The sequence below is a fragment of the Ranitomeya variabilis genome, chromosome 5, assembly GCF_051348905.1.
Source record: "Ranitomeya variabilis isolate aRanVar5 chromosome 5, aRanVar5.hap1, whole genome shotgun sequence".
Classification (NCBI taxonomy): domain Eukaryota; kingdom Metazoa; phylum Chordata; class Amphibia; order Anura; family Dendrobatidae; genus Ranitomeya; species Ranitomeya variabilis.
This window is the reverse complement of record NC_135236.1, coordinates 8,422,041-8,566,219: the sequence shown is the minus strand read 5'-3', so window position 1 is coordinate 8,566,219 and position 144,179 is coordinate 8,422,041. Positions and strand designations below refer to the sequence as shown.

The 144,179-nt window shown below is 46.4% G+C and overlaps 1 protein-coding gene across 3 annotated transcripts; it reads right to left on the bottom strand.

Annotated features, from left to right (window-relative positions):
• Nucleotides 1–58,780: 58,780 nt before the first annotated feature.
• On the bottom strand, nucleotides 58,781–117,175 carry LOC143773237 (beta-1,3-galactosyltransferase 5-like). Of its 3 annotated transcripts, none has more exons than XM_077260731.1 (3): nucleotides 117,087–117,175; nucleotides 60,055–60,640; nucleotides 58,781–59,377 (listed from the first exon to the last, which is right to left on the bottom strand). In XM_077260731.1, the coding sequence occupies exons 2-3, from the start codon at nucleotides 60,635–60,637 to the stop codon at nucleotides 58,932–58,934; spliced, it is 1,029 nt and encodes a 342-aa protein (XP_077116846.1). In that variant the 5' UTR covers nucleotides 60,638–60,640; nucleotides 117,087–117,175; the 3' UTR covers nucleotides 58,781–58,931. The 3 variants fall into 3 exon arrangements, with proteins under 3 accessions (XP_077116846.1, XP_077116845.1, XP_077116844.1); XM_077260730.1 differs by lacking the exon at nucleotides 117,087–117,175 and adding an exon at nucleotides 116,662–116,711 and having other exon boundaries at nucleotides 58,783–59,377; XM_077260729.1 differs by lacking the exon at nucleotides 117,087–117,175 and adding an exon at nucleotides 78,686–78,822 and having other exon boundaries at nucleotides 58,783–59,377.
• Between the last annotated feature and the right edge of the window lie 27,004 nt (nucleotides 117,176–144,179).

Here is a 144,179-nt window from a genome sequence, read left to right as displayed (position 1 = left end):
GGTCAGCGACATGCCAGGCACAGGCCACCAACCGCGCGGCCGCACACGGAAGGAGGTCCGGCCCAGCAACCCGCCCACCTCCAATGACGAGCGCCGCGACCAGACATATCTCCAGGACACCAGTGCGCCTGCGTACCGATTCTGAATGAAAGCAGTAATTCCTAATGTTAACCGCAGGTATACAGAGAACAATATGGAATAGGAAAATGGTCTTGTATTATAGCAGCCGTACATCACTAAAATGGTACAGAAGGGCAAACACAAAATTAAAAACGCACATAGATAATAGTAAATAGTATGATAACCGTTAGTTGAGACGATTCCGTCATTTTTAAAGGATACCTCTGACTTCTTGTGTAGGGTGGACTCATACACATTGACGAGGACATGTTGCTTGTCACATGTGATGTGGAGTCCCTCTACTCAAGTATCCGACATTGCGACGGATTGCAGACACTATCTTTCCATGACTACATTATCACAGGATGAAATTAAACTTATGTTACAGTTGTTGGAATTCCTTCTAACTCACAATTTTTTTTACTTTTAACGGGTCCCTCTTCCTGCAGCTCCAGGGAACAGCAATGGGGGCAGCATGTGCACCATCTTATGCCAACTTGTTCCTGGGGCTGTGGGAGAGGGACCTCTTCTCCGCAGATCAGTGTTCGTCGATGGACCGGGTCATTTTATGGACCCGGTACATTGACGACATTTTTCTGATTTGGCGGGGAACGTCTGACACCCTGGAAGAATTTTTTAAGGATCTCAACATAAATGATCAGAATATCAGACTGACATATAAATACCATACTACTCAGATTGAGTTCATTGATGTTATGGTGAAGAAAGATGACTCTGGTTTCTTGCAGACGGATATATTTCGTAAGGAAACGGCCGTCAATGCCATTCTACATGCAACTTCCTCTCATCCGGCACATGTGGTGAGATCAATTCCTGTCAGTCAATTTCTAAGGATTCGACGTATCCGTTCTACAGACAGTGATTTTTAAAGACAAGCGATTGAGATGAAGAAACGTTTCTGTGAACGAGGGTACAGTAAACGTTCCATCAAGCATGCATACAATAGAGCAAGAAATGCAAATCGCCATGACTTGTTGTATTCTCTAAAACTGTTAAACCAAAAGTGGATTCAACGAGGATGATAACTCAATACCATTCTCAATGGTCTAAAATGTATGAAATAATGAAAAAGCACTGGCCTATTTTACTGGCAGATAAGACGTTGAGACAATACCTACCCCTTGCACCCGCCATTACAGCAAGACGATGTGATAATCTGCGAGACCACCTGGTGAAAAGTCTTTATACGCCTACCAACCAACCACAGATTTTCACAGGTAGGAACAAGAAATTAACTAAGATTTGGGGGTGCAAGCCGTGTGGAAAATGTATTGCGTGTCCTAATGTAGAAGAGGCAAAGGAATTCTTATCATCTGATGGGAAAAAGTTTGTTATTACACATGCTATCAACTGCTTGACTCAAACAGTTGTATACTATGCAACGTGCCCCTGCTCTTTGATCTACGTCGGACTCACAACACGGGCCCTTAAAGTTAGAGTGAGGGCGCATGTCCGCGGGATTCTTGCAGCTGCCAATGAGAATGACTTGGAACAGTTAAAAACTATTCCAAGACATTTAAAAAAATATCATTCTTGTAATCCGTCAGGCTTGAGAGTTAGGGTATGTGCACACGTCCGGATTTCTTGCAGAAATTTCCTGAAGAAAACCGGAAATTTTCTGCAAGAAATCCGCATTTTTTTTTTTTGCGTTTTTTTTCCGCTTTTTTCGCTTTTTTTTAGCATTCTGCAAGCGTAATTAGCTTGCAGAATGCTAAAGTTTTCCAAGCGATCTGTAGCATCGCTTGGGAAACTGACTGACAGGTTGGTCACACTTGTCAAACATAGTGTTTGACAAGTGTGACCATCTTTTTACTATAGATGCAGCTTATGCAGCATCTATAGTAAAAGATAGAATGTTTAAAAATAATAAAAAAAATAAAAAAAATGCTTATACTCACCTGCAGACAGCTGATCTCCTCACCGGCGTCCGTTCCGTATAGATGGTGTGCGCGCGCAGGACCTTCCATGACGTCGCGGTCACATGACCGGTCACATGACCGGTCTCGACCAATCACAGGACCGTGACGTCATTGCAGGTCCTTCACCGCACACCAGCTACAGGAACCAAAGCGGCAGCATGCAGCTGAGAGGCGGGAAGACATTGAGGGTGAGTATAGGACTATTTTTTATTTTAATTCTTTTTTTGACCAATTATATAGTGCCCAGTCCGTGGAGGAGAGTCTCCTCTCCTCCACCCTGGGTACCAACCGCACATAATCTGCTTACTTCCCGCATGGTGTGCACAGCCCCGTGCGGGAAGTAAGCAGATCAATGCACTCCTAGGTGTGCGGAATCCCTGCAATTCCGCATTTTTAATGAACATGTTGCTTTTTTTTCCGCGATGCGATTTTTTCGCGGAAAAAATCGCAACATTTGCACAAAAAATGCGGAATACACTATAAATAATAGGAGGCATAGGTTAGCGTTTTTTTCGCGTTTTTATCACGTTTTTATAGCGAAAAAACGCGAAAAAAACGCGAAAAATCCTGAACGTGTGCACATGGCCTTAGGGGTATTGATCAGATAAAAACTAATTCTAGAGGTGGCAACGTAAGTCGTAGCTTGGCCCAGAAAGAGGCCAAATGGATTTGGACACTTCGGACAGTACAACCAGATGGTCTCAACGAAACATTAAGTTTTGCTCCGTTTATCTAGTCCCACTCCGTGCAATGTTTCTAAAATTCTTTTCGCCATCTTTTGTAAATAGTGTTGATTTTAATCTGTTTTCAATTTTAAATTCTAGTTTGGTATTAACATCTGTTACCTTTTCATGCTCCTTAGTGAACTGTTGTTTGCCAGTGGATGGATAACCCTGTGCCTGTTTCAGACCTGGTGGCCCTCTTCCTGTTTTTCTGGCTCGAAGTGGACTACACTGCAAAGAAGGAAGAATATCTGTGGAATATGGAGAATTATGTTGACATTTTCTGTGATGGGGTATAAATATATGGACTATGGCTATACTAATGTGGACATATATATGCCCGCTTAGTTTAAAACCCCATCTAGATATTTGGAAATTAAAGGGAATTAAAAGTATCTGCATTTTAAAAAAACTTGTTTGATAATGTATATTGTATGGTTCATTTTTGTTTGCTGTTGTCACTATGCCCCTTCAGTAATGCCTCCTGTGGAGTAGAGGCATATGTGTAATGGTCATTGCACTCATACTCTTAGGAGCACTTATTAGTATAGGAGGTTCAAGTAGCTTCTGCCCTTCGGGCTTATTCACTGATCACTTTATTGTATTTTTATTGATATGTGTTTTTTCACATTTTAAATTTTAGGTATTTTTGGTCAATATTTGACCCATATTTAAATATTTCTTTAGTGCTATTGAAATTATTTTTATATATAGTAAATTATGTACGTTCATATTTTTGATCATACTATATGGTATCACATTATTTGGGTTTAATTTTACATTATAAAATTTTTTCTTCATCAATCATAATTTTTATGTGTTCCTACAATATGGTTATCATACTATTTACTATTATCTATGTGCGTTTTTAATTTTGTGTTTGCCCTTCTGTACCATTTTAGTGATGTACGGGCTGCTATAATACAAGACCATTTTCCTATTCCATATTGTTCTCTGTATACCTGCGGTTAACATTAGGAATTGCCGCTTTCGTTCAGAATCGGTATGCAGGCGCACTGGTGTCCTGGAGATATGTCTGGTCGCGGCGCTCGTCATTGGAGGTGGGCGGGTTGCTGGGCCGGGCCTCTGTTGTGAATTTACCTTTTGGCTCCCTCTAGTGGCTACTAGTGATTTGACTCTGGGTTTGTCAGTCATTCCTTTTATGCTCACCTGGGTCGTTAGGTCAGGGGTGTTGCTATATAAGCTCCCTGGACCTTCAGTTCAATGCCTGGCAACGTTGATATCAGAGCTAATCTGTAGTGCTCTTGTCTACTGATCCTGGTTCCTGCTTGATTAAGCTAAGTCTGCTTTCTTGCTTTTTGCTATTTGTTTTGGTTTGCATTTTTGTCCAGCTTGTATATTATCTGTTTCCTGACCTTGCTGGAAGCTCTAGGGTGGCTGGTGTTCTCCCCCCGGGCCGTTAGACGGTTCGGGGGTTCTTGAATCTCCAGCGTGGATTTTGATAGGGTTTTTGTTGACCATATAAGTTATCTTACTACATTCTCCTATTAGTAAGTGGGCCTCTCTTTGCTAAAATCTAGTTCATCTCTGTGTTTGTCATTTCCTCTTACCTCACCGTTATTATTTGTGGGGAGCTACTATCCTACTTTTGGGGTCTATTCTCTGGAGGCAAGAGAGGTCTTTGTTTTCCTCTTCTAGGGGTAGTTAGTCCTCCGGCTGGCGCGAGACATCTAGCGACCAACGTAGGCATGTTCCCCGGCTACTGCTAGTGTTGGCGTTAGGAGTAGATATATGGTCAACCCAGTTACCACTGCCCTATGAGCTGGATTTTTGTACGTCGCAGACTTACTTGTTTCTCTGAGACCCTCGCCATTGGGGTCATAACAGTTTGCCAGGCCAGTATTAAATGTTAAATGCATTGCAGAAGCGGGATTATAAGAAAGAAAGTTCTGAGTTTTTTTTTCTCTCTCTCATTTTTTTTTCTTTTCCCCTTTACCTCTGAGTGGCTTGTGTTTGCTGCAGACATGAATGTCCAGACCTTGATTACAAGTGTGGACCAGCTTGCTGCTCGTGTGCAGGGCATACAAGATTATGTTATCAGAAGTCCTATGTCAGAACCCAAGATACCGATTCCTGAACCGTTTTCCGGAGACCGATTTAAATTTAGAAATTTCAGGAATAATTGTAAATTGTTTTTGTCCCTGAAACCCTGTTCATCTGGAGACTCCGCTCAGCAAGTAAAAATTGTTATTTCTTTTTTACGGGGCGACCCTCAGGATTGGGCCTTCTCGCTGGCGCCAGGAGATCCGGCATTGGCTGACATTGATGCGTTTTTTCTGGCGCTCGGTTTGCTTTATGAGGAACCCAATCTTGAGATTCAGGCAGAAAAGGCCTTGCTGGCTATGTCTCAGGGCCAGGACGAGGCTGAAGTGTATTGCCAAAAATTTTGGAAATGGTCCGTGCTGACCCAGTGGAACGAGTGTGCATTGGCTGCTAATTTTAGAAATGGCCTTTCTGAAGCCATTAAGAATGTGATGGTGGGTTTTCCCATTCCCACAGGTCTGAATGATTCTATGGCCCTGGCTATTCAAATCGACAGGCGGTTGCGGGAGCGCAAAACCGCTAATTCCCTCATGGTGTTGTCTGAACAGACACCTGATTTAATGCAATGTGATAGAATCCTGACTAGAAATGAGCGGAAAATTCATAGACGCCAGAATGGCTTGTGTTACTACTGTGGTGATTCTACACATGTTATCTCAGCATGCTCTAAACGTCTTACTAAGGTTGTTAGTCCGGTCGCCATTGGTAATTTGCAACCTAAATTTATTCTATCTGTAACTTTGATTTGCTCACTGTCATCGTATCCTGTCATGGCGTTTGTGGACTCGGGTGCTGCCCTGAGCCTTATGGATCTGTCATTTGCCAAGCGCTGCGGATTTGTTCTTGAGCCATTGGAAAATCCTATCCCTCTTAGGGGTATTGATTCTACGCCATTGGCAAAAAATAAACCGCAGTTTTGGACACAGGTTACCATGTGCATGACTCCCGAACATCGGGAGGTAATACGTTTTCTTGTTCTGCATAAAATGCATGATTTGGTTGTTTTGGGTTTGCCATGGTTACAGACCCATAATCCAGTCTTGGACTGGAAGGCTATGTCAGTGTCAAGTTGGGGCTGCCATGGAATTCATGGAGATTCCCTGTCCTTGTCTATTGCTTCTTCTACGCCTTCGGAAGTTCCGGCGTATTTGTCTGATTATCAGGATGTCTTCAGCGAGTCCAAGTCCAGTGCACTGCCTCCTCATAGGGAATGTGACTGTGCAATAGATTTGATTCCTGGCAGTAAGTTTCCTAAGGGGAGACTGTTTAATCTGTCGGTACCTGAACATACCGCGATGCGTTCATATATCAAGGAGTCTCTTGAGAAGGGGCATATCCGTCCTTCTTCTTCCCCTCTTGGTGCGGGATTCTTTTTTGTGGCCAAAAAGGACGGATCTTTGAGGCCTTGTATTGACTATCGGCTTTTAAATAAGATCACTGTCAAATTTCAGTATCCTTTGCCGCTGTTGTCAGATTTGTTTGCCCGGATTAAAGGTGCCAAGTGGTTCACCAAGATAGACCTTCGTGGTGCGTACAACCTTGTGCGCATTAGGCAGGGCGATGAATGGAAAACCGCATTCAATACGCCCGAAGGTCATTTTGAGTACTTGGTGATGCCATTCGGTCTCTCTAATGCACCTTCAGTTTTTCAGTCCTTCATGCATGACATTTTCCGGAAGTATCTGGATAAATTTTTGATTGTTTATCTGGATGATATTCTGGTTTTTTCTGATGATTGGGACTCGCATGTGGAGCAGGTCAGGATGGTTTTTGAGATTCTGCGTGAAAATTCTTTGTTTGTAAAAGGCTCAAAGTGTCTCTTTGGTGTACAGAAGGTTCCCTTTTTGGGGTTCATTTTTTCCCCTTCTGCTGTGGAGATGGATCCAGTCAAGGTCCGAGCTATTCATGATTGGACTCAACCCTCGTCAGTTAAGAGTCTTCAGAAGTTCTTGGGTTTTGCTAACTTCTACCGTCGTTTTATCGCAAATTTCTCTAGCGTTGTTAAATCGCTGACGGATATGACCAAGAAAGGCTCTGATGTAGCTAACTGGGCTCCTGCTGCCGTGGAGGCTTTCCAGGAGTTAAAACGCCGGTTTACTTCGGCGCCTGTTTTGTGCCAGCCTGACATCTCACTTCCCTTTCAGGTTGAGGTGGATGCTTCGGAGATTGGGGCAGGGGCCGTTTTTTCGCAGAGAGGCCCTGGTTGCTCTACTATGAGACCTTGTGCCTTTTTCTCTAGGAAGTTTTCGCCGGCAGAGCGAAATTATGATGTGGGCAATCGGGAGTTGTTGGCCATGAAGTGGGCATTTGAGGAGTGGCGTCATTGGCTCGAGGGTGCTAAGCATCGTGTGGTGGTCTTGACTGATCACAAAAATCTGATGTATCTCGAGTCTGCTAAACGCCTGAATCCTAGACAGGCCCGCTGGTCATTGTTTTTCTCCCGTTTTGACTTTGTGGTCTCGTATTTACCAGGTTCTAAGAATGTGAAGGCCGATGCTCTGTCTAGGAGCTTTGTGCCTGATGCTCCTGGAGTCGCTGAACCTGTGGGTATTCTTAAGGAAGGAGTTATCGTGTCTGCTATTTCTCCAGATCTGCGACGTGTGTTGCAGAGATTTCAGGCTGGTAGGCCTGACTCTTGTCCACCTGACAGATTGTTTGTGCCTGCTAGGTGGACCAGCAGAGTCATTTCCGAGGTTCATTCCTCGGTGTTGGCAGGGCACCTGGGAATTTTTGGCACCAGAGATCTGGTGGCCAGGTCCTTTTGGTGGCCTTCCTTGTCAAGGGATGTGCGGTCATTTGTACAGTCCTGTGGTACTTGTGCTCGAGCTAAGCCTTGCTGCTCTCGTGCCAGCGGGTTGCTCTTGCCCTTGCCTGTCCCGAAGAGACCTTGGACACACATCTCTATGGATTTCATTTCTGATCTTCCGGTGTCTCAGGGCATGTCTGTCATCTGGGTGATATGTGATCGTTTCTCCAAGATGGTCCATTTGGTTCCTTTGCCTAAGCTGCCCTCCTCTTCTGATCTGGTTCCTGTGTTCTTCCAGAACGTGGTTCGTTTGCACGGCATTCCTGAGAATATTGTGTCGGACAGAGGATCCCAGTTTGTTTCCAGGTTCTGGCGATCCTTTTGTGGTAGGATGGTCATTGAGTTGTCGTTTTCATCCGCTTTCCATCCCCAGACTAACGGACAAACGGAGCGAACTAATCAGACTCTGGAGGCTTATTTGAGGTGTTTTGTCTCTTCTGATCAGGATGATTGGGTGACCTTCTTGCCGTTGGCTGAATTTGCCCTTAATAATCGGGCTAGTTCCGCCACCTTGGTTTCGCCATTTTTCTGCAACTCTGGTTTCCATCCTCGTTTTTCCTCGGGACATGTGGAGCCTTCTGACTGTCCTGGGGTGGATTCCGTGGTGGATAGGTTGCAGCGGATCTGGGGGCATGTGGTGGACAACTTGAAGTTGTCACAGGAGAAGGCTCAGCGTTTTGCCAACCGCCGCCACGGTGTGGGTCCCCGACTTCGCGTTGGGGATTTGGTATGGCTGTCTTCTCGATTTGTTCCTATGAAGGTCTCCTCTCCTAAATTTAAGCCTCGCTTCATTGGTCCTTACAAGATATTGGAAATCATTAATCCTGTATCCTTTCGCCTGGATCTTCCGGTGTCGTTTGCCATCCACAACGTATTCCATAGGTCCTTGTTGCGGCGGTACGTTGTGCCTGTGGTTCCTTCTGCTGAGCCTCCTGCTCCGGTGTTGGTTGAGGGCGAGTTGGAGTACGTGGTGGAGAAGATCTTGGATTCTCGTCTCTCCAGGCGGAGGCTTCAGTACCTGGTCAAGTGGAAGGGCTATGGTCAGGAGGATAATTCCTGGGTGGTCGCCTCTGATGTGCATGCGGCCGATTTAGTTCGTGCCTTTCACGCCGCTCATCCTGATCGCCCTGGTAGTCTTGGTGAGGGTTCGGTGACCCCTCACTAAGGGGGGGGGTACTGTTGTGAATTTACCTTTTGGCTCCCTCTAGTGGCTACTAGTGATTTGACTCTGGGTATGTCATTCATCCCTTGTATGCTCACCTGGGTCGTTAGGTCAGGGGTGTTGCTATATAAGCTCCCTGGACCTTCAGTTCAATGCCTGGCAACGTTGATATCAGAGCTAATCTGTAGTGCTCTTGTCTACTGATCCTGGTTCCTGCTTGATTAAGCTAAGTCTGCTTTCTTGCTTTTTGCTATTTGTTTTTGTTTGTATTTTTGTCCAGCTTGTATATAATCTGTTTCCTGACCTTGCTGGAAGCTCTAGGGTGGCTGGTGTTCTCCCCCCGGGCCGTTAGACGGTTCGGGGGTTCTTGAATCTCCAGCGTGGATTTTGATAGGGTTTTTGTTGACCATATAAGTTATCTTACTACATTCTGCTATTAGTAAGTGGGCCTCTCTTTGCTAAAATCTAGTTCATCTCTGTGTTTGTCATTTCCTCTTACCTCACCGTTATTATTTGTGGGGGGCTACTATCCTACTTTTGGGGTCTATTCTCTGGAGGCAAGAGAGGTCTTTGTTTTCCTCTTCTAGGGGTAGTTAGTCCTCCGGCTGGCGCGAGACATCTAGCGACCAACGTAGGCATGTTCCCCGGCTACTGCTAGTGTTGGCGTTAGGAGTAGATATATGGTCAACCCAGTTACCACTGCCCTATGAGCTGGATTTTTGTATGTCGCAGACTTACTTGTTTCTCTGAGACCCTCGCCATTGGGGTCATAACAGGCCTCCTTCCGTGTGCGGCCGCGCGGTTGGCGGCCTGTGCCTGGCACGTCGCTGACCTTCGGTGATGTGCGGTGCGTACCCTCCCCCTTGTGGGGATATTGGCGCCGCATGCGCCGACTTGGGAATGCATACAGATTCTGAACTACACATACCGGCATGCATTTCACTGTGAACGCATTTTCTGTCTTCCTGGGCACGGAGTTACCACCATTGGCCGACTGTAGTTTAAAAGGAGGATGTTTGGAGCATGATGCCACTCCCCCTGACGAAGGCACGCCGCCGAAACGTGCGTAGGGGTCGTGGCACCATTCTCTGAGCTCCGGTAAGATCTTATTATTCAATTTTGTTATGGTTGTTGCTAATACAGCGGGTTTATTTTGCTGTTTATTACATGTCTAATGCATGGTAATTTTGATACGCCACTATGGTTTTATGTATCTACCTCTGCCAGTGTATGCCTGGAGTGTACTCCCTAAGATATTAGTTTCTTCTTAGCAACTCATTATGCTATATATATATATATATATATATATATATATATATATATATATATATATATATATATATATATCACTAGGTCTTGCCAGACCATCTGCTCAGGATGGTGCCATTTTTGTTTAGCTTGGCTCTTTTACCAAACACTCCTTGTGGGTATTATTTTTTAAAAATTGTATGTGTATTTTATTCCAATAAAGATTATTATATTTCTTGCCCCTGTGAGACCTGCAGTCTCAGGACAGTTATTAAATTACTGCTAGTCATACATACATACCTATACATTTTTCACTACAGTAATGTTTTAACATTTCTTTTTCTTTAATACTTTTTTATAGCGCCAGTGCTGTCCAGTTCACAGCTGTAGGTGGAGATAAATGCCATTTTTTAGTAGCGCTGTGCAGTGAGCATAGTTACAATTTCCCCCTGCCATCACTCATGCAAAGTTCAGCAATGAGCAGTGACAGGAGCTCTGGAAGAGCGGTGGTGAGCACAGGTCACTGTTGTCACTGCTGGAAGAAGCCCTGCTCTAATCGCTGTGTTAGAGAAGAACTGCATCTTTCAGTGGTGAGAACAGCTTGGAAGCTTGGTTTCAGTAGTACAATGTCAGGCTGCCCGATCTGTACTCACCACCGCTGTCACTGCAGTGTTCAGAGCACAGCAGAGAAATCATGTCACTGCTGTGCTCTGAACACTGACTCAGCCCTGCTATGGTTATAGGAAGCGATTGATTGCAGTTATTTATTGCAAAGAGTGTGCAATCAAATAATAAATTGAGTATGCCAACAATTTTGTCCGGCCCATTTTTGGGGTTTTTGTGTGAAACTATGCCCAATTTTCCTTTTTTCTATTTGTTTTATTGTGTTGATCGAATACACATAAAGGAAATAAACCTGTGTATAACAAAACATGTGGAAATGTTATAATGTTCTGGATGAAATACTTCATTTTCTGGAACAATTTCAACGGTGCCAACACTTTTGGCCATGACTGTGTATATAGTTATTTATGGCTTTCTAATGTGCCTGTTACAAGTGTTTGAGAGTGAAATAATCAGGTTATGAGCTCCGCTTCTTCATGACCAACTGGCTTTATGTGCCTCCTCCATGGCTAACGGGCATCACATATCCCCAAATGACCAGCTTGCATTTCCTACACCCTCCATGACCACTTGCCCTCACCTACCGTCACATGAACAGCTGACCTAACTTACCACTCCTTTACCAGGCACACTTTTATTTATATATTCATTTTACTCATTTATATAGCGCTATTAATTCCACAGCTTTACAGACATCATCGGCACTGTCCCCATTAGGGCTCACAATCTACATTCAATATCCGTCTTCGTTGTGTGAGAAGAAACTAAAGAACCCAAAGGAAACCAAGGCAAACACAGGGAGAACATACAAACTCCTTTCAGATATTGTCCTTGGTGGGATTTGAGTCCAGGACCCCAGCGATGCTAGGCTGCAGTGCTAACCACTGAGCCCTCTGTAGTGCAGCGGGGTTGGTGCAGTGTGACAGACAGTGACCACAGGGAAATTCGCAGCAAAACGTGTTTAACGTCCAAACACAGCACACGGTATCCTCCGGATTGCAGCCGGGAAACAAGACAGTCATAATTGCGTCCAGTTGCCAAAGGCAACAGGACCACCGTATCACGGTGCGTGGTGCCAGGAGTTCGCTCTGTTTGCCTCTGTGTTCCCTCACACAGACTGAGCTTTTGCAGAGCTGACTGCTCTGCACCTTGCAAACTCAACACTGACACACCCAACCATCTGCTGCAAGGGTTTTTTACTAGTGATGGGCGAGCACTAAAATGCTCGGGTGCTCGTTGCTCGGGTCGAGCAGATTGGAATACTCGGGTACTCGGCCAGAACAACGAGCCCAATGTAAGTCTATGGGAGACCCGAGTATATTTCCGGCGGCCCCCCGTGGTCTGCAGAGGGACAAAAAATTGCAGAAATCGATGGGAACAGTACTCAGATGACATGGGAACAGCATGGGGAAGACCCCTGGAAGCATTTCTGACTCCCAGGTCACTGCTGTGAACAATGTTGTCAGAGTTTCACGCCATTTTTACAGACTCACAATAAAACATACAAAAACGAAACCAAAATGGATTTTCCTGGGAAATATGTTAAGTAACATCCTTTCCAGGGTAATGACTTGTATATAAGGCAAAATAAATAACCAAAAACAAAAATGTTCCTCCACATCTTGGGCTATGGTCAAACGTAGCGTTTTTGATGCGTTTTTCAACTTTATAGCATTGCTTTCAACCAAGACAAATGCATTCACTGGGGAATGACATTTTAACATTTTACAACCTTATCTGGCCATGTGGTCTGTGACACATCATCGGACATATCCTGTTTCATCTATGATGGAGGGACTCTGAAAGTCACAAAGCCTATCTTTATTGGGCCATCAGGCGGCCTTTACTATTCTTAAAGGGCCAGCAGTCGGCCCTCACTATTCTTAGGGAGCCATCAGCCGGCTATGCTTTGTTGTTCCCATTAAACAGTGGGTCTCCTATACTGTTATTGCGTATGCAGTGAGTGGCAGGGCTGCCCAATACCACTTTGAAGAAACATACAGGAGGGCCTCCTGAACACAATGTTCCCATTATTAGGAAGTGGGTCTACCATAGTGTTTGCCTATGCAGTGAATGCAAGGGCTGCCAAAAATTTGGAGGCACTCCAATGCCCCTTGGAAGACACTTGGAGACGGGCCTCATAAAAAATGTTCCCATTAGAAAGGAGCGGGACTCTATACTTGTAATGCCCATGCACTAAGTGTATGGTCTGACAAACATTTACCCATGGAGGATATACATGAACATACTGTATAACCATTTTTTTTTACGGGAATCATAAACACCCTTTAAAAAAATTATGTGGGTGTTGCATCATGGACCACGGTCACCTTGGTGATATGTTGGTGGAGGATGAGGAGAAGGAGGTGGACAACAGCCATTAGCCAAAATCAGGAAGCGCATAACCATGTGTGGGTGTGAAGAGGTGCATGGGAATACACCTCCCAAAAAAAGACACTGAATTTGAGTTTATGCTCCGCTGTTATCATCCGGTGGTGTTGAGAAGAATGTCCCAATCCAGCCCTTGTTCATTTTTATAAGAGTCAGTCTGTCAGCATTTTTATTTGACAGGTGGATGCGCTTATCAGTCATAATTCCACCAGCGGCACAAAATACCCACTCTGACAAAACGCTAGAGGCAGGGCAGGCCAGAATCTCCAAGGTGTAGAGAGCCAGTTCATGCCACGTGTCCAGCTTGGAAACCCAATAATTTTAAGGTGCAGAGGAATCACGGAGGATGATGGTACGGTCAGCAAGGTACTCCCTCAACATCTTCCCAAACTTTGCACTCCTTGTTAGAGTACCCTGTGCCTCAGGGCATGTGCGATGGGAGGGTCTGAGAAAACTCTCTCAGACCTTTGACAGTGTTCTGCCTCTGCTGGATTGGAGTTGTGTCTCTCTCGCCTGTACTCCTTGATTGTCCAACGAACTGTGAGCTTTGCCGCCAACGTTTTCAGATGGGAATTTTTTTAATAATTCCGCAACGAGGGCCCTCTGGTACTGCACCATTTTAGTAGAACTGTTTCCCTCAGGAATGAGAGAAAGAAAGTTATCCTTGTAGGGTGGGTCTAGAAGTGTCACCAACCAGTAAGGACTGTCACCCAACATTTTGAGAATGTGAGGGTCACATGAAAGGCAGCATAACATAAACTCAGCCATGCGTGCCAGACTGCTAACAGGCAAGACTTCTGTTACGCCGCCTAATACTTACCTTTCTGGCCAGCGTTCTCCCGACGCTCCTCCTCGTTCCTCTCCGTCTGGATTCCCTGGTGCTCGTCCCTTTGGCGGTCCGCGCATGCGCAGACGTGCTCCTCTCACCACTGGGGCTTCTGGGAAGTTGTGACCCACTGGCTCCGCCCCAATATGGCGGCGCCCATCGGGTATTTCTCTCCTGCATCCGTCCAGGTAAGACGCCTTTGCGTCTATTGCATTCTCCGGCTTCTAGCCGGCGTCTCTTTAGCTTCTTTGGCTCCACTAGCGTTTACCCTGTCTAGGCTTGTGTCTCATTCTCATCTTCTGCCTTCCCTGCCAGTCCTGTGTTCCTGCCGTCTCTGCCAGTCCTGTGTTCCTGCCGTCCCTGCCAGTCCTGTGTGCCAGTCATCCCTGCCAGTCCAGTGTGCCAGTCTTCCCTGCCAGTCCTGTGTTCCTGCCATCTCTGCCAGTCCTGTCTTCCTGCCGTCCCAGCCAGTCCTGTGTTCCTGCCATCCCTGCCAGTCCTGTGTGCCAGTCATCCCTGCCAGTCAAGGGTGCCAGTCTTCCCTGCCAGTCCTGTGTTCCTGCCGTCTCAGCCAGTCATGTGTGCCAGTCATCCCTGCCAGTCCTGTGTTCCTGCCATCTCTGCCAGTCCTGTGTTCCTGCCATCTCAGCCAGTTCTGTGTTCCTGCCGTCCCTGCCAGTCTTGTGTGCCAGTCATCCCTGCCAATCCTGTGTTCCTGTCATTCCCTATTTATCGTGTGTCTCCACCATACCGGTCAGTACACAGTTTCAGCAGTCTCTGCCCATCCGGTGTCTCTTCCGTTCTGTTTGCCTCTGTGACTCCATCTCTTTCCTGTGCTCTGACCCATCTTTCGTCCTATCCTCTGTTGTCCCTTTGCCTCCGGCAGTTGCGGCTTCACCCTCCTTGGGTCTGTCCCAAACACTCCCTGTACAGGGGGTGGCCCCATCTGGTCCGCTCACCTTTGGGGGCTCTGAAGCCGTGACCCAGAGGGTCCACTTCTTGGGTTCTTATAGTACGCAAAGGCCATGGATCCCGCTGGAGCTGCGGCTGCTCAGAAGGAACTAGTTTTCCTGCGGGAGAACCAGAGTCGGATCATGTCCTTCATGAAATCCATGGACTCCCGACTTTCTGCCCTCCAGACCTCTGACCCGGGGAATGCCTCCCAGTTGGCCAGTTTGCAACAAGAGCTGGTACAGCAGCGGGACACCCAGTCCCATATTCTGGGTTATATGGCATCTGTTGATACTCGATTTCTTTCTTTACAGACTGCGGCGTCTGTTCCTGCACCTGTTCCTGCTCCTCATCCCTCTCCCTGTTTGGCTAAACCTCCCAATTTCAATGGAGATCCCAAACTATGCCGTGGATTTTTGAATCAGTGCCGTCTTCATTTCGAGCTCCTTCCCCTGAAATACCCTACAGATCGCGCCAAGATAGCCTTTATTATTTCACATTTGGAGGGTGATGCTCTAGCATGGGTTAACCCTCTCTGGGAGTGGGATGATCCTGTAGTCAATCAGTTGACTCCATTTTTGGAGACGTTTCGTCGAGTGTTCAATGAACCAAGTCGCTTGGCTTCAACCACTGAGGCCCTGTTTAATTTACAGCAGGAGTCTTTAACTGTTGCAATATGCAATTCAGTTTCTGACTTTATCTTCCGACTTGGGTGGGAATAATGAAGCATTGGTCGGGGCTTTCTGGCGGGGACTATCCAGTCGTATCAAGGATGAATTAGCTGGCCGGGATACTACAACTATTTTGGAGGATTTGATTGCCTTAGCAACGCGAATAGATCTTTGCTTTCAGGTACGAGCTCGGGAGAGAAAATATCCTCGTTCTTCTATGACCTCCCGTAGGCCTCCCAGTCCACGTCTGTTGTCGCAGGTCTCGACCTACTCTCTGATGAGTCCACTGTAGAGGTGACGTCACGGCACCGGAGAGACAAGACACTGTACACCAGGGCTGTATCTGAAGTATCTCTAGTTTATTGAGCTTACACACACTTTTTATTCATACTTATGTCGGAAGCGGACAAAACATTATTCGTTATCTATCAAGGACATTTCATTCTCCATGCTTCTGCTACAATTATTTCTTAGTAATCAGCAATAACAGCTATGAAGAATAATTAATAATTAACAACTGAATAACAACTTGTTTTTCTGACCTTTGGTAACACTTGTACAAAATGGAGGCAAGCAAGATAAAATGGATCCTGCTATAACACATCCCAGGGTCTCTGCTTCAGTTTCTGCTCCTGAGCCGATGCAAGTTGATCGTGTTAAACTCTCCGAACAACGTCGCAAGGAGAGGCGCACCCAGGGTCTCTGTTTTTACTGTAGAAGTTCCTCACATCTCCTCCGAGCCTGCCCAGATCGTCCGGAAAACTCCTCTGCCTAGGTCAGGTAAGAGAGGCCTCCCTAGGTGCTTGTGAAACCTCTCGACCCCTCACTCTGCCCGTTTTGTTGCATATTTGCAGCGCCCCAGCATCCTGGTCATTGCAGTAATGTCATTCTTCCACCAGGGGGAGTGATGTTTTGTTTGAAGGCATTAAAGGAGAGCTCTTTACCAGGTATCACAAACCATACAACACACTTCACACTCCAGTCCACCAGGGGGAGCTATGCTCCTATTTATTAGGGCACTCTTCACAATTAGGTAAAACTGGAGGTCTGGATAAGAAGTTAGTCAGAAGCTGACTGGGCTTCACCCAGTCAGTACCTGTCAGGCAGACAGAGGGGAAGGAGGAACATCGAATAGCTGCTGACAGGGTGATCCCTTACAGGGGTGGGATCCTGTGAGAGGCCTAGACGGAAGGCCACAGAGCTGCACCTGCCCGACGTGCGGCAGCATCCTAAGAAAGAGAAAAGAACAGCGAATTGTATCGTAGAGGGTGAAAAACTAAGTCATAGCAAAAGGAGAGGAAACCAGAAGGAGTTCTGCCCTGCAAAAGGCTGCCTCCTTCTGAGACGCAGGATCCGATAGCCGGAATACCGAGGGAGCAACCATCTCCATGCCTTGCTCCAGAGACCGGCAGGACAGCTAATTCCACGTTACCTGCCCGACCTATACCCAGGAGGCACGGTGGCAACTTGTGGGGGCCGGGGCATGCTAAAGTCCCTGTAAAAAGCCTCAGGCCATCAGTCATACGGGTTTGTTCCTATCCATCTGGGGGACAGAGAGAGAGACATAACATCTGACACATCTACAACAGTTGTGAGGACCTTATGAGAAGCTCAGCAGTAAGGTACTACAACACCCAGGCGCTAGAGGAAGGCTACTGATTTCCACCTGGATAAGGGGGACTTGCCTTCAGACTGGCCGGACTCTGCCTGCCCTGTGATCTGGTGCTCTGGACTGTAGATGCTGAAGCCTTCGGTAAAAAGGTAAATAGACTGCAACATTGTGTCCTCGTTCTTCACTGCGCCTCACACCATCCACCATCTACACACACTGGGAAGCCCTGGGGACATACTTCACCTGTGGGAAGGTATATCATCTAGCTGCCATAACATCACCCCAGCGGACCTCTAAGCAGCATCAGTTACCCTGATCGAATACCACAGGTGGCGTCACGAACATTTCCCCTTTAAAGACCTTTCCCCCTTTTACAACGGACGTCCCTAGGGCCACGGACCGGGTCAGCCACCGTGACACCCCCCCTTGAGAACCGAAAGGACCCGGTACCGAGTACCCCTAACCCTTGGGGGCTCCTCCATATTCATGATAAATGTTTCTCTCTTGAGGTTATCTGGACTCGGGTGCAGCGGGAAATTTTATTAGGTTAGAGGAGGTAATTAAATTCTGTGTCCCTGTTAGGTCTTTAGAGAACCCTCTTCTTCTTGCTTCCCTTGACGGGAGACCCCTGCAAGAAACCATAACTCAAGTTACGCAGTTGGTAGAGCTTCAGGTAGGGGCTCTTCATAGGGAGAGAATTTCATTTTTTGTTTTAGCCAACATCTCTCATCCTATTCTCCTCAGCCCCCCGTGGTTGCGACTCCACGAACCTTTCTTAGATTGGCATAAGGGCAACATTCTTCGTTGGGAAAATTCCTGTCGGTCTCCTTGTCTGCTGCCGGTGTGACCTGTTGGTGTTCTTGTCCCTCCCCCATTCCCTCCGGGTGGCTTTCTGCTTTTTCTTCTTTTTCGGATGTTTTTGACAAAAAGGAGGCGGAGTCTTTTTTGCCACATCGACCCTGCGACTGTCCTACAGACCTCGTTCCTGGTACCATTCCTCCCCGTGGAAGAATCTATCCTCTCTCGCCTGCAGAAACACAAGCTATTGTATGTCGGACTATGTTCAGGAGAACCTCGCTAGAGGCTTTATTCGAAAATCTTCTTCTCCAGCTGGGGCAGGTTTCTTTTTTGTGAAAAAGAAGGATGGTACCCTTTGCCCGTGTATTGATTACAGAGGATTAAATAACATCACTGTGAAGAACAAATACCCTTTACCTCTTATCTCTCAACTTTTCGACCGTCTGAGAGGAGCACGAATTTTTACCAAGCTTGATCTTCAGGGAGCCAACAACTTGGTTCGTATCCGTGCGGGAGATGAGTGGAAGACCGCATTCAACACTCGGGACGGTCACTACGAGTATTTGGTAATGCCTTTTGGGCTTTGTAATACTCCTGCGGTGTTCCAAGAGTTCGTCAATGACATCTTTCGAGACTGCCTCTATACCAATGTTGTAGTCTACTTAGATGACATCCTCGTCTTCTCTCCTGAACTATCCACCCATCGACGAGATGTTCGCTGGGTCTTACTTCGTCTAAGAGAGAATCAACTCTTCGCGAAGATTGAAAAATGTGTCATTGAACAGTCTTCTGTACCTTTCCTAGGTTATATCGTTTCTGAGGATGGCCTGAAGATGGATCCGGAGAAGGTGTCTGCCATTCTGAATTGGCCCCATCCATCGGGAGTAAAGGCTATTCAGCGATTTCTTAGCTTTGCCAATTACTACAGACAATTTATCCCTCACTTCTCCTCTTTGTCTAAACCAGTCTCTGCTCTGGTCCGCAAGGGGGTCGATCCTAATCTTTAGCCTCCGGAGGCTGAAACAGCCTTCCAAACTCTGAAGCGAGAGTTTGCTTCTGCATCAGTGCTTCATCGACCGGATACCAATAGGTCATTTATTCTTGAAGTGGATGCATCCTCTATCGGAGCCGGAGCTGTACTTTTACAGAGGTCTAACTCGGGTTGTTTAGTCTCCTGTGGCTTTTTCTCCAAAGCATTTTCTCCTCCTGAATGTAATTATTCCATCGGTGACAAAGAATTATTAGCCATCAAATTGGCCTTGGAGGAGTGGCAGTATCTTCTTGAAGGGGCTGTTCATCCTTTCGTCATTTTTACGGATCACAAGAATCTAGCCTATGTCCAGTCTGCCAAAGGCTGAATCCTCGACAAGCCAGATGGTCCTTGTTCTTCGGACATTTCGACTTCGAATTACATTTCCGACCTGGAAATAAAAACATCAAAGCTGATGCCCTATCATGGTCTTTTCAACCGTTGGATGAAGAGGAGAGACCTACGCATATTCTTGATCCAGCTAAGATTGTTTCCTTGGCTTCTCTAGATGTGATCACTCCTCCTCCAGGAAAAAATCGTGACAAGTTGAAGGTCTTACGTTGGGATCATTGCTCCCAGTTAGCTGGACATGTTGGAGGTAAGAAGACTCTCTCCCTGATTTCTCGTCATTATTGGTGGCCTTCTCTTCGCCAGGATGTTTTGGATTTTGTTGCTTCCTGTTCCTCGTGTGCTCGGAGCAAGGTTCCTCGACAGCTTCCTTCGGGTTCTCTGCTTCCACTTCCTGTGCCATCTGTTCCCTGGACTCATATTGCTATGGACTTTGTCACTGACTTACCGAAGTCTTCTAATTGCACAGCAATTTTGGTGGTGGTAGACAGATTTTCCAAAATGGCCCACTTCATCTCTCTGCCTGGTCTACCATCTGCTCCTGACCTAGCGAAGATCTTTTTACTTCAAGTATTTTGACTCCATGGATTCACTCAGCATATCGTGTCTGACCGTGGAGTCCAGTTTACCTCCCGTTTTTGGGGAGCCCTTTGTAGTCTTATGAAGGTATCGCTAGATGTTTCTTCTGCTTACCATCCCCAGTCCAACGGTCAAGTGGAGCGTGTAAATCAAATTCTCATATCTTATCTTCGTCATTTTACCAATGCTCACCATTATGACTGGGTGTCTCTTCTTCCCTGAGCAGAATTCGCCTACAATAACCACACTAGTGAATCTTCATCTAAGTCTCCCTTTTTTATTGTTTTTGGGCAACATCTCGGCATTCCTCTCCCTGTTCTCCCCACCTCAGGTGTACCGGCGGCGGATTCCTTGTCCCAGGAGTTTTCCAAGATTTGGCAGGAGTGTTGTGAATTCCGTTCTCGGGCTCCCTCCTGTGGTCATGAGTGGTACTGTGTGAGTTTGTTCTTGGGCTCCCTCTGGTGGCCTTTAGCGATATGGCTGGGCTCAGCTGTTTCATCTCCTGCTAGGCTGGGCCTATTTAACTCACCTGGACCTTTACTTGTTGCCTGCTGTCGGTGTATTCAGTCCTGATCCTGTGCTCTCCTGAATATTCCTTGTGACCAGTCTCCTGCTATGAGAAGCTAAGTTTGCTTGTTCAGTTTCTCATTATTTCCTTGAAAACGTTTCTCATTATATATGAGTTCAGCCCAGCTTGCTTTCATGTGATTTTTTGCTTGCTGGTTAGTTCTGGGGTGCAGAGTGCGCCCCTCACATCGTGAGTCGGTGTGGGGGTTCTTGTATTCTCTGCGTGGTTTACTTTTGATAGTTTTTGTACTGACCGCACAGACACCTATCTTTATCTGCCTATCTAGTATTAGCGGGCCTCATTTGCTAAACCTGTTTCATCTCTACGTTTGTGTTTTCCCCTTAAACTCACCGTTATTATTTGTGGGGGGCTATCTAAAACTTTGGGGATATTTCTCTGAGGCAAGTGAGGTCTTTGCTTTCTCTCTAGGGGTAGTCAGTTTCTCAGGCTGTGACGAGGCGTCTAGGTTTTCAGGTAACGCTCCACAGCTGCCTTTAGTGTGTTTGGATATGATCAGGATTGCGGTCAGTATAGCTTCCACATTCCCAGAACTTGTCCTATATATTCAGGGTATATGTGTCAGGTCAGTTTGAGATCCTACCACCAGGATCATAACAGTACAGCAGGCCACAAAGTGTTAATACAGCAGAAGAGGGAGAAGAGAAATCCTGAAGTCATTTTTTTTTTCCTCTGCACTGTGTTTGGCTTCTCTCCTCCCCTTAATCTCTGGGTGGTTCTGAATTCAGTTGCAGATATGGACATTCAGAGTCTGTCTTCTAGTGTGGATCATCTCACTGCAAGGGTACAGGGCATTCAGGATTATGTAGTCCGCAGTCCTATGACAGAGCCTAAAATACCAATTCCTGAGCTGTTTTCCAGAGATAGATCTAGGTTTTTGAACTTTAAGAATAATTGTAAGTTATTCCTTTCTCTGAGACCTTGCTCCTCTGGTGATTCTGTTCAGCAAGTTAAAATTGTTATTTCTTTGTTGCGTGGTGACCCCCAAGATTGGGCATTCTCTCTGGTGCCAGGAGATCCTGCATTGCTAAATGTGGATGCGTTTTTTCTGGCGCTTGGAGTGCTTTATGAGGAACCTAATCTGGTAGACCAAGCAGAGAAGGTTTTGCTGGCTCTCTCTCAGGGTCAAGATGAAGCAGAGGTTTACTGTCAGAAGTTTAGGAAGTGGTCTGTGCTCACGCAATGGAATGAGTGCGCCCTGGCGGCGATTTTCAGAAAGGGTCTTTCGGAAGCCCTTAAAGATGTTATGGTGGGGTTCCCCACTCCTGCAGGTCTGAATGAGTCAATGTCTTTGGCCATTCAGATTGATCGGCGTTTGCGGGAGCGCAAACCTGTGCACCATCTGGCAGTGATTTCTGAGCAGAAACCTGAGCCTATGCAATGCGACAGGATTCTGACCAGAGTTGAACGGCAAGACTACAGACGTCAGAATGGGTTGTGCTTTTACTGTGGTGATTCTGCTCATGTTATCTCAGCATGCTCTAAGCGCACAAAAAGGTTTACCAAATCTGTCACCATTGGTACTGTACAACCTAAATTCATTCTGTCTGTTACTTTGATTTGCTCTCTGTCATCCTACTCAGTTATGGCTTTTGTGGATTCAGGTGCCGCCCTGAATCTGATGGATTTGTCATTTGCCAGGCGCTGTGGTTTTATCTTGGAGCCTTTACAATTCCCCATTCCACTAAAGGGAATTGATGCTACGCCATTGGCCAAGAATAAACCTCAGTACTGGACTCAAGTGACCATGTCTATGACTCCTGCACATCAGGAGGTGATTCGCTTTCTTGTGCTACATAATTTGCATGATGTTGTCGTGTTGGGTCTGCCATGGCTGCAGGCTCATAATCCAGTCCTGGATTGGAAAGCAATATCTGTGTCAAGTTGGGGTTGCCAGGGAATTCATGGCGATGCCCCTTTGGTGTCAATTGCTTCTTCTACTCCTTCTGAAGTCCCTGAATTTTTGTCAGACTACCAGGATGTATTTGATGAGCCCAAATCCAGTGCCCTACCTCCTCATAGGGATTGTGATTGTGCTATAAATTTGATTCCTGGTAGTAAGTTCCCTAAGGGACGACTTTTTAATTTATCTGTACCAGAACATGCCGCTATGCGGAGTTATATAAAGGAGTCCTTGGAGAAGGGGCATATTCGCCCGTCCTCGTCCCCTTTGGGTGCGGGGTTCTTTTTTGTGGCCAAGAAGGATGGTTCTCTGAGACCCTGTATAGATTATCGCCTTCTAAATAACATCACGGTCAAATTTCAGTACCCCTTGCCACTGTTGTCTGATCTGTTTGCTCGGATTAGGGGGGCCAGTTGGTTCACCAAGATAGATCTTCGAGGAGCGTATAATCTTGTGCGCATAAAACAGGGCGATGAATGGAAAACAGCATTTAATACGCCCGAAGGCCATTTTGAGTACTTGGTGATGCCTTTTGGGCTTTCTAATGCTCCCTCTGTGTTTCAGTCCTTCATGCATGACATCTTCCGAGAGTATCTGGATAGATTTATGATTGTGTACCTGGATGATATTTTGGTCTTTTCTGATGACTGGGAGTCTCATGTGAAGCAGGTCAGGATGGTATTTCAGGTCCTGCGTGCCAATGCCTTGTTTGTGAAGGGCTCCTAATGTCTCTTCGGAGTCCAGAAGATTTCTTTTTTGGGCTTTATTTTTTCTCTGTCTACTATTGAGATGGATCCAGTCAAGGTCCAGGCTATTCATGACTGGACTCAACCTACATCTGTGAAGAGTCTTCAGAAGTTCTTGGGTTTTGCTAATTTTTACCGTCACTTCATCACTAATTTTTCTAGCGTGGTTAAGCCTTTGACGGATTTGACCAAGAAGGGTTCTGATGTGACGAATTGGTCTCCTGCGGCCGTGGAGGCCTTTCAGGAGCTTAAGCGTCGGTTTTCTTCGGCTCCTGTCTTGCGCCAGCCCGATGTCTCTCTTCCCTTTCAGGTTGAGGTTGATGCTTCTGAGATTGGAGCAGGGGCTGTCTTGTCGCAGAGAAGCTCTGATGGCTCTGTGATGAGACCATGTGCTTTCTTTACAAGAAAGTTTTCGCCTGCCGAGCGGAATTATGATGTTGGTAATTGTGAGTTGTTGGCAATGAAGTGGGCATTTGAGGAGTGGCGACATTGGCTTGAGGGAGCCAAGCATCGTGTGGTGGTCTTGACGGATCACAAGAATTTGACTTATCTCGAGTCTGCCAAACGGTTGAATCCGAGACAGGCTCGATGGTCGTTGTTTTTCTCTCGTTTCAATTTCGTGGTTTCATATCTTCCGGGTTCGAAAAACGTGAAGGCTGATGCCCTTTCTAGGAGTTTTGTACCTGACTCCCCGGAAGTTTCTGAACTGATTGGTGTTCTCAAAGAGGGGGTGATTTTGTCTGCCATCTCTCCTGAACTGCGACGGGTGTTGCAGGAGTTTCAGGCCAATAGACCTGACCGTTGTCCACCGGAGAGACTGTTTGTCCCAGACAGATGGACCAGTAGAGTTATTTCCGATGTTCACTCTTCGGTGTTGGCAGGTCATCCTGGGATTTTTGGTACCAGGGATTTGGTGGCGAGATCCTTTTGGTGGCCTTCCTTGTCGCGGGATGTGCGTTCCTTTGTGCAGTCCTGTGGGATTTGTGCTCGGGCCAAGCCTTCGTGTTCTCGTGCCAGTGGATTGCTTTTGCCTTTGCCTGTCCCAAAGAGGCCTTGGACGCATATTTCCATGGATTTTATTTCGGATCTTCCTGTCTCTCAGAAGATGTCTGTCATCTGGGTGGTTTGTGATCGTTTTTCCAAAATGGTCCATTTGGTACCCTTGCCTAAGTTGCCTTCCTCCTCCGATTTGGTGCCACTGTTTTTTCAGAATGTGGTTCGTTTACATGGTATTGCGGAGAACATTGTGTCCGACAGAGGATCCCAGTTTGTGTCCAGATTTTGGCGATCCTTTTGTGCTAAGATGGGCATTGAATTGTCTTTTTCGTCAGCCTTCCATCCTCAGACGAATGGTCAAACCGAACGAACTAATCAGACCTTGGAAACTTATTTGAGATGTTTTGTTTCTGCTGACCAGGATGATTGGGTGACCTTTTTGCCATTGGCTGAGTTCGCCCTCAATAATCGGGCTAGTTCTGCTACTTTGGTTTCGCCTTTCTTTTGCAATTCTGGTTTTCATCCTCCTTTCTCCTCGGGTCAGGTTGAGTCTTCTGACTGTCCTGGGGTGGATTCTGTGGTGGATAGGTTGCAGCAGATTTGGAACCATGTGGTGGACAATTTGACTTTGTCCCAAGAGAAGGCTCAGCGCTTTGCTAACCGCCGTCGCTGTGTGGGTTCCCGACTTCGTGTGGGGGATTTGGTGTGGTTGTCTTCTCGTTATGTCCCGATGAAGGTTTCCTCTCCTAAGTTCAAGCCTCGTTTCATCGGTCCTTATAAGATTTTGGAAATCCTCAACCCTGTGTCTTTTCGTTTGGACCTCCCAACATCGTTTGCCATTCATAATGTGTTCCATAGGTCATTGTTGCGGAGATATGTGGTGCCTGTGGTCCCTTCTGTTGATCCTCCTGCTCCGGTCTTGGTCGAGGGGGAGTTGGAATATGTGGTGGAGAAGATCTTGGATTCTCGTATTTCGAGACGGAGACTTCAGTACTTAGTGAAATGGAAGGGTTATGGTCAGGAGGATAATTCCTGGGTTGTCGCCTCCGATGTCCATGCGGCCGATTTGGTTCGTGCCTTTCATTTGGCTCGTCCTGATCGGCCTGGGAGCTCTGGTGAGGGTTCGGTGACCCCTCCTCAAGGGGGGGGGTACTGTTGTGAATTCCGTTCTCGGGCTCCCTCCTGTGGTCATGAGTGGTACTGTGTGAGTTTGTTCTTGGGCTCCCTCTGGTGGCCTTTAGCGATATGGCTGGGCTCAGCTGTTTCATCTCCTGCTAGGCTGGGCCTATTTAACTCACCTGGACCTTTACTTGTCGCCTGCTGTCGGTGTATTCAGTCCTGATCCTGTGCTCTCCTGAATATTCCTTGTGACCAGTCTCCTGCTATGAGAAGCTAAGTTTGCTTGTTCAGTTTCTCATTATTTCCTTGAAAACGTTTCTCATTATATATGAGTTCAGCCCAGCTTGCTTTCATGTGATTTTTTGCTTGCTGGTTAGTTCTGGGGTGCAGAGTGCGCCCCTCACATCATGAGTCGGTGTGGGGGTTCTTGTATTCTCTGCGTGGTTTACTTTTGATAGTTTTTGTACTGACCGCACAGACACCTATCTTTATCTGCCTATCTAGTATTAGCGGGCCTCATTTGCTAAACCTGTTTCATCTCTACGTTTGTGTTTTCCCCTTAAACTCACCGTTATTATTTGTGGGGGGCTATCTAAAACTTTGGGGATATTTCTCTGAGGCAAGTGAGGTCTTTGCTTTCTCTCTAGGGGTAGTCAGTTTCTCAGGCTGTGACGAGGCGTCTAGGTTTTCAGGTAACGCTCCACAGCTGCCTTTAGTGTGTTTGGATAGGATCAGGATTGCGGTCAGTATAGCTTCCACATCCCCAGAACTTGTCCTATATATTCAGGGTATATGTGTCAGGTCAGTTTGAGATCCTACAACCAGGATCATAACACAGGAGACTAAGGAGACGCTTGAAAAGGCTAGTAGCAGAATGAAAAGGTATGCTGACAAAAGGCGTTTGGATGTCCCTCCTTATCGACCTGGTGATAAGTTCTGGCTTTCCTCCCGCCACATCAGACTCAAGATTCCCTCTCAGAAGTTAAGACCAAGTTACATTGGTCCCTTTGAGTTTTCTAGCCGAATTAATAACGTTGCATACAAGTTGAAGTTCCCGCTTCCCTACGCATTCCTAATGCTTTTCATGTATCGCTCCTCAAACCCGCAATTTTTAATCATTTTCATTCTGTTTCGTCACGTTCTCACCTACCTATTTCTTCCGATGCCTCTTTTGAAGTTAAGAATATTCTCGCTAAGAAATCTGTCAAGGGCAGGACATTTTATTTGATTGATTGGAAGCGGTTTGGACCCGAGGAAAGGTCTTGGGAGCCTCTAGAGAATATCAATGCTCCTCTAGTCTTGAAGAGGTTACTTTCCAGTTCTAAAGGGAGGGGGTGTAAGAGAGGGGGTACTGTTACGCCGCCTAATACTTACCTTTCCGGCCAGCATTCTCCCGACGCTCCTCCTCGTTCCTCTCCGTCTGGATTCCCTGGTGCTCGTCCCTTTGGCGGTCCGCGCATGCGCAGACGTGCTCCTCTCACCACTGGGGCTTCTGGGAGGTTGTGACCCGCTGGCTCCACCCCAATATGGCGGCGCCCATCGGGTATTTCTCTCCTGCATCCGTCCAGGTAAGACGCCTTTGCGTCTATTGCGTTCTCCGGCTTCTAGCCGGCGTCTCTTTAGCTTCTTTGGCTCCACTAGCGTTTACCCTGTCTAGGCTCATGTCTCATTCTCATCTTCTGCCTTCCCTGCCAGTCCTGTGTTCCTGCCGTCTCTGCCAGTCCTGTGTTCCTGCCATCCCTGCCTGTCCTGTGTGCTAGTCATCCCTGCCAGTCCAGAGTGCCAGTCTTCCCTGCCAGTCCTGTGTTCCTGCTGTCTTAGCCAGTCCTGTGTTCCTGCCGTCTCAGCCAGTCCTGTGTTCCTGCCGTCCCTGCCAGTCCTGTGTGCCAGTCATCCCTGCCAGCCCAGTGTGCCAGTCTTCCCTGCCAGTCCTGTGTTCCTGCTGTCTCAGCCAGTCCTGGGTTCCTGCCGTCTCAGCAAGTCCTGTGTTCCTGCCGTCTCTGCCAGTCCTGTGTGCCAGTCGTCCCCGCCAGTCCTGTGTTCCTGTCATTCCCTATTTATCGTGTGTCTCCACCATACCGGTCAGTACATAGTTTCAGCCGTCTCTGCACGTCCGGTGTCTCTTCTGTTCTGTTTGCCTCTGTGACTCCATCTCTTTCCTGTCCTCTGACCCATCTTTGGTCCTATCCTCAGTCGTCCCTCTGCCTCCGGCAGTTGCGGCTTCATCCTCCTTGGGCCTGTCCCAAACACTCCCTGTACAGGGGGTGGCCCCATCTGGTCCGCTCACCTTCAGGGGCTCTGAAGCCTCGACCCAGAGGGTCCACTTCTCGGGATGAGATGAGGCTGGGCTGTTTGTAATCGCCTTGTATGGTTCCTTGCTCCATCTCATCGTGCTCCACCTGCAATGCATCCTCTTTGATTGTGAGCAGAGAGTGTTTCAGAACACAGAAAAGCACATGGGCCAGGCATGGTTCATGTGTGAGCTTGCCTCACCTCAGAGCCACCACCAGGTTCTAGCCATTGTCACTCAGGACCATGCCTGGCTGTAGGTTCAGCGGTGTCAGCCACAAAACTGCCTGCTCTTTCAGAGCTCTCCACAACTCTTCAGCATTGTGCGTTTTGTCACCTAAGCATATTAGCTTAAGCAGAGCCTGTTGCCACTTGGCTGAAGCAGTGCTGCAGTGCTTCCAGCTTGTGACTGATGTGATCATTTCAAAGATGGAGGCTGAAGAGGAAGGAGGAGGAGGAGGTGCAGGACTGTGGGGGCAACCCTGATTGACTTAGGGCCCACAATCCTTGTGTCGGGAGGACATGTTCCTTTCCAAGGTCCAACTGGGACCCGGCTTCCACTATGTTAACCTAGTGTGCCATCAGCAACATTTACCATCCCTGCCTATAAGCACTTGTCCACGTGTCCGTGGTTAGGTGGACATTCCCATTAACTGCCTTGTTGAGGGCACGGCTAATATTGTGGGACACATGCTTGTGTAATGTGGGGACGGCACATCGGGAGAAATAGGGTTGGCTGGGGACCGAGTACTGAGGGACAGCCGCCGCCATCAGGTTGCAGAAAGCTTCAGTCTCCAAGAGCCTAAAAGGCAACATTTCGAGAGCAAGCAGTCGCAAAATGTGTGAATTTAGTAGTGTGGCCTGTGGGGCATTGGCTTCGTATTTGCACTTGCGTTCCAAGGACTGAGGTTTGGACAATTGAACACTGCACTGGGACAAGGACGTATATATGCTTGCTGATGGTGCTAGTTGAGTGTGTGCAATGACAGATGCAGGGCAGGAGGCATCTTGGCATACACTATGGACAGGGGATTGGCTTTCACGTACAACAGCGGAAGAAGCAGTGGTGTCACCTGTAGACACTGTTCCTGGACCCTGGGGTTCAGCCCACAAAGTCGGGTGCTTTGCTGCCTTGTGCCTGATCATGCGGGTGGTGGTCAGGCTGGTAGTTTTGCTACCCCTGCTGATGTGGGCATGGCAGGTGGTGCAAATGGTCTTTTTGAGGGTTATCAGCATAGTCTTCAAAAAACAACAAGACTCAGGAAGGGGAAGACCTAACAGTTGTACTGGCACCTTCCGTCGTTTTGGTGTTACGGGGAACTGTTGCCCACCTTCTGTCTGCGGCAATGTCACGAATCACAGGGAGGATATTTTTATCATCCCCACCGCTCACACCAATATGTCATGAACCAGGGGTTGTTAGATTGCCCCGATTCTTTTCTGAAGGGGATTTATCTATATCCCACTTCCCAGTTCTGGTTTGGAACTTTCAGCTCTCTGGCACCCCCCTTAGGTCAGTCAGGGTACTGCACCAAGGATAATTAGTCACCAGAAAGGCTGCCTTACTTTGTCCTGGCTAATGGGCACACTGCAGCGAGGGCGATATAACTACTCCCACTCAGACGGGAACAATAATTATCAACGCCGTCCGGCGCTGCCAGTTTTCCCCAAAAGCGCAGGACAATTTCCGCTGCCACCAGGTCCTATCTCTGAATTAAGGCTTCAGGAGCCAACCCAATTAGTAGCTAGTTCAGTAGCTGGTTCAGGAACCAACCCAATTAGTAGCTAGTAATTTTATATAATTTACTCCAAAAAGGTAGGCAGTGTTTATAAAAGGGTAAAAGGATATTATAAAAGAAGATAAGTATCGTATGTACAAACAATTACAAATGAAAAGGGATTAAAGGAAGAAAATAAACTTACGGCTCTTTCATATCATGGCTGACTATGTGGCTTGGGGAAGGGCAACACATCAAGATGCATTACAGATGTATCTCGCAGCTAGACCCTGGATGAAAGACTAGTGAAGACTGAGGTCTAAATCACTAATCCCTGTGCCCAAAACCCAGGCACTCCCCCTGTGGTGGCCTATCTCAAAGGCTGAATACTCCCCTTTCGTAAAATTATGAAAAGCCATTTTTACACATATCTTGGTGTATGAACCTCTTAGAAGAAAGACAAAGTTATCACTATGCTCAGCAAGTCCTGGGGGTTAATTTAAGAATAATCACAAGGTAGATATATGACCCACTTAAGCAGTAATGCGTTTCTGAATTTCTGCTAAGCGCGGAGCTCCCAAAACCCACCAGTTCGGAGCCCTGTCTCTGTGGTTTCAAGAAATATGAACTGCCTATTTCTATGAACATCCTGTTTTGATATATTTGGTCTTAAAGGACCACTGTAGCTACACAAAGGGATTTTCATGCCCTGCTACTCTTTATTTTTGGCTTCACAGCTGCAAACAAAGACATTCCTGAGGGAGGGGGGAAAAGATTGGCCTAGAATTTCACCTTGCTGACAGGCAGAGCGAAGAGGGGGGTCAGAGAGCTCACAGTGTGTGTATTCCACCATGGTACGTTCTAAAAAATTACTCAAAGCATGGTATTTTTACATTATCATGACACCTCCCCCTTTTGGATTGCGCTACGGAGGTAGAACCTCTCGGTACTCCATCATGCGCACCTCAGCAGGGTCACCCCGATGGGATAACCCATCGTCATTGCCATGCTCACTGCCCTTTTTGTGTTTCACAGTAAATTTATACTTTTGGAGGACAAGGCTCCAGCGTAGCAACCTTCCGTTGGTTCCACACATGGCTTGTAGCCAGCGCAGAGGGTTGTGGCCCGTCACCACAGTGAAGGTGCGAACGTACAGGTAGGGCTGCAAATGTTGCAGGGCCCAGACCATGGCCAGGTACTCCTTCTCAATGGTGGAATAGGCCACTTCCCTCAGCCGAAGCTTGCGGCTCAGGTACAACACGGGGTGCTCTTGGTTCCCCGAGTTGACCTGGCTGTGCACAGCACCGAGGCCAAACTCGCTGGCATCGGTCTGCACCAGGAGCGATGGACTGCTGTTGACTGCTTTTAACATGGGAAAGTTGAACAGGGCTGCTTTCAAAGCCTGGAAGGCCCCCTCACAGCCGTCTGTCCAGTCGACTGTTTAGGGTAGCTTCTTCCTGGAGAGGTCCGTCAACGATTTTGCCAGGCTACTATAGTTTTGTACAAAGCGCCTATAGTACCCTGCAGTGCCAAGGAAGGACATCACCTGCTTTTTGGTCCTGGAGGTGGGCCTGGATGCGATTGCATCCACTTTCACAGGCTCTGGCCTCATGGAGTTCCCATCTACCTGATGCCCCAGGTAGTGGACCTCTCTCATGCCCAGGCTTGATGGTCAGACCTGCTTGGTGAATTCGCCTGAGCACCTCCTGTAGATGCTGCAGGTGTTCATCCCAGGAGGAACTGAAGATGGCAATGTCATCCAGGTACGCCACCGCGTAATTCTCCAGTCCCTGAAGCAGGTGGTTGACCATCTACTGGAAAGTGGCAGGGGCATTCTTCATGCTGAAGGACATGACCGTGGACTCGTACAGTCTGAAGGAGGTGATAAAGGTGGAATTCTCCTGCGCCTTGGGGCTCAGGGGAATATGCCAGTATCCCCAACTCAGAACCACTATGGACAGATATTTGGCACCAGCTAACCGCTCAAGCAGCTCCTCGATGCGCTGCATTGGGTGCGCATGAGAGGCTGTGATGGTGTTGAGCCCCCTGTAGTCGATGCAGAACCGGGTGGTCCGATCCTTCTTTGGCACGAGAACTACAGGTGAGGCCCACGCGCTTTTGGACCATTGAATCAACCCTAGCTGTAACATCTGATCGATCTCCTGGCTCATAACTGCAGCACCTCGTCGGAGATCCAATAGGGTGTTTGCCGTAGTGGGGCATGATTCCCAGTGTCCACCTCTGCTAACTCAGTCCTTCCTGTTTGGTTGGAAAACACGACCCAGAAGGGTTCCAGCATGGTCCACAACTGCGACTGCTGGGGTTCGGATAGCAAGGCGCTTACCTCCACATCCTTGATGGACCCTCCGGCCTTGGCTTGGGCCAGCATGTCCAGTAGAGGGTCTTCCTCCCCTTCTTCAGGCAGGTTGCAGACCGGTAGGATGTAGGCTTCACATTCATGATGAGCCTTCATGATATTGACGTGAAAGGCTTTTCGCCTACCCCGAGCGTGGTCAAGCACGAGAACTACAGTTGAGTCCCACGCGCTTTTGGACCATTGAATCACCAGCTGTAACGTCATTGATTTCCTGGTGCATAACCTGCTGCACCTTGTTGGAGATCCGATAGGGTGTTCGCCGTAGTGAGTCATGATACCCGGTGTCCACCTCAAGGACCGCTAACATCGTCCTTCCAGGTCGGTTAGAGAACACAACCCATAAGGGTTCCAGCATGGTCCGCAACTGCGACCGCTGGGGTTCGGTTAACAAGGCGCTTACTTCCATGTCCTCGATGGACCCACTGGCCTCGGCTGGGGCCAGCATGTCCAGGAGGGGGTCTTCCTCCCCATCTTCGGGCAAGCTGCAGACCGGTAGGACGTAAGGTTCACGTTCGTGATGAGCCTTCATCAGGTTAACGTGAAAGGCCTTTGACCTACCCCGAGAGTGGTCAAGAGTGACCACGTATGTGACTGGGTTGAGCTGTTGGTGGATGACGCACGGGCCTTTCTAGGCTGCCTGAAGCTTATCCTTTGGTACGAGGACCAGTACCCACACATTTTGACCCACCTGGTAGGTCCGCTCCCGGGCGTTCTGGTCATACCTGTGCTTCTGGTCAGACTGAGCCTACGTCATGTTTTCATGCACCAACTGCATCAAGGTCTGCATTTTGTCACGGAAACGAATGACATACTTCACTATGGACACTTCAGAAGGGTTCAGCTCCTCTTCCGAGGATTCCATTACCAACCCAAGACGTCCCTGGACTCACCTGTTGTACAGGAGCTTGAAGGGGTAGAACCCGGTCGAGGCCTGCGGAACCTCTCAGTAGGCGAATAGCAGGTGTGGGAGGTACCGCTCCCAGTCGCGTCCTTGGGTCTCAACTAGCATGATAAGCATCTGTTTGAGGGTACCGTTGAAGCACTCACACAAGCCATTAGTCTGTGGGTGATATGCACTCGATACCAGATCCTTCACCTGCATTCCCTTACAGAGAGCCTCCATTAGGTGAGACATGGATTGGGTCTCTTGATTGGTAAGCATCTCCCTGGGAAATCCTACCCATGAAAAGAAGGCCAACAGTGCATCCATCACCTTATCCGCTCTAGTTGAGGACAGAGCTACTGTCTCTTGGTACAGGGTAGCATAGTCTACCACAGTGAGGACGTATTGCTTTCCAGAACTGCTGGGGATGGCCAGCGGGCCCACAATGTCCACTGCGATCCTCTGTAAAGGCTCCTCTATCACTGGCAAAGGGATCAGGGGAGCATTAAGAGCAGGTCCTGCCTTTCCCACTCTTTGGCAGGTGATACAGGAGCGGCAGCAGTTTGTCAAATCTGTCCCCATCTTAGGTCAATAGAAGTGTTGAGACAGCCAGGCCTTAGTTTTGCTGATCTCCAAGTGTCCAGCGAGTGGAATCTCATGGGCAATCCGCAACAACTCACCCCTGAATTGGTAAGGAATGACCAGCTGTCTTTCCCTCAACCACTCCTTTTGGGATTGACCGGGTACTGTCTCCCGGTACAACCTCCCTCGTTCTCAGAACACTCTCTCCTTATCAGTCACGGAGGTGGGCATCTTGGCGAGGTGTCTCAAATTCTCCAGGCTCACATCTGAGTGCAGAGCAGCCTGGAACTCGTGGCTAGGGGCAGCCAGAAGCGACGTCAGGGTCCCTTCCCCATGGGAACCCTCTGGGACCTGCTCTGGGTCCATCTCTGGTTCAGTCACCCCTGTGACTGAGGAGGGTCCAGAAGGCAGAACGTTATCTGAATTCCGGGCACTCTGACTGCGGGTGACAGCAGCTACATAGACTGTCTCCCCAGGGATTTCCACAGACCCATCAGCCGGCACTGCTATGGGTACTACCTCCCCATCCACCCCCAACATCTCAGGAGCAGTGCTATATATGGGGCAGTTACCTTCCTCTGTGGCACTGGTCAGTTGCACGGCATCACCTTCCTCACGGCTCCCATGCATCTTCCCATTTTCCATAGCACCATCGCTTACTTCTGTTAGGGGTTCCTCAGCCATCTCACCCCGTAGAGTGACGTGGCTGAGCACTCCTGCACCTGTAGACACATCATCATTAGGAGATAAACGGTTAGCAGGTAACACATGCACTTTTACATCATCATCATCATCATCATCAGTATCACCCTTGGCATTTTCAGAAGAATGGTTATCAGGTAACTTATTAAAAGTAAAGCGTTGTCGGGTAACCCCTGCATTTTCCCATCACTATCATCAGCATTAGCTTGGGGAGGGAGGTCAGGGACATAATATGCAACCATCCGCCCCAAATCAGTAAACAATAAAACATCAGTGGGCAAGCTATAGGACAAGCCCACTTCCTTCACCCCGCTCCCGGCACCCCAATCTATAAACACCTGCCCCATTGGCAGGGGACAGCAGATGCCCCCAATCCTGGTGACAGTCAGAGTTATCCCCGGAATAATCTCTTCAGGGGCCGCCAGTTCAGGTCAGATGAGGGTTCGTTCAGCCACAGTGACTTTGAGGCCTTGAGCGACATGGCCCCCCACGGTGACGTGCTGCATGTTGTCACACACCCTCCCAACTGCCCCACCCACCAAAAGAACTGCCGCATTAGGCACTGGGGCATTGGTTGGGGGGTTCTTCTGCTTCTCCGGACAGTGGGCGCTGATATGACAAGTCCGCTTGCAGGAAAAACACTGGCTAAGGTCGGTGGTAGGTCTGATGCTGTTGGAAACGGGCCTCCCATGAGTCGGCTAGCAGGGGTACTGGTGTTGGCTGCAGGCTTACCCCCTCTCCAGCTGGCGGTGACTGGCTTCCACACATCCGATTTACGGTTGGCCTCATAGGCATCAGCAATCTGCGCTACTTTAGCCACGTCTTTGGGCTCTCTGCCAATCATGAACTGTTGCATCTCAGCTGGGCAAAGATGTAAGAACTAGTCTTTGATCATCAGGTCCCACAGCTGTGCAAAGGTGTTTACTGACACTCCTTGGGTCCACTGATCAAAGTGGGTCCCGAGTCCATGCATCGCCGTAGCTGTCGTGTGGGCCACGTTGGAGGTTCCGGAACCTTCTACGGTAAAACTCAGGTTTAAGCTGGTACTTTGTTATCAGGGCCTGCTTGATGGCCTCATACTCTTCATCTTGGTCTGGAGGGAGAGAAGGAAGCGCCTCCAGAGCTTTGCCTTTTAGCCCTGGGGTCAGGTATTGGGCCCATTGGTTCCTAGGCAGCCGGTACTGTCAGCAGGCCTTCTCAAAGGCCCTCAGAAAAGTGTCTAAGTCCCCAACCTTTTCCATTACAGGAAAGTGCTCTTGCCGGGGTTTGGGTGTCAGGACTCTGAACATTTTTATTACCTTTTGTGCATTACTGCCCTTTTCTAAGATGGCGTCTTTGGTCTCATGTGCACTGTGTCTTCCTGCTATAAAACTCCACCCCAGCCTTCAGTCTGTGCTAGAGTATTCTGCCTTGCATCCAGCTCCTGACTCTGATGACTCCCTGGCTATATACCTCCTCCTGTGAACCTGTGTGGAGATTTTGCTACTCTGCTCTGAGTTCCTGCTGCATACACCAGTTTCCAGTAATCCTCCTTCATTTTCTGCTCGTGTTTACTCCCATCTGCATTTGCTGGACATGTAAGCTGTTGCTGCTCTGCTTAAACCTGAGATTATCATCCAGGCCTTCCTGGTTGAGATAAGACATTGCTTGAACTGCCTTATAAGCATATCTATCTATGTTTGGACTAAAACAAGGACTTTTTTCGTGTCAAGTATCCTCAAGAATAACTGTGCTTCATAGACTGTCTGCGTGATTGCATTTTCCTTTGAAGTTCCCTATAGACTGTTTAAGCTGCGTTTAATATTTGCACCAAGTATTGTGGACTTAAGTTTCTCTCTGCACCTGTTTGAATCACCGTGTGATAATATAGACTTTACCACTTATAAAACTGTGTCCTGTAGTTGTCTTGTTCCACACAAAGAGTCTCCTGAGTTATCCCCTATAATTATTACATTGGGTAACTGAGTGTTTCTTGACTCACCGCTCCGCGTGGTATGGTTCTGAGTTCAGCCAACCGCACTTCGTGGTTTCTCTGGGCCTGTCGCTCAGCTCGGCACTCGGCTTGGGCCTCTAGCTGGTATTGCTGGACCAGCCTCAGCCGTTCATCATGATCGTCGGCGGGGAGTTGTTCCAAGGCCACCTGCAGGTGGGGGTTCAATCCGCCCTGGTTGCAAGTAGGGCCAACATTTAGTGGTTGGACCTCTGCTGAAGCACCATTTTCGCTTGGGCCGGCTTTTGCGAGTGATTTCCAGTTGCACCAGAGCCGCGACCAGTTGGCTTTTGTTTTTGCCCGTGGCGTCAATCCACCTCAACCCTCAAAGGGCAATAAGAGTGTCCTTGTTATGCTGCTTATACCAGTCTTCTCCCAACATAGTCATGGTTGCCAAATAAAAGATAGGAGAGAAAAACAAAGACAAAAGGAGGGGTAATCGAAAATATACACTATTGTCTCAGGACTAGTAAACACTGAGTTCATTCTCCAAAACATTTTTTGCGCAGAGTCCCTGCAAGAACTGTGCAAGTTTTTAGTGAAGGGAAAGATTGCTCAAACCAGATCACTTACACTTTATGATCCCATCGCTCTGCCACCAATATGTCACAAATCACAGGGAGGATATTTTTATCATCCCCACAGCTCACACCAATATGTCATGAACTGGGGTTGTTTGGTTGCCCCGATTCTTTTCTGAAGGCGATTTATCTATACCCCACTTCCGGTTTGGAACTTGCAGCTCTCTGGCACCCCTATTACCCTTAGGTTAGTTAGTGTACTGCACCTAGGGTAATTAGTCGCCAGAAAGGCTGCCTTACTTTGTACTGGCTAATGGGCACACTGCAGCAAGGGCGATAGGACGTGACAGTACGTTTTAGAGCAAGGAGAAACGAAGTTAGTAATTTTATATATTTTACTCCAAAAAGGTAGGCAGTGTTTGCAAAAGGGTAAAAGGATATTATAAAAGAAGATAAGTATCGTATGTACAAACAATTACAAATAAAAAGGGATTAACGGAAGAAAATAAACTTACGGTTCCTTCATATCATGGCTGACCATGCGGCTCGGTGGAAGGGCGACACATCAAAATGCATTACAAATGTGTCTCGCAGCTAGACCCTGGACAAAAGACTAGTGAAGACTGAGGTCTCACTTATCACTGTGCCCAAAACCCAGGCACTCCCCCTGTGGTGACCTAACTCAGAGGCTGAATACTCCCCTTTCTTAACATTCCGAATAGCCATTTTTACACATATCTTGGCGTATGAACCTCAGCAAATCCTGGGGGTTCATTTAAGTATAAACATGAGGTTGATATATGACTTGCTTAAGCAATAATGCGTTTCTCAATTTCTGCTAAGCGCTGAGCTCCCAAAACCCACCAGTTGGGAGCCCTGTCATTGCGGTTTCAAGAAATATGAACTGCCTATTTCTGTGAATATCCTGTTTTGATATATTTGGTCTTAAAGGACCACTGTAGCTACACAAAGGGATTGCCATGCGCTGCTACTCTTTACTTTCGGTTTCATAGCTGCAAGTAAAGACATTCCTGAGGGAGGGGGAAAACAGTAGCTTAGAATTTCGCTTTGCTGACAGGCAGAGAGAAGAGGGAGGTGTTCAGAGAGCCCACATCGTGTGTCTGCCAACATGGTACCTTCTAAAAAATTACTCAGAACATGGAATTTTTACATTATGATGACAGGCCACCACACTACTCCTTCCTGTATGTTAGAGTACCACTCCTCCCTTCCCCTGTGTGCTGCTGTCCTCGCTCTGCATGTCCTCCTACTAGGTTGGGTCAGTAGCTATATCATCCACCACCTCGTCTTCCACTTCTGCACCCTTGTCCTCCTCCTGACTTTCTGGCAATTGTGTCTCATCATCGTCCACCTCTTGTGACACCGATGCCTTTGTATGTCCATGGCTGCTCAAATATTTGGGCATGGCTACATGCGATCTCCTCTTGCACCGCTTCAAGTGGACCGGGCGAGAGGCCCGAATCTATAAACGGAAAAGTGAGCAGCTCTTTGGAGTGTCCAAGTTTGGGATCAGTTGTCTCCGGGCATTCAACACGGTGGGAGGAAGGAAGATCAGGGTGAGGAATATGCGGTCCAGACTCACGGCTATTGAGACTTGACTGTGTAGAAGACAGGGTGGTGGTGCTGGTTGAAAAGTGACTGGAAGTATTATCTGCTATCCAACCAACAACCTTTTGACACTGCTCTGGGCTCAATAGTGGTGGGCTGCGGTCCCCTAGTAATTGGGACAGGAATGTCAGGCGAGAAGATGTGGGTGTTGGTTGTGGTACAATTTCAGCTTGCCCACGGCCTCGGCCTCAGCCTCTGCATGCATCATCACCATCACATCCAGTTCCCCATCCCTTGCCACACACCTTGCCCATTTTAAATGGAGGACAATATTTTCCACGTTCACTACAAATGGCTGAATTTGGCGCAAATTTATATGTGATCCATGTGACTGAAAACCACAGTTTTAAATAGCTGGCCTGTAGGTAACTATTTTTAACAGCAAACTGGTGTCAATAACTTCCCTACCACACTGTCAGGACTCTGAACATTTTTTATTACCTTTTGAGCATTACTGCCCTTTTCCAAGATGACGTCTTTGGTCTCATGTGCACTGTGTCTTCCTGCTATAAAACTCCACCCCAGCCTTCAGTCTGTGCTAGAGTATTCTGCCTTGCATCCATCTCCTGACTCTGGTGACTCCCTGGCTATATACCTGCTCCTGTGAACCTGTGTTTTGACCCTGCTACTCTGCGCTGAGTTCCTGCTGCATACACCAGTTTTCAGTAATCCTCCTTCATCTGCTGCTCGTGTTTACTTCCATCTGCATTTGCTGGACATGTAAGCTGTTGCTGCTCTGCAAAAACCTGAGACTATTACCCAGGCCTCCCTGGTTGAGCTAAGATATTATTTGAACTACCTAATAAGCATATCTATCTGTGTTTGGACTAAAACAAGGACTTATTCGTGTCAAGTATCCTCAAGAATAATTGTGCTTCATAGACTTTCTGCGTGATTGCATTTTCCTCTGAAGTTTCCTATAGACTGCTAAGCTGCGTTTAATATTTACACCAAGTGTTGTGGACTTGAGTTTCTCTCTGCACCTCTTTGAATCACCGTGTGATAATATAGACTTTACCACTCACTTATAAAACTGTGTCCTGTAGTTGTCTTGTTCCACTCAAAGAGTCTCCTGAGTTATCCCCTATAATTATTACAGGATACTCTAGCCACAAAAGAGGAGACTGCTGGAACAATGACTGCAGAGAGCAGATTAGAGCAGGTGTTTTCCATAATTAGATCACTGCAGAAAGATGTGGAAGGTCTGCAAAAGAAGTTTGGAATCTTTGAACACAATCAACAAGTGTTTGGACAGACTTTGCAGGACTTAAGCACCCGCATGGCAGCCCAGGAAAACAAACTTGCTGGCATAGAGTCCCAGTATGGACGGGCTTAACAGGACCTAAGCACGCAAATAGCTGCACAAGTGACTTTACCCTCTGGGCAACCGCCACCAGCTAGCCCACCTAAGTTGCCCCCATTCAGATTTAATGGTGATCGCGACAAATTTCGTGGCTTTGTGAATCAATGTATGCTATATTTTGATGTGCATGCTGACCATTTTGCTAATGATAGATTCAAAGTATTGTGTGTAATAATGCTGCTGACCGCACGAGCGCTCGCCTGGGCGAATCCGATGATTGAGTCTCGTGACCCACGGTTAAATAACTTGAATGATTTCTTGGCCGCTATGGCATTAATGTTTGATGCCCCTAATCGCCGTGCAACCGCTGAATCTGCTTTATTGTCTTTACGCCAGGCTAAACGTTCTGTTATTGAGTATGCTACTGAATTCAGGAGATTAGCGGTAGATACTAATTGGGACAGTTAAGCACAATTGCCTATTTTTAAAAGGGGTCTGTCTAGTATTGTAAAAGATGAACTTGCTCGCTCTGAGTCACCACAAGAGCTTGAGACATTTATACAGTATTTTGTGTGCATAGACATTCGCCTTACTGAGCGTAGGCAGGAGAAGTTTGCTGCATATAACTGTATTTCTAACTTTTCCCTTCCTTCCAAAGAGCCTGCAGGTAAAACCTCTCAGGAGGAGGAGGGGGTGCCCATGCAAATTGATTCCGTTCAGAGGCGCGAGATCAATGAGCCCCGGGAGCATCGCCTTTGTGAAAGTCTATGTTTCTACTGCAACCAGTCTGACCACTTCTTGATCAATTGTCCTAAGTGTCCTAGACGGCCTAACAAGGTGCTAGCAGCAGTAGGGAAGTATGACAACTGTGATGATGAATCTGACATCTCTGAATGTAGCCTGCCTTTAAACGCTGTATTCCATTCACTTTCTATGACTTCACCCCCCAAGGAGCTTAAGGAAAAGAACTCTCACTGTTCTCTCCCTATTAAGATCCTGTGTTCAGGACAGTGGATTTCCAGTGCAGCTATGATTGACTCTGGTGCAGGTGGCAATTTCATGGATATCGCATTTGCCAAGGAACATGGTATTGAAATTCAGCAAAGATCCTCTCCAATTACCATAGAAACAGTGGATGGGTCACCTTTAATCTCTGGGCCTGTGGATCAGGAGACCGTACCCCTTGAAATTTTGTTGGAGCCTAATCATCAGGAGCAACTTTCTTTCTTGCTAATTTCTTCTCCTCATTTTCCTGTGATTTTAGGCATTCCTTGGTTGCGTTCTCAGAACCCAATTATCAACTGGGAGACCAAGGAGATTATCTTTCCAACAAGGAGCAACTCAACATTAACAGAAGCTGTCCCTGAGTCCACGGCTACGGAACCACATGTACAGGTATTTTCTTTACCTCCAGCATATAAAGAGTTCTCTGACAGCTGTGACAAGAAGAATGCAAATCAGCTTCCTCCACACAGGCATTATGACTGTCCCATTGAGCTGCTTCCTGGGGCAGCTATTCCTTTTGGTAACGTATACCCTTTGGCGGCACCTGAGCTTCAAGCCTTAAAGGAGTATATTGATGAAAATCTGGCCAAAGGCTTCATACGTCCTTCCTCACCAGCAGAGGCACCTATATTTTTTGTAAAAAAGAAGGATGGGACCCTGAGACCCTGTGTTGACTATCGGGAACTCAATAAGGTAACTGTACGAAACCGTTACCCTTTGCGTCTGATTCCTGAATTACTGGAAAGAGTCCGCCATGCTAAGGTGTTCTCTAAACTGGATCTTCGTGGGGCTTATAATTTGGTGTGTATTCATCCAGGGGATGAGTGGAAGACGGCATTCCGATGCCGGTATGGACACTTTGAATATCTTGTGATGCCCTTCGGGCTTTGTAACGCCCCTGCAATGTTTCAACACCTTGCTAATGACATTTTCAGAGATTTGTTGGACCAGTTTGTGGTGATCTATTTGGACAATATACTAATCTTTTCTGACTCTTTACAGGAACATAAAGAACAAGTCAAAACTGTTTTAAGACGTCTGAAAGAGAACCATCTGTATATTAAGCCGGAAAATGTGAGTTCCATCGTTCTGAGATACAGTTCTTAGGTTATATCATCTCTCCCCAGGGGCTGAACATGGAATCTGGTAAGATTCAGTCTATTCTTGACTGGCCGGTACCCAAGAATGTTAAGGAGGTCCAACGTTTTATTAGTTTTGCAAATTTCTACAGACGCTTCATTCGAAATTTTTCTGATATTGTCCATCCCATTACTTCCTTGACAAAGAAGGAAAAGCCCTTTAAGTGGTCATCACAGGCTCAAGAAGCTTTTGATCGGCTTAAGATCTGTTTCACATCAGCACCGCTGTTGATACACCCAGATCCAACACTTTCTTTCATTGTGGAGGTGGACGCTTCTGATAATGCTTTGGGGGCTATTCTCTCCCAAAGAACTGGAGAGAAGGGTCTGCTACATCCTTGTGCTTTCTTTTTCCGTAGACAAACCTCAGCAGAGAAGAATTACGACGTGGGAGACAAGGAATTGCTGGCTATTATTGCGGCTTTCAAAGAATGGAGGCATCATCTGCAAGGAGCTGCACAACAGATCATAGTGCTAACTGACCATCACAATTTGGAGTTCCTTAGATCCGCTAGATGTCTTTCTCCTCATCAGGCTCTTGGAACTTATTTTTAAATCAATTTAACTTTGTTATCTCATACCGTCCAGGTTCTAGTAATGGGAAGGCTGATGCTTTATCCCGAATCCATGCTGCGGATTCCGTACCTGGAGCCCCGTCCAAGACCATTCTAACTGATGCCAATTTCATCGGAATTATCCACAATCAGGACTTGTGGAAGGAGTGCAGGGAGGCCTATGACGGTGATGTATTTCTGGCCAACCCACCTGTGGATATTGATATTGTCTTTAAGGGTGGCATGTGGTTCAGAGATCGCTGTATCTACGTCCCTGAGGTCGTCCGTCTGCAGATCCTCAAGTTGGTACATGACTCCAAGTTGGCTGGTCACAGGGGGGTACAGAAGACACAAGAGTTCCTGAGCCGATTCTTCTGGTGGCCAACTTGCCTGAAGGATACCAAGGACTATGTTCTCTCTTGCGAGGTATGTGCTCGTTACAAGACTCCTCATGTGGCACCTATGGGTCTTCTACAACCATTACCTGTTCTGTCCCGCCCTTGGGGGTCTATATCAATGGACTTTATTGTGGAGCTGCCTACATCGGGGGGCATGAATACAATCATGGTGGTAGTTGACTAAAGCTGCTTATTTTGTTCCGTGCACCGGCCTCCACTCAGCTAACGACACAGTGAACTTGGTTATACAGAATGTCTTTCGGTTGCATGGGGTTCCGGATGAGATCATCTCTGACCGTGGAGTACAGTTCACTTCAAGATTCTGGAAGGGGTTTTGCTCTGCACTCAATATTAATGTCTGTCTCTCTTCTGCTTACCATCTCCAGACAAATGGTCAGACTGAGCGTACCAACCAGACGCTGGAACAATATCTAAGATGCTATGTCAGCCATCTCCAGGATGATTGGTTGGAGTTGCTGCCGTTAGCCAAATTTTCATATAACAATTCTCAGAGCGTCTCCACTAAATTTACACCTTTCTTTGCCAATCTGGGTTATCATCCGTGTATCTTACCTAGGTCTCCAATTAATTCTTCGGTTTCGGCAGTGGAGGAAAGGCTGACTGTGATGAGGCAAAATGTGGAGGTTCTGAAGGAATCCCTGACCACAGCTCAAGAACGTTATAAGAGATCGGCTGATAGATTCCGTAAACCTGCACCCATGTTCAAGGTAGGAGATTCCGTGTGGTTAGCAACTAAGAATTTGAAGTTAAACGTTCCTTCTCAAAAACTTGGACAGAAATTCATTGGCCCTTTCAAGATCAACGGTATTGTGAGCTCTGTGGCCTGCCGGCTGAAGCTGCCTAGAACTATGAAGGTACATCCAGTTTTTCATGTATCTTTACTAAAGCCTGTATCTCCTAATACCTTCCAGGGATGTGTTGCGCCACCTCCGCAGCCTGTGTTGATTGATGGGCAAGAACAATTTGTGGTGGAGGAAATTGTTGATTCCAGGATTCGCAGGAATCAGCTCCAATATCTTATAAGATGGCAGGGATATCCCCCTGAGGAAGACTCTTGGGAACCTGTGAAAAACATCAATGCTCAACAGAAGATTTCTCGTTTTCATCAGAGATTCCCTGAGAAACCAGGTCCAGAATCGTCCTGAGGCCACTTCTAAGGAGGGAGTAATGTCAGGACTCTGAACATTTTTTATTACGTTTTGTGCATTACTGCCCTTTTCCAAGATGGCGTCTTTGGTCTCATGTGCACTGTCTTCCTGCAATAAAACTCCACCCCAGCCTTCAGTCTGTGCTAGAGTATTCTGCCTTGCATCCAGCTCCTGACTCTGGTGACTCCCTGGCTATATACCTGCTCCTGTTAACCTGTGTGGTGATCCTGCTACTCTGCTCTGAGTTCCTGCTGCATACACCAGTTTCCAGTAATCCTCCTTCATCTGCTGCTCGTGTTTACTTCCATCTGCATTTGCTGGACATGTAAGCTGAGACTATTACCCAGGCCTCCCTAGTTGAGCTAAGATATTATTTGAACTGCCTTATAAGCATATCTATCTGTGTTTGGACTAAAACAAGGACTTATTCGTGTCAAGTATCCTCAAGAATAATTGTGCTTCATAGACTTTCTGTGTGATTGAATTTTCCTCTGAAGTTTCCTATAGTCTGCTAAGCTGCGTTTAATATTTACACCAAGTGTTGTGGACTTGAGTTTCTCTCTGCACCTGTTTGAATCACCGTGTGATAATATAGACTTTACCACTTATAAAACTGTGTCCTGTAGTTGTCTTGTTCCACACAAAGAGTCTCCTGAGTTATCCCCTATAATTATTACACACACTGCAACAAAATTTAAATGGAGGCCAGAAATGGCAGAATTTTGAGCGCACTTATGTGTGATCCACGTACGGGACAAACTACAGTTTTAAAAAGATGGATTTTTAGAGCTGTAATATGGAAAGAATCTGGCTGTATTCTGCAGTGCCAACAAACAAATGGAGCAGAAAAACGTTCTCTGGATTGTTTTTTATGCAAATAATCAGGATTAAGATCCCAAAAAAATTATTCCTGGCCCCTGATACCTGGGGCTATGTCTAGAAATATCTATAAAAGCAGAAACAGTAGCAGACGGAACTGGAATGGACCTTATTGCTATATGTACTGCAGTCTGCCACATACACTGCCTGCCTGTCTAGCACTGATATCTGTGCAGCTTGATTAGTCCTCAGAAGGACTGTTAGTTGAGATGGATATACGTATAATATATTGTGGTTTACCTACACTAAGACACAAGGAAATCTTTCTCTAGCTCAGCAGCACCTCTTCCTACTCTGCCTGATTCCGGAGTAGACTGGGACGAGCAGGGCGGTTCCAGCTCTCTTATAGACCTGATGACGCTATGCGGACAGCCAGTCACTGTAATGCCACAACCAACATGGCTGCAGCAATTCCTGCATGCTCATTGGCTCTCTAAAGAGTGCCAAACATGCAGGGAGGGGACCCAAGCTCCCGCCGAGCAACCCCGGAAATACTCGGCAAGCTCCGAGTTTCTCGAACAGTGAGATGCTCTGGTGAGTACCGAGTAGGGGCGAGCATGCTCACTCATCACTATTCACCAGCTTTCATCAAAGCTTTGCAGGTGATAGGAAACCACAGGAACTTGATAAAAACATGATAACACAGTTCATCTTAGCAGCATATGATCATCGTCCTCTGCAGTCGTGGTTGTCAGATTAGATACTGCAGTCATGGTTGTCAGTGATGGATACTGTAGTTGTGGTTGTCAATGGTGAAATGAATTATAATTAGCAGTTCTTTATTACTCAGAAATCATACAGCATTGTTACCTTCTGGGACTTCTGGATAGCGACTTTTCCTTCTTGCAACTTTTGAGAATCTCTTGAATTTAGCAACGTGAAAAGTCTTTATTAACATAATTCACATATTTTGATTGGGCCACTAGGCAATGGCATGCCGCTAATAGCGGCACACCATGTGGCTGTTATGGGGCCCCTGTTGTGAATTTGCTTTTTGCTCCCTCTAGTGGTTACTAGTTTTTTGACTCTGGTTTTTCTGTCATTCCTTTTATCCGCACCTGGGTCGTTAGTTAGGGGTGTCGCTATATAAGCTCCCTGGACCTTCAGTTCAATGCCTGGCAACGTAGTTATCAGAGCTAGTCTGCTGTGCTCTTGTCTACTGATCCTGGTTCCAGTTATATCAGCTAAGTCTGCCTTTTGCTTTTTGCTATTTGTTTTGGTTTTGTATTTTTGTCCAGCTTGTTCCAAATCTATATCCTGACCTTTGCTGGAAGCTCTAGGGAGCTGGTGTTCTCCCCCCGGACCGTTAGACGGTTCGGGGGTTCTTGAATTTCCAGTGTGGATTTTGATAGGGTTTTTGTTGACCATATAAGTTACCTTTCTTTATTCTGCTATCAGTAAGCGGGCCTCTCTGTGCTAAACCTGGTTCATTTCTGTGTTTGTCATTTCCTCTTACCTCACCGTCATTATTTGTGGGGGGCTTCTATCCAGCTTTGGGGTCCCCTTCTCTGGAGGCAAGAAAGGTCTTTGTTTTCCTCTACTAGGGGTAGCTAGATTCTCCGGCTGGCGCGTGTCATCTAGAATCAACGTAGGAATGATCCCCGGCTACTTCTAGTGTTGGCGTTAGGAGTAGATATATGGTCAAACCAGAGACCACTGCCCTATGAGCTGGATTTTTGTATTCTGCAGACTTCCACGTTCCTCTGAGACCCTCGCCATTGGGGTCATAACAGTTTGCCAGGCCAGTATTAAATGTTTAATGCATTGCAGAAGAGGGATTATAAGAAAGAAGATTCTGAGTTTTTTTTTTTCTTCTTCCCCTTTACCTCAGAGTGGCTATGCTTGCTGCAGACATGAATGTCCAGACCTTGATTACAAGTGTGGACCAGCTGGCTACTCGTGTGCAGGGCATACAAGACTATGTTATCAGAAATCCTAGGTCAGAACCTAAAATACCGATTCCTGAACTGTTTTCCGGAGACAGGTTTAAGTTTAGGAATTTCGTGAATAATTGTAAATTGTTTTTGTCCCTGAGACCCTGTTCATCTGGAGATTCTGCTCAGCAAGTAAAAATTGTTATTTCGTTCTTACGGGGCGACCCTCAGGATTGGGCTTTTTCGCTGGCGCCAGGAGATCCGGCATTGGCTGATCTTGATGCGTTTTTTCTGGCGCTCGGTTTACTTTATGAGGAACCCAATCTTGAGATTCAGGCAGAAAAGGCCTTGCTGGCTATGTCTCAGGGGCAGGACGAGGCTGAAGTGTATTGCCAAAAATTTCGGAAATGGTCCGTGCTGACACATTGGAACGAGTGTGCACTGGCCGCTAATTTTAGAAATGGCCTTTCTGAAGCCATTAAGAATGTTATGGTGGGTTTTCCCATTCCCACAGGTCTGAATGATACTATGGCACTGGCTATTCAAATTGACCGGCGGTTGCGGGAGCGCAAAACCGCAAATTCCCTCATGGTGTTGTCTGAACAGACACCTAATTCGGTGCAATGTGATAGAAAAACCGCAAATTCCCTCATGGTGTTGTCTGAACAGACACCTGATTTAATGCAATGTGATAGAATCCTGACTAGAAATGAGCGGAAAATTCATAGACGCCGGAATGGCTTGTGCTACTACTGTGGTGATTCTACACATGTTATCTCAGCATGCTCTAAACGTATAGCTAAGGTTGTTAGTCCTGTCACCGTTGGTAATTTGCAACCTAAATTTATTCTGTCTGTAACTTTGATTTGCTCACTGTCATCTTATCCTGTCATGGCGTTTGTAGATTCAGGTGCTGCCCTGAGTCTCATGGATCTCTCATTTGCTAAGCGCTGTGGATTTACTCTTGAACCATTAGAAAATCCTATTCCTCTTAGGGGTATTGATGCTACACCATTGGCAGCAAATAAACCGCAGTATTGGACACAGGTTACCATGTGCATGACTCCTGAACACCGCGAGGTGATACGTTTCCTGGTTTTACATAAAATGCATGATTTGGTTGTTTTAGGGCTGCCATGGTTACAGACCCATAATCCAGTCCTGGACTGGAAGGCTATGTCAGTGTCTAGTTGGGGCTGTCGTGGTATTCATGGGGATTCCCTGCCTGTGTCTATTGCTTCTTCTACGCCTTCGGAAGTTCCGGAGTATTTGTCTGATTATCAGGATGTCTTCAGTGAGTCTGAGTCCAGTGCACTGCCTCCTCATAGGGACTGTGACTGTGCAGTCCTGTGGGACTTGTGCTCGAGCTAAGCCTTGCTGTTCTCGTGCCAGCGGTTTGCTCTTGCCTTTGCCTGTCCCGAAGAGACCTTGGACACATATCTCCATGGATTTCATTTCTGATCTTCCGCTATCTCAGGGCATGTCCGTTATCTGGGTGATATGTGATCGTTTCTCCAAGATGGTCCATTTGGTTCCTTTGCCTAAGCTGCCTTCATCTTCCGATCTGGTTCCTGTGTTTTTCCAGAACGTGGTTCGTTTGCACGGCATCCCTGAGAATATTGTGTCAGACAGAGGATCCCAGTTCGTTTCCAGGTTCTGGCGATCCTTTTGTAGTAGGATGGGCATTGATTTGTCGTTTTCGTCTGCTTTCCATCCTCAGACTAATGGACAGACGGAGCGAACCAATCAGACTTTGGAGGCTTATTTGAGGTGTTTTGTCTCTGCTGATCAGGACGATTGGGTGACATTCTTGCCGTTGGCTGAGTTTGCCCTTAATAATCGGGCTAGTTCCGCCACCTTGGTTTCGCCTTTTTTCTGCAACTCTGGTTTCCATCCTCGCTTTTCTTCGGGTCATGTGGAGCCTTCTGACTGTCCTGGGGTGGATTCTGTGGTGGATAGGTTGCAGCAGATCTGGAATCATGTGGTGGACAACTTGAAGTTGTCACAGGAGAAGGCTCAGCGCTTTGCCAACCGCCGCCGCGGTGTGGGTCCCCGACTACGCGTTGGGGATTTGGTGTGGCTTTCTTCCCGCTTTGTTCCTATGAAGGTCTCCTCTCCCAAATTTAAACCTCGTTTTATTGGGCCTTACAAGATATTGGAAATCCTTAATCCTGTGTCCTTTCGCCTGGATCTTCCTGTGTCGTTTGCTATTCACAATGTATTTCATAGGTCCTTGTTGCGGCGGTACATTGTGCCTGTAGTTCCTTCTGCTGAGCCTCCTGCTCCGGTGTTGGTGGAGGGCGAGTTGGAGTACGTGGTGGAGAAGATCTTGGATTCTCGCCTCTCCAGGCGGAGGCTTCAGTACCTGGTCAAGTGGAAGGGCTATGGTCAGGAGGATAATTCCTGGGTGGTCGCCTCTGATGTTCATGCGGCCGATTTGGTTCGTGCCTTTCATGCCGCTCATCCTGATCGCCCTGGTGGTCGTGGTGAGGGTTCGGTGACCCCTCACTAAGGGGGGGGTACTGTTGTGAATTTGCTTTTTGCTCCCTCTAGTGGTTACTAGTTTTTTGACTCTGGTTTTTCTGTCATTCCTTTTATCCGCACCTGGGTCGTTAGTTAGGGGTGTCGCTATATAAGCTCCCTGGACCTTCAGTTCAATGCCTGGCAACGTAGTTATCAGAGCTAGTCTGCTGTGCTCTTGTCTACTGATCCTGGTTCCAGTTATATCAGCTAAGTCTGCCTTTTGCTTTTTGCTATTTGTTTTGGTTTTGTATTTTTGTCCAGCTTGTTCCAAATCTATATCCTGACCTTTGCTGGAAGCTCTAGGGAGCTGGTGTTCTCCCCCCGGACCGTTAGACGGTTCGGGGGTTCTTGAATTTCCAGTGTGGATTTTGATAGGGTTTTTGTTGACCATATAAGTTACCTTTCTTTATTCTGCTATCAGTAAGCGGGCCTCTCTGTGCTAAACCTGGTTCATTTCTGTGTTTGTCATTTCCTCTTACCTCACCGTCATTATTTGTGGGGGGCTTCTATCCAGCTTTGGGGTCCCCTTCTCTGGAGGCAAGAAAGGTCTTTGTTTTCCTCTACTAGGGGTAGCTAGATTCTCCGGCTGGCGCGTGTCATCTAGAATCAACGTAGGAATGATCCCCGGCTACTTCTAGTGTTGGCGTTAGGAGTAGATATATGGTCAAACCAGAGACCACTGCCCTATGAGCTGGATTTTTGTATTCTGCAGACTTCCACGTTCCTCTGAGACCCTCGCCATTGGGGTCATAACAGCCCCTGAGTAAGAGGATCCCGGTGCCGCAACCCCTTCGAGCATTCAACTTATCGACATCATAGATGCTGACACAGTTGAAAGCAGTGATGGAGGAGAGCGTGTCATCTGATGCTCCCTCTCCTATCACTCACCCTCTTCCTCTAACTCAGTGTGTGCCAGCAGGGGAGCTGATGAAATGCTGAGATGCTCTGAAGACGCCAGAGCAGCAAGGGGACAAGCAGGAGAGGTAAGTTTTGTGTGTGTGTGTGGGGTCTGCATAATACTGTGTGTGGAGGGACTGCATTATACTGTGTGTGTGTGGGGGCTGCATTATACTGTGTGGGGGGCTGCGTTATACTCTATGAGTGGGCTGCATTATACTCTGAGGGGGGCTGCAGTATACTCTGAGGGGGGCTGCATTATGCTCGATCAACAACCATGGGGAGTGAATTTTGCTATATGTACTATATGGGACCTGCATTATACTGTATCGAGGACTATCTGTACCAATCATTCTTCCTCATCCGGAGTAAGGGTAGATGCACACGGTCAGTAAATGCTGCAGGTTGGATGCAGCATACTTGTGCAGCGTCTAGATGTTACAGCATAGTGGATGGGATTTCAAGAAATCCCATGACCACTATGAAAGCACAGACGCCCGTGGCTGACCTGCGGAGACGGACATGCGGCGTGTCTTTCCAGACCACAGCATGTCAATTTATCTTGCGAAGAAGCGCAAGATAAATTTCAGCCTTACAATGTATTGGAAGCGGAGAATCCGTGCAGTTCAATGAACACATACGGAATCACCTGTGTTCAATAGCCAGCAGCGTTTTGGATGCAGCGGACAAGTGATCGTGTGCACATACCCTAAAGAGGCCGAGAAACAAGCAACGAACGACTTAAATATTGTCGATCGCGATCAGTTAGGGGCCTGAACTTAGTGCTTGTAAATAAACATTTCTGCTGTAAGTGTGATGCAAAATGTGAGCATTTGAGGCCCCACTTTAAACATTTGCCCAGGGCCCCAATTTTTCAAAAACAGCCCTGGGTAGGTGAACACTGGAGAAGGATGATACACTAGAGAGGCGAGAACACTGGAGAAGGGCGATACACTAGAGAGGCGAGAACACTGAAGAAGGGCGATACACTAGAGAGGCGAGAACACTGAAGAAGGGCGATACACTAGAGAGGCGAGAACACTGGAGAAGGATGATACACTAGAGAGGCGAGAACACTGGAGAAGGATGATACACTAGAGGGGAGAAGACAGGAGAAGGATGATACACTAGAGGGGAGAACACTGGAGAAGGATGATATACTAGAGAGGAGAACACAGGAGAAGGATGATACACTAGAGAGGAGAACACAGGAGAAGGATGATACACTGGAGGGGAGAATACAGGAGAAGGATGATACACTAGAGAGGCGAGAACACTGGAGAAGGGCGATACACTAGAGAGGCGAGAACACTGAAGAAGGGCGATACACTAGAGAGGCGAGAACACTGAAGAAGGGCGATACACTAGAGAGGCGAGAACACTGGAGAAGGATGATACACTAGAGGGGAGAAGACAGGAGAAGGATGATACACTAGAGGGGAGAACACTGGAGAAGGATGATATACTAGAGAGGAGAACACAGGAGAAGGATGATACACTAGAGAGGAGAACACAGGAGAAGGATGATACACTGGAGGGGAGAACACAGGAGAAGGATGATACACTAGAGAGGCGAGAACACTGGAGAAGGGCGATACACTAGAGAGGCGAGAACACTGAAGAAGGGCGATACACTAGAGAGGCGAGAACACTGAAGAAGGGCGATACACTAGAGAGGCGAGAACACTGGAGAAGGATGATACACTAGAGGGGAGAAGACAGGAGAAGGATGATACACTAGAGGGGAGAACACTGGAGAAGGATGATACACTAGAGGGGAGAACATATAAGAAGGATGATACATTAGAGCGGAGAACACTGGAGAAGGATGATACACTGGAGGTGAGAACACTTGAGAAGGATGATCAATAGAGGGGAGAACACAGGAGAAGGATGATATACTAGAGAGGGGAGAACACTGGAGAAGGATGATACACTAGAGGGGAGAACACTGGAGAAGAACGATACGCTAGAGGGGACAACACAGGAGAAGGATGATACACAAGAGAGGCGAGAACACTGGAGAGGGATGATACACTAGAGAGGAGAACACAGGAGAAGGATGATACACTAGAGAGGCGAGAACACTGGAGAAGGATGATACACTAGAGGGGAGAAGACAGCAGAAGGATGATACGCTAGAGGGGAGAACATAGGAGAAGGATGATACACTAGAGTGGCGAGAATACAGGAGAAGGATGATACACTAGAGCTGAGAACACTTGAGAAGGACGATACACTAGAGAGGAGAACACTGGAGAAGGACGATATACTAGAGGGGAGAACACTGGAGAAGGACGATACAATAGAGGGGAGAACACTGGAGAAGGATGATACACTAGAAGGGAGAACACAGGAGAAGGATGATACACTAGAGGGGAGAACACTGGAGTAGGATGATACACTAGAGGGGAGAACACAGGAGAAGGATGATACACTAGAGGGGAGAACACAGGAGAAGGATGATACACTAGAGAGGCGAGAACACTGGAGAAGGATGATACACTAGAGGGGAGAACACAGGAGAAGGATTATACACTAGAGAGGTGAGAACACTGGAGAAGGACGATATACTAGGGGGGAGAACACTGGAGAAGGACGATACAATAGAGGGGAGAACACTGGAGAAGGTTGATACACTAGAAGGGAGAACACTGGAGAAGGACGATACACTAGAGGGGAGAACATAGGAGTAGGATTATACACTAGGGAGGAGAGAACACTGGAGAAGGATGATACACTAGAGGGGAGAACACAGGAGAAGGACGATACGCCAGAGAGGCAAGAACACTGGATAGGGATGATACGCTAGAGGGGAGAACACAGGAGAAGGATGATACGCTAGAGAGGCGAGAACACTGGAGAGGGATGATACACTAGAGAGGCAAGAATACTGGAGAAGGATGATACGCTAGAGAGGGGAGAACACAGGAGAAGGAAGATATACTGGAGGGGAGAACACAGAAGAAGGATGATACACTAGAGGGGAGAACACAGGAGAAGGATGATACACTAGAGAGGAGAACACAGGAGAAGGACGATACACTAGAGGGGAGAACACAGGAGAAGGATGATATACTAGAGAGGGGAGAACACTGGAGAAGGATGATACACTAGAGAGGAGAACTCTGGAGAAGGATGATACACTAGAGAGGGGGGAACACAGGAGAAGGATGATACACTAGAGAGGGGAGAACACAGGAGAAGGATGATACGCTAGAGGGGAGAACACAGGAGAAGGACGATACACTAGAGGGGAGAACACAGGAGAAGGATGATATACTAGAGGGGAGAACACAGGAGAAGGATGATACACTAGAGAGGAGAACACAGGAGAAGGATGATACACTAGAGAGGAGAACACAGGAGAAGGATGATACACTAGAGGGGAGAACACAGGAGAAGGATGATACACTAGAGAGGAGAACACAGGAGAAGGATGATACACTAGAGGGGAGAACACAGGAGAAGGATGATACACTAGAGAGGAGAACACAGGAGAAGGATGATACACTAGAGAGGAGAACACAGGAGAAGGATGATACACTAGAGGGGAGAACACAGGAGAAGGATGATACACTAGAGAGGAGAACACAGGAGAAGGACGATACACTAGAGGGGAGAACACAGGAGAAGGATGATACACTAGAGAGGAGAACACAGGAGAAGGACGATACACTAGAGGGGAGAACACAGGAGAAGGATGATACACTAGAGAGGAGAACACAGGAGAAGGATGATACACTAGAGAGGAGAACACAGGAGAAGGATGATACACTAGAGGGGAGAACACAGGAGAAGGATGATACACTAGAGAGGAGAACACAGGAGAAGGACGATACACTAGAGGGGAGAACACAGGAGAAGGATGATACACTAGAGAGGAGAACACAGGAGAAGGACGATACACTAGAGGGGAGAACACAGGAGAAGGATGATACACTAGAGAGGAGAACACAGGAGAAGGATGATACACTAGAGAGGAGAACACAGGAGAAGGACGATACACTAGAGGGGAGAACAGAGGAGAAGGATGATACACTAGAGGGGAGAACACAGGAGAAGGATGATACACTAGAGAGGAGAACACAGGAGAAGGATGATACACTAGAGGGGAGAACACAGGAGAAGGATGATACACTAGAGAGGAGAACACAGGAGAAGGACGATACACTAGAGGGGAGAACACAGGAGAAGGATGATACACTAGAGGGGAGAACACTGGAGAAGGATGATACACTAGAGAGGAGAACACAGGAGAAGGACGATACACTAGAGGGGAGAACACAGGAGAAGGATGATACACTAGAGAGGAGAACACAGGAGAAGGACGATACACTAGAGGGGAGAACAGAGGAGAAGGATGATACACTAGAGGGGAGAACACAGGAGAAGGATGATACACTAGAGAGGAGAACACAGGAGAAGGATGATACACTAGAGGGGAGAACACAGGAGAAGGATGATACACTAGAGAGGAGAACACAGGAGAAGGACGATACACTAGAGGGGAGAACAGAGGAGAACGATGATACACTAGAGAGGAGAACACTGGAGAAGGATGATACACTAGAGAGGGGAGAACAAAGGAGAAGGACGATACACTAGAGAGGAGAACACAGGAGAAGGATGATACACTAGAGAGGAGAACACAGGAGAAGGATGATACACTAGAGAGGAGAACACTGGAGAAGGATGATACACTAGAGAGGAGAACACAGGAGAAGGATGATACACTAGAGAGGAGAACACTGGAGAAGGATGATACACTAGAGAGGAGAACACAGGAGAAGGATGATACACTAGAGGGGAGAACACAGGAGAAGGATGATACACTAGAGAGGGGAGAACACTGGAGAAGGATGATACACTAGAGAGGAGAACACAGGAGAAGGATGATACACTAGAGAGGAGAACACAGGAGAAGGATGATACACTAGAGAGGAGAACACTGGAGAAGGATGATACACTAGAGAGGAGAACACTGGAGAAGGATGATACACTAGAGGGGAGAACACAGGAGAAGGACGATACACTAGAGGGGAGAACACAGGAGAAGGATGATACACTAGAGAGGAGAACACAGGAGAAGGACGATACACTAGAGGGGAGAACACAGGAGAAGGATGATACACTAGAGAGGAGAACACAGGAGAAGGATGATACACTAGAGGGGACAACACAGGAGAAGGATGATACACTAGAGGGGAGAACACAGGAGAAGGATGATATACTAGAGGGGAGAACACAGGAGAAGGATGATACACTAGAGGGGAGAACACAGGAGAAGGATGATACACTAGAGGGGAGAACACAGGAGAAGGATGATACACTAGAGGGGAGAACACAGGAGAAGGATGATATACTAGAGGGGAGAACAGAGGCGAACGATGATACACTAGAGAGGAGAACACTGGAGAAGGACGATACACTAGAGGGGAGAACACAGGAGAAGGATGATACACTAGAGGGGAGAACACAGGAGAAGGACGATACACTAGAGGGGAGAACACAGGAGAAGGATGATACACTAGAGGGGAGAACACAGGAGAAGGATGATACACTAGAGAGGAGAACACAGGAGAAGGACGATACACTAGAGGGGAGAACAGAGGAGAACGATGATACACTAGAGAGGAGAACACTGGAGAAGGATGATACACTAGAGAGGGGAGAACACAGGAGAAGGACGATACACTAGAGAGGAGAACACAGGAGAAGGATGATACACTAGAGAGGAGAACACAGGAGAAGGATGATACACTAGAGGGGAGAACACAGGAGAAGGATGATACACTAGAGAGGAGAACACTGGAGAAGGATGATACACTAGAGAGGAGAACACAGGAGAAGGATGATACACTAGAGAGGAGAACACTGGAGAAGGATGATACACTAGAGAGGAGAACACAGGAGAAGGATGATACACTAGAGGGGAGAACAGAGGAGAACGATGATACACTAGAGGGGACAACACAGGAGAAGGATGATATACTAGAGGGGAGAACAGAGGAGAACGATGATACACTAGAGAGGAGAACACTGGAGAAGGATGATACACTAGAGAGGAGAACACTGGAGAAGGATGATACACTAGAGAGGAGAACACTGGAGAAGGATGATACACTAGAGAGGAGAACACAGGAGAAGGATGATACACTAGAGAGGAGAACACTGGAGAAGGATGATACACTAGAGAGGAGAACACTGGAGAAGGATGATACACTAGAGAGGAGAACACAGGAGAAGGATGATACACTAGAGAGGAGAACACAGGAGAAGGATGATACACTAGAGGGGAGAACACAGGAGAAGGATGATACACTAGAGAGGGGAGAACACTGGAGAAGGATGATACACTAGAGAGGAGAACACAGGAGAAGGATGATATACTAGAGGGGAGAACAGAGGAGAACGATGATACACTAGAGGGGACAACACAGGAGAAGGATGATACACTAGAGGGGAGAACAGAGGAGAACGATGATACACTAGAGAGGAGAACACTGGAGAAGGATGATACACTAGAGAGGAGAACACTGGAGAAGGATGATACACTAGAGAGGAGAACACAGGAGAAGGATGATACACTAGAGAGGAGAACACAGGAGAAGGATGATACACTAGAGAGGAGAACACTGGAGAAGGATGATACACTAGAGAGGAGAACACTGGAGAAGGATGATACACTAGAGAGGAGAACACAGGAGAAGGATGATACACTAGAGAGGAGAACACAGGAGAAGGATGATACACTAGAGGGGAGAACACAGGAGAAGGATGATACGCTAGAGGGGAGAACACAGGAGAAGGATGATACACTAGAGAGGAGAACACAGGAGAAGGATGATACACTAGAGGGGAGAACACAGGAGAAGGATGATACACTAGAGAGGGGAGAACACTGGAGAAGGATGATACACTAGAGGGGAGAACACAGGAGAAGGATGATACACTAGAGAGGAGAACACAGGAGAAGGATGATACACTAGAGGGGAGAACACAGGAGAAGGATGATACACTAGAGAGGGGAGAACACAGGAGAAGGATGATATACTAGAGGGGAGAACAGAGGAGAACGATGATACACTAGAGGGGACAACACAGGAGAAGGATGATATACTAGAGGGGAGAACAGAGGAGAACGATGATACACTAGAGAGGAGAACACTGGAGAAGGATGATACACTAGAGGGGAGAACACAGGAGAAGGATGATACACTAGAGAGGAGAACACAGGAGAAGGATGATACACTAGAGGGGAGAACACAGGAGAAGGATGATACACTAGAGAGGAGAACACTGGAGAAGGATGATACACTAGAGAGGAGAACACAGGAGAAGGATGATACACTAGAGAGGAGAACACAGGAGAAGGATGATACACTAGAGAGGAGAACACAGGAGAAGGATGATACACTAGAGAGGAGAACACTGGAGAAGGATGATACACTAGAGAGGAGAACACTGGAGAAGGATGATACACTAGAGAGGAGAACACAGGAGAAGGATGATACACTAGAGAGGAGAACACAGGAGAAGGATGATACGCTAGAGGGGAGAACACAGGAGAAGGATGATACGCTAGAGGGGAGAACACAGGAGAAGGATGATACACTAGAGAGGAGAACACAGGAGAAGGATGATACACTAGAGAGGAGAACACTGGAGAAGGATGATATACTAGAGAGGAGAACACAGGAGAAGGATGATACACTAGAGGGGAGAACAGAGGAGAACGATGATACACTAGAGAGGAGAACACTGGAGAAGGATGATACACTAGAGAGGAGAACACAGGAGAAGGATGATACACTAGAGAGGAGAACACAGGAGAAGGATGATACACTAGAGAGGAGAACACTGGAGAAGGATGATACACTAGAGAGGAGAACACAGGAGAAGGATGATACACTAGAGAGGAGAACACTGGAGAAGGATGATACACTAGAGAGGAGAACACTGGAGAAGGATGATACACTAGAGAGGAGAACACAGGAGAAGGATGATACACTAGAGAGGAGAACACTGGAGAAGGATGATACACTAGAGAGGAGAACACAGGAGAAGGATGATACACTAGAGAGGAGAACACAGGAGAAGGACGATACACTAGAGGGGAGAACACTGGAGAAGGATGATACACTAGAGAGGAGAACACAGGAGAAGGATGATACACTAGAGAGGAGAACACTGGAGAAGGATGATACACTAGAGAGGAGAACACAGGAGAAGGATGATATACTAGAGAGGAGAACACTGGAGAAGGATGATACACTAGAGAGGAGAACACTGGAGAAGGATGATATACTAGAGAGGAGAACACTGGAGAAGGATGATATACTAGAGGGGAGAACACTGGAGAAGGATGATACACTAGAGAGGAGAACACTGGAGAAGGATGATATACTAGAGAGGAGAACACTGGAGAAGGATGATATACTAGAGGGGAGAACACAGGAGAAGGATGATATACTAGAGAGGAGAACACAGGAGAAGGATGATATATTACAGAGAGGAGAACACTGGAGAAGGATGATATACTAGAGGGGAGAACACAGGAGAAGGATGATACAATAGAGAGGAGAACACTGGAGAAGGATGATACACTAGAGAGGAGAACACAGGAGAAGGATGATATACTAGAGGGGAGAACACAGGAGAAGGATGATACAATAGAGAGGAGAACACTGGAGAAGGATGATACACTAGAGAGGAGAACACAGGAGAAGGATGATATACTAGAGGGGAGAACACAGGAGAAGGATGATACACTAGAGAGGAGAACACTGGAGAAGGATGATATACTAGAGAGGAGAACACTGGAGAAGGATGATATACTAGAGGGGAGAACACAGGAGAAGGATGATACACTAGAGAGGAGAACACAGGAGAAGGATGATACACTAGAGGGGAGAACACTGGAGAAGGATGATATACTAGAGGGGAGAACACAGGAGAAGGATGATATATTACAGAGGGGAGAACAAAGGAGAAGGATGATATATTACAGAGGGGAGAACAAAGGAGAAGGATGATATATTACAGAGGGGAGAACACAGGAGGCTTCTACCTGAAATGAGCAGGTATAGACGTCATAGTTGTTACAAAAATATAATCTTTATTATTACATTACACAAATATTCTTCTGGCATGTGTTGTAGTCGCATGGTGGCTTCTTCCCAGGATTGTGCTCATTGTATCAAATTGTTCTCGGGATTTCAGGTCTTTGACGCTCATCCTCCTGTTAAGCCTTTTTATATTTTCTTCTCACAGCTTTTTTCGTTCACATCTCTCCATATCTGCAGCAATCTGTCTGGGCTGATTCCATGCACAATTAGCTTCTCCTTGTAGAGACACACATCGTATTTCAGGCCCAGGACGCAGAAACGATCGTCATGTCTGTATTTCAAATTTGCTGCCAAAGCCAAGAAACCAAAGTATACATCGTCCAATGGGAAAACCGGCATCTTACAAGAGGCTTCATATAAACAAGGCACCGAGGCTCCTGAGAAGATGAAGCCTCCACCTGACACAAAGCCGGGATAGTTTTTCGAGGGGTAGAGAGACTCAGTGATTCTGTATTTGGTATGTCGCATGACCAATGGGCGATGCTGATGATATCCATGGACCAATTCTGGAGATCCAAAATCTCTAATTAGATCTAACACCACATGTACGTTCACAAACACGTCATCGTCACCTGCCGGGGAAACACAAGACCATCCATGTTATATAAGGTCAGTGATAATAGTTGTAATAATTCCACCCCTCAGTGCTGCTCTGTCTGCGCAGTGATTGACAGCTCAGTTGTCCAGTCTAGTACAGGGGCATGCTGAGCTGTCTGTGTTTTGATTGACAGCTTGGCCGTCCTATCTGAGAGTGGGAGGAGCTGAGCTCTCGTCAGGGGCTCCCAGTTCCCATAACTGCTCTGCTATTTGACTGAGCTGGCAATTCGGATAGCTGTCATCCCTAGCTTCACCTAAGTGGGGTTGGCTTACTCTGTGCCTTGAATTTTGCTCATTGATCTATCGCTGCCTGACCTTGGACCTCGTTTTGACCAGCCATCGGTTTAACCCCTCTGCTCTGATCCGCTATCCTCCTGGTATTTTGAGCTCGAACCTTTAACTGACTATGACTTTGTCTCTTTCCTCTGTTCATGACATACTCTCCTGGCTATTGACCTTGTACTCCTCAACTATCCCGACTCACAGCATGTCCCTCAGAAGTGACTCAGCGTCACGATAGTGTCAAACATGATCTTACAAGTTATATGGTTAGTAATGATAGTGTCACACAGAATCCTAAAAATGAAAAGGCCAATGATAATAATGTCACAGAGGATTCCTATAAGCTGCAGAGCCAGTGACTGCTACCTACCCTTGAATATGTAATCCACTTCAGTGATGTTGTGGAGCATCCACTCCAGGAAGCATCGTTCCTTTAGAGAGAGGTTGTGATGTCCTTCTATCATGTCCCACTGAAGGACGTCCCCATAGGTGTCACTCTCCATTTTTACATTCTCCATTTGCTCTGATAAATTCGTCCTCCCCAGCAGAAAGAGTCGTCTTATTTTGTAGCCGTTCAATTCTTGTTCCTTGGCCCAGGTCTGTCGTAAAGCATTTCTCCTACTTCCAGCCTCTGGATGGGATTTTACGGCCATAATTAGGAGCGGTAAGTCGCTGGTATCATATGGTCCCACAGCCGGACCGAGAATCACTGAACATTGGTACGACTGCAAGTACGGGAACTCCGACTGAAAACTGGAGAGATTCAAGTGATAATCATATTTCCCATCACTGAGGGTCTCCGATTGTCTCATCACAAGTTTCATGGGGGTCACTTGAGGCAACTCAGGAAGAACTCTACACACTAAAGGGTCCCGCCGTCCAAACAATTTAAAAATCAGAAAGATAGTAATAGAAATAAGGCAGGAGAGGACCAAAAACTTATTCCTTTTCATGGCCTAATAAGAAAGAGCAAGAGGGACAAATTAAACACGAAAAAAAATATCATTACGTAAATACTGCCCCCTATGTACAAGAATATAACTACTATAATACTGCCCCTATGTACAAGAATATAACTACTATAATACTGCTCCTATGTACAAGAATATAACTACTATAATACTGCTCCTATGTACAAGAATATAACTACTATAATACTGCTCCTATGTACAATAATATAACTACTATAATACTGCCCCTATGTACAAGAGTATAACTACTATAATACTGCCCCTATGTACAAGAATATAACTACTATAATACTGCTCCTATGTACAAGAATATAACTACTATAATACTGCCCCTATGTACAAGAATATAACTACTATAATACTGCCCCTATGTACAAGAATATAACTACTATAATACTGCTCCTATGTACAAGAATATAACTACTATAATACTGCCCCTATGTACAAGAATATAACTACTATAATACTGCTCCTATGTACAAGAATATAACTACTTTAATACTGCTCCTATGTACAAGAATATAACTACTATAATACTGCTCCTATGTACAAGAATATAACTACTATAATACTGCTCCTATGTACAAGAATATAACTACTATAATACTGCCCCTATGTACAAGAATATAACTACTATAATACTGCCCCTATTGTTGTGAATTCTGTTTTTGGGCTCCCTCTGGTGGCTACTGGTGGTACTGGTTGACTTTTGTCTTGTGTTTCCAGTGCACCTGTTTTCATCAGGAAATTGGGAGTTTCCTATTTAGTCTGGCTTCTCAGTCACTCTAGCGCCGGCAATCAATGTTACCAGAGCACCTCTGTTGCTTGCTACCTGCTCCAAGTCTGCAATTCAGCTAAGTTGAATTTTTTGGCATTTTTTGTGTTTGTTTTGTCCAGCATGCATTTGTATTTCTCGTGCTGCTGGAAGCTCTAGTGATCTGAAATTACTACTCCGGTGTCATGAGTTGATAACGGAGTCAAGGTAGTTTCAGGATGGCTGCTTAGGGTTTTGAGGTAACCGCGAAGTCCTCTTTTGTATTTTCATCTATCTAGTCAGAGGGCCTCACTTTGCTGAATCTATATTCATACTGCGTACGTGTTTTCCTCTTACCTAACCGTTATTATATGTGGGGGGCTACTATCACTTTTGGGGTTTCCCTGGAGGCAAGCCAGGTCTGTGTATTCCTCTTCTAGGGGCAGCTAGATCTCCGGCTGGCGCGAGGTGTCTAGGGATAAAACGTAGGCACACCCCCTGGCTACTTTTAATTGCGTGTTAGGTTCAGCATCGCGGTTACCTGAGATACCATCTTCCTAGAGCTAGTCCGTTTTTGCCCGTGTCCCTGCCATTGGGAATCATGACACCCTATGTACAAGAATATAACTACTATAATACTGCTCCTATGTACAAGAATATAACTACTATAATACTGCTCCTATGTACAAGAATATAACTACTATAATACTGCTCCTATGTACAAGAATATAACTACTATAATACTGCTCCTATGTACAAGAATATAACTACTATAATACTGCTCCTATGTACAAGAATATAACTACTATAATACTGCTCCTATGTACAAGAATATAACTACTATAATACTGCCCCTATGTACAAGAATATAACTACTATAATACTGCCCCTATATACAAGAATATAAATACTATAATACTGCTCATATGTACAAGAATATAACTACTATAATACTGCCCCTATGTACAAGAATATAACTACTATAATACTGCCCCCTATGTACAAGAATATAACTACTATAATACTGCCCCTATGTACAAGAATATAACTACTATAATACTGCCCCTATATACAAGGATATAACTACTATAATACTGCCCCTATGTACAAGAATATAACTACTATAATACTGGCCCTATGTATAAGAATATAACTACTATAATACTGCCCCTATATACAAGAATATAACTACTATAATACTGCCCCTATGTACAAGAATATAACTACTATAATACTGGCCCTATGTATAAGAATATAACTACTATAATACTGCCTCTATGTACAAGAATATAACTACTATAATACTGCCCCTATGTACAAGAATATAACTACTATAATACTGCTCCTATATACAAGAATATAACTACTATAATACTGCTCCTCTGTACAAGAATATAACTACTATAATACTGCCCCTATATACAAGAATATAACTACTATAATACTGCTCCTATGTACAAGAATATAACTGCTATAATACTGCTCCTATGTACAAGAATATAACTACTATAATACTGCCCCTATATACAAGAATATAACTACTATAATACTGCCACTATGTACAAGAATATAACTACTATAATACTGCCCCTATGTACAAGAATATAACTGCTATAATACTGCCTCCTAGCTGTGAGGTTGTGTGTTTTGTGGATCTCCTGATGTCTGGAGCAAGCCCAGGGAGGGGTCACCCTGGGTGGGGAAACTCCCCAAGCAAGGCCCAGGCTTCCAGGCCTACACTGGGAAGAAACTCCCAAGCTGTTTCTAATGAGGATACAGATTCCAAAGTGATTTCTGAGGGGAAAGAAAGCTCAGAATGAAAGTGATAACAGCAGCAAGAAAGTTAGTAAAGTAACGGAACAAGGAAAAGCCATGGTTGTAGGCAAGAAAGTTCCAGTTAAGCAGTCGTCCAGCCAAGGGAAGCAGAGTGAAGTGCGATTAGGAGAAATCCAAAAGAAATCTACTGGTGAGAAGCTGAATGTAGGAAAGCAGCCTGAAGCTCAGGAGATGCCATCACCGGCCTCAGGTGTGCAGCTCACTCCCAACAAGCAGTGGAGAACTTCACTGGAGAGACAGATACTCCAGGAGAAACATGTGGTGACCAGCATGGCGAGCTCTGGACACACAAGCATACCTCCCAACCGTCCCGGATCCCGCGGGACTGTCCTGATTTTGACAGTCAGCCCCGGGATCCCGGGCGGGACATTACTTGTCCCGCACTACGTGCCTGGGGCGGGGACAATGCAGGGGGCGGCACCTGAGTAACTTAGGTTTGTGGCTGTTTTTTTTATTTTTTTTATAAAAGCTGGGTCACCTCCCCACCGACCAGGCCCCCTGTGCGGCGCTGCGCTGCCTGCCACGCTGAGGGAGAGAGCCAGCAGCGATCAAGGTGAAAGGTCAGCGACTCACTACCTCCTGTGTGTGAACGGAGCTCCGGCTTCTCCTGCTCTTATCTGGTATCCCGGCAGAGAAGGAGAGACGGGGGAGGTGCCGGGACAGGGGGGAGGTGCCGGGACAGTGCAGAGCTGTGAGCAGCCGGAGAAACTGAAGAACTGCACATGGACATCAGCCGCCCCTGCACCACAGAGGAGATTGTGTGTGTGTGTGTGTGTGATGTGTGTGATGCTGCATGTGTGTGTGTGTGATGCTGCATGTGTGTGTGTGATGCTGCATGTGTGTGTGTGATGCTGCATGTGTGTGTGTGTGTGTGTGATGCTGCATGTGTGTGTGTGAGATGCTGCATGTGTGTGTGTGTCATGTGTGTATGAGGTATCTGGTGTGTATGTGATGGCTGCGTGTGTGTGATGGCTGCATGTGTGTGATGGCTGCGTGTGTGTGATGGCTGCGTGTGTGTGATGGCTGCGTGTGTGTGATGGCTAGGTGTGTGTGTGATGGCTGGGTGTGTGTGTGATGGCTGCGTGTGTGTGTGATGGCTGCGTGTGTGTGTGTGATGGCTGCGTGTGTGTGATGGCTGCGTGTGTGTGATGGCTGCGTGTGTGATGCATTTGTGTCAAAGCTGCATGTGTTTGTGAGCTGCGTTTGTGATGCTGCGTGTGTATGTTTGATACTGCGTGTGTGTGTGTGATGCTGTGTGTGTGTGATGCTGCATGTGTGTGAGCTGCGTGCGTGTGAGCCGTGTGTGTGAGCTGTGTGCGTGTGTGTGAGCGTGTGTGTGAGCTGTGTGCCTGTATGTCATTATACAGTATGGAGAACTGTGGCCATTATACAGTATGGAGCATCATGTGCAGTCATTATACAGTATGGAGCATCATGTGCAGCCAGTATACAGTATGGAGCATCATGTGCAGCCAGTATACAGTATGGAGCATCATGTGCGGTCATTATACAGTATGCAGCATCATGTGCGGTCATCATACAGTATGGAGCATCATGTGTGTTCATTATACAGTATGGAAAATCATGTGTGGTCATTATACAGTATGGAGAATCATGTGGGGCCATTATACAGTATGGAGCATCATGTGCGGTCATTATACAGTATGGAGCATCATGTGCGGTCATTATACAGTATGCAGCCTCATGTGCGGTCATTATACAGTATGGAGCATCATGTGTGGTCATTATACAGTATGGCGAATCATGTGGGGCCATTATACAGTACGGAGCATCATGTGCGGTCATTGTACAGTATGGAGCATCATGTGCGGTCATTATACAGTATGGAGCATCATGTGCGGCCATTATACAGTATGCATGCGGTCATTATACAGTATGGAGCATCATGTGTGTTCATTATACAGTATGGAGCGTCATGTGTGGCCATTATACAGTATGGAGCATCATGTGTGGTCATTATACAGTATGGAGCATCATGTGCGGTCATTATACAGTATGGAGCATCATGTGTGGTCATTATACAGTATGGAGCGTCATGTGTGGCCGTTATACAGTATTGAGTATCATGTGTGGCCATTATACAGTATGGAGCATCATGTGCAGTCATTATACAGTATGGAGCATCATGTGTGTTCATTATACAGTATGGAGCGTCATGTGTGGCCGTTATACAGTATTGAGTATCATGTGCGGTCATTATACAGTATGGAGCATCATGTGTGGTCATTATACAGTATGGAGCATCATGTGCGGTCATTATACAGTATGGAGCATCATGTGTGTTCATTATACAGTGTGGAGCGTCATGTGTGGCCGTTATACAGTATTGAGTATCATGTGTGGCCATTATACAGTATGGGGCACTGTGTGGCCATATTTTTTTGTGTATAATTATTGTATATGAAATAGTGTGATCGGCAGTGCTAAATGGGTGTGGTTGGGACGTGGATATGGGTGTGACTAATTATGAATGGGTGTGGCCAGAGGAGTGGCCTAAAATTTGCCGCGCCGCAAACTTTGTCCCTCTTTCCCTTCTTCAAAAGTTGGGAGGTATGACACAAGGTCGCAGTCAGGTGGCAGCAGTAAAAGTGCTATGGAGCCTGGAATCACGAAATCAGCGGTGGTAAAAATCAAGGAGACATCTGGTCCCAAGCAGCCGGGGACATCACTGAAAGCAGGATCCCAGAAGGAGACACCATGTGCACCTGAGCTGCAGCTTGCAGAAGAGATCCCAGGACTGGTCCAGAAGCTCGGTGAGTTACACCAGCAGAAAAGCCTCCTGCAGAAGCAGATAGACGCTCTCTATGAGGTAAAGGCTGCTAACACCGGGGACCACACCATGTGTGACCAGAGTCTGAACTCACTGGGTGTATGGCTGGCAAAAGTGGTGGGGGACATAGACTGTGTCCTACAGAGGATGGGGCCCCTGGCGGAGACTTATAGGAACCAGGAACTGTTTATGTCACACAAGCAGAACTCTGCAGATTCCAGGTCACACATTGTCCCAGGTGGACCCCAGATGCAGCTGCGGCCTGTGCGGCAGCCCCAAGCTTCTGCTTCCAGAAGGATCAAATACTGCACCAGCAGCCTGTGGCAGATCCCAAGCAGCAGCCTGTAGAGCAGATTCCAGCAGAGGTACCACAAGTCTCAGGATGCCCAGCGCAGCAGCCTGCAGCAAAATTCCAAGCAGCGTGGTGAAGTGCAGATTACAGCAAAGGGACTACAAGTCTCAGAATGCCAAGCACAACAGTTGAGCAGTGGACATGTATGGCACCCCAGGGTCCTGGTCGTCACAGTAACATTGCTTTCCTTACGGGGAGAGTGATGTTACGCTTGAAGGCAAGGAAGGATAACTTTCACCAGGTAAACACAAGCAGGCAACATGTTCACACTCCAGGCCACCAGGGGGAGTTTTTGATCCTATTTACTAGGTGACTCCCCATATATATGGGAGTTTTGGAGGGAAAGTTAGTGAGTTAGTGCCAGACTGCAGACTGGAGCAGTCTGAGGCAGGAAGAACACATGAGAGGCCGTGCAGCCACGAGAGAATGCTGCAGCTCCTGGACAGAGACAACACTGAAAGCAGAACATATTGCAGTGAGCGCATAGGAGAGAGGAGCACAGGCGAGGACCCCAGGGGGAGGACCGCGGCGAGCAGACTGTCTCCCTGGCAAAGCGCAGACACCGGTAGCCGGACCACCGAGGTTGTAAGGGACTCTGACTTACAGCAGAAACCAGCAGGGCAGCTGAACTGCAAGTTACCTGTCTGCCACACACACCTGAAGACACAGTAACACATAGAGCCTGGGGCATGATAGAGTCCCTGTGAAAAGGCTCGAGTTACCTGTCATGCAGGTATTGTCCTCTCCTATATGGGGGACAGAGACGAACTGGGAGGACCTTTTCTGAAGCCATAGGCAGTAAGGGACTACAAACCACTGCGCTAGAGGGAAGGCTCTTAGGGTATGTGCACATGTCAGGATTTCTTGCAGAAATTTCCTGAAGAAAACCGGAAATTTTCTGCAAGAAATCCGCATTTTTTTTTTGCGTTTTTTTTCCCGTTTTTTTCGCGTTTTTTTAGCATTTTGCAAGCGTAATTAGCTTGCAGAATGCTAAAGTTTTCCAAGTGATCTGTAGCATCGCTTGGAAAACTGACTGACAGGTTGGTCACACTTGTCAAACATAGTGTTTGACAAGTGTGACCAACTTTTTACTATAGATGCTGCCTATGCAGCATCAATAGTAAAAAGATATCATGTTAAAAATAATAAAAAAAATGGTTATACTCACCCTCTGCAGACAGCCGATCTCCTCAGCGGCGTCCGTTCCTATAGATGGTGTGTGTGCAGGACCTTCGATGACGTCGCGGTCATGTGAGCGGTCACATGAGCGTTCATGCGACCAATCACAAGACAGCGACGTCATCGCAGGTCCTTCACACAGAGCATCTATAGGAACGGAAGAGAGGATGCAGCGCTGAGAGGCGGGAAGACTCCGGGGGCCATCGAAGGTGAGTATATGACTATTTTTTATTTTAGTTCTTTTTTTTTTACCAATTATACGGTGCCCAGTCCGTGGAGGAGAGTCTCCTCTCCTCCACCCTGGGTACCAACCGCACATGATCTGCTTACTTCCCGCATGGTGTGCACAGCCCCGTGCGGGAAGTAAGCAGATCAATGCATTCCTAGGTGTGCGGAATCCCCGCAATTCCGCATTTTTAATGAACATGTTGCTTTTTTTTCCGCAATGCGATTTTTTCGTGGAAAAAAATGCAACATTTGCACAAAAAATGCGAAATACCCTGAAAATAATGGGAGGCATATGTTAGCTTTTTTTCTCGTTTTTATAGCGAAAAAATGCGAAAAAAAACACGAAAAATACTGAACGTGTGCACATGGCCTTAATCTCCACCTGGAAAAGGGGACTCCCAACTTGCATTCAAGTCGGCTGGACTCTGCCTGCCCTGTGATCTGGTGCCCTGGACTGTGGCTGCCTGAAGTCTTCAGTAAACAAGGTAGAGACTGCAAACCTGTGTCCTCGTTCCTTCACCATCTTCCATCTACACCCCGGGAGCCCTGGGGACATATTTCACCTGTGGGAAGTTATACCATCTAGCTGCCATAACATCACTCCAGCGGACCCCTTAAAGCAGCGTCGGTCACCCTGACCGAATACCACAGGTGGCGTCATGAAACCCCAGGTGACCGGTTGCTTCAGTGATGTTGCTTTTCCTTCGGGGAAGGTAATGTCATGCTCAGAGGTAATGGACTTCTCTTCACCAGGTAAGGCTTCTTTCACACTTCCGTCGGTACGGGGCCGTCACAAGGCGTCGGCGCAACATACCGACGGACAGTGGTGATTTTTTGCACAATGTGGGCAGCGGATGCAGTGTGTCAACGCGTCCACTGCCCATTGTGAAGTCCCAGGGAGGAGGGGGTGGAGTTCCGGCTGCGCCTGCACAGTTCAAAATGCAGGACCCGACGTACGAAAAAACGTTCCCTTGAACGTTTTTTCGCTACGACGGTCCACCAAATACCGAGGCATCCAGTGCACGACGTATGGAACGTGTGTCCATACGTCACGATGCGTCGGTAATACAAGTCTATGGAGAAAAAATGCATCCTGCGGGCAACTTTGCAGGATGTGTTTTTTCTCCAAAACGAGGCATTGTGACAGAGGCCAAATGACGCAAGTGTGAAAGTAGCCTAAGGCGCACACATACAACACATTCTGAATCCAGGCCAGGAGGAGGAGCTCAATACCCGGATTCAGGGGACCTTCCCTAGGCTTTATGTATCCTGACCTGGAGGAGGAGCTAGGCAGTTGGTCCTGGGAGACCAAGCAGAGCAGACATCTAGGAGAGACACAGTGCAGAAAGAGAGGACTGTCAGCCACGAGGGAGCTGCAGCCTCTGGAACGAGGAAGACCTGAAGGGTTGGATTTGGAGTAGCCGGAAGGGAAGGAGCACAGGAGGGGAACTGTGGCAGGGCACCCTCAGAGCTGAAGCACAGTAGCCGGGAACCGGGAGCCCGAGGCTTTTGTGTGACTCTAGGACACAGAGCAGAACCAGAGGGCACGACACTACACATTAACTGCCCGCACCACGCCTGAGATGGAGCAGCACCTGAGGAGCCTGGGGCATGATAGAGTCCCTGTAAAAAGGCTCAAGCTGCCCATCATGCAGGTACCTGTCTCTGGACAGGGGGAAAACTGGAGGATTCTGTAGGAAGCTTCAGGCAGCAGGGACCTCACCTTTAATGGCGCTAGTTGGAAAGGCTCACGACCTCTGCTGGAGAAGGGAACCCCCTATTGCCTCTGAGCCGGCCGGGCCACCATCATCCATGCCTGGTACCCTGTACTGTGGCCAGCAACCTACAGTAAACCAGGTAAAGACTTACAACCTGTCTCCTCTATTTATTCACATATCATCTTGGCCACACACCATAGGACCCCTGGGGACCCCGCTTCACCTGTGGGAAGTGTAACATCTGTGATGTCGCAACATCCCCAGGGGACCCCTTTAATGCAGGGTCAGTCCTACTACTGACCGAACTCCACGGGTGGCGTCACAACAAACTTTGAACATTTTCCCCTTTAACATTGAGACCCACGGCCATGGACCGGGTCGCAGCCACCGTGACATCCACCTTGTGACCGGACTTGGTACCGAGTACCCCACTGCTCTGGGGGTAACTTAACTTTGGTGTCATGAACAGGATCCCGTACCCTGGCATCGCCGGGTACTGTGCGCCATAGATTACAATGGACTGTTATACAGTGTGGGATTGAAATATGGCCGCCATTGCTGTACCACGAGGCGGACAGAGAACAGGAAAAGATGTGTTGCTATGGGTGGAGTTCAAGCACTGGCTTGAAAGCTGGATCCACCCCTTCAGAGACTGTAATACGAAACAAAGATGCCGGTCTCCAGGACGGATCTGCCCCCAGAGAGAGCTGGCGGGAAAATGCGTGAGGCACAAAAAGAAGTACGTGGAACAGCGTGGCAGCAGGATGGCTGCCTGCAACCTGGTTGAGACCCTGGTGGACAGCGAAGAAGCGCTGCCAGAACTAGGAGAAACCCTGAAAGATGTCCCCGGTCTGCAGCGGCAAGGAACCTCGGACCTGCAACCTACCCTGGACCCGGAGCTCCTCGCCATAGAGATGGAGGAGCTGGCCCAGCAACTCATGAAGACCCAGATGACAGCGGTGGCTGCCTGGAAAGAATCCCTGGTCCGGAGAAAGAATACCGCCCAGCCGCCCCGCCAGCACTTTCCAGCCGCGTTCCCAGCCCTGGCGGAGCCTGCACCTTCAACCTAGGTGGAGCTGGAAAGCGTCACACTGCTGGAGAAGGAGACACCGCCAACGGGAGATCCGGACCTCGCTACTGCAACCCTGACAGAGTCGGAAAGTAAGACCCTGCCGGAATGTGAGATGACACTGCCGACGGAAAACTTGGACTTCGTGACCACTGCCCCGACGGAGCCAGAAAGTGAGGCCCAGCCGGAAAGCGAGACTCCGAACACAGAGATGACCACGCCGCAGCACCAGGCCCTGCAGCCTGCAGACCAGGAGCGGCAACCTGAATTCCTGACCCCAGCAGAGGAGGCAAAACAAGGCACCGGTGAGACAGGTATGTTAACTGCCCCGGTAGCTGAAGACACCTTAGTGGGACCACTAGCACCCCACCATTAGTGCTTAAACAAATTACAATGGCCATAACCTGGGATTGTATAACTGATGCATGTGACACATTGAGCCAGTGACCCCAGTAACCTCGCCACTAAAGGCTTGCAGGCCCAAAGAGACAGTTCATTGGAGACACCCTCAGACAGATCTTATGGGGTTTCCTATAGAAGCCCAATCTGCAGCTAACAGCGTGAAAGTTATTAAAACAGAGAACTACTGCAAACAGCAGATTTTAAACTGGCAACAGAAGAACAACAACGTAAAGCTAGATGGGAGATTATGGCACACAGGAACCTGCTAGCTAAAGTCCAGTCTCGTACAGCTAGACCTACTAATAGTGGACCTATCAGAACAGGAACAGTTGTCTCTTTCAACTTACACAGAGGTAGGTGATTCATGAGAGAACAAATTGGACAAAGAGAACTATTTGTCAACCGCAGGAATGTGGAGTCACACCTGTTAAGAGGACACCCTGACCGCGATTTGTACCCCGGTGAGAAAGTCACTTATGGAGAAAGGGGATACTACGCCCTTCACGTTAAACAGTGCCATGGACAGCATAATCACACCTATGTAGCCACTGAAAGTGGAACTGGAACGCAGACCCAGGCTACACAAACTCAAAATGCTGAACTCTTTTTAACAGCGTCACCAGTTGTGACCCATGTTAATGAACTTCCCCAGTGAGGAAGCTGTACATGCCAGGACCTGACCTTGAAAAAGCAGAAGTAAAAGACATTCACCTGCGTGAAAGAACCACTGCAAATATGTTGTTCTGATGCTTTTCTTTAGCAGTTGTAAAGGACAGACGTTCCCTGGAAACTGTTTTCTAAATAGTTTGGCAATTGTTTCGGTGCCCCTTTGCTTTAATATTGCCGGGCGCTGGTAGCGTGAGCAGGACTGAATATATATATATATATATATATATATATATATATATATATATATATATATATATATACACATACTGACCAATGATCATGTTATTAAACTGCATTGAATCAAAGAGTGTTGTAGTTCTTTTTAAAAAGTTACAATTTTATTAACATATATGCCAACAAACAAAACATACAATTAAAGTAGTGTCTCAAAACCGCTAAAATACTGTATTAGTAGGTAAGCGTAAGGAATATATAAATCCAGGGAACATTCAATTATAAAAGTTTCCAATTTGTAAAGAAAACCTTAAATACACATTGTTGCTGAACAGGCTTTTAGTATAATAAGCAGCACTGTAACAGTAGCATTAATAGCTGTATCTAGATCACACAATTAGCTGCTCTATGGCAGCCGCATATCTACCAGAAAGAATTAGCTAAATAAACACTGTTACTGAAACACGCTTGTAACACGGTCAATACCGCTATTAACGAGCAACCCTGGTAGCTGAATCTAAATCATGCAATGAGTCACGCTGGGACAGCCGTATTCCTACCCAAGATATCGCTAAGGCCGCTTTCGCATTTGCGGTTGTGTCCGCAGCGTTTCTTCCGCAAATATCCGCATGCATTTTGTGTTCCTATAAATAACATTAGAAACGCATGCGTTTTTGTGTGTTCGCGTTTTCCCGCGTTTGACGACGCATGCGTCGTCTAGTCGTCTGTGTCTGGGCGCGGAAATGCAACATGTAGTAATTTTTAGAGGCGTCAATTTGCCGCCTGGAAACGTATGCGGCTGATTGTGCAAGGTTTGCGCCAAAAAAACGCATTGTAGTCTATGTAAACGCATGCGTTTTTCTGCACATGCGTTTGGTGTCGTTTTTCAACACATGCGTTTCAATTGAGAAAAACATGTCTAGACACTGATAAGCCACCCCCCACATACAAGGTGATAAAGGGAGGGAGTGGACATTTGCAGGTCACTACTCAGCAGACTGCCTTGCAGACGAGACGCCCCACAGCCCCTTGGAGCAGCAAACAAGCCTCAGAACTATGTGAGTATATCCTATCCAATGCCTTTCTTTTCTATAATCTGTGTCTATATGCCCAAATTTCTGCCATTTCTTTCTTTCTGCACACATCAGAATGTCTTTTTCTTCTGATGAGGAAACGCCTGGGCCTGCACAAGGGGAACATGTCAGCAGAGTATTCACCTCCTCAGATTGGTAAGTATTCACTGTCACATCTACACATATGACAATGTATATTTTCCTTTTTTCAGACCACTTCTTCTACAGCGGAAGAGACTGGGCAGGAGACTGGGCAGGAGCAGCGGAGTCACGGTCGGGTGGCACGGCGGCAGCGTGTAAGTATAGCTGGCTGAATGTGTATTGTATCCTCACTTTATAATTCTTGAATCTTCATTTCTTTCTACTTCTCTCTTTCTTTCCCTTTTGCTTCAGCACCAGTGTTTTTTTTTATTTCAATATTCATGCCATTCCTCTGATTCTATTTTCTGTCTTCCGTATGTGAATGCCTCCAATATTAATGTCCTTTTTGTTTTTAGGTTCCAGAACGGGATGAGGACCTCAGAGAATGAGCACCTCATCTCCCTGGTCAATGAGCGAGTCCCATTGTGGGACACCCGGGATCCACTGCACGCCAACAACGTGACGAACCGGCGGCTTTGGAATGAGGTGGCCACAGCGTTGTGGGATGGCTGGGCCAATGCCCCAGCTCGGGTCCGTTCTGCATTTGGTAAGTATCGCAATGCAGTGTGATGTAGTCAATACCTTGGCCATGCTCACACAACTGTGTATGATGAGAGAAAGTCATTACTTTTTCTCAGCACACACAGTTGTGTGACCACGGTCAAAAGACCATTGTCCTAACTATTATGTTTTGTTTTGTCAACAGTGTCAAAAGTCCAAACACGTTGGCGATCGATGAAGGACCGCTTCAACAAGGACCTGCGTCAAGAGAGCTGGCTTCCAAGTGGTTCTGGAGCAAGGATACGAAAATACAAGTACCACCGCATCCTTGCGTTTTTGAGACCGGTCCTTGCCCGGAGAACGTAAGTATATTGGTTAAAAAAAAAAATTAAAAAAAGTTTTGTCATTAATGCTAGCATTTTTTTGGTCAATATTTTGAATCAGTATTTGGAAACCAAAACCATGAGTGATTGATACATGCAGAAGTGGGGCACGTGTTCTTTGAATACTTTTCCTCACATAGTTCCACTCCAGGTTTTGGCTTACCAATAGTGATGTGAAATACTGAGCAAATACTGACAGTGTGACGGCAGCCTACACAACAGATCTATAGTCATCAAGTCAGGTGTCAGAAGTAATGAATTCAGGATGCACAAACAAATGGCTCCTCAATTCATTTTTCCTGGCACTTGTCCTGGTGAGTATAGATATGGCTTGTAAATACATAAGGCTTGTATCGCCTCCATCGTCTCTTCATATTTTACATCAGTTTTTAGAATCCAAAACCAGGTGTGGTTGATGCATGCAGAAGTAGAGCATGTGGTTTTATTATACTTTTCTTCCTACTGTTGTACTCCTGATTTTGGCTTTCAAAGTCTGATGTAAAACTCTGTCCAAATAGTGCTAGTGTGGGCTCTGCTTTAATCTCAATGTATATAACACAGGAGTTATAGCTTTGTAACTGTTTGGTATTAATTTTTTTTTTTTATATTTTTTCACAGCACTTGGAGCTCCACTGTTGGCCCAGGTTCTGGAGCGGTCCTTCATCAGTCAGCCACGGACCCGTCCCAGCCATCCTCCAGCGCTGCAGCAAGTGGGCCTGCCACACAACCTGGAGACCAGGAAGCTGGTCCATCAGGTGTTCCCCTTCCCCAGTCCTCTGCCTCTAGCCAATTTTTTATGGGCTCCTCCCGGCAGTGGCAGAGGGCCGTGGACAGGTCACTCATGCCCGAGTTTTTGCACTTGAGCTTGGTCTTCCACGAGGGACTCAAGGCGATGGGTGACCGACTGGATACTGCCATTAGTCATATGAGCACACATATCCAGGAGGTTACCACAGCCCTTGCCCAAGTGAAAGCCGACCTCCAGAGGCCAGCACATCATTTTTTTAATCAGATAGAACAGGGCATGTCGGAACACCTTAGTCCCGATCTCCAGATTACTGTTATGCAGGCCTGCAGTGCTGCTTACATGCAGGCGAGTCAGTATTTTCAGCAGACAGTGGGGGCATTTCCACCAGTGCCCACACTGTCACGCTTTACCTCTATGCCGACATCTGCTGCATACCACTGCACGGCCACCTCCATTCCAAACACTGCCGGACCATATTATAGCACCACCACCATGCCCAGTGCAGTGGGTCAGCCCACCGCCACCACCATGACAACTGCTGCTCCTGCTTGGGCCTCCTCCACTGCCACCACCATGCTGCAGCCGCAGGACCCTGGCCTGTTGTTCCCCGCCACCACCACAAGAATGCCGCTGCCGGACCCAGGCCTGTTCCCCGCCACCACCACAAGAATGCCGCTGCCGGACCCAGGCCTGTTACCCGCCCACACCACAAGAATGCCGCTGCCGGACCCAGGCCTGTTACCCGCCCACACCACAAGAATGCCGCTGCAGGACCCAGGCCTGTTACCCGCCCACACCACAAGAATGTTGCTGCCGGACCCAGGCATGTTATCCGCCACCACCACAAGAATGTCGATGCCGGACCCAGGCTTGTTACCCACAACCACCACAGAAATGCCAATGCCGGACCCTGCCCTGGCGTTACCCGCCACCACTAGAAGGCAACAACAACGGCAGATGGACCGTGACATGTCGGCGACCACATCAAGGCCAATACCCAGTAGCCCAACGCGGCTCCCCGGACGGCAGCGCCAATCAAAAAAAGTGAAAGGCAATAAAAAAAAGACAATAGCTATCCCTCCCCCCTCACCTCCCAATGTGTCTGTAATATCTGCTTTGTCTCAACCTTCAAGTGTGTCTCTGCCCTCTCATGTGTCTAGCCCAATCCCCGAATTTCCCGACCCCAGTAGTTTTATTGCACCTACTCCAGCCACCCCTACGTCGTCAATAGTTAGCCAGCCCTCACTGCTCCACACCCCCCAATTACGGCAATCAACCCCAAGCAGGCGCAGTTAATTTGTTTTTTTGGTTTTATGTTGTTAAAATAAATATTCTTTTTTTGTTTCCCCAATAAGGTTTGGATAACTGTGTATTTCGTCGCCGGCAACACACACCGTGCGCCAAATTCAAAAATGCGCCGAACATTTATTTTTGGGCTACCTCCTAGCTCCAGCAGTTAGTTAGTACAACACAGAAGGCTTGTGTGTGTTTGGTATAGAGAAAAGAGGTTGCCCAAAATAAAAAACACTTTTATTTTCACTCTGTGACTTTTTGTCGCAGACTGAAGACAAAATGGTGGCAATACACAGCTGAATACACAGCTGTAACTATATTCATCTGGTCGTGTCTTCACAAAATCGTTAGTTATGACACCAGACCTGCAGAGTAGATAAATGCCTTGTATTACCTCCATTTTATCTTCTTTGTACATTAAATCTATTTAACACAAAGTGAAGGTACGATGGAGGTGATACAAGGCATATCTATACCCAACCGGACTTGTGTCAGAAATAATAAATTCATGAGCTGTTTATTTGTGCATCATGAATTCATTATTTCTGACACCTGACTTGATGACTATTGATCTGTTGTGTGAAGCTTCCATCACATTGACATTATTGGCTCAGTATTTAACATCACTATTGGTAAGCCAAAACCTGGAGTGGTTCAATGTGAGTAAAAATCAAATAAAAATATAAACACCACCTCTGGATTTAACAACCACTCCTGGTCTCGGCTTATATACTGATGTTAAGTAATGAACAAATACTGAGAATGTGATGGCACCAAACAGCCATCGTCTACACAGTCTGCCTCAATTACCAACTGGTGAACTGAGTCATAACGCAATGACGTCAACTGCCCAAGAACCGTTAGTGGTGTGTAAGAAAATACATGGGAGACATGGTGTAGATACTTAAACAGAATTTTTTTAATAAAACAAACAACATTATCAACATTTTGAAAATAACTGTAAAACACCCAAAGCCAACAGGACATTTCACACCATATTGTCCTGCCATTCCACACGTCCGAGGTCTGAATCAAAAAAATTGGTCCCGCATGTGGCCTACTTCAACTGTTGACCGCAGCGGGTGATGACGGTAATCAGGCAAAGGGTTTCCAACAGGTTCATCAAGTTCTATGGTGGGTCGCTCCTTAGCCAGAATGAAATTGTGGAGAACCACACAGGCTTTTACCACCTCATTCACTGTCTCCATTTTTAGATTTATGGCAGTTGCTAGAATGCGCCATTTGGACACCATAATCCCAAAGGCACACTCTACTGTTCTGCGGCCCTGGTTAGTCTGTAGTTATAGATCCGTTTTGTGTGGTTCAAGTCCCGACTTGAATAGGGCTTCAGGAGATTTTCACTCATCTGAAAGGCCTCATCCCCAACTATTACAAATGGCAGCGGTGGGTCTTGAGTGTTGGGGAGAGGTCGTGGCTGTGGAAAATTAAAATTTTTGCCATAAACACGTCGGCCCATATCCGAGTTTTTAAAGGTCTGTGAATCGTTGCCACGGCCAAAAGCACCAATGTCCACGGCAATGAAGCGACAGTCCGCATCGGCTATTGCCATGAGAACAACAGAAAAATATTTCTTGTAGTTGAAGAACTGTGATCCCATTCTGGCTGGTTTGATAATCCGGATGTGCTTCCCATCCACCTCTCCCAAACAGTTGGGGAAATCACAAACAGTCCAAAATTTATCCGCAATTTCCATCCACATGTCCTCCGTGGGTATGGGTATAAATTCTTCACAGAGAATGGTCCATAAAGCCCGGCAGGTGTCAAAAACAATTCCGGACAGGGTGGAAATTCCAAGGCGGTACTGGAAATGAAGGGATGACAAGCTCTCTCCAGTTGCAAGAAATCTGTAGAAAGAAAAAATAATTTACAAAAATACATGTCAGACCAGCAAAAATTATGACTAGCATTTGTTTAGAATTATTACGTACCTTAAGGTAACCAGGAGATGTTCCTCTGGTGGAATCGCTCTACGGAGCTGTGTGTCCTGTCTCTGGATGGCTCCTTGGACGCGAGCAAGCAAATCCCGGAAAGAGTCTTGCGACATCCTGGTATATTCCGGGAATTTGTCCGGGTTGTCATTGAGCTCGACAAACAGGGTGTGATATGCACCACGGCTCTCCCGCAGTTCTATAATGAGGTGTTGCCAAAAACGCCTACGCCTACGCCTTCTCTGTCATTCACGGTTTCGGTGTTGCTCCCAAGCAAACGCACACGCAAGAAAAAGCTTGATGCTTAGATCCAGGTTGAAGTAAAAGCTATCCATGTGAAGATCCATCATGTCACAGGATACAGGAGCAAAATCTGAAGATTTCAGCAGTCCTAGGGTCTATATATAGATATCCCGTAATACACGTCCTCTGTAGTCCCATTGGCTGTTTCTTCTGATCTAGATTTTTCTCCTGTAAATTTTTTCAACATGCGCGAAAAAAACGCAAACGCATGGAAAACGCGTAAAAAAGCATGTAAACGCTGCGTTTTAATGCCGCATGCGTTAATCGCATGCAGGTAGAAAACGCAGCGTTTACACACGTTTTCTTGCGTTTTTCTTGACCTTGCGTTTGCAGATTAAACGCTGCAGATTTAAACGCAAATGTGAAAGTAGCCTAAATTAGCAGGGTTACTGCGCAGGCTTGTAGCAAGATAAATAACGCTATAATAGCAACATCAGTAGCTATATACAAATCACACAGTGACTCACCCACACGCCCCCAAGAGGAAGCTGTCGCGAAACGCGCGTCGGGGTTTGCCTAGGTGTAGCGTGCCATTTGGCCAGATACGGCGAATATCACTTATCCAGGTAATATGTATTCATAAGTTTCCTCTATAGAATTTATCTGCGGCTTAATAGGTATTTTCAGGAATGCGGCAGTCACAAGGTGTCGGATTGCATGATTTCAACACAGCTGTGAGTGCTGCTGTGACAGCGCTGTCTATCATGTTATAAGCTTGTTTGGCTAAACTGCTTATTTAACCCCTTAGTGACAGAGCCAATTTGGTACTTAATGACCGAGCCAATTTTTACAATTCTGACCACTGTCACTTTATGAGGTTATAACTCTGGAACGCTTTAACAGATCCTGCTGATTCTGAGACTGTTTTTTCGTGACATATTGTACTTCATGTTAGTGGTAACATTTATTCAATATTACTGGCGATTATTTATGAAAAAAACGGAAATATGGCGAAAATGTTGAAAATTTTGCAATTTTCAAACTTTGTATTTTTATGCCCTTAAATCATAAAGATATGTCGCAAAAAATAGTTAATAAATAACATTTCCCACATGTCTACTTTACATCAGCACAATTTTGGAAACAAAATTTTTTTTGTTAGGGAGTTATAAGGGTTAAAAGTTGACCAGCAATTTCTCATTTTTACAACACCATTTTTTTTTTAGGGACCACATCACATTTGAAGTCATTTTGAGGGGTCTATATGATAGAAAATACCCAAGTGTGACACCATTCTAAAAACTGCACCCCTCAAAGTGCTCAAAACCACATTCAAGAAGTTTATTAACCCTTTACGTGCTTCACAGGAACTGAAACAATGTGGAAGGCAAAAATGAACATTTAACTTTTTTTTTGCAAACATTTTACTTCAGAACCATTTTTTTTATTTTCTCAAGTGTAAAAACAGAAATTTAACCATAAATGTTGTTGTGCAATTTCTCGTGAATACGCCGATACACCATATGTGGAGGTAAACCACTGTTTGGGCGCACCGCAGAGCTTGGAAGTGAAGGAGCACCGTTTCACTGTTTCAATGCAGAATTGGCTGGAATTGAGATCGGATGACATGTCACGTTTAGAGAGCCCCTGATGTGCCTAAACAGTGGAGACCCCCCACAAGTGACCCCATTTTGGAAACTAGACCCCTTAAGGAACTTATCTAGATGTGTGGTGAGCACTTTAAACCCCCAGGTGCTTCACGGAAGTTTATAGCGTAGAGCCGTGAAAATAAAAAGTCGCATTTTTTCTACAAAAATGATCTTTTTGCCCCCAAATTTTTGTTTTGACAAGGGTAACAGGAGAAATTAGACCACAAATGTTGTTGTGCAATTTCTTCTGAGTACGTCGATACCCCATATTTGGGGGTAAACCACTGTTTGGGCGCACCGCAGAGCTTGGAGGAGAAGGAGTGCCGTTTTACTTTTTCAATGTAGAATTGGCTGGAATTGAGATCAGATGCCATGTCACGTTTGGAGAGCCCTGTTGTGAATTTGCTTTTTGCTCCCTCTAGTGGTTACTAGTTTTTTGACTCTGGTTTTTCTGTCATTCCTTTTATCCGCACCTGGGTCGTTAGTTAGGGGTGTTGCTATATAAGCTCCCTGGACCTTCAGTTCAATGCCTGGCAACGTAGTTATCAGAGCTAGTCTGCTGTGCTCTTGTCTACTGATCCTGGTTCCAGTTATATCAGCTAAGTCTGCCTTTTGCTTTTTGCTATTTGTTTTGGTTTTGCATTTTTGTCCAGCTTGTTCCAAATCTATATCCTGACCTTTGCTGGAAGCTCTAGGGGGCTGGTGTTCTCCCCCCGGACCGTTAGACGGTTCGGGGGTTCTTGAATTTCCAGTGTGGATTTTGATAGGGTTTTTGTTGACCATATAAGTTACCTTTCTTTATTCTGCTATCAGTAAGCGGGCCTCTCTGTGCTAAACCTGGTTCATTTCTGTGTTTGTCATTTCCTCTTACCTCACCGTCATTATTTGTGGGGGGCTTCTATCCAGCTTTGGGGTCCCCTTCTCTGGAGGCAAGAAAGGTCTTTGTTTTCCTCTACTAGGGGTAGCTAGATTCTCCGGCTGGCGCGTGTCATCTAGAATCAACGTAGGAATGATCCCCGGCTACTTCTAGTGTTGGCGTTAGGAGTAGATATATGGTCAAACCAGTTACCACTGCCCTATGAGCTGGATTTTTGTATTCTGCAGACTTCCACGTTCCTCTGAGACCCTCGCCATTGGGGTCATAACAGTTTGCCAGGCCAGTATTAAATGTTTAATGCATTGCAGAAGAGGGATTATAAGAAAGAAGATTCTGAGTTTTTTTTTTTTCTTCTTCCCCTTTACCTCAGAGTGGCTATGCTTGCTGCAGACATGAATGTCCAGACCTTGATTACAAGTGTGGACCAGCAGAGCCATTTCCGAGGTTCATTCCTCGGTGTTGGCAGGTCACCCGGGAATTTTTGGCACCAGAGATCTGGTGGCCAGGTCCTTTTGGTGGCCTTCCTTGTCAAGGGATGTGCGGTCATTTGTGCAGTCCTGTGGGACTTGTGCTCGAGCTAAGCCTTGCTGTTCTCGTGCCAGCGGTTTGCTCTTGCCTTTGCCTGTCCCGAAGAGACCTTGGACACATATCTCCATGGATTTCATTTCTGATCTTCCGCTATCTCAGGGCATGTCCGTTATCTGGGTGATATGTGATCGTTTCTCCAAGATGGTCCATTTGGTTCCTTTGCCTAAGCTGCCTTCATCTTCCGATCTGGTTCCTGTGTTTTTCCAGAACGTGGTTCGTTTGCACGGCATCCCTGAGAATATTGTGTCAGACAGAGGATCCCAGTTCGTTTCCAGGTTCTGGCGATCCTTTTGTAGTAGGATGGGCATTGATTTGTCGTTTTCGTCTGCTTTCCATCCTCAGACTAATGGACAGACGGAGCGAACCAATCAGACTTTGGAGGCTTATTTGAGGTGTTTTGTCTCTGCTGATCAGGACGATTGGGTGACATTCTTGCCGTTGGCTGAGTTTGCCCTTAATAATCGGGCTAGTTCCGCCACCTTGGTTTCGCCTTTTTTCTGCAACTCTGGTTTCCATCCTCGCTTTTCTTCGGGTCATGTGGAGCCTTCTGACTGTCCTGGGGTGGATTCTGTGGTGGATAGGTTGCAGCAGATCTGGAATCATGTGGTGGACAACTTGAAGTTGTCACAGGAGAAGGCTCAGCGCTTTGCCAACCGCCGCCGCGGTGTGGGTCCCCGACTACGCGTTGGGGATTTGGTGTGGCTTTCTTCCCGCTTTGTTCCTATGAAGGTCTCCTCTCCCAAATTTAAACCTCGTTTTATTGGGCCTTACAAGATATTGGAAATCCTTAATCCTGTATCTTTTCGTCTGGATCTTCCTGTGTCGTTTGCTATTCACAATGTATTTCATAGGTCCTTGTTGCGGCGGTACATTGTGCCTGTAGTTCCTTCTGCTGAGCCTCCTGCTCCGGTGTTGGTGGAGGGCGAGTTGGAGTACGTGGTGGAGAAGATCTTGGATTCTCGCCTCTCCAGGCGGAGGCTTCAGTACCTGGTCAAGTGGAAGGGCTATGGTCAGGAGGATAATTCCTGGGTGGTCGCCTCTGATGTTCATGCGGCCGATTTGGTTCGTGCCTTTCATGCCGCTCATCCTGATCGCCCTGGTGGTCGTGGTGAGGGTTCGGTGACCCCTCACTAAGGGGGGGGTACTGCTGTGAATTTGCTTTTTGCTCCCTCTAGTGGTTACTAGTTTTTTGACTCTGGTTTTTCTGTCATTCCTTTTATCCGCACCTGGGTCGTTAGTTAGGGGTGTTGCTATATAAGCTCCCTGGACCTTCAGTTCAATGCCTGGCAACGTAGTTATCAGAGCTAGTCTGCTGTGCTCTTGTCTACTGATCCTGGTTCCAGTTATATCAGCTAAGTCTGCCTTTTGCTTTTTGCTATTTGTTTTGGTTTTGCATTTTTGTCCAGCTTGTTCCAAATCTATATCCTGACCTTTGCTGGAAGCTCTAGGGAGCTGGTGTTCTCCCCCCGGACCGTTAGACGGTTCGGGGGTTCTTGAATTTCCAGTGTGGATTTTGATAGGGTTTTTGTTGACCATATAAGTTACCTTTCTTTATTCTGCTATCAGTAAGCGGGCCTCTCTGTGCTAAACCTGGTTCATTTCTGTGTTTGTCATTTCCTCTTACCTCACCGTCATTATTTGTGGGGGGCTTCTATCCAGCTTTGGGGTCCCCTTCTCTGGAGGCAAGAAAGGTCTTTGTTTTCCTCTACTAGGGGTAGCTAGATTCTCCGGCTGGCACGTGTCATCTAGAATCAACGTAGGAATGATCCCCGGCTACTTCTAGTGTTGGCGTTAGGAGTAGATATATGGTCAAACCAGTTACCACTGCCCTATGAGCTGGATTTTTGTATTCTGCAGACTTCCACGTTCCTCTGAGACCCTCGCCATTGGGGTCATAACAGAGCCCCTGATGTGCCTAAACAGTGGAAACCCCCCACAAGTGATACCATTTTGGAAACTAGACCCCTTAAGGAACTTATCTAGATGTGTGGTGAGCACTTTAAACCCCCAAGTGCTTCACAGAAATTTATAAAGTAGAGCCGTGAAAATAAAAAATCCTTTTTTTCCCCTCAAAAATAATTTTTTAGCCTGCAATTTTTTATTTTCTCAAGGGTAACAGGAGACATTGGACCCCAAAATCTGGTGACCAGTTTGTCCTGAGTACGCTGATACCCCATATGTGGGGGGGGGGCACTGTTTGGGCACCCATCGGGGCTCGGAAGGGAAGGAGCGCCGCTTGGAATGCAGACTTTGATGGGATGGTCTGCGGGTGTCATGTTGCATTTGCAGAGCTCCTGATGTACCTAAACAGTAGAAACCCCCCACAAGTGATCCCATTTTGGAAACTAGACCCCCCAAAGAGCTTATCTAGATGTGTGGTGAGCACTATGAACCCCCAACTGCTTCACAGAAGTTTATAATGTAGAGCCATGAAAATAAAAAAAAATCATATTTTTTCCACAAAAATGATTTTTCACCCCCAAATTTTTACTTTCACAAGGGTAACAGGAAAAATTGGACCCCAAAATTTATTGTGCAATTTATGCTGAGTAGGCTGATACCCCATATGTTGGGGTAAACTACTGTTTGGGCGCATGGCAGAGCTCGGAAGGGAAGGAGCGCCGTTTTGGAAAGCAGACTTTGATAGAATGGTCTGCGGGCGTTATGTTACGTTTGTAGAAACCCCCCACAAGTGACCCCATTTTGGAAACTAGACCCCCCCAAGGAACTTATCTAGATGTGTGGGGAGAACTTTGAATACCCAAGGGCTTCATGGAAGTTTATAATGCAGAGTTGTGAAAATAAAAAACATTATTTTTTCCACAAAAAAGATTTTTTAGCCCCCACGTTTTTATTTTTACAAGAGTAACAGGAGAAATTGGACCCTAAAAGTTGTTGTCCAATTTATCCCGAGTACGCTGATGCCCCATATGTGAGGGTAAACCACTGTTTGGGCGCACAGCAGAGCTCGGAAGGGAGGGAGCACCATTTGCCTTTTTGAGCGCAAAATTGGCTATGGCGTTTAGAGACCCCCTGATGTACCTAAACAGTGGAAACCCCCAAATCTAACTCCAACCCTAACCCGAACACACCCCTAACCCTAATGCCAACCCGATCCATAATCCTAATCACAACCCTAAAGATAATCACAACCCTAACCCCAAAACAACCATAACCCTAATCAGAACCCTAAATCCAACATACCCCCAATCCTAATCTCAACCCTAACCTCAAACCTAACCCTAATCCCAATACACCCCTAATCCCATCCCTAACCTTAACCCTAATCCCAAACCTAACCCTAATCCCAAACGTAACCCTAATGCCAACCCTAATCCAAACCCTAATCCCAACTCTAACCCTAACTTTAGCCACAACCCTAGTACTAACTTTAGCCCCAACCCTAGCCCTAACCCTAAATTTAACCCCAACTCTAACCCTAACTTTAGCCCCAACCCTAGCCCTAACCCTAAATTTAGTCCCAACCCTAACCCTACCTTTAGCCCTAACCCTAAATTTAGCCCCAACCCTAACCCTAAATTTAGCCCCAACCCTAAATTTAGCCCTAACCCTAACCCTAGCCCTAACCCTAGCCCTAACCCTAAATTTAGCCCCAACTCCTCTAGCTGCCGGCCGGCAGATCATGGCGGGCGCACTGCTCATGCGCCCGCCATTTTCTTACAGAAGGAAGAAGCCAGCGGCCAAGAGAGGACACAGGAGGACCCAGGGACACCGGTAAGTATGATAGGGTCCCAGAATCCCCCTATTTCTCTGTCCTCTGATGTGCGATCACATCGCTTTTTTTTTTTGCGGTCGCCGGTAAACAGTCAATTACCGGCGATCGCAAAACAGGGGTCATGTTCTTTTGGGTCTCGGCTACCCCCGGCAGCCGAGACCCAAAGACCTCCCGGGTGCCGGCCGGCGGGTGCACTGCGCATGCGCCTGCCATTTTTTGGCCGGAAGAAGATGGCGGCGCCCATCGGGAGCCACGAGGAGCACCGGGGGAGATAGGTAAGTATCTGGGAGACCCCAGAGAAAATCCTACTCTGGGGGGCACTATTCACTTTTTCCACAGCGCCGTTAATTAACAGCGCTGTGGTTTAAGTACTCTTAGCGGCCGCCATTAAAAGGCGTATTGGCGGTCGTTAAGGGGTTAAGGATATCTATTGTTAAGAACATGGCTGTCATATGGTGACTCAGTATACGATTTAGATACAGTGACTAATTCTGCTATTATAGTGTTACTTACTATGCTCACAAGTTTACTTTGCAAACACTGTTGATCTAGTTATATCTATCGTTAGGAGCGTGCTTGCTTTTGGGTGAGTCACTGTGTGATTTGTATATAGCTACTGATGTTGCTATTATAGCGTTATTTATCTTGCTACAAGCCTGCGCAGTAACCCTGCTAATTTAGCGATATCTTGGGTAGGAATACGGCTGTCCCAGCGTGACTCATTGCATGATTTAGATTCCGCTACCAGTGTTGCTCGTTAATAGCGGTATTGACCGTGTTACAAGCGTGTTTCAGTAACAGTGTTTATTTAGCTAATTCTTTCTGGTAGATATGCGGCTGCCATAGAGCAGCTTATTGTATGATCTAGATACAGCTATTAATGCTACTGTTACAGTGCTGCTTATTATACTAAAAGCCTGTTCAGCAACAATGTGTATTTAAGGTTTTGTTTACAAATTGGAAACTTTTATAATTGAATGTTCCCTGGATTTATATATTCCTTGCGCTTACCTACTAATACAGTATTTTAGCGGTTTTGAGGCACTATTTTAATTGTATGTTTTGTTTGTTGGCATATATGTTAATAAAATTGTAACTTTTTAAAAAGAACTACAACTCTCTTTGATTCAATGCAGTTTAATAACATGATCATTGGTCAGTATGTGTATATATATATTTTGAGTGTTTCACATCCCTAGAGTGGGGAAATGGGGCTGGGTGATATGTTTACATATATATATATATATATATATATATATATATATATATATATATATATATATGCACCTGTTTTGCTTTTCAGGACCGGAGCAAAACTACCTGGCGCAGCAGAGACCAGAATTGGTCAATGCGCCTCGTTCGTTTCAAGTTTGCACTTTAACCTGTGTGCATTTGTAATAAAAAGTTATGCTAATGTTATGATGATGTCTGTGATTCTCCCCCTTTAATTCCGAGCACACAAGGTGTGGCAGATCCCCCTGCTGCAGACCCTCAGCCAAGTGTGACCTCGCAGGTTCCCCCCAGTAAAGCCTGGAGCCTTGGTGCTCCGTCCTTCACCTCTGGTGCCAACCATACTGGACAGGCGTTTAAACGGAGAAACTTGCGTTTCCGGGACAGAGGTGCCAAGAAGGATCTGCTAGACAGGAGGTTTGTGGGCAGGGAGCTCCTATGCCACCAGATGGGGTTTGCGCCAGTCAGCATCTTGGCAGTAATTCATCTTCCAGACAGGCAGGGCTATGATGTCAGCTTTAAGCTCATGACTGACCTGGACAGATTCTGCTCTAACTTCCCCAATTTTAGAGACACTGAGGGCTGGAGTAAGTTCAGCTTTATTCCCATCTCTAAGCCAGACACGGTAACAGTAAATGTCATCTTCTGGAATGAGTCTGTCCCCCCCGCAGGACATTGTGGTGTGGCTCTGGAGACATTGTGACCTGGTCTCTGACCTCACCAAAAGCAGAGACAGTGATGGTATCTGGACGGGAGAGTGGAGGGTCTTGGTGAAACTGCGCCAGTGTAATGCAGCACCCCAGGTGACCGGTTGCTTCAGTGATGTTGCTTTTCTTTCGGGGAAGGTAATGTCATGCTCAGAGGCAATGGACTTCTCTTTACCAGGTAAGGCGCACCCATGCAACACATTCTGAATCCAGGCCAGGATGGGGAGCTTCCCTAGGCTTTATGTATCCTGACCTGGAGGAGGAGCTAGTTTGTTTTTCAGAGTCACTGAAGTAGAAGGAAGTCTGGAACTGAGTGCAGACAGAGAGGCCTGGCAGCCACGAAGGAGCTGCAGCCTCTGGAAGGAGGAAGAGGAACAGCTCAGAGGGGAACTGTGGCAAGGCACCCTCAGAGGTAAAGCGCAGTAGCCGGGAACCAGGAGCCAGAGGCTTTTGTGGGATTCTAGGACACAGACCAGAACCGGAGGGCACAACACTACACATTAACTGCCCGCACCTGAGGAGCCCGGGGCATGATAGAGCCCCTGTAAAAAGGCTCAAGCTGCCCGTCATGCAGCAACCTGTCTCAAGACAGGGGGAAAACTGGAGGACTCTGTAGGAAGCTTCAGGCAGCAGGGACCTCACCTTTAATGGCGCTAGTTGGAAAGGCTCACGGATCTCTACTGGAGAAGGAAACCATCCAATGCCTCTGAGCTGGCCGGACCACCATAATCCGTGCCTGGTAACCTGGACTGTGGCCAGCAACCTGCAGTAAACCAGGTAAAGACTTACAACTTGTCTCCTCTAGTTATTCACCGGCACATACCATCTTGGCCACACATCATATGACCCCTGGGGACCCCGCTTCACCTGTGGGAAATGTAACATCTGTGCTGCCGCAACATCCCCCAGGGGACCCCTGTAATGCAGCGTCGGTCCTACTACTGACCAAACTCCACAGGTGGGGTCACGACAAACTTTGAACATTTTCCCCTTTAACGTTGAGTTCCAGGGCCACGGACCGGGTTGCAGCCACCATGACATCCCCCTTGCGACTGGACCCTGGACCTTGCGAGCTAGGATCTGCTGCTGTGGCCAGATCCTGGTGCCTGTCTATGAACTAGTGTTTTGTTTTCCCTGGAGTCGGATTATCGGGTGTCGCCCTGGATTCGTTATTTTGTTGCGGCCTTATTGTAAGTTGAAGAACCTGATCACTGTTTGTTGGAATATTCTCTCAGTTGAAAAAAAGGTCTCTTGGATTATTCATCGGTCTGCTGTCCCTGCTTGCTCTGTCGCACACCCCATCACAACTGGTGGCAGCAGCGGGATCACAGCAGAGGGAATGGAGATCAGCGGCCCAGCAACAAATGGAACCAGAACCTCAGGATACAGAAACTGGACTGTGATGAACCTACAGACAAAGGACCGTGAATTAGGGGTCAGTTACAATGGACTGTACAAGGATCAGCTGATTGAGGCTTTGGAAGGAGCTAGCCTTCAAGATGGCACTGGAGAGGGACTCCCAGAGCAATTGGAGGAAAGATGGGACCTGGAGGTAAATACGCTGAAAAGTCAGTGGGTTGTGTGGTATGAGGAGGAGATGGCATTGCTGGGAGAAGAAGCCACCATAGAAGATAAACGGGAGGCTATTCGGAGAGCTCATGAAAGGCAGCTCTCTGAGGAAGCAGCTAGAGCCCACAGGCAGACCTCCACTATAACTCCCACCACAAGGGAACCTCCAAGAGTGTCCCGCAAGGACTTTATGCCATTTAACAAGGCTGCAGGGGACATTGAGGGATTCTTCCAAGACTTTGAACATCAATGTCAGTCAATGGAAGTCCCAGAAATGGAGCGGGTCAGACATCTGGTGGGAATTTTGGACGGTGGGGCTGCCGATGCATACCGAGCTATGGACCCTCGGTGGAATCGAGAGTATGAGGACATCAAAGAAACCATTCTGGAACATTATGCTTTGACTCCAGAGACCTACAGGACTCAGTTCCGCTTGCTAACCGGTAGGGGGCATGGGTATTTTAAAATGTATGCCCATAGAATCAAAAAAGCATGCCATCGCTGGCTGGAGGCGGAGGGGGCCTTAACGCCGGAGACCATCCTCCAGGCCATCCTAAAAGAACAGTTCTTTGCAATGTGTCCCACAGAGATCAGGGAATGGGAGCGTGAGAGAAAGCCAGCTACAGTAGAACAAGCTGCCGCCTTCGCTGATGAGATTCTCACCATCAAGCCTCAGTGGAAAAAGTTACTGATAGATTGAGAAAGAACTACCAACTCCCCTTCATCACCAGTGGCTCCTTTAGCTTCAGTCCCCAATGTTCATCGCCCTACTGGACCACCTCCTCATACTGATACCCGTGTGAATGTGCCTGCAGCTGCTACTGCATCTTCTGGAATGTGACGCGGGTGAAGAATAGCAGAACATAGATGTTATGGATGTGGGCAGCCTGGGCATCTGCAAGCTGCCTGTCCAGGTGGTCGGAGGAGGAATGGCCACACCCCAACTTGGCCAATCCATTATCTACAGACACCTTTAGCAGAGGAAGAGCTTGTTTCACTCCGTGATGACTTGCCAAGTGACCATGATATGTCTGCCCCACTACCTGGAGTTTATGGGGTGCGGGCCACCGCCACCTGTTCTTCTGATCTGCGGAGCAAACATCTACAGGAAGTTATGCTGGATGGCCAAAAGGTTGTTGGCTTCCACGACTCGGGGGGCATTTCTCACTATAGCTGATCCCCGGGTGGTTCAGCCAGAAGCCATTCAAAAGGGACCAGGGATTGCCATTGAATTGGCTGGGGGCACCCAGAGGAATATCCCAAAAGCCAACGTGATCTTGGACTATGGCTTTGGGGCAAAACGATTCATGATTGGTGTGATGAGTGGCCTTCCTGCAGACATTCTTCTAGGAAATAATGTGGGGGATCTTCAGTGCCACTTTGTGGGTGCAGTAACCCAAAGTCAAGCCAAGAGAAGCACAAATGGATATGCTCAAGTCGTCATTGGAGCTAAGACTATCAGCATTGCCTTCGCAGCCGGTGAGTGACTCTTCTGTAACAGATAATATAAGTGTCCCTTGGGATAAAGCTCAGTTTAGACAAGAAGTAGAGACTGACCCTACCCTAGCCAGTTTCAGAATTCGGGCTGAAGTGGGGCAGATAGGGGAATATGGGGAAAAAAATTGTGAAAGAAAATTGACTTCTATATCATGATACCAATAATACCTCTCCAGATAAACCCTGGAATTCTAGTAAGCAGCTCATTGTTCCTCAGAAATACAGGGTTTCCCTACTTCACCTTGCTCATGATATCCCTACTGCCGGCCATCAAGCGAAAACCCGAACAGAGAGACAATTAACTCGGGTTTTCTATTGGCCTGGGATTTCTCAAGCAGTAGCACATTTCTGCCGAGCTTGCGACATATGACTGCGTACAGGGTGACCAGGAGATCATCCAAAGGCACCCTTGCAACCTCTCCCCATAATAGAAGAGCCCTTCCAAAGAGTAGCTGTTGATATTATTGGACCCCTGGCTAAACCCAGTAAATCTGGAAAGCAGTACATTCTCACTGTTGTGGACTATGCCACTAGATACCCAAAAGCCGTGGCCCTGTCAAGTATTTCTGCCGCCAAAGTAGCCGAGGCCCTGGTTACAATTTTCACTATAGTGGGATTCCCAAGTGAGATCCTATCGGACCAAGGCTCCCAGTTCATGTCAGAGCTGATACAGTGTCTCTGGTGCACTTGTGGAGTACGAGCGATCGAACTACACCATATCATCCTCAAACCACGGGGCTTTGTGAAAGGTTTAATGGCACCCTGAAGAATATACTAAAGGCCTTCACTGAAATAGATTCAGACTGGGAAAAATATCTACCCCATCTCCTATTTGCCTACCGGGAAGTTACACAGGAGTCCACAGGGTTTTCTCTATTTGAGCTGATCTATGGAAGGAAGGTCAGAGGACCCTTAACCCTGCTAAAAGAATATTTGGAGGGGCAAGTGGAAGGTACAGGAATCCCTGTTGTCCCATATGTCCTGAAGCTTTGCGAAACTCTGGCTCAACTGGCTAGGTTTGCTCAGGATCATGTACGGATGGCTCAAACCAGACAGAAGACATGGTATGACCGCAAAGCACGCTATCGAGAGTTTGCAGAAGGACAACGGGTCTTGATGATTGTTCCCCACCCACAAAATAAACTTCAGACCACTTGGGAAGGTCCCTTCCGAGTTCTCAGAAAACTTAACGACACCAATCACCTCCTTGTTTAGATGACCAGGGTCGAAGGCAAAAGACTGTCCACGTGAATATGATCAAGGAATATCATTACCGGACCCTACCTTTGATAGCCAGTTGTAAGCTAGTTTCAGAAGAGAGTCAGGAAGAGGACCCATTACCTGATCTTGTTGAAGCTGCGAGAACCCCATCCACTATGGAACAGGTTCCTCTGGGGGACCACTTGAATTCCTTACAACATAAACAAATGCTGGAAGTGCTCCACCAAAGACAGGCTGCTTTCTCATCCTGACGAGGGCAAACCACAGTAACTCAGCATAATGTGGACACCCAGGGCATCCACCCTATACAGCAGGTTCCTTACCGGGTACCAGAATCTGTTAGAAGCACCATGCAATATGAGCTGGAGAAGATGTTACAGCTGGGGGTAATTCAGGCCTCACAAAGTCCTTGGGCCTCTCCTGTGGTGTTACTACCCAAGAAAGATGGCAGTACTAGATTTTGCATGGACTACAGGCGATTAAATGTCCATACAATTAGCGATGCCTACCCAATGCCCCACATCGATGAACTTCTAGACCAGTTAGCTGGGGCAAAATATGTCACCACCTTGGATCTCAGCAAGGGATACTGGCAAATCCCTCTAACGGAGGAACAGAAAGATCGGCTTTTATAACCCCCTTTGGTCTGTTTGAATTCCTATACATGCCGTTCGGTATGAAGAATGCCCCTGCCACATTTCAGCGAATGGTGGACCAGATACTGTGGGGATGCGGCGACTTTGCTTGTGCCTACTTGGACGATATTGCTATATTTAGTCACACATGGGAGGATCATTTGAGTCAAGTAGCTGTTGTTCTCGACCGGCTTTATGCAGCTGGCCTAACAATTCGACCTGATAAGTGCCAGTTGGGGATGGGTGAAGTACAATACCTGGGGCATAGGGTAGGGGGAGGGAAACTACGTCCTGAACCTGCCAAAATACAGGCTATCAGAGAATGGCCTGTACCCCAAACCAAGAAACAAGTTATGGCTTTTTTGGGCACTGCCAGCTATTACAGGAAATTTGTTTCTCATTTCAGTACTGTGGCCAAACCTCTTATGGACCTTACAAAGAAAGCCATGCCCAGAGTGGTGACCTGAACTGCAGCATGTGACGAGGCTTTTAACCTGCTGAAGAACGCCCTCGTCTGTGACCCTGTTCTTGCTGCCCCGACTACAAGAGGAGGTTTATTGTGCAGACAGATGCCTCCTCTTATGGACTGGGAGCTGTTCTCAGCCAAGTGAATGCAGCTGGGGAGGAGCACCTCATTGCCTACCTTAGCAGGAAACTGCTGGACCGAGAAGTGGCCTATGCAACTGTAGAAAAGGAATGCCTGGCTGTAGTATGGGCCCTTAGAAAACTGAGGCCATATCTGTATGGTCGAGAATTTACTGTGGATACTGACCACAATCCCCTCACTTGGCTGAATTCTGGGGACAATGGACGTTTACTGCGGTGGAGCCTGGCACTTCAGCCCTACAATTTCACCATACAATACAGAAGAGGGAGCCAACACCAAAATGCTGATGGATTGTCCAGGCAGGAGGAGTCATGAGTCATGTTGGCCATGTCTAAGTGTACTTGACAAGCGACCTGTTGAGGTCACTAGTCTGTACACAATCTGAGAGGGGAAGGGGTTGTAATGGAGTACCACCCCCGCCCTGATTTCATAGACCATACTTCATTAACATTTCCTACCCTGCTTCTGGTGGAGGACATTGTGTTCCTTTGTTGCTCTCTGCAGGGGGCTTCTCAGACTGGCCGGGACTGGACATCTGGAGCCTCTTTTGTACTTTCAGCTCCAGGTAACAAATATTTGAGGGTGGGTGTGAGCCCCTCCACCCATCCAAGGGGCTGATCCCTAGAGGGTGGAACAATAAGCCCATGGATATACTATCATTCTTCTGGGACCTGTGTGGTGTGAGGAGCTAGGATCTGCTGCTGCGGCCAGATCCTGGTGCCTGTCTATGAACTAGTGTTTTGTTTTCCCTGGAGTCGGATTATCGGGTGTCGCCCTGGATTTGATATTTTGTTGCGGCCTTATTGTAAGTTGAAGAACCTGATCACTGTTTGCCGGAATATTCTCTCAGTTGCAATAAAGGTCTCTTGGATTATTCATTGGTCTGCAGTCCCTGCTTGCTCTGTCGCACACTCCGTCACACTGCCCACTTATCCAACTCCTTCTTTATTGGGATGGAGAGGGGTGTGTGTTTCTACACCAGGCAGCCTCGTAAGTGCTTTAAATGTGGCAGGTCACCTGGCAAATGCCTGTACTGTGGTGAAGTGCATCCTGTGCCGGGAAGTCGGCCATGTAGCTGCAGACTGCCAGAAGATCAGGTGCAACCTCTGTGGGAAGATCGGCGACCCTCACAAGGTCTGTCCAGATGCCTGGCATAATATCTGTAAGGACTTTCCTGATGAGGATTTGGTGGCAGGGGCAGAGATTCTGGAGGAGGCAGCTTTACTGTCAGGGGAAATACTGACCAGACTGGAGGTCCACCAGGGGTCTACTCAGCTCACACCAGAGCAGGAGGGTTCAGAGGGGAGTATGGAGGTTGTGACTCAGGAGCAGCAGTCACAGGAAGGCATTACTTCAGTACTACCATCAGTGTCTGAAGGGAATAGCAATATTCAGACTAAAAGGAAGAAAAAGGACAAGACCTTTCGTAAACCCGAGAAGTATGATACTGGCCCAGGAGCCAGGCGGAAAGTCCAGAGTTTTACAGGGGTAATGGTCGTTTGATAGGTTTTATGTTCTATCTGAGTTTGACAAGAATAGACGCAGAGTGTGATAGGGACGAAGAGGACGGTCCTCCGCCTAAGTGGAAGCCCTTACCTGAGGGCACTCAGGAAGAGTCTGAAATGGAGACAGGTGGTGGGCGGAATAACTCCTACTCAGATCTGTGACGCTGTCAACCAGAAAATGTCTGAACTCAGATAGATAAAATCATTAGGAAATGTAAAGTTATGGAAGGATGTGTCACTGGGTTCTAATATGATGAGCTCATTTTGCAATGTTTTTTTTTTTATCCCCAAGACCGAAGTATGGACTCTTTAAGTTAGTTTTATATGTATAATCTGGAAATGTAATGAATGTATGTACAATCCAAGTGAATTTAGTATTGTATTACTGGAAGAATTTTGTTAAATTTCATTGTATTTGTTTATTTTTACAATAAAAATTGCCCCTATATACAAGAATATAACTACTATAATACTGCTCCTATGTACAAAATATAAATATTATAATACTGCTCCCTATGTACAAGAATATAACTACTATAATACTGCTCCTATGTACAAGAATATAACTACTATAATACTGCTCCTATGTACAAGAATATAACTACTATAATACTGCGCCTATGTACAAGAATATATCTACTATAATACTGCCCCTATGTACAAGAATATAACTACTATAATACTGCTCCTATGTACAAGAATATAACTACTATAATACTGCTCCTATGTACAAGAATATAACTACTATAATACTGCTCCTATATACAAGAATATAACTACTATAATACTGCCCCTATGTACTAGAATATAACTACTATAATACTGCCCCTATGTACTAGAATATAACTACTATAATACTGCCTCTATGTACAAGAATATAACTACTATAATACTGCCCCTATGTACAAGAATATAACTACTATAATACTGCCCCTATGTACAAGAATATAACTACTATAATACTGCCTCTATGTACAAGAATATATCTACTATAATACTTGTCATGATATGGTATGAAATATTATAAGTTAGTTTTCTTGCTAGCCTGCGGGGGCTAAACCCCCCCTCTCTCTGGTTCTCTTTGCTTCCCTGTGAGTTTCTGAATCCAAGGCAGAAGGGGGTTTTATGGCCGTGCCATAAATTCCAGGCTCTGAAGAAAGTTACTCGCCCCCTCCCAACTGCTCTAGCTGGAACTGTTAGAGAAGATTCCGGAATCCTGGTATCCTTTGTTCCATTTTTGTAAGATATTAGGCAGACGATGTAAGATCGAAAAATGGTAGATATATCTTCTTATTCTCCCTCGGTGGATCTACGCATCACTCTAAACACGGGCGTCTAACTCCATCGGGTGAAGAAGTAGGGATTGCTCTGTAAATAATAGGACATATTTGGGGACGTATGGTTGCCTGCAATGCAATGATCTGAGAATATGTGAGTGTTATCTTTTCTTCATTTAATCCTTTTATTTTCATAATTACCTTGTACATAGTTGCAATTGTCTCATTTGTAACATCTTTGTAAAATATTTTGATAAAGCACTGCCTCCATTTTGTGGGGTATATTATTTCATGCCAGTTCTTTCTCCCTGCTCTAAAAACGTACCCTGTCTCTTGAAGGGAAATTACGCTACTGTTTTGGGTTAGCTTCGGACCCGTTTAATTGAAGCTGGTGGCAGTGATACCGTACTGTGCCGGCCTTTGGGTGTCACTATAGCGACTGCGGCTTGATAATTAATGTTCCTGCCTGAGTGGGAGTAGTTTATCGCGTCGTTGCAGAGGGCCCAATAGCCAGTACATAGCAGGCAGCCTTTCTGGCGACTAATTACCCTTGGTGCAGTAACTAATCTGACCTGACAGAAAGGGGGGCGCGAGAGAGCTGCAAGATTTAAGGAGAACTGTAAGCGGGATATACACAAATCCCTGCAGTTCATGGTATATTGAAGAGCAGTGGGATACCTAAAATAAGCCCCTGCTGTAAACTAAGAGGTCAATAGCCTTGTGTGTATTTTTTTCATCACATTGTGGCAGTGGAGGGATAACTAAGATAAGCCCCCTGCACATGTGATAGCCGTCTGTTGGTCTAAAGGCACCCCAATCCGTGACATATTGGTGACAGTGGTCAGGAATCGCTGTGGATTTCGTGACAAACTGCTGGCCGCGGCTAAGGGATCTTGACAGTCACGGTGTGAATCGTGACAATACTGCTTCTACAAGAATATACAAGAATATAACTACTATAATACTGTTCCTATGTACAAGAATATAACTACTATAATACTGCTCCTATGTACAAGAAAGTAACTACTATAATACTGCTGCTATGTACAAAAATATAACTACTATAATACTGCCACTATGTACAAGAATATAACTACTATAATACTGCCTCTATGTACAAGAATATAACTACTATAATACTGCCTCTATGTACAAGAATATAACTACTATAATACTGCCCCTATATACAAGAATATAACTACTATAATACTGCCCCTATGTACAAGAATATATCTACTATAATACTGCCCCTATGTACAAGATGTTAACTACTATAATACTGCTCCTTTGTACAAGAATATAACTACTATAATACTCCTCCTATATGGAAGAATATATCTACTATAATACTGCCCCTATGTACAAGAATATAACTACTATAATACTGCTCCTATGTACAAGAATATAACTACTATAATACTTGTCCTGTTGTGAAATTGGATTTTGGGCTCCCCCGGTGGCCACTGGTGGAATTGAACTGGTGTGCATCATCCCCTCTGTTCACCTGTTTCCATCAGGATGTGGGAGTCGCTATTTAACCTTGCTCCTCTGTCACTTCCATGCCGGTCAACATTGTAATCAGAAGCCTTTCTGTGCATGTTCCTGCTGCTAGACAACTCCCAGTTAAGTTGGACTTTAGTCCTCGTTTGTTTTTGCATTTTGTTCCAGTTCACAGCTGTAGTTTCGTTTCTGTGTCTGGAAAGCTCTTGTGATCTGAAATTGCCACTCTGATGTTATGAGTTAATACTAGAGTCTTAAAGTAATTTCAGGATGGTATTTTGATAGGGTTTTTAGCTGACCATGAAAGTGCCCTTTCTGTCTTCCTGCTATCTAGTAAGCGGACCTCAATTTTGCTAAACCTATTTTCATACTACGTTTGTCATTTCATCTAAAATCACCGCCAATATATGTGGGGGCCTCTGTCTGCCTATCGGGGAAATTTCTCTAGAGGTGAGCCAGGACTATATTTTCCTCTGCCAGGATTAGTTAGTCCTCCGGCCGGCGCTGGGCGTCTAGGGATAAAAAACGTAGGCAACGCTACCCGGCTACTGTTAGTTGTGCGGCAGGTTTAGTTCATGGTCAGTTTAGTTTCCATCCTTCCAAGAGCTAGTACTTATGTTTGCTGGGCTATGTTCTCTTGCCATTGAGAACCATAACAGTTTGACCGGCCAAAAAGGGTTAAATTAATTGACAGAGAAAGGAGAGAAAAGAGAAGTCTGCTGAAGATTTTTTTTTTTTTTTTTTTCCTTCAGTTCTGAGTGTGCTTGTAATTGAATCTCTTGCAAGTCTGCCTATATTGCAGCCTTTCTCTCTCTCTCTCTCCTTCTAATCCTGGAATGGCTCTGTGTTCACCTGTTTAAAATGGATATTCAGAGTTTAGCTGCAGGTTTGAATAATCTCACCACGAAAGTTCAAAATTTACAAGATTTTGTTGTTCATGTTCCTATATCTGAACCTAGAATTCCTTTGCCTGAATTTTTCTCGGGGAATAGATCTTGCTTTCAAAATTTCAAAAATAATTGCAAGTTGTTTTTGTCCCTGAAATCTCGCTCTGCTGGAGATCCTGCTCAGCAGGTCAGGATTGTGATTTCCTTGCTCCGGGGCGACCCTCAGGATTGGGCTTTTGCATTGGCTCCAGGGGATCCTGCGTTGCTCAATGTGGATGCGTTTTTTTTGGCCTTGGGGTTGCTTTATGAGGAACCTCAGTTAGAGCTTCAGGCGGAAAAGGCCTTGATGTCCCTATCTCAGGGGCAAGACGAAGCTGAAATATACTGCCAGAAATTCCGTAAATGGGCTGTGCTTACTCAGTGGAATGAGTGCGCCCTGGCGGCGAATTTCAGAGAGGGTCTCTCTGATGCCATTAAGGATGTTATGGTGGGGTTCCCTGTGCCTGCGGGTCTGAATGAGTCCATGACAATGGCTATCCAGATCGATAGGCGTCTGCGGGAGCGCAAACCTGTGCACCATTTGGCGGTGTCTACTGAGAAGACGCCAGAGAATATGCAATGTGATAGAATTCTGTCCAGAAGTGAACGGCAGAATTTAAGACGAAAAAATGGGTTGTGCTTCTATTGCGGTGATTCAACTCATGTTATATCAGCATGCTCTAAGCGTACTAAGAAGCTTGATAAGTCTGTTTCAATTGGCACTTTACAGTCTAAGTTTATTCTATCGGTGACCCTGATTTGTTCTTTATCATCTATTACCGCGGATGCCTATGTCGACTCTGGCGCCGCTTTGAGTCTTATGGATTGGTCCTTTGCCAAACGCTGTGGGTATGATTTGGAGCCTCTTGAAACTCCTATACCCCTGAAGGGGATTGACTCCACCCCATTGGCTAGTAATAAACCACAATACTGGACACAAGTAACTATGCGGATTAATCCGGATCATCAGGAGATTATTCGCTTTCTTGTGCTGTATAACCTACATGATGTGTTGGTGCTTGGATTGCCATGGCTGCAATCTCATAACCCAGTCCTTGACTGGAAAGCTATGTCTGTGTTAAGCTGGGGATGTAAGGGGACGCATGGGGACGTACCTGTGGTTTCCATTTCATCATCTATTCCCTCTGAGATTCCTGAATTCTTGACTGAATATCGTGACGTTTTTGAAGAACCTAAGCTTGGTTCATTACCTCCGCACCGGGAGTGCGATTGTGCCATAGATTTGATTCCGGGTAGTAAATACCCTAAGGCTCGTTTATTTAATCTGTCTGTGCCTGAACATGCTGCTATGCGAGAATATATAAAGGAGTCCTTGGAAAAGGGACATATTCGTCCTTCGTCATCTCCCTTGGGAGCCGGTTTTTTCTTTGTGGCTAAGAAAGATGGCTCTTTGAGACTGTGTATTGATTATCGGCTTTTGAATAAAATCACGGTTAAATATCAATATCCGTTGCCACTGCTGACTGATTTGTTTGCTCGCATAAAGGGGGCCAAGTGGTTCTCTAAGATAGATCTCCGTGGGGCGTATAATTTGGTGCGAATTAAGCAGGGGGATGAGTGGAAGACCGCATTTAATACGCCCGAGGGCCACTTTGAGTATTTGGTGATGCCTTTTGGTCTTTCAAATGCCCCTTCAGTCTTTCAGTCCTTTATGCATGACATTTTCCGTGATTATTTGGATAAATTTATGATTGTGTATCTGGATGATATTTTGATTTTTTCGGATGACTGGGACTCTCATGTCCAGCAGGTCAGGAGGGTTTTTCAGGTTTTGCGGTCTAATTCCTTGTGTGTGAAGGGTTCTAAGTGCGTTTTTGGGGTTCAAAAGATTTCCTTTTTGGGATATATTTTTTCCCCCTCTTCCATCGAGATGGATCCTGTCAAGGTTCAGGCTATTTGTGATTGGACGCAACCCTCTTCTCTTAAGAGTCTTCAGAAATTTTTGGGCTTTGCTAACTTTTATCGTCGATTTATTGCTGGTTTTTCTGATGTTGTTAAACCATTGACTGATTTGACTAAGAAGGGTGCTGATGTTGCTGATTGGTCCCCTGCTGCTGTGGAGGCCTTTCGGGAGCTTAAGCGCCGCTTTTCTTCCGCCCCTGTGTTGCGTCAGCCTGATGTTGCTCTTCCTTTTCAGGTTGAGGTCGACGCTTCTGAAATCGGAGCTGGGGCAGTTTTGTCGCAGAGAAGTTCCGATTGTTCCGTGATGAGACCTTGTGCCTTTTTCTCGCGTAAATTTTCGCCCGCCGAGCGGAATTATGATGTTGGGAATCGGGAGCTTTTGGCCATGAAGTGGGCTTTTGAGGAGTGGCGTCATTGGCTTGAGGGGGCTAGACATCAGGTGGTGGTATTGACTGACCACAAAAATCTAATTTATCTTGAGTCCGCCAGACGCCTGAATCCTAGACAGGCGCGCTGGTCGTTGTTTTTCTCTCGGTTTAATTTTATGGTGTCCTACCTGCCGGGTTCTAAGAATGTTAAGGCGGATGCCCTTTCTAGGAGTTTTGAGCCTGACTCCCCTGGTAACTCTGAACCTACAGGTATCCTTAAGGATGGAGTGATATTGTCTGCCGTTTCTCCAGACCTGCGGCGGGCCTTGCAGGAGTTTCAGGCGGATAGACCTGATCGTTGCCCACCTGGTAGACTGTTTGTTCCTGATGATTGGACCAGTAAAGTCATTTCTGAGGTTCATTCTTCTGCGTTGACAGGTCATCCTGGAATCTTTGGTACCAGGGATTTGGTGGCAAGGTCCTTCTGGTGGCCTTCCCTGTCTCGAGATGTGCGAGGCTTTGTGCAGTCTTGTGACGTTTGTGCTCGGGCCAAGCCATGTTGTTCTCGGGCTAGTGGATTGTTGTTGCCCTTGCCTATCCCGAAGAGGCCCTGGACGCACATCTCGATGGATTTTATTTCGGATCTTCCTGTTTCTCAGAAGATGTCTGTCATCTGGGTGGTGTGTGACCGTTTCTCTAAGATGGTCCATTTGGTTCCCCTGCCTAAGTTGCCTTCTTCTTCCGAGTTGGTTCCTCTGTTTTTTCAAAATGTGGTCCGTTTGCATGGTATTCCGGAGAATATCGTTTCTGACAGAGGAACCCAATTCGTGTCTAGATTTTGGCGAGCATTCTGTGCTAGGATGGGCATAGATTTGTCTTTCTCGTCTGCTTTCCATCCTCAGACTAATGGCCAGACCGAGCGGACGAATCAGACCTTGGAGACATATTTGAGGTGTTTTGTGTCTGCAGATCAGGATGATTGGGTTGCTTTTTTGCCTTTAGCGGAGTTTGCCCTCAATAATCGGGCCAGCTCTGCCACCTTGGTGTCTCCTTTTTTCTGTAATTCGGGGTTTCATCCTCAATTTTCTTCTGGTCAGGTGGAATCTTCGGATTGTCCTGGAGTGGATGCTGTGGTGGAGAGGTTGCATCAGATTTGGGGGCAGGTAGTGGACAATTTGAAGTTGTCCCAGGAGAAGACTCAGCTTTTTGCCAACCGCCGGCGTCGGGTTGGTCCTCGGCTTTGTGTTGGGGACTTGGTGTGGTTGTCTTCTCGTTTTGTCCCTATGAGGGTTTCTTCTCCTAAGTTTAAGCCTCGGTTCATCGGCCCGTACAAGATATTGGAGATTCTTAACCCTGTGTCCTTCCGTTTGGACCTCCCTGCATCTTTTTCTATTCATAATGTTTTTCATCGGTCATTGTTGCGCAGGTATGAGGTACCGGTTGTGCCTTCCGTTGAGCCTCCTGCTCCGGTGTTGGTTGAGGGCGAGTTGGAGTACGTTGTGGAAAAAATCTTGGACTCCCATGTTTCCAGACGGAAACTCCAGTATCTGGTCAAATGGAAGGGATACGGTCAGGAGGATAATTCTTGGGTGACTGCCTCTGATGTTCATGCCTCCGATCTGGTCCGTGCCTTTCATAGGGCTCATCCTGATCGCCCTGGTGGTTCTGGTGAGGGTTCGGTGCCCCCTCCTTGAGGGGGGGGTACTGTTGTGAAATTGGATTTTGGGCTCCCCCGGTGGCCACTGGTGGAATTGAACTGGTGTGCATCATCCCCTCTGTTCACCTGTTTCCATCAGGATGTGGGAGTCGCTATTTAACCTTGCTCCTCTGTCACTTCCATGCCGGTCAACATTGTAATCAGAAGCCTTTCTGTGCATGTTCCTGCTGCTAGACAACTCCCAGTTAAGTTGGACTTTAGTCCTCGTTTGTTTTTGCATTTTGTTCCAGTTCACAGCTGTAGTTTCGTTTCTGTGTCTGGAAAGCTCTTGTGATCTGAAATTGCCACTCTGATGTTATGAGTTAATACTAGAGTCTTAAAGTAATTTCAGGATGGTATTTTGATAGGGTTTTTAGCTGACCATGAAAGTGCCCTTTCTGTCTTCCTGCTATCTAGTAAGCGGACCTCAATTTTGCTAAACCTATTTTCATACTACGTTTGTCATTTCATCTAAAATCACCGCCAATATATGTGGGGGCCTCTGTCTGCCTATCGGGGAAATTTCTCTAGAGGTGAGCCAGGACTATATTTTCCTCTGCCAGGATTAGTTAGTCCTCCGGCCGGCGCTGGGCGTCTAGGGATAAAAAACGTAGGCAACGCTACCCGGCTACTGTTAGTTGTGCGGCAGGTTTAGTTCATGGTCAGTTTAGTTTCCATCCTTCCAAGAGCTAGTACTTATGTTTGCTGGGCTATGTTCTCTTGCCATTGAGAACCATAACATTGTCCTATGTACAAGAATATAACTACTATAATACTGCGCCTATGTACAAGAATATAACTACTATAATACTGCCCCCTATGTGCAAGAATATAACTACTATAATACTGCTCCTGTGTACAAGAATATAACTACTATAATACTGCTCCTATGTACAAGAATATAACTACTATAATACTGCTCTTATGTACAAGATTATAACTACTATAATACTGCTCCTATGTACAAGAATATAACTACTATAATACTGCTCCTATGTACAAGAATATAACTACTATAATACTGCTCCTATGTACAAGAATATAACTACTATAATACTGCTCCTATGTACAAGAATATAACTACTATAATACTGCTCCTATGTACAAGAATATAACTACTATAATACTTGTCCTATGTACAAGAATATATCTACTATAATACTGCTCCCTATGTACAAGAATATAACTATCATAATACTGCTCCTATGTACAAGAATATAACTACTATAATACTGCCCCTATGTACAAGAATATAACTACTATAATACTGCCCCTATGTACAAGAATATAACTACTATAATACTGCTCCTATGTACAAGAATATAACTACTATAATACTGCCTCTATGTACATGAATATAACTACTATAATACTGCCCCTATGTACAAGAATATAACTACAATAATACTGTCCCTATGTACAAGAATATAACTACTATAATACTGCCCCTATGTACAAGAATATAACTACTATAATACTTGTCCTATGTACAAGAATATAACTACTATAATACTGCTCCTATGTACAAGAATATAACTACTATAATACTGCCCCTATGTACAAGAATATAACTACTATAATACTTGTCCTATGTACAAGAATATAACTACTATAATACTGCTCCCTATATATAAGAATATAACTACTATAATACTGCTCCCTATATATAAGAATATAACTACTATAATACTGCCCCTATGTACAAGAATATGACTACTATAATACTGCTCCCTATATATAAGAATATAACTACTATAATACTGCCCCTATGTACAAGAATATAACTACTATAATACTGCGCCTATGTGCAAGAATATAACTACTATAATACTGCCCCTATGTACAAGAATATAACTACTATAATACTGCCCCCTATGTGCAAGAATATAACTACTATAATACTGCTCCCTATATACAAGAATATAACTACTATAATACTCCTCCTATATGGAAGAATATACTGTTCAAAACAGCTGACATGTCCCAGAAAGATGTAGGCTCCGGCAGAGCCCACATCAAAGGGAGGGAGTCTGATATCGGTGTAAATGTACTCTTGATGTCGGTAAGGGGTTAAAAATTCAAATGGCACTCCTTCCCTTCTGAGCTCTGCCGTGCGCCCAAACAGTAGATTTCCCCCACATATGGGATATCGGCGTCCTCACGAGAAATTGCTCCACAAAATGCATGGTACAATTTCTACTGTTAGTCCGGGGTCACACTTGTGAGTGCAATGTGAGAAACTCGCATCAATACCCGGCACTGCCGCCGGCACTCAGGAGCGGAGCGTGCGGCTGCCATGTATTTCCATGTCCCGGTGCCGGCGGCAGTGCCGGGTATTGATGTGAATTTTCTCACATTGCACTCACAGGTGTGACCCCGGCCTTACCGTTAGAAAATGCAAAGTTTGGAGCGTCAAAACATAGTGTGGGAAAAATGGAATTTTTTAATTTTCACAGCTCAACGTTATAAACTTCTGTGAAACATCTATGGGAAAATGCTATTTATTAACTTTTATGTGACCCGACTCTCTGATTTAAGGCGATAAAAATTTAAAGTTTGAAAATTGCTACATTTCTGCCGAATTTACGATATTTTCATAACTAAACGTAAGTCACATCAGAGAAATGTTACCATGAAGTACAATATGTCACGAGAAAACAGTCTCCGAATCACCGGGATCCACGGAAGCTCCAGAGTTATGACCTCATAAAGGGACCATGGTCAGAATTGTAAAAATTGTCCCGGTCAGGAAGGTGAAGACAGGGTTTGAAGGGGTTAAAGATAAGAATCAGAAACTGCTATAATACTGCTCATTTTATATTCAAGAATAAAGCTACTATAATACCACACCTTGTACAAGAATATCCAGTGCCTTCAAAAGTCTTCATACCCCGTGAACTTTTCCACATTTTTTCGCTTTACACCCACAAACCTACGGTAAGTGTATTTTGTAGTGCAAATAAACACTGGCGCTCCACGTGCGAGTAACAGACTAAAAGGTCAGAATTTATAGAGAGCTGCTGTGGTCACAACAGGTTCTGCGTATACCTGCTAAAATCCTACATATAAAAATTTGGGGGCACCATGGAATAATTGCTACTGGGATCCAACCTTGGCCAATGAAAATAGATAGAAAACACAAAAGAAAAAGCAAAGGCCATAAAGACGGGGATCACCAGACAGCAGGATTTTATGCAGAGAGGATCACAGAACTTTATTAAGGTATAACACAGGTAATGAAAACATTAAAAAACAGTAAGAAAGACTATTGCCCAGAATAAGGCACATGCCTGAAACCTAATTTAAAGGGGACAGTAAAAGATACATAAATACATATAAGTGCACCTGGTCCTAAGAGTCCTATATGGACAGCATATTTATCACCATATATGGTAAAGATAATTCCATATAGAACCCCAATAAGTTTCAATATAAGCAGATTAACAATTCTAAAGAGACTGAAGATAGGTCTATAATAAGGCCTTCAAATCAACAGCCACAGATAGTATACCAACACAGTGGAAAACACTCAGCAGTAAAAATGTAGACAAAACATGCAAAAGAGGCAGGTATAGTTACCCTAAATGTCCTGCAGAGATAATAGACTTATGCAGGACCAGAGCATAGCATTCTGAGTGAGCTGGTTACCCATAAACAGACTAAGTAGTGGTCGCAAAGTGCCGGCACAAATAGAGACATAACATACATACATCAAGGAGACCAGCACATTGGTCCGTCTAAATATCAGCATCCAAATACCGGCACAGGGCGGTCAGCCAAAGCCACCGGTCACTAGTAGGAGACGCCTACTGCGCAAGCGCCTGGCTTGTTCGGAGCCAAAGGACTTGGTTTCCTAGTAACCATACACATAAACATGGGCGCGGATAAACCTTGTATACATACAGGGTCAGATGACAACCACACAGCTGCACATACATGGATACAAGTATAGTGGATGGTATCCACAGACGCCGGTCACTGCTAGGAAATACCTGCTGCGCAGGCGCCTAGCTTCTTCGGAGCCAGAGACACAGTTCCCTGGTAGCTAAGGACGCTACTGGGTCTGTATAAGTATCAACCTCCAAATACCGGCACAGGGCGGTCAGCCAAAGGCACCGGTCACTAGTAGGAAATACCTGCTGCGCAGGCGCCTGGCTTCTACAAGGCCGGAGACACAGTTACCCAGTAGCCATAGACGTGGACATAAGCGCAGATATGCACTGTTGTATGCCGGTTCAAGCAGCGCCTGATGAACACCACACAACTGCGCCTGTATAGATGCAGGTACATTAGAAAATAAACATCATAGTTAGCTGCATAAGACGGAAACCTCCGGTGCCCAGCAGTCATATATCTTTGTATAGGCATCACCCACACCTACACCGGAGCAGAAGCGGCATGTGGTGACGTGTTACCCACCACCACATAGAAGGTATAGGTATAGGCTTCCCCTAGCAGGTGGCCGGAGGTAGGTAGATCGCTCCAGAACACCGTTATCCAATACAAGATGCCCGCTACGCAGGCATCTATCTGCAGCAGCAAGAAAAGACCCCAACCTACATATCCCCGGTAACATACATAGGTGCCTGGGAGAAAGCTGGTTATAGGAGCCCCTATTATAAATCACCATAGAAAGATTCACAAGATATGAAGCATTTAATAAGGTCACATATTAACAATGTTGTAACATTCTCCTGTCCCATTTCAAAGGATGTCCCAATAGTTACTAAGTTCTGACAATAGCAAACTGCGTCTGTTGGTAGACACTAGAAAACAGATGGTATAACCCATTACATCGGCCATGTGTAAAATACAGAGCTTTCCAAGACAGGAATGAAATACCAAATTCTCTGGGGGATACCCACTAATAAAGAAGGCAGCTCAATATTACTGGAGGACACATACTCAAATGGAAACATAATGTAACACCAGTGACCAGCGGGAAGTCCCCTCAAAGAATAGAGAACCCCCAACACTGGCCACTGTGTATAGTCCCCAGGATTAGTATCGTCATGGAGAAAAGACAGGTACCTGCTGCCCCAGCAAATGGAAAGGGGAAACAGACACAGTAGCCACAACAAATAATACACATCCTGTTCAAAAAGATAATATGCTGTCCATATAGGTAAAAATACCCAAAGGAGGAATTAAATACAAATACCTAGTGCCAAATGACACAATATGCATTCTCGTGAGCTGACGTCAAGATTCAAAGAAAGAGGCTACCCAACAAAGGTAATTTCACGGGCATTTGTGGAGGCCAGAGGTCAGTAGAGGGCCAATCTATTATGTCCTGGGGCTAAGACCCCTGGTAGACCATTGGGGATAATTACTTCTTACAACAATCAATGGCAGGATGTACGTAATATCCTGTCCAGATACTGGGGTCTGTTATTGAGTGAATCTAAGCTATTACCACATCTCTCGCCCAGGCCCAATTTAATAGCAAGAAGAGCCAGGAATCTTAAAGATTGTCTTAGCCATAGCCACTTTCAACGTCCCACTGTGAGTACCAACAGTGGGTTTCGTCTCCGTGGTACGTTCCCATGTGGGAATTGCCACATCTGTCCCTTTACGGCTGGAGACACTAATGTCATGTTACCATCTTTGCCTTTCCAGATTGCCCCCAGAACATATTTTAACTGCAGGACTAAAAACCTGGTCTATGCTCTGGTGTGCCCGTGTCCAAAGGTTTATGTTGGGCAAACAACCCAAGAACTAAGGAAGAGAATCCAGCAACATTTTTCGAACATCACCACGGCAAAAAAGGACAAGATAAAAGGAAAGTCCCTCACTTCAGTGGCTACACACTAACTCACGGATCACAATTCCCTGTGGAAAGGAACCAGGATTTTGGGTTTGGACAAAGTCCCCGTAAACATCAGAGGGGGCAATATTACTTCGGAACTACTCAGACGGGAATCAAAATGGATTTTTGACTTGAATTCTGTGGCCCCGATGGGTCTTAACGAGGACCTGTTGTTTACCGGCTTTTATAAATGTATATGACCTGTTGGGGGGAGAGGAAAGGAGGGGGGATAACACCCAATACATGGTATACATTATACCAAGGTTTGTTTATTATTGACTCCTCCTTATGGACAGCATATTGTGTCATTTGGCACTAGGTATTTGTATTTCATTCCTCCTTTGGGCATTTTTACCTATATGGACAGCATATTATCTTTTTGAACAGGATGTGTATTATTTGTTGTGGCTACTGTGTCTGTTTCCCCTTTCCATTTGCTGGGGCAGCAGGTACCTGTCTTTTCTCCATGACGATACTAATCCTGGGGACTATACACAGTGGCCAGTGTTGGGGGTTCTCTATTCTTTGAGGGGACTTCCCGTTGGTCACTGGTGTTACATTATGTTTCCATTTGAGTATGTGTCCTCCAGTAATATTGAGCTGCCTTCTTTATTAGTGGGTATCCCCCAGAGAATTTGGTATTTCATTCCCCTCTTGGAAAGCTCTGTATTTTACACATGGCCGATGTAATGGGTTATACCATCTGTTTTCTAGTGTCTACCAACAGACGCAGTTTGCTATTGTCAGAACTTAGTAACTATTGGGACATCTTTTGTAATGGGACAGGAGAATGTTACAACATTGTTAATATGTGACCCTATTAAATGCTTCATATCTTGTGAATCTTTCTATGTTGATTTATAAGAGGGGCTCCTATAACCAGCTTTCTCCCAGGCACCTATGTATGTTACCGGGGATATGTAGGTTGGGGTCTTTTCTTGCTGCTGCAGATAGATGCCTGCGTAGCGGGCATCTTGTATTGGACAACGGTGTTCTGGAGCGATCTACCTACCTCCGGCCACCTGCTAGGGGAAGCCTATACCTATACCTTCTATGTGGTGGTGGGTAACACGTCACCACATGCCGCTTCTGCTCCGGTGGAGGTGTGGGTGATGCCTATACAAAGATATATGACTGCTGGGCACCGGAGGTTTCGGTCTTATGCAGCTAACTATGATGTTTATTTTCTAATGTACCTGCATCTATACAGGCGCAGTTGTGTGGTGTTCATCAGGCGCTGCTTGAACCGGCATACAAGCAGTGCATATCTGCGCTTATGTTCACGTCTATGGCTACTGGGTAACTGTGTCTCCGGCCTTGTAGAAGCCAGGCGCCTGCGCAGCAGGTATTTCCTACTAGTGACCGGTGCCTTTGGCTGACCGCCCTGTGCCGGTATTTGGAGGTTGATACTTATACAGACCCAGTAGTGTCCTTAGCTACCAGGGAACTGTGTCTCTGGCTCCGAAGAAGCCAGGCGCCTGCGCAGCAGGTATTTCCTACTAGTGACCGGTGCCTTTGGCTGACCGCCCTGTGCCGGTATTTGGAGGTTGATACTTATACAGACCCAGTAGCGTCCTTAGCTACCAGGGAACTGTGTCTCTGGCTCCGAAGAAGCTAGGCGCCTGCGCAGCAGGTATTTCCTAGCAGTGACCGGCGTCTGTGGATACCATCCACTATACTTGTATCCATGTATGTGCAGCTGTGTGGTTGTCATCTGACCCTGTATGTATACAGGGTTTATCCGCGCCCATGTTTATGTGTATGGTTACTAGGAAACCAAGTCTTTTGGCTCCGAACAAGCCAGGCGCTTGCACAGTAGGTTTTTCCTACTAGTGACCGGTGGCTTTGGCTGACCGCCCTGTGCCGGTATTTGGATGCTGATATTTATACGGACCAATGTGCTGGTCTCCTCGATGTATGTATGTTATGTCTCTATTTGTGCCGGCACTTTGCGGCCACTACTCCTTATGTGAGAGCCAGTATACGCTCCTGCCTTTTGTTTACCGTTGCTTAGCAATGGTGGTTTCCGGCCGATGAAGCCGGAGCATGCGCAATGGATTGTGTTACACGCCGCCTGCCTGATCTCGTCTGATTTCTCACGGCTGCACTTACTTACACGCTATTATAGAAGGTATTTAACATGGGTATCGGTAGCGAAAATCATACCCCTGATGAAGCCACCCTAGTGGCGACACGCGTCGGGTTTTTGTTCCTTTTTCATGCCTGATGTGATCTGAGGGTTATTAGACCCGTTTGCCTCATGGGGAGACTATTGGGGTGCTTGCTCTGGTCTTAGTCTGTTTATGGGTAACCAGCTCACTCAGAATGCTATACTCTGGTCCTGCATAAGTCTATTATCTCTGCAGGACATTTAGGGTAACTATACCTGCCTCTTTTGCATGTTTTGTCTACATTTTTACTGCTGAGTGTTTTCCACTGTGTTGGTATACTATCTGTGGCTGTTGATTTGAAGGCCTTATTATAGACCTATCTTCAGTCTCTTTAGAATTGTTAATCTGCTTATATTGAAACTTATTGGGGTTCTATATGGAATTATCTTTACCATATATGGTGATAAATATGCTGTCCATATAGGACTCTTAGGACCAGGTGCACTTATATGTATTTATGTATCTTTTACTGTCCCCTTTAAATCAGGTTTCAGGCATGTGCCTTATTCTGGGCAATAGTCTTTCTTACTGTTTTTTAATGTTTTCATTACCTGTGTTATACCTTAATAAAGTTCTGTGATCCTCTCTGCATAAAATCCTGCTGTCTGGTGATCCCCGTCTTTATGGCCTTTGCTTTTTCTTTTGTGTTTTGTATACCTGCTAAAATCCGAGAACTAGTAAAAGGCAAAAATAATCCCCGCGCTGCGATAGATACATATGATAACATGAGTAATAGATCTGAATGATTCTGAGAATATATAAGGTATATATAAGGAGAAAAACTTACTGTCGTTGAGCCAAAAATCCGGATTTAATACGAGGTGTTTGTTAAAAGATGTAATAGTCCCGAGGATTAATGGGAAGTGTCCTCCACTGTGTAGAGAAGAACTTCACTGGCCGGACTTAGTGATGCCACTAGATAAGGGCGATAGGGTATGACAATAGGTATGCTAGTATAAGTAACATGCTAGGAGAAATTGTGTTTCCCAAAGAGGGGCCTTACGGGCAGCGATATTGTCCCCAGACCCCAGAATCGCCTCTAAAGTCTCATCTCCATATAGAATGGGAAGACGTTTGTTAATAATTGTTTTGATTTTATTAAATTGGGGACTATATTGTAAACAAATAAAAGGTTTTTGCCCGACGCTGTAGTTTAGTGCATTGTCAGTAATTTTTGGACCAATCAGATCCGGCCGTTGTTTCTGATGCTCTATATCGCGGGCCCTATTTAATGTCCATTGGGGATAATTCCGGAGTTTGAGCCGCCTCGTTGATTGATCTAGCGCAAGTGTCAAATCCTGACTTACTACAATTTCTCTTAATTCTAGTGAATTCTCCCACTGGGATGGACCTGATGGTACGCCTCAGTTGGCTACTGGTGGCATGTAATATAGTGTTGACACCAGGGCCGCCATCAGGGCATTACAGCCCTGACTGGTGTATGGGGCCTGATGACTAGAGGGGGCCCACATCGGGCCCGGTCTCTCCTGGTCATCGGGCCCCAGCTGCAGGATTCTGCCGATGCAGTAACTGAACCTGCGTCCGAGATGCGGACTTGGGCATGCACAGCAATAGTTAAAAGCCACCGGCCAATCAGTGGCAGGCAGCTGACGTCAGCACGAACATCGCCGCTGTATGACGTCATTGTCATTCGCTGGAGAGTGCGCGCCTGAACTGTGTGGAGGGAACATGGCCACAGGAGCGCAACAAGGGAAGGACAAAGGGTTTTTTATTTTTATTGAAAGCGGCACATAGGCAGGATGGGTGACACAGGAGGAAGAATGGAGCCACAGGAGGAAGAATGGACACACAAGGGGAAGAATGGAGACACGGGGGAAGAATGGAGACACGGGGGGAAGAATGGAGACACAGGAGGAAGAATGGACACACAAGGGGAAGAATGGAGACACAAGGGGAAGAATGGAGACACAAGGGGAAGAATGGAGACACGGGGGGAAGAATGGAGACACGGGGAGAAGAATGGAGCCACAGGAGGAAGAATGGACACACAGGGGGAAGAATGGAGACACAGGAGGAAGAATGGAGCCACAGGAGGAAGAATGGACACACAAGGGGAAGAATGGAGACACGGGGGAAGAATGGAGACACGGGGGGAAGAATGGAGACACAGGAGGAAGAATGGAGCCACAGGAGGAAGAATGGACACACAAGGGGAAGAATGGAGACACGGGGGAAGAATGGAGACACGGGGGGAAGAATGGAGACACAGGAGGAAGAATGGAGACACAGGAGGAAGAATGGACACACAAGGGGAAGAATGGAGACACAAGGGGAAGAATGGAGACACAAGGGGAAGAATGGAGACACAAGGGGAAGAATGGTGACATAGGGGGAAGAATGGAGACACAGGAGGAAGAATGGAGACAGAGGAAGAAGAATGGTGACATAGGGGGAAGAATGGAGACACGGGGAAGAATGGAGACACGGGGGGAAGAATGGAGACACGGGGGGAAGAATGGAGACACGGGGGGAAGAATGGAGACACGGGGGGAAGAATGGAGTCACAGGAGGAAGAATGGACACACAAGGGGAAGAATGGAGACACGGGGGGAAGAATGGAGACACGGGGGGAAGAATGGAGACACGGGGGGAAGAATGGAGACACGGAGGAAGAATGGAGACACGGGGGGAAGAATGGAGACACAGGAGGAAGAATGGAGACACAGGGGGCAGGATGGAGACACAGGGGGCAGGATGGAGACACAGGAGGAAGGATGGAGACACGGGGAAGAATGGAGGCAAAGGGGGAAGAATGGAGGCACAGGGGGAAGAATGGAGACAGAGGGGGAAGAATGGAGACACGGGGAAGAATGGAGACACGGGGGGAAGAATGGAGACACGGGGGGAAGAATGGAGACACGGGGGGAAGAATGGAGACACGGGGGGAAGAATGGAGACACGGGGGGAAGAATGGAGACACGGGGGGAAGAATGGAGACACAGGAGGAAGAATGGAGACACAGGGGGCAGGATGGAGACACGGGGAAGAATGGAGGCAAAGGGGGAAGAATGGAGACAAAGGGGGAAGAATGGAGGCACAGGGGGAAGAATGGAGACACAGGAGGAAGAATGGAGACACGGGGAAAAATGGAGACACAGGGGGAAGAATGGAGACACAGGGGGAAGAATGGAGACACAGGGGGAAGAATGGAGGCACACGGGGAATAATGGAGACATGGGGAAGAATGGAGACACGGCGAAGGATGGAGACACAGGAGGAAGAATGGAGACATAGGGGTGAAGAATGGAGACACAGGACGAAGAATGGTGACATAGGGGGAAGAATGGAGACACAGGGGGAAGAATGGAGACACAGGGGGAAGAATGGAGACACGGGGGAAGAATGGAGACACAGGGGGAAGAATGGAGACACAGGGGGAAGAATGGAGACACAGGGGGAAGAATGGAGGCACACGGGGAATAATGGAGACACACGGGGAAGAATGGAGACACGGCGAAGGATGGAGACACAGGAGGAAGAATGGAGACATAGGGGGGAAGAATGGAGACACAGGACGAAGAATGGTGACATAGGGGGAAGAATGGAGACACGGGGGAAGAATGGAGACACGGGGGAAGGATGGAGACACAGGAAGAAGAATGGAGGCACAGGGAGAAGAATGAAGGCACACGGGGAATAATGGAGACATGGGGAAGAATGGAGACAGGGCGAAGGATGGAGACACAGGAGAAAGAATGGAGACACAGGAGGAAGAATGGAGACACAGGATGAAGAATGGTGACATAGGGGGAAGAATGGAGACACGGGGAAGAATGGAGACACAGGAGGAAGAATGGAGACAGAGGGGGCAAGGATGGAGACAGAGGGGGCAAGGATGGAGACACGGGGAAGAATGGAGACACAGGGGGCGAGAATGGAGACACAGGGAAGAATGGAGACATGGGGAAGAATGAAGACACAGGGGGTGAGAATGGAGACACAGGGGGAAGAATGGAGACACGGGGGAGGTATGGATACAGTAAGGAGACACGGGGCAGGATGGGAGACACATCATTAATAGGTTAGAGTAGAGTAAAGGTCAGCCAAAAGAGTCTACCTTGTCGTGGTGGCAGCTTAAAAAATCTTTTGGCCAAAACAAAAGCTTCTGGCTATATGTGTGATCTGGCGATGGGAATTGTTAATGTGTGATTGATGAGAAGTGGAGTTTTTCCACGAGGTGGGGCTGCGGAGAGTTCGAGAGGTGGAGCCTGGGCGGAGTCTCAAGGGGGCCCAAAATTTTTTGCCAAGGATCGAACCGTGTTATGAACTGTGTAATAAGTTGGTCATCAAGCCACTATGAATGACTTGTTTATGGACTGTAAGTTTTAAGGACTGGGGTTATTTTAGGTTCTGACGGTCGAGGATGACAGTGTTTTAGGTTGGAGGAGTGTAGGGAGGTGGCGGAGAACCTCATTGCCCCCCCCTCTCTCCTATGTGCTGGTCCCGTGCACATTATGTGTACCTTTGTTTTAATGTCTTATTGTGAAATGTATGTGTGTTATTGATGTGCTCTGTTTGCATTGTTTGACTATGTAGAATTCCCCTTTAATTGTTTTGTAATGTATGTGCTGTGATGTCTCTTGTGTTTGCACTGTTATGAACTTGTATTGAGTAATATTAGGTTAGGGACAGCAAAGGGTTAGAAAGGGGGCTGGACTTGCAGCCTCAAGGGAGCAGGAAGCTCCTGCTTTGTGGTTGGAGCTCAGGCAGCATGACCTGAGGGAAAAGGTCTGTCCCCACCTGGGACAAAAGGAGCCCCCTTCTGGGGCATATGTGCATCCCCGTCTGGGACCAGAATTGCTGCCCAGGACCACGGGCAGTGAAGTAGGCATCAGGACTATGTGGTGCTCCGCCAGAGGGACTTTAAGCATCCAGATTCCGGCGTATGGAGCAGTGAGGTGGGCACAGGACTGTGCGAGTGCCCCGCCGAAGGGACTAGAAGCGTCCAGATTCTGGCGAGTGAGGTTTCACTACCTTTGCTTGTGAACGGTGACCGCTGCTGTGGCTGCTGCTGACACTGCAGTGACTAGCAATAGGTTCAGAGAAGGAACTTTTATTGGATTTACTGCAACTACTTTTCCTATCCTTTTCTACCTCGTTTGTTCACAAATAAATAATTTCCCTGTTGGATCATAACTGTGCTTCTGGATCCTGATTGCCTGGGCTGCAGTGACCCAGGAGAAGAGGACTGCATCCGTCCTGTTTATTTCATGTACAAGGTCCCGGGGTGTATACTGACTGTGGCTTATTTGACTCAGCTGGGATTACCTCCCCATGCCACCTTGTTACACTATATCACAGAAAATACCAATAAAATACATTTAAGTTTGTGGCTGTAACATGAAAATTGTGGAAAAGTTTACGAGATGTTAAGACTTTTTCAAGGCACTGTAACTGCTCTTCCACTAGTGATGGTGCTGTGGAGCATAGGTCTCCTGGTTCACCTCTTGCACAATGGCAGCTTCTGTATGAGAAGTGCTTCAAGTCACCTCGGGAGGGACGCTGATTCTTCTGCAGCTGTCAGAGGAGGTGTGATACTTCATGACTTTCAGTCACAGATTCTGCAGGTCGCTCTCGGCTTGTGGTTGGATTTCTTGGGTTTTCCTATCACTCTGCAGAAGGTGACTGGTAAGTACCAGAGGAGACATTGAGGGGTGCAGCGGGGGTCTCTGTGTTCTGGAATGTGATGAGTTCTAGTAATATATTTTTGCTTGCTACAATGTAAAAATTGATTCACAAAAGTGTTAAGTCTTTCAAAACCTTTCTTCGGCCATTGTTGGGATTTGCTGTGGTCAAAGGCGATCAATGACAAAACCTCTAAATCCCAAATAAAAGGACAAATGGAAAGAGAATTCTCAATGGAAAGAAAACCTCTGATGTTAGGATTGTCCACGATCAGAGGGTAATGGAGGAGATGAACATTGCTGAAGGACTCGTGACGGTAGAAGGATCGTCCACGATCAGAGGGTAATGGAGGAGATGAACATTGCTGAAGGACTCGTGACGGTAGAAGGATCGTCCACGATCAGAGGGTAATGGAGGAGATGAACATTGCTGAAGGACTCGTGACGGTAGAAGGATCGTCCACGATCAGAGGGTAATGGAGGAGATGAACATTGCTGAAGGACTCGTGATGTTAGGATTGTCCACGATCAGAGGGTAATGGAGATGAACACTGCTGAAGGACTCATGACGGTAGAAGGATCGTCCACGATCAGAGGGTAATGAGAGATGAATATTGCTGAAGGACTCATGACGGTAGAAGGATCGTCCACGATCAGAGGGTAATGAGAGATGAATATTGCTGAAGGACTCGTGATGTTAGAAGGATCGTCCACGATCAGAGGGTAATGGAGGAAATGAATATTGCTGAAGGACTCGTGTGATGTGAGAAGGATCATCCATGACCAGAGGGTAAGGGTATGTGCATACGATGCGGACTGGTGTGAGGATTTTTCCGCACTGATTTTGATGAATCCGCAGGGCAAAAACACTGCGTTTTTGCTGTGGATTTATCGCGGATTTACCGCGTTTTTTGTGCGGATTCTACTGCGGTTTTACAGCTGCGGTTTTCTATTATGGAGCAGGTGTAGAACCGCTGTGGAATCCGCACAAAGAATTGACATGCTGCGGAAAATAAATTGCTGCGTTTTCGTGCGTTTTTTTCCGCAGCATGTGCACAGCAGTTTTTATTTTCCATAGGTTAACATGGTACTGTACACCGCATGGAAAACTGCTGCGGATCCGCAGTAAAAACTGCAACGTGTGCACATAGCCTTATGGAGGAAATGAATATTACTGAAGGACTTGTGTGATGGTAGAAGGATCGTCCACGATCAGAGGGTAATGAGAGATGAATATTGCTGAAGGACTCGTGTGATGTGAGAAGGATTGGACATTGTCTTATCTGTGAATTGTGGAATATTATACAGAACAGGATTTTCTATCACCTGCTCCCGGCCGCCCTTGTTCTCCGCCCTGATCACCTCACCTCGGGTCACCGTCTGTACAAGGTGGGAGAAAGGACACGTCCGACACCTGGGGAAAGTAAAAGCTAAAATCCCAAAACAAACAGCTACGTAGATAAAGATCCCCGTGGGGAGATCACAGCAGCCGAGCTCCAAATCTACTCGGAAGAGTTTGTAAGGAAAATCTTATAGCACCAGAAATATGGATAAATCCTCCAGTAGAAATAATAAATGTGTCAGAAAATACACAGTGTGAACGACGTCTCATAGAGGAGACAAGAAAACAAAATGTAACGTAAAAAGATGAATAGACAAAAAATTCTGGTGTCTAACGAGCAGAGAATCACCAGACTCTGTGACCGCTGCCGTCACTCCTCTCTTCAGTACAATGCCCCCCATTACATGGATTCATTCCCCCTGGATTATATTAGGATGATGTGGGTCGTACCTGTTCTCTCCGCTGCCGATGATCTCTGAGGAGTAGCAGGATCTGGTCTGGATGTATATGCAGGAAATCCCTGGGGGTGGGAGAGAGAATCTGACGTCACATCATGGGAAGTGCTCAGCCAGGGGGCCGGAGAGAGAATATGACGTCACATCATGGGAAGTGCTCAGCCAGGGGGCCGGAGACTCCTCCTGATGGGATCACACCTGCTCTGCTCCTCTGTGCAAGGAGAGGAAAGATCCCACAGCCATATCCCCACCACATCACAGCCCCCGGCATCTGTGAAGTCTACACTATGATCGCACTATGGGGTCTACACTATGGGGTCTACACTATGGAGTGTACAGAGTGGGCCATGTACACTGTGTTCCAAATTATTATGCAAATAACATTTCCTCCTATTTTCTCTAAATTACCCATCTGAATTGCAGTCATTGTTATTTTCCAGTCATCTACTATTCTAGTATAATTGCAATGTTTTGGAACAAGCTGCCTATGAAAACAGGATCTTTTACAGAAAAATAAACACTCAAAATGCATGTTCCAAATTATTATGCACAGCAGAGTTTAACCTTTTTTTTATTATTTTGAACAAAAAAATGGTCAGTTGTGAAGTTATAAGCATTATCAGCTTATTACAGAATGAAATCAAACAGTTTTCAAGTGAAAACTTGATTCTAGGTGATGTTACATTTGCACATAGGACCCCTTGTTGGAAAGAAGCTTCTGAACTCTCTCGTCCATTGTATTTGTCAGTTTTTGGATGGTTTCTGCTTCAGTTGTTTTGCATGTGGACAGAATCCCCTCCCAGAGCTGTTGCTTAGATGTGAACTGCCTCCCGCCATCATAGACACTCCTTTTGATGATGCTCCAGAGGTTCTCCATGGGGTTGAGGTCAGGGGAAGATGGTGGCCACACCATAAGTTTGTCCTCTTTTATGCCCATAGCAGCCAGAGATGCAGATGTGTCTTTTGCAGCATGAGACGGTGCATTATCATGCATGAAAATGATCTTGCTGCGGAAAGCACGGTTCTTCCTCTTGAACCATGGCAGGAAGTGTTGTTTTATAAACTCCACATAGATTATGGAGTTCATCTTTACCCCTTCAGGGATCATAAAGGGGCCGACAATCTCTCTCCCCATGATTCCAGCCCAAAACATTACTCCACCTCCTCCTTGTTGGCGCCTTAGCCGTGTTTTCATGGGGTGTCCATCAACCAGCCATCCTCCACTCCATCCATCTGGACCATCGAGCGATGCACGACAGTCATTGGTGAACAAAACAGTTTGGAAGTCAGTCTTCATGTATCGTTTGGCCCACTGGAGCCGTTTCTGCTTGTGTGCAGTGGATAGAGGTGGTCGACAGGATGGCTTACGCACAGCTGCAAACCTCTGAAGGACCCTGCATCTTGTTGTTCTGGGGACGGTGGAGGCACCAGCAGCTTCAAAAACTTGTCTGCTGCTATGACCAGGCATTTTTGCAGCTGCTCTTTTAACCTTACGCAATTGCCTGTTGGAAAGAGTCCTCAATTTTTCCTTATCAGCACGCACACGTGTGTGCCGGGAATCAGCTACATACTTCTTGATTGTGCGATGATCACGATGAAGTGTCTTGGCAATGTTGATTGTAGTCATGCCTTGACCTAAATACTCCACAATTTGTTGCTTCTCAGCAGCCGACACATCCTTTTTCTTTCCCATTTTGGCCAAAAATGTAGGCTGCTTAATAATGTGGAACAGCCTTCTTAAGTAGTCTTGCCTTTATTTGGACACACCGGCCAAACTAATGTGCACAGGTATCTGCAATTGCTTTCAGTGATATAAAGAGCCCTGACACACATCACCATCAATGAGTTTAAATGACAAACAAAAAAATTCTAACCTGATCACTCCTAAACTCTATGTGCAGAATCATTTGGAACACAGTGTATGTGGATACACCTAAATAAAATGGGAATGGTTGGTGATATCAACTTCCTGCTTGTGGCACATTACTATAAGGGAGGGGAAAACTTTTCAAGATGGGTGGTGACCATGGCGGCCATTTTGACGTTGGCCATTTTGGATCCAACTTTATATTTTCGAATGGGAAGAGGGTCATGTGACACATCAAACTTATTGAGAATTTCGCAAGAAAACAATGGTGTGCTTAGTTTTAATGTAATTTTATTCTTTCATTAGTTATTTACAAGTTTTTCTTTGTTTACAGCCATTGACATGTCACAGAGGTTAACACATGAGGAGCGGATGGAAATTGTGTTGAAGTAATTGCAGCAGATTTCAATGCAAAACACCCTATATAAATGGCCCACCCCAAAAAGTTTGCCTCATCACTGAACATAATGTTCTGTGTAAACTGAGGGTCCTGTTCCAATTTTTGTTTTGCCCATTCTACAAATTCAGCGCGCCGATCTGGGTCATCCTCGCTGAGATGCTGCAGCAGCTGGATTTTATAAGGCTGCCATTTGTGAGTAGCTAATATCCACCGAAGGGATGTTCGATTGATGCCAGATTACACTATCACCGCACTATGGGGTCTACACTATCACCGCACTATGGGGTCTACACTATCACCACACTATGGGTCTACACTATCACCGCACTATGGGGTCTACACTATCACCACACTATGGGGTCTACAGTATCACCGCACTATGGGGTCTACACTATCAACAAACTATGGGTCTGCACTATCACTGCACTATGGGGTCTACACTATCACCGCACTATGGGGTCTACACTATCACCGCACTATGGGTCTACACTATCACCGCACTATGGGGTCTACACTATCACCGCACTATGGGGTCTACACTATCACCGCACTATGGGTCTACACTATCACCGCACTATGGGGTCTACACTATCACCGCACTATGGGTCTACACTATCACCGCACTATGGGGTCTACACTATCACTGCACTATGGGGTCTACACTATCACCGCACTATGGGGTCTACACTATCACCGCACTATGGGTCTACACTATCACCGCACTATGGGTCTACACTATCACCGCACTATGGGGTCTACACTATCACCACACTATGGGTCTACACTATCACCGCACTATGGGGTCTACACTATCACCACACTATGGGGTCTACAGTATCACCGCACTATGGGGTCTACACTATCAACAAACTATGGGTCTGCACTATCACTGCACTATGGGGTCTACACTATCACCGCACTATGGGGTCTACACTATCACCGCACTATGGGTCTACACTATCACCGCACTATGGGGTCTACACTATCACCGCACTATGGGGTCTACACTATCACCGCACTATGGGTCTACACTATCACCGCACTATGGGGTCTACACTATCACCGCACTATGGGTCTACACTATCACCGCACTATGGGGTCTACACTATCACCGCACTATGGGTCTACACTATCACCGCACTATGGGGTCTACACTATCACTGCACTATGGGGTCTACACTATCACCGCACTATGGGGTCTACACTATCACCGCACTATGGGTCTACACTATCACCGCACTATGGGGTCTACACTATCAAACTATGGGTCTGCACTATCACTGCACTATGGGGTCTACACTATCACCGCACTATGGGGTCTACACTATCACCACACTATGGGGTCTACATTATCACCGCACTATGGGGTCTACACTATCAAACTATGGGTCTGCACTATCACTGCACTATGGGGTCTACACTATCACCGCACTATGGGGTCTACACTATCACCACACTATGGGGTCTACACTATCACCGCACTATGGGGTCTACACTATCACCGCACTATGGGGTCTACACTATCACCACACTATGGGTCTACACTATCACCGCACTATGGGGTCTATACTATCACCACACTATGGGATCTACAGTATCACCGCACTATGGGGTCTACACTATCAACAAACTATGAGTCTGCACTATCACTGCACTATGGGGTCTACACTATCACCGCACTGTGGGGTCTATACTATCAACAAACTATGGGGTCTACACTATCACCGCACTATGGGGTCTACACTATCACCGCACTATGGGGTCTACACTTTCACCGCACTGTGGGGTCTACACTATCACCGCACTGTGGGGTCTACACTATCACCGCACTATGGGGTCTACACTATCACCGCACTATGGGTCTACACTATCACCGCACTATGGGGTCTACACTATCACTGCACTATGGGGTCTACACTATCACCGCACTATGGGGTCTACACTATCACCGCACTATGGGGTCTACACTATCACCGCACTATGGGGTCTACACTATCACCGCACTATGGGTCTACACTATCACCGCACTATGGGGTCTACACTATCACCGCACTATGGGTCTACACTATCACCGCACTATGGGTCTACACTATCACCGCACTATGGGGTCTACATTACCACCGCACTATGGGGTCTACACTATCAACAAACTATGGGTCTGCACTATCAACAAACTATGGGGTCTACACTATCACCGCACTATGGGGTCTACACTATCACCGCACTATGGGTCTACACTATCACCGCACTATGGGGTCTACACTATCACCGCACTATGGGTCTACACTATCACCACACTATGGGTCTACACTATCACCACACTATGGGTCTACACTATCACCGCACTATGGGGTCTACATTACCACCGCACTATGGGGTCTACACTATCAACAAACTATGGGTCTGCACTATCACTGCACTATGGGGTCTACACTATCACCGCACTATGGGGTCTATACTATCATCGCACTGTGGGGTCTACACTATCACCGCACTATGGGGTCTACACTATCAACAAACTATGGGGTCTACACTATCACCGCACTATGGGGTCTACACTATCACCGCACTATGGGGTCTACACTTTCACCACACTATGGGGTCTACACTATCACCGCACTGTGGGGTCTACACTATCACCGCACTGTGGGGTCTACACTATCACCTCACTGTGGGGTCTACACTATCACCGCACTATGGGGTCTACACTATCACCGCACTATGGGTCTACACTATCACCGCACTATGGGGTCTACACTATCACTGCACTATGGGGTCTACACTATCACCGCACTATGGGGTCTACACTATCACCGCACTATGGGGTCTACACTATCACCGCACTATGGGGTCTACACTATCACCGCACTATGGGTCTACACTATCACCGCACTATGGGTCCACATTATCACCGCACTATGGGGGTCTACACTATCACCGCACTATGGGTCTACACTATCACCACACTATGGGTCTACACTATCACCGCACTATGGGTCCACATTATCACCGCACTATGGGGGTCTACACTATCACCGCACTATGGGTCTACACTATCACCGCACTATGGGTCTACACTATCACCGCACTATGGGTCTACACTATCACCGCACTATGGGTCCTCATTATCACCACACTATGGGGGTCTACACTATCACTGCACTATGGGTCTACACTATCACCACACTATGGGGTCTACACTATCACCGCACTATGGGGTCTACATTACCACCGCACTATGGGGTCTACACTATCACCGCACTATGGGTCTACACTATCACCGCACTATGGGTCTACACTATCACCGCACTATGGGGTCTACACTATCACCGCACTATGGGTCTACACTATCACCGCACTATGGGTCCTCATTATCACCACACTATGGGGGTCTACACTATCACTGCACTATGGGTCTACACTATCACCACACTATGGGGTCTACACTATCACCGCACTATGGGTCTACACTATCACCGCACTATGGGTCTACACTATCACCGCACTATGGGGTCTACACTATGTTCCAAATTATTAGGCAAATGACATTTTTCTCTGATTTTCCTAAATGGTCGGTGCAAATGACAGTCAGTCTAATAAAAGTCATCACCCGTTAGATTATACATCGAATTTTATTGAAGAAACCTCCCAATGATAACAGTATAATCTCCAAAATGAATAAAAACTTAAAATGCACTGTCCCAAATTATTAGGCACAGTAGAATTTCTAAAGATTTGATAAATATTTAGAATTGAGAGTCCTCAGTGGTTGATACAATGATGACATGACGTATGTAGTCTCGAAAGCTTGCAATTTGTTACCATCTTTTTAGTTAGCCATTAAAAGGTATCAACCACTGAGGACTCTCAATTCTAAATATTTTTCTATCTACTGGCTAACACGGTACCAAGATATATTTCTTTCCTGTATAAAGATTTCATATGTTTTAAAGAACTGAAAATGCTCATTTGTGGAATTTGCAGGATTAGGAGGTCACATTCAGTGAACATAAAAAGCTATTTACCTCCAGAACCTCCCAACAGGCCAAGTTACATGTAACATAGGAGCCCTTCTTTGATGTCACCTTCACAATTCTTGCATCCATTGAACTTGTGAGTTTATGGAGAGTTTCTGCTTGTATTTCTTCCCTCCCAGAGCTGCTGTTTGGATGTGAACGGCCTCCCACCCTCATAGATCTTTTGCTTGATGATACTCCAAAGGTTCTCTATAGGGTTGAGGTCAGGGGAAGATGGTGGCCACACCATGGGTTTATCTCCTTTTATGCCCATAGCAGCCAATGACTCAGATTCTTTGCAGCATGAGATGGGGCATTGTCAGCATGAAGATGATTTTGTTCCTGAAGGCACGTTTCTGCTTTTTATACCATGGAGGAAAGTTGTCAGTCAGAAACTCTATATACTTTGCAGAGGTCATTTTCACACCTTCAGGAGCCTTAAAGGGCCCCACCAGCTGTTTCTCCATGATTCCAGCCCAAAACATGACTCCTCCACCTCCTCGCTGACGTTGCAGCCTTGTTGGGACATGGTGGCCATCCACCAACCATCCACTACTCCATCCATCTGGACCATCCAGGGTTGCTCAACACTTATCAGTAAACAAGACTGTTTGGAAATTAGTCTTCATGTATGTGTGGGCCCAATACAACCATTTCTGCTTGTGAACACTGTTTAAGGGTGGCCGAATAGTAGGTTTATGCACCACAGCAAGCCTTTGAAGGAGCCTACACCTTGTGGTTCGAGGGACTCCAGAGGCACCAGCAGCTTCAAATATCTGTTTGCTGCTTTGTAATGGCTTTTTAGCAGCTGCTCTCTTAATCCGATGAACTTGCCTGGCAGAAATCTTCCTCATTATGCCTTTATCAGCACAAACACATTTGTGCTCAGATACAGCCACATATCTCTTAACAGTACGATGATCACGCTTAAGTTTTTGGAAAATTTCTAATGTTTTCATCCCTTCACCAAGGCATTGCACTATTTAATGCTTTTCAGCAGCAGAGAGATCCTTTTTCTTTCCCATGTTACTTGAAAACTGTGACCTGCTTAATAATGTGGAACATCATTTTTAAGTAGTTTTCCTTTAATTAGAATCACCTGGAAAACCAATTATCACATGTGTTTAAGATTGATTTCCGTGATCCATTGAGCCCTGAGACACAATACCATCCACGAGTTTATTTGAAAAACAAAACAATTAAATCTTTATCACACTTAAATCCAATTTGCATAATAATTTGGAACACAGTGTACATTACCACCGCACTATGGGGTCTACACTATCACCGCACTATAGAGTCTACACTATCACCGCACTATGGGTCTACACTATCACCACACTATGGGGTCTACATTATCACCGCACTATGGGGTCTACACTATCACCGCACCATGGGGTCTACACTATCACCGCACTATGGGTCTACACTATCACCGCACTATGGGGTCTACACTATCACCGCACCTTGGGGTCTACACTATCACCGCACTATGGGTCTACACTATCACCGCACTATGGGGTCTACATTATCACCGCACTATGGGTCTACACTATCACCGCACTATGGGTCTACACTATCACCGCACTATGGGGTCTACATTATCATCGCACTATGGGGTCTACATTACCACCGCACTATGGGGTCTACACTATCACCGCACTATGGGGTCTACATTACCACCGCACTATGGGGTCTACACTATCACCGCACTATGGGGGTCTACACTATCACCGCACTATGGGGTCTACATTATCACCGCACTATGGAGTCTACATTATCACCACACTATGGGGTCTACATTATCACCACACTATGGGGTCTACATTACAACTGCTCTATGGGGTCTACACTATCACCGCTCTATGGGGTCTACACTGTCACCGCACTATGGGATCTACATTATCACCGCACTATGGGGTCTACACTATCACCGCACTATGGGGTCTACACTATCACCACACTATGGGGTCTACACTATCACCGCACTATGGGGTCTACACTATCACCGCACTATGGGGTCTACACTATCACCACACTATGGGGTCTACACTATCACCGCACTATGGGGTCTACACTATCACCACACTATGGGGTCTACACTATCACCGCACTATGGGGTCTACACTATCACCGCACTATGGGGTCTACACTATCACCGCACTATGGGGTCTACACTATCACCGCACTATGGGGTCTACACTATCACCGCACTATGGGGTCTACACTATCACCACACTATGGGGTCTACACTATCACCGCACTATGGGGTCTACACTATCACCGCACTATAAGTCTACACTATCACTACACTATTAATAATTTTATTTATATAGCGCCAATATATTCCGCAGCGCTTTACATTATAGAGGGGACTTGTACAGACAATAGACATTACAGCATAACAATAAACACAGATCACAATAGATACCAGGAGGAATGAGGGCCCTGCTGCTCGCAAGCTACAAACTATGAGGAAAGAGGGGAGACACGAGAGGTGGATGGTAACAATTGCTTTAGTTGTTCGGACCAGCCATAGTGTAAGGCTCGGGTGTTCATGTAAAGCTGCAAGAAGAAGTTATCAGCCTAAATATGTAACAGTACAGACACAGAGGGCTATTAACTGCATAAAGTGTATGAGAACATGATGCGAGGAACCTGATTATGTTTTTTTTATTGGGCCACACAGGGATAGTTAGGTTAATGCGTTGAGGCGGTAGGCCAGTCTGAACAAATGCGTTTTTAGGACACATTTATAACTGTGGAGATTGGGGATTAATTGTATTAACCTGGGTAGTGCATTCCAAAGAATTGGCGAAGCATGTGAAAAGTCTTGGAAACGGGAGTGGGACGTTCTGATTATTGAGGATGCTAACCTGAGGTCATTAGCGGAGCGGAGGGCACGGGTAGGGTGGTAGACTGAGACCAGAGAGGAGATGTAGGGTGGTGCTGAGCCATGGAGTGCTTTGTGGATGAGGGTAGTAGTTTTGTACTGGATTCTGGAGTGGATGGATAGCCAGTGTAATGACTGGCACAAGGTAGAGGCATCGGTGTAACGGTTGGCGAGGAATATGACCCTGGCAGCAGCATTCAGGACAGATTAGAGAGGGGAGAGTTTGGTAAGAGGGAGGCCGATTAGTAGAGAGTTACAATAGTCCAGACGAGAATGAATAAGTGAGACAGTAAGAGTTTTTGTAAAGTTGAAAGTAAGAAAAGGGCGAATTCTAGAAATGTTTTTGAAATGCAAATAAGAAGAGCGAGCCAGTGATCGGATGTGGGGGATGAATGAAAGCTCGGAATCAAGGATGACCCCAAGGCAGCGGGCATGTTGCTTGGGAGTAATGGTGGAACTGCACACGGGGATGGCAATGTCAGGCAAAGGTAGGTTAGTGTAACAACCCTGCTGGCATCACCGCATGGCCTCCCATTCCCCACCTGCATTACACTCAAACTCACTTACTTCTCTGGGCCATGTTTTGACTTCTCTCTGCTGCCAGCTCCATGCTGTGTGCCTCATGTCTGCTGCTTGCTCTGTGCATGCTCTGCATCGGCAACTCCTGTGTCTTATTGAGACTGTGTGCACCTTGCTAAGGTGTCCCTGGCCAATTGCCATGAGGCTTCCTGTATTTAAGACATCCCCACCCATTGGTGGGGGCCTGTGCAACTTACTCCCTCAGTCAGTTCTTAGCTGCTGAGGTGCCAGGCCCTGTCTCTGTTACTCTTGTGTCTGCCACCCAGGGGGGCGTTGTACCCTGGTCTGTGTCCTGTGTAGCCACCCAGTGGGGCTTAGTATGCTGGCCTATATCCGCCACCCAGAGGGGCGTCGTACCCTGGCTTGTGTCCATGTCTCTGTGCCTTGTCCTGTTCCTGACTTTGTCTTTGCCTAGTTCTGTTCCTGTGTCTGTTTAAATCCCTGCCTTGGTTTCCTTTCCCTGCTGTGAGTACGCTGTATGTTGCTTTGCTCTGCTTTTGGCTCTGCTCTCTGTGACCTTGCTTTGCTCCTTGCTCTGCATTCTGTGACCTTGCTCTGCTCTCTGTGGTTTTGCTCTGGGCTCTGCTCTCTATAACTTTGCTCTGCACTCTGACCTTGCTCTGCTCTCTGTGATTTTGCTCTGGGCTCTGCACCCTGTGTCTTGCTCTGCACTCTGACTTTGCTCTGCACTCTGTGGCTTTGCTCTCAGCTCTGCTCTCTGTAACTTTGCTCTGCACTCTGACCTTGCTCTGCACTCTGTGGCTTCACTCTGCGGCTCCGCTCCCTGTGCTTCTACCTAGCTCCGCTACTTGCGGTTCTACGTCTCCTGCTCTTGGCTCCACCTCCTGCGTTTCTGCACGTGGCACCGCCTCCTGCTCTTGGCTCCGCCTCCTGCGTTTCTGCATGTGGCTCCGCCTCCTGCTCTTGGCTCCGCCTCCTGCGTTTCTGCACGTGGCTCTGCCTCCTGCTCTTGGATCCGCCTCCTGTGTCTCTGCTCTTGGCTCTAGCTCCTGTGCTTTTGCTCTGCATCCGCTCTTGCTGTTCTCTACCTATTCTTAAGTCCTCCTGTCTGAACAGGTTCTTACCTGTTTTACATACCTGCCTGCAGACCGGTCCCTACTGATTCTTCCAGTGTACCAGCCTTGTCCGTCTGTCCTACCAGAGAGCCAGCCGTGCCCGCCTGCCTGCCAGTGTCTCTGTTGTACCCATCCGCCTGCCTGTGTCCCAGCCGTGTCTGCCAGAGTGCCATCTGTGCCCGCCTGCCTGCCAGTGTCTGTTGTACCCATCCGCCTGCCTGTGTCCCAGCCGTGCCCGCCTGTCTGCCAGAGTGCCAGCCGTGCCCGCTTGCCTATCTATGTTCCGTTCCCTGGTGGGATCAGCAGTCACAGCCAGACACCACCCTGGAGTGGTACCTGGTAGCTTCCTGCCGCACAAGCCTGACCTCAACATCAGAGGCTCCAGTGAATACCAAGGAAGCTACTTAGTTACACCCCTTCCAGGGAAGTCTGGTCTGTGGCACAGTGGGGCCTCACCCCCGCACGCCCGCGACAACCAGTCTGGGCGTGAGCGTGACAGTTAGTAGAGGGAGAGAACACGAGGAGTTCAGTTTTTGACAGGTTCAGTTTCAGATAGAGGGAGGACATGATGTTAGAGACAGCGGTAAGACAATCGCTGGTATCTGTAATAAAGCAGGCGTGAAATCAGGAGAAGAGGTGTATAATTGGGTGTCGTCAGCATAGAGATGGTACTGGAAACCAAATCTACTGATTGTTCGTCTAATAGGGGCAGTATACAAAGAGAAGAGGAGGGGGCCTAGGACTGATCCTTGAGGAACCCCAACAGTAAGGGGAAGGTGAGAGGAGGAGGAACCAGCAAAACATACAGTGAAGGATCGGTCAGAGAGATCGGAGGAGAACCAGGAGAGAACAGTGTCCTTGATGCCGATGGAGCGGAGCATAGTGAGGAGGAGCTGATGATCCACAGTGTCGAATGCTGCGGAAAGATCCAAGAGAATTAGCATGGAGTAGTGACCATTAGATTTAGCTGTTAGTAGGTCATTAGAGACTTTAGTGAGGGCAGTTTCAGTAGAGTGTAAAGAGCAGAAACCAGATTGAAGAGGGTCGAGAAGAGAGTTAACTGAGAGATAATGGATAAGACGTGAGTGGACCAGGCGTTCCAGGAGTTTAGAGATGAAGGGAAGATTAGAGACAGGTCTACAATTAGCGGCACAGTTTTGGTCGAGGGATGGTTTTTTAAGTAATGGATGTATGATGGCATGCTTAAATGAGGAGGGAAAGATGCCGGAAGAGAGAGAAAGGTTGAATATTTTTGTTAGGTGAGAGGTGACAGACGGGGAAAGGGACTGGAGGAGATATGAGGGAATAGGGTCACTGGTGCAAGTGGTCGGGCGAGAAGATGCAAGGAGCCTGCTTACTTCTTCTTCTGTAACTGGTTCAAAGTCAGAGAGTGAAATAGATGCTGTCGGGGAAGGAGGACAATGCATGGTTTGAGGGGATTGGGAGATAATTTCCTGTCAGATGTGGTCAATTTTTTCTTTGAAGTAATTGGCCAGATTGTCAGCGCGGAGATCTGTGGTTGGGGCCTGCTCTCTTGGGTTGAGTAGGGACTGGAAAGTGTCGAAGAGACGTTTAGGGTTATTGGACAGCGAGGTGATGAGGGTGTTGAAATCTATTTGTTTGGAGAGGTGAAGGGCAGAGTTGTATGTTTTTAGCATGAACTTATAATGGATGAAATCTTCGGATAGATTAGATTTTCTCCACAGACGTTCGGCGCACCTGGAGCATCGCTGCAGGAAGCGTGTTTGCAGCGTGTGCCACAGTTGTCGCCGTCTGTGTCGAGTTGCTCTATGTATAGGAGGAGCAGCTTCATCCACGGCACTTTGCAGGGTTTCATTGTAATGCTTCAGAGCAGAATCAGGACATGAGATGGAGGAGATTGGGGCCAATGAGGACTGCAAGTTCTTCATAAGTTTCTGGGTGTTAATGGCCTGTATGTTTCTATATAATGGTGGAAAGTGGGGGTGACCTGAGCGGGATGGCAGTTCTTGATAGAGAATGAAAGAAGGTTGTGGTCAGAGAGCGGGAGAGGGGTGTTTGTGAAATCATCCACTGAGCAAAGCCGAGAGAAAACCAAGTCAAGGGAGTTTCCATCTTCATGCATTGGAGAGTTAGTATGCTGCGAGAGGCCGAAAGAGGAGGTTAGAGATAAAAGATGAGAAGCAGATGGAGAGAGGGGAGAAGCAATGGGGATGTTGAAATCACCCATGATAAGGGTGGGGGTGTCACAGGAGAGAAAGTGTGGAAGCCAGGTGACAAAATGATTCAGGAACTGATGAGAGGGGCCGGGAGGACGATACACCACCGCCACTTGCATGGAGAAGGGGACGTAGAGTCTGACAGCATGGACTTCAAAGGAAGGGAAGACAAGTGAGGGTACTTGGGGGATAATTTGGGTTGTACATTTGGTTGCTAGGAGCTGACCAACGTCTCCACCTGCTCTGTTGTCCGATCTTGGCGTATGAGAAAAGTGTAGTCCACCATATGAGAGAGCAGCAGCAGCGGTGGTGTCTGGCTGCTGGATCCAGGTTTAAAAATATCCGGGTTTAGGGAAAGAGGGAAAAAAAAGAGACAAGTGCGGCGCTTCCTCTGGGAGTAATACGTTTTTACCAACAGTAAAAAAAAAAATCTTCTAGATAAAGTATTAGAGAGAATCATATTTAGAATTCTGTGTATACCTATACCTATACTTATAATGTTATGTTTGTTAGCAACAATGTAACACCATGTATTTAGAAGCTCATTTTGTATAGAATAGAAGTACTAAATTGCTCTTTTATTTATATAAGAAAAATGAGTCTCTTTAGATGCTACCATGTACATATTCATCAGGAAAGCAGAACCTGATCCCGGATCCCTCCCTGCTAATCCCTTCTAGGAACCCTCATAAATAAGAAAACTTGGAGGTTGTAACATCACTTTATAGTGCTTATTATATGTCTGTTTTGGTTTTTTTTTGCTACCTGATGAAGGCTGCACTGTAAAAATAGCAGCCGAAACGCGTTGTACTGTATTTTAAAGATATTTTAAAAATATATTTTATTTTTGTTCCCCTTTTTTTGTTTTGAGAAAATAAATGAATTTTTATTAACATTTTTTACTGGAAGCGGATGCATTCAAAAAATCCTAAGGTGCTTAGCGCCAGATTTGCTTGGAGTTTATTTTCCCTTTGGATCCAGGTTTAAGTAAGAGTCAGGAGGTTAAGAGAATTAGAAAGGAAGAAGTCATGGATGAAAGGGAGTTTATTACAGACTGAGTGAGAATTCCAAAGGGCACAATTGAAAGAGGCAGAAGGCAAGCAAGGAATATTAATAAGGTTAGAGGGGTTTCTGAGTGTAGCAATTGGGAGGTTTGACTGGCTATAACATGGGGGGCCGGGGTTGGGAGAGATGTCTCCTGCGACTAGGAGAAGGGGGATAGAAAGAGTGAGCAGATGGTTAAGTGATTTGTGAGAGCGTCTCTTGTGTTGGATGGTGGGACCGAATGGATCTGCGCTGTTAAGCAATGTGAACAAAGCATGAGTGCTATACATAGGAGAGGCAAGGACAGAGGGGCCGATATGGATGGAGTGTAAAGAGTTAGTGCAAGGGGGGTGAATGTGAGTGAATGCAGCAACCAGAATATAGATATGGGGTCTACACTACACCATCACTGCACTATGGGGTCTACACTATCACTGCACTATGGAGTTTACACTATGGGGTGTACACTATCACTGCACTATGGGGTTTACACTATCACCACACTATGGGGTCTACACTATCACCGCACTATGGGGTCTAAACTATCACCGCACTATGGGGTCTAAACTATCACTGCACTATGGGGTCTAAACTATCACTGCACTATGGGCTCTACACTATGGGGTCTACACTATGGGGCCTACACTATCACCAAACTATGGAGTTTACACTATGGGGTGTACACTATCACTTCACTATGGGGTCTACACTATGGGGTCTACACTATCACCGCACTATGGGGTCTACACTATCACCGCACTATGGGGTCTACACTATCACCCCACTATGGGGTCTACACTATCACCGCACTATGGAGTTTACACTATGGGGTGTACACTATCACCGCACAATGGGGTGTACACTATCACTGCACTATGGGGTCTAAACTATCACTGCACTATGGGGTCTAAACTATCACCGCACTATGGGGTCTAAACTATCACCGCACTATGGGGTCTAAACTATCACCGCACTATGGGGTCTAAACTATCACTGCACTATGGGGTCTACACTATCACCGCACTATGGGGTCTACACTATCACCGCACTATGGGGTCTACACTATCACCCCACTATGGGGTCTACACTATCACCGCACTATGGAGTTTACACTATGGGGTGTACACTATCACCGCACAATGGGGTGTACACTAACACTGCACTATGGGGTCTAAACTATCACTGCACTATGGGGTCTAAACTATCACCGCACTATGGGGTCTAAACTATCACCGCACTATGGGGTCTAAACTATCACCGCACTATGGGGTCTAAACTATCACTGCACTATGGGGTCTACACTATCACCGCACTATGGGGTCTACACTATCACCGCACTATGGGGTCTACACTATCACCGCACTATGGGGTCTACACTATCACCACACTATGGGGTCTACACTATCACCGCACTATGGTGTCTACACTATCACCACACTATGGGGTCTACACTATCACCGCACTATGGGGTCTACACTATCACTGCACTATGGGGTCTACACTATCACCGCACTATGGGGTCTACACTATCACTGCACTATGGGGTCTACACTATCACTGCACTATGGGGTCTACACTATCACCGCACTATGGAGTTTAAACTATGGGGTGTACACTATCACCGCACAATGGGGTGAACACTATAACTGCACTATGGGGTCTAAACTATCACTGCACTATGGGGTCTAAACTATCACCGCACTATGGGGTCTAAACTATCACCGCACTATGGGGTCTAAACTATCACCGCACTATGGGGTCTAAACTATCACCACACTATGGGGTCTACACTATCACCGCACTATGGGGTCTACACTATCACCGCACTATGGGGTCTACACTATCACCGCACTATGGGGTCTACACTATCACCACACTATGGGGTCTACACTATCACTGCACTATGGGGTTTACACTATCACTGCACTATGGGGTCTACACTATCACCGCAGTAGGAGACCGGACTTTCAAATAGTTTGTAGCATTTAGTGTGTTATAGACACCTGATCCGGAGGTCACCAAAAATTCTTCTGTTCCTAGTGTCATACAGTAGGGGACATCTGACTTTTAAATTGTTTGTAGCAACATGGATCAACATGTTAGGGCATGTTAGGTTAGGCTATGGGTTGAAAAAGATAGACTTTAAATCATTCCTCAACCTTAATAACTATGTTACTATGTTAATAATGGACCAGCAAATCACAATGGCGCTAAACACAATGTGCCTAAAGCCAAAGCATCGGGCAATCCGGCAGGTGTGGTGTGTGAAACTGCCTTAACACCGATAAAATAAACAATACAAGAAAGATTGCCGCGCTAAGGGCTTGTTTCCATTTGCGAGAAACACGTCCGTGTGTCGCATGTGGAAATCAAGCTCTAGTGCCGGCACTTGGGAGCGGAGCGTGCAGCTCCATGTGTTCCTATGCGGTCGCACGCTCCGCTCCCAAGTGCCGGCACCAGAGCTTGGTTTCCACATGCGAGACATGGACGTGTTTCTCGCAAATGGAAACAAGCCCTTAGAGGCACTTACAGATGTGCGTGTAGTCCTGTGAAGGGTGGACAGACTTGCATGGTAGTTTCCTGCCCACTGTCCGCTAGTGTCAGATACAGGAGTGTCCTCCCAAGAGCTGCAATACCCTGTGCAAACGCTGCTGTTGCACAGTGGTTGGCCTCGGCCGATGGCGCCGCTGTAGGAGTAGTGTGGTGAGCGGGTGGCGTGGCTGATCGGTGACGTCACCTGTTCGTGAATGATGGACGTGTGTAGGGGCCAATTCGGACGCGTTTCGAGGGAGCCGTCCCTCTTTCTCAAGGTATTTCACATTGGAAGTTATTGTCGCTGAAATTCAGTAGTTTTCAGAGGTGGTGCAAAGTTTAAAATCTATTTTTTTGTTGCTAATACTGTCCTCCTACCACACTATCTGAACAAGATGACTGGGAATTAGCAAGGCCGTGGTGGAAGGGGAATTAGGCTTGGTGTTCAAGGTGTACGTGAGGTAGGTGGTAATGTTTGTGAAGACTCTAGTGAACCAACATCACATCCTATGCAAAGACAACTGACAACTTCTATTACTGGACAGGCTACACCACTACCTTTCTTTGGCAGACACACTGCGGTACGCCTTGTTGATGAGGCCCAGAAAGCGCATGTGCTCGAGTGGATGGCAAGCGCAGTTTCAAGTGGCCTCTCCTCCTCTTCTTCCACCACCTCAAGATCACAACCAGTACGGTCCACAGAGGTGGCCCTCAAATTCCCCTTGCTTCTCCCCGCGTCCCAACTCTCCAACAGTACAGCTGACTGTACGGGAACCACATATGAGTGAGTCTGAAGAATTGTTCACACATTCTATGCCATGTTCATCAGAAGTGTACTCAAAAGCTTCACAGAGTCAAGATGAGGAAGTCTGCACCGATGCTCAAAAATTTTTTAAGCTTGGATGCGGGGCAGGACAAAATAGTGTCCAAGCAGCATCTTGACCCTCATCATCAGATGAGAACCCCTGGGGAGAGGTGATCCTGATGAGACTCAGATATCTGAGGCTCATTTGGACTGTACTGTGCTGTCAGGGCAGGAGGAGGAGAATGGTGACTCCAAGGACAAGGAATGGTGATAACACAGAGGATAAGGATGTGTTAAATCCCAGTTGGAATGAACATAGAGGCACAGCTGAGTTGGTCTTCTGAGGAGGTTACACATATCAGAGGTAACGGTATGTACCTGTGGAAGAGTGATTGCGAAATCAGTGTGACTGTGAGGCTGCTGTCCTCCCCTCACACCCGACGGGTGCCATTTTGCAAAGTGCTTCTTCCGAGGGTGTGACAGGTCTTGGGTGCAGTGAATATTAAGTGCCCTGGTGCTGATGACTCCAGCTGCATCAGTGGGTGTTTCCAAAACGTGTCATTAGCGTATGCTGTCGGGATCCCGCCCATCATGGCAAATAGGACTTCTGAAATCGAGCTCAGTGAACCTCACATGGATGGACATCCCATTTTACAGCAATCATGATTATAATTATTGCCTTTCTCATCACTCTCCATTCTCTGATAGCACTTCCTCATTGTAGTATTTTATAATCTCCCACTTTCCACATTCCCATAAGGTCATTTTAATAATCAATTCAATTAATTTATTTTATTTAATTCATGTTATTAGGTAATTACATATTTTCCCTCTTCCCTTCATCATGATCCTCTGTTCCTTAGTTCTGTGCCCCTCTTCCAAATTCCATTGGTGATGCAGCCACACGCTATACTTTGATTCTCCTCCCCCCAGCATTGTCCGACTTTCCTGATGTCCAGCACATACAACAGGTCAATTCCTTTCTGACTTCCAGAAGTGCTCATACAGGTAACTAAGCGTGATTTTGGAAGTCCCATTTGCCATGAGGGGCGGGATCCCAACTGCATGCGCTAATGACACATTTTGGAAATGCCCACTGACGCAGCCGGAGTCATCAGCACCAGGGTACTTAATATTCACTACACCCTAGACTTGTCACGTCCTTGGAAGAAATGTTACGGAACTGCAACACAGAACTAGGGTAGAAGGGAAAACTGACCCTGCACTGAGACTAGGCTGATACCGTATGATGGAATGTGCGACCCATTCCTTGCAAATAGACCCACCGATGATCCTAGGTTAATCTCAAGCGAAGACCTATAGATAGGGGGAAGGAGGTCCCTAAAAGATTTAAGGACTGGGTATAAAAACAGGTCACCTCCTAATAGAAAACACAGAGGCTACAGAAACCAACTGAAAACAGAAACTAAGAATAGCAGAACCAGAGATCCCAGAACTGCACAATATCAAACACAGAAAGCTGTCAAAGCACCAAGCTAGAACTCTAGTGGATTAACACTGTTGTCCAGCAAGGACTGGGAGGCAGGTGCTGGGTAATAAAGAGTGATACAATCACCTGACCTAAGACAACCCAGCACCAGGGCAAAAAGACCAGCAGCCAGAAAACCACAACAAGATGGCGGATGGTCAAAAACAAAACAGATTCTAACACTGCACATAGAAGGTTCCATGGCTTTTTAAAAAACACGCTGTGGGCTTTGAGACCCCCTCCCCTTCACACTGCCCAGAAAGCTTTTCTTTTCACTGCTCCCTCCTCCTTACCCCCTGCATGCAGCTGTAATGTGAAACTCCAGTGTGTGACTCCTTTCCCCCTCCCTCAGGAATGCTTTGTTTGTTTGCAGTCATGCGTCTTCTGAGTTGTGTGAGAATTATTCATGATGAATAATTCGACCTCAGGTGGTGTCAGAGATATGAAAGTTATATATTTGGGATGTGCAACAATAGGGCTACCCACCGGTGCGTTGTCAAAGTACAGCGCCTAGCAGAAATGGAGAAATGGATTACTGCTTAACCGGGGCTCATTTCCACTTCATGTTTGGGCTCAAATTAACTCCCAGCTCATGCCCAGATGAATGGTAGTTCTGTGGTCACTATATGCGGTGCCATCCCTGAGCTACGACATTTAGGAGTTTTCAGTATGCTTCAGTCCCTATGAGAAAAGAGGAGTGCATTCCATAACTCAGTCCACTCAGTGATGTCACGACCAGAGGGTATATCTTAAACCTGCTGAGTTATGAGTCAGTCTTTGCCCAGGAGCTAACAGCAGTTCTGCAAGCTGCTCTGATGCATCTGGATGTATCGCCCCTCCCCTGCACCGCATGGTCTGCTCTGAAATGACATAAGCAACTTTAAGTTTGGTTTCATCTTTAATCCATGTTATTTTTGTAGTTGTCTCTACATACGATACTAGTCTCCTTTTGTAATATCTTGTTATACTTATGTAAACACTGCCTACCTTTTGGAGTAAAATATAGAAAATTACTAGCTTAATTTCTTCTTGCTCTATAATGTACTGTCAAATCCTCTGAAGTAAATGATGCTACTAATTGGGTTGGCTCCGGACTCTTTATTGATTAAGGAACAGGAGCTGGTGGCAACAGACCGTACTGAGCTTGTTGGATAAAGCTGGCAGCGACGGAACGGGGTTTATAAGTGTATTGCTCGGCTGTGGCTGGCAATGATTATATCACCCTCACTGCAGTGTGTGCCCAATAGCCAGTACATAGCAGGCAGCCTTTCTGGTGACTAATTATCCTTGGTGCAGTACCCTGACTGACCTGAGGGTAAGAGGGGCGCCACAGAGCTGCAAGTTCCAAACCGGAAGTGGGATATAGATAAATCCCCTTCAGAAAAGAACCGGGGCAACCAAACAACCCCAGTTCATGACATACTGGTGGCAGCCGTGGGGAGGATAAGAATATCCCCCCTGTGATTCATGACAATCACTGATTGTGGAGACTTCACACTAGACCTCCAGAAGCTTGGATTATGGCCTCTCCACTCTTCCTCCAGACTCTAGGACCTTGATTTCCAAATTAAATGCAACATTTACTTTCATCTGAACACAACCCCTTGGACCACTGTCAACAGTCCAGTTCTTTTTCTCCTTGGCCCAGGTAAGACGCTTCTGGTGTTGTCTATTGGTCATGAGTGGCTGACACAAGGAGAGTGACACTTGTAGCCCATGTCCTGGAGACGTCTGTGTGTGGTAGCTCTGGAAGCTATGACTCCCTCAGCAGTCCGCTCCTTGTGAATCTCCCCCACGTTATTGAATGGCCTTTTCTTAACATTCCTTTCCATGCTGCGGTTATCCCGATTGCTTGTGAACCTTTTTCTACCACACTTTTTCCTTCCACTCCACTTTCCATTAATATTCTTGGACAGGACTCTGTGAACAGCCGGCTTCTTTACCAATGACCTTTTGCGGCTTACCCTCCTTGTGGAGTGTGTCAGTGACTGCCTTCTGGACATCTGTCAGGTCAGCAGTCTTCCCCATGATTGTGGAGCCACTGAAACAGACTAAGGGAACTTTATAAAAGCTTAGGAGCCTTTACAGGTGTTATTTGTTAATTATTCCAATTTTCTGAGATAATGACTTTTGGGTTTTCATTGGCTGCAAGCCATAATCATCAACATTAACAGAAATAAACACTTGAAATAGATCCCTCTGTCTGTAATGACTTTATAGGATATATGAGGTTCACTTTTTGTATTGAAGAATTGAAATAAATTAACTTTTTGATGATATTCTAATTTAGTGAGAAGCACTTGTAAATCAACCACACTGCTTGAAATAAATTTTTGGCAACCTTTGCAACCCCAGTTTGGAATACTTATATATATCCACAGGGGGTTTTGACACTAAACCATATTTTCTGCAGCGTTAGTGATACTATTAATCTAATTATCTCCGTTTTTAACTTCCCACATTCACCTTTCATTTACAAATAATTGCTGCTCTCTCCCTTCTTTATTTGAGGCTTTATTTCCCTGTCTTTTTCATTTAAAAAAATAAATAAATAAATAATTTAATAAAGATATTTATTTTTCATTCAGCCAGATATCACTTTTTGTCTTTATAGAGCTCATCCATAATAGATTATGTCGATTTATGATATTTGAAGTGTCTAAAGCTCCTTATTTAAGACTATGATAATGACCAGCCTCATCCTGCATTATATCGCTCCTCTCAGCCATTGCATACCCAGTCCCCATACTGCAGTATATCGCTCCTCTCAGACATTTTACATCTAGTCCTCATCCTGCCATATATTGATCCTCTCAACATTGCATATCCATATTATTCTGCAGTACATCGCACCTCTCAACCCTTGTTTACCCAGCCACCTTCCAACAGTATACCGCTCCTCTCAGCCATTGTATACCAGCTCCCACCCTGCAGTATATCGCTCCTCTCAACCATTGTGTACCCAGTACCCTTCTTGCAGTATAATGCTCCTCTTAGCCATTGTATGCCCAGTGCTCAATCTGCAATATATCGCTCTTCTCAGTCATTGTACACACAGTCCCCATCCTGCAGTATATCGCTCCTCTCAGCCATTGTGTACCCAGCCCTCATCTTGCAGTATATCGCTCCTCTCAGCCATTGTATACCCAGTCCCCATCCCTCAGTTTACTGCTCCTCTCAGCCTTTGCATAACCAGTATATCGCACCCAGTCACTATCTTGCATATATCGGTCCTCTCAGTCATTGTAAACCCAGCCTCCATCCAGCAGTATATCGCTCCTTCATCCATTATATACCCAGTCACTACCCTGCAGTATATCGCTCCTCTCAGCCATTGTATACTTAGCCCCATCCTACAGTATATCGTTCCTCTCAGCCATTGCATACCCAGCCACCATCCTACAGTATATCACTCCTCTCAGCTATTGTATACTTAGCCCCATCCTACAGTATATCGCTCCTCTCAGCCATTGCATACCCAGCCACCATCCTACAGTATATCGCTCCTCTCAGCCATTGCATACCCAGCCACCATCCTACAGTATATCGCTCCTCTCAGCCATTGTATACTTAGTCCCATCCTACAGTATATCGCTCCTCTCAGCCATCGTATACCAGCTCCCACCCTGCAGTATATCGCTCCTCTCAGCCATTGTATACTTAGTCCCATCCTACAGTGTATTGCTCCTCTCAGCCATCGTATACCAGCTCCCACCCTGCAGTATATCACTCCTCAGCCATTGTATACTTAGTCCCATCCTACAGTATATCGCTCCTCTCAGCCATTGCATACCCAGCCACCATCCTACAGTATATCGCTCCTCTCAGCCATTGCATACTCAGCCACCATCCTACAGTATATCGCTCCTCTCAGCCATTGTATACTTAGTCCCATCCTACAGTATATCGCTCCTCTCAGCCATCGTATACCAGCTCCCACCCTGCAGTATATCGCTCCTCTCAGCCATTGTATACTTAGTCCCATCCTACAGTGTATTGCTCCTCTCAGCCATCGTATACCAGCTCCCACCCTGCAGTATATCACTCCTCAGCCATTGTATACTTAGTCCCATCCTACAGTATATCGCTCCTCTCAGCCATTGTATACCCAGCCACCATCTTACAGTTTGCTGCCCCTCTCATCCATTGTATACTTAGTTACCATTCTGCAGTATATCGCACCTCTCAAACCTTGTTTACCAAGCCACCTTCCTACAGTCTATCCCTCCTATCAGCCATTGCATACCCATCCCCCCAGTATATCGCTCCTCTCAGCCATTGCATACCATGTCCGGTGTGAATTACCGATATGACGGACTCCTCGCCAGAGACCTACTACACCTCACCAAACCTGGTAAACACACATTTGCCAGAAGACTCGCTACACTCATCAGGAGGGCGTTAAACTAGACGAAGTGGGACGGGAAGAAAAACATTAGACTCGAACATGAAGCCAGAAAATATACTGATGAAGGATATGAGGTGCGGCAAAGAAGACCCAAGACAAATACTCGGAAGGGAGGTAAGAACATTTCTAAAACAATCCACACGGAGATTAGAACAAAACAAAATCCTCTAAACTGCATGCTCGCAAACCCCAGAAGCCTGACAAACAAGATGGAAGAACTAGAAGCAGAAATATCTACAGGTAACTATGACATAGTGGGAATAACCGAGACATGGTTAGATGAAAGCTATGACTGGGCAGGTAACTTACAGGGTTACAGTCTGTTCAGAAAGGATGGTAAAAATCAGAGAGGAGGATGGGTTTGTTTTTATGTAAATCTTGTCTAAACTCCAATTTACAGGAGGATATTAGCGAAGAGAATGAGGATGTCGAGTCCATATGGGTTGAAATTCATGGAGGGAAAAATAGTAACAAAATTCTCATTGGGGTCTGTTACAAACAACTAAATATAAAAGAAATCATGGAAAGTCTACTTCTAAAGCAGATAGATGAAGCTGCAACCCATAATGAGGTCCTGGTTATGGGGGACTTTAACTACCCGGATATTAACTGGGAAACAGAGACCGACGAAACCCATAAAGGCAACAGGTTTCTGCTAATAACCAAGAAAAATGATCTGTCACAATTGGAGGAGAATCCAATCAGAGGAGCAGCACTTTTACACCTAATACTGTCTAATAGACCCGACAGAATAACAAATCTGCGTCTAGGAAATAGCGACCACAATATTGTACAGTGTCACTTGTCTCTCGCTAGGGGGACGTGTCAGGGAGTCACAAAAACACTGAACGTTAGGAAGGCAAAGTGTGACCGGCTTAGAGATGCCCTTAATCTGGGTGACAGGGACAATATCCTCAGAAATAAGAATACCGATAATAAATGGGAAATGTGTAAGAACATCCTAAATAGGCGCTGTAAGCGGTTTATACCTTGTGGGAATAAAAGGACAAGAAATAGGAAAAACCCAATGTGGCTAAACAGAGAAGTAAGACAGGCAATTAACAGGAAAAAGAAAGTGTTTGCACTACTAAAGCAGGATGGCACCATTGAAGCTCTAAAAAACTATAGGGAGAAAAATACTTTATCTAAAAAACGAATTAAAGGAAACAGAGAAGCACATTGCTGAGGAGAGTAAAACTAACCCCAAACTGTTCTTCAACTATATCAATAGTAAAAGAATCATAAGTGAAAGTGTAGGAAAGAAAGGTTGTAGATGAAAAGGCGAATATATTACACACCTTCTTCTCCACGGTATTCATGGTGGAAAATGAAATGGCGAGAGACAAAGAAAACCCTATATTAAGGGTCACCAATCTAACCCAAGAAGAGGTGCGAAACCGGCTAAATAAGATTAAAATAGATAAATCTCCGGGTCCGGATGGCATACACCCACGAGTACTAAGAGAACTAAGTAATGTAATAGATAAACCATTATTTCTTATTTTTAGGGACTCTACAGCGACGGGGTCTGTTCCGCAGGACTGGCGCATAGCAAATGTGGTGCCAATATTCAAAATGGCTCTAAAAGTGAACCTGGAAATTATTGGCCAGTAAGTCTAACCTCTATTGCTGGCAGAATATGTGAAGGGTTTCTGAGGATGTTATTCTGGATTATCTCCAAGAGAATAACTGTGTGACTCCATATCAGCATGGGTTTATGAGGAATCCTGTCAAACCAGTCTAATCAGTTTTTATGAAGAGGTAAGCTATAGGCTAGACCACGGTGAGTCATTGGACGTGGTAGATCTTGATTCTTCCAAAGCGTTTGATACCGTGCCACACAAGAGGTTGGTACACAAAATGAGAATGCTTGGTCTGGGGGAAAGTGTGTGTAAATGGGTAAGTAATTGGCTTAGTGATAGGAGTGACACCTTTATTGGCTAACCAGAAAATAATATGTTTGCAGCTTTCAGAGAACAGTGGCTCCTTCTTCAGGCAAGATTACAAATAAATTAATCAGGAAAAAGCAAAACATTTAAAGAATACTACAGTAGGACATTTGTTCAGGGGTGGGGAGTGTGATGCCTCCTAAAGAGGAGTACTGTGTACAGTTTTGGGCACCGGTGCTCAGGAAGGATATAATGGAACTAGAGAGAGTACAAAGGAGGGCAACAAAATTAATAAAGGGGATGGGGGAACTACAATGCCCAGAGAGATTAGCAAAATTAGGATTATTTAGTCTGGAAAAAAGACGACTGAGGGGCGATCTAATAACCATGTGTAAGTATATAAGGGGACAATACAAATATCTCTCCAAGGATCTGTTTATGCCAAGGAAGGTGACGGGCACAAGGGGGCATTATCTCCGTCTGGAGGAGAGAAGGTTTTTCCACCAACATAGAAGAGGATTCTTTACTGTTAGGGCAGTGAGAATCTGGAATTCCTGCCTGAGGAGGTGGTGATGGCGAACTCAGTCGAGGGGTTTAAGAGAGGCCTGGATGTCTTCCTGGAGTGTAACAATATTGTATCTTACAGTTATTAGGTTCTTTAGAAGGACATAGATCTGGGGATTTATTCTGACCGAACATAGGCTGAACTGGATGGACAAATGGCTTTTTTCAGCCTTGCTAACTACGTTACTATGTTACCATCCTGCATATATCGCTCCTCTCAGCCATTGTATACCCAGCCACCATCCTACAGTATATCGCTCTTCTCAGATATTGTATACCCAGCCACCATCCTACAGTATATCGCTCTTCTCAGACATTGTATACCCAGCCACCATCCTACAGTATATTGCTCTTCGCAGCCATTGTATACTCAGTCACCATCCTGCAGTATATCGCTCCTCTCATACATTGTATACCCAGCCACCATCCTACAGCATATTGCTCCTCTCAGCCATTGTAAACCCAGCCCCCATCCTACAGTATATCGCTCCTCTCAGCCATTGTATACCCAGTTACCATCCTACAGTATATCGCTCCTCTCAGCCATTGTATACACAGCCTCCATCCTACAGTATATCGCTCCTCTCAGCCATTGTACACCCAGCCACCATTCTACAGTATATCGCTCCTCTCAGCCATTGTATACCCAGCCACCATTCTACAGTATATTGCTCCTATCAGCCATTGTACACCCAGCCACCATCCTACAGTACATTGCTGCTCTCAGCCATTGTATACCAGCCACCATCCTACAGTATATCGCTCTTCTCAGACATTGTATACCCAGCCACCATCCTACAGTATATTGCTCTTCGCAGCCATTGTATACTCAGTCACAATCCTGCAGTATATCGCTGCTCTCTTACATTGTGTACCCAGCCACCATCCTACAGTATATTGCTCTTCGCAGCCATTGTATACTCAGTCACCATCCTGCAGTATATCGCTCCTCTCATACATTGTATACCCAGCCACCATCCTACAGCATATTGCTCCTCTCAGCCATTGTAAACCCAGCCCCCATCCTACAGTATATCGCTCCTCTCAGCCATTGTATACCCAGTTACCATCCTACAGTATATCGCTCCTCTCAGCCATTGTATACACAGCCTCCATCCTACAGTATATCGCTCCTCTCAGCCATTGTACACCCAGCCACCATTCTACAGTATATCGCTCCTCTCAGCCATTGTATACCCAGCCACCATTCTACAGTATATTGCTCCTATCAGCCATTGTACACCCAGCCACCATCCTACAGTACATTGCTGCTCTCAGCCATTGTATACCAGCCACCATCCTACAGTATATCGCTCTTCTCAGACATT

Coding starts and splice junctions, on each gene's coding strand:
- LOC143773237 (XM_077260731.1), bottom strand. CDS start 60,637: ATGAAAAGGAATAAGTTTTTGGTCCTCTCCTGCCTTATTTCTATTACT. Junction 59,378..60,054: donor AGTGGATTACATATTCAAGG/GTAGGTAGCAGT, acceptor TTTCCCCGGCAG/GTGACGATGACGTGTTTGTG.